The sequence below is a fragment of the Hemitrygon akajei genome, chromosome 2, assembly GCF_048418815.1.
Source record: "Hemitrygon akajei chromosome 2, sHemAka1.3, whole genome shotgun sequence".
In the NCBI taxonomy this organism is placed as follows: Eukaryota; Metazoa; Chordata; class Chondrichthyes; order Myliobatiformes; family Dasyatidae; genus Hemitrygon; species Hemitrygon akajei.
Window position 1 is genome coordinate 63,522,501 of NC_133125.1, and position 144,179 is coordinate 63,666,679.

Below are 144,179 nucleotides of genomic sequence, written 5' to 3' on the forward strand. Positions count from 1 at the left end.
AGATGAAAAAAGAGACCAGGTGGCAGAGATGCAATCAGGGCTGTCATTTTCATCAAGGAGGGGACCATGCCAGTCATTTCAAAGAGACCTAAATCCAATCTGCTGTAAACTGCCCAATCATGGGAAATGACGGTCAATGTGGTGAAGAAGCTGCAGTTCCCAGAGGTGGTGCAAACCACACTTCGATCAGGCATCGTACTAAGGTCCACCAAAGAGTTTACAGTACCATGAGAGAAAGGATATGAGGAGGCTCATGAGAGGAAGGCCCCGAAGTATCAGTCCTTAGTCCAGGAGTGCAGGGACAAAGGTTGGCAGAGTTGGCTATTCCCCATGGAGATCAGCTGTGGAGGGTTCCCAGCAAGGTCAGCATGGAGGTTGCGGTCTGCACTGGGCCTTGATGAAAAGAGCAAGAACCAAGCAGCTCGCAGGATGGGAGTGGAAGCAGAAAGAGCCTCTTGCTGGATATGGAGCAGGAGAGAGGAGCTGAGCTGGAAGTCAGGAGCAGATGGGCAGTGACTTGGCCATCACCGTTGATCTGCCAACTGGAGTGTATTGGTTATGGGTTGAAACACTCTATGAAGGTTGGGCACCACCTGATAACATCTGCCTCTGGCCAAAGGCTATGGTTATTTCATCAAGTAGCTGAAGAGCGCACCCTGGTGTATGATGGAAGGAAACTGGAACTAGAGCTGGATGGCCTACAGCTCATTTGGGAGAATGAGGAGGTGTTAGCTAGTTGTTCAGGGAGGTTGTAACACCAAAATTGCTGGAGGAAGATAGCTGGGTGTCTGTCTAGAGAGGGAAAGGGAACAGACAAAAAGTGTAAAATAGCCCTGCGGCCACTTTCCTCAATAACAAGTACAGAGCTTTGGATACTGTTGTGGGGAAGACGTATCAGAGGAAACCTCAACAATGAGTCTGGCTCTGTGGATCTGAATACAAGGGGAGAGAAGAGGAGAGAGTTGGTAATATGGGATTCAATAGTTAGGGAACAAATACGTGAACGAGATTCCTGGACGGTATGTTGTTTCCCAAATGCCATGGTCAAAGATGTCTCAGTCGGGTCTGTAGCATTTTTAAGGGGGAGGGTGAGCAGCCATAACATATTGTTATCAATAAGATTTTGGAAAAGTGCAAAAATAACCAGGTTGTTGTTCATGGGTGACTTCATTTTCCCTAATAATGTTTGTCAGCTTCTCAGTGCAAAAGGTTTAGATAGGGTAGAATTTGTTAGGTATGTCCAGGAAGGATTCCTGACACAATATGAAACAGGCTGACCAGAGGAGAGACCACACTGGTGCTAGGCAATGAATCAGGTTAGGTGGCACATCTCTTGGTAGGTGAGCATTTTGGAGACAGCGACCACAACACATTGACCTTTACTTTGGAGACAGGGATAGGAGCTGAGAGTATAGGAAAGTACTGAATTCGTGTAGGGTGTATTATGATGTTATTAGGCTGAAACCTGACAGCGTGCATTGGAAAGATGAACTCAGGGAAATGCACAATGGAAATGTGGAGTAGGATTGGAAATGGAAATGGAGCATATGAAGATTATAAAGAAACCAGAAAAGAACTAAAGCAGGGAAGTAGGAAAGCTGCAAAAGGCCATGAAAAGTCCTTGGTAAGTAGGATTAAAGCGAACCTCAAGAAATTCTATACATACATCAAGAGTAGGAAGATAACTATGGTAGGACCACTCAAGGATAAAGAGGGGAACATTCACTTGGATGTGGAGAATATGCGTGAAGTACTTAATGAGTACAGTACTTTGTTTCAGTATTTACCAAGGAAAAAGATTTGGAGGAGCAGGAGATCAGTGCTGAGTGTCTACATATACATATAGTCTGTGGTGTTTAGAGGTCAAGGAGGAGGAAGCGTTGGGTCTCGTAATGAGTATTAAGGTGGATAGGTCCCCAGGGCCTGATGGGATATACCCTCGGTTATTGAGGGAGGCAAAAGACGAGATTGCTGGGACCTTGAAGAGTATCTTCATGTCCTCTCTGGGCACAGGCAAGGTCTCAGAGGACTGACAAATGGCTGATGCTGTACCTCTACTTAAGAAGGGAGCAAGGTAAAATCCTGAGAACTATAGACCAGTGAGTCTCACCTCAGTTGTAGGGAACTTGCTGGAGAAAATCCTTAAAGATAGGCTATTTTGAGCATTTGGAAATCCAGGACATAATTAGGGAGAGCCAGCATGAGTTTGTGCCTGGTAGGTCATTCCTGAGTTTTTTGAGAAGGGAATGAGAGAGATTGATGGGAGCAATTGGCGTCTACATGGATTTTAGTAAGGCATTTGACGAAGACCCTCAGAGGGCGCTAACTCAGAAGATCAGGGTGCAAGAGGTCTGCAGCGAATTGGCTGTTTGGATTCAGAACCGCTGTGATGTATAACAGTAGTTGTATAGTACGTAAGTTGAGATGCATTCTATATTGAATTGGAGTTTCTAGCTAAGCAGGGAGGAGTGTTTTGTATTCAATATGTCAGTATTTGTTGTGTATATTATTTATTACAGGTTATATGTACCTTAAAGGTACGTGAATGGCGTATGTCTTACGCCATCACTCTACTGTAGTGAGCGCCTCACTCAAGTAAAAACGGAGTAGACACGTTATCCTGGCACCCGTGTTTATCTTTCGATTAATTTCTGGAGTTTCATAATAAAAGTTGAAAAGTTTAAGGGGAACACGAGAGGGAACTTCAATTGGAGGGTAGTGAGAGGGTTGAACAAGCTGCCCAGAGTTAAGAGATGGACACGGATTTCAACATTTCAGAGAAGCTTGGAACAGTATATGTATGGGAGGGCTTTGATCCGGGTGCAACCCGTTGGGATTAAGCAGATTAATAGTTCGGCAATATTGGCCGAAGCGCTGTAGAGTTCTCTGACTGTTATTCTCCTACCCCTAATCTTTCTCTTCTATTTTCGGTAAATTATGAAATGCGAAGTAAAAACTGCAGTGCAATCAGCTAAACTGTTTCTACGTGAAAGAGAACAGGGAAGCCGTGGTAAATCATCAGTAGGAAATGAGAAGGAGGAAGGAAGGATATTGTGCCTCTACTTCACCTTCTACTGGGGCTCGCATCTGTTAAATGACTTTGCGACCCTACCCACCAAAGACCGAACCGACGGTCGCCGAGCCGAGCCGAGCCGAGCCGGGCCGAACCGGGCCGAGCCCTCTAGCAACGCCCGTACGCCCAGTGTGCACATCGGCCCGCATCTGATTGGCCCGTCTGGCTCGGACAGGAAGTTGTGTTCGAAGGAGGGAAATTTGATCGTTGGGCTCGAGCGATTTTAAAAATAAAGCCGAGTCTCAGCTCAGGACGGGACGGGACGGGAGATCAGAGTTCTGCCAAGACAAGGTAGGGAGAATGTAGACCTATCTTATCTCTCGGTTCTTTTGGGGACTGAGACACATTTCCAATAAAAACGGCCGTTGATCGAAAACATTAACCCTGTTCCCCCCGTAGATTTTTTGCTTGACTTGAATTTTTTAAGTACTTTTTACTTCAAATTTTCAGCATATCTTTTTTTGTATTTTCGATTACTGTATTTGGCTTGCTCTCACCCAAACTTTAAACTGGCTGAAGGAAACATTTATTATTTGGAGATAACAGATGAAGGTGTCTGAAAAACAGCTTCCAATTATGTAACAGCTTTCCTTGAAGTAACTTCAGAGTCAATTGGTTTCTTTGGAGTGTTGTCACTCTAGTCTTTATAGTGACTTTCGTTCGTTATAGCGATTAATTGATGATAAAATACCAGGAATTTTCACTCCTAACGTTGGAATCTCGTGTGACATAAAGAGGAGGATGGGTAAAATGCTGGTCTGATGGCCCAGATTTTGCTGAACGAGCTTATCATTCGCTTCTGCAGCTTGCAATTCCCCCATAAACTCTATACTGAATAATCAGGTGCTTTTCCATAAGGTTATCTGTTACTCTTTGAAATACCAATGATGAAAAGACTTTACTGCTTGGCCCTTCATTTCTAGAATCTAATATAGTGAAATTTCTCTGAACTCCCTCCTGCATATGAGTATCCTTTTATTATCCATAAGGGTACACAGAACACTGATATGGTCTTTTGGTACTTCATGTAGCATTCTCTTTACAATAAAGGCTACAATTCCATTTGCTTTCCTAACTAATTGTACTTCAACTTTATTTCCTGTCTTTCATGTTGATCTTTAATCTCTTCACAACTTATTTTCCCATTTAAAACAAACTTGAGTATAAAACATTCAGAATGTTTAGAAAATTTAAATATTGAAAAGGAAATGACTAAAACATGGCTGTGACTACAAGAAAGTGCAGAGTTGTGGATGCATCATGGTAACCAATCTCCCTTCCATTGACTTCATGTACTCTTCTTGCTGCCCGTGTAAAGCAGCCAATACAAGTAAAGACTCTGCACACTCTCAGTTCTTCCCCAACACCCCCCCCCCCCCCACTCACTTTCAAGGACCCTTGAAGGTTCTTATTTGCTTATTTATTATCATTTGTTATACTTGCATAGTTTGTTGTCTTTTGTACATTAGTTGCTTGTCTTTCATGTGATCTTTCATTGATTCTATTGTATTTCTTGACTTTATTGTGTATGCCCCCAAGAAAACGAATCTCAGGGTTATTTATGGTAACATAGAAGTATTTCACTAATAAATTTACTTTGAATTTCATCCTGCATGCTGTTATTTTACCTTGTACTATGTCATGTCAACACACTCCATAATGAATTGATCTGTATGCAAGACAAGCTTTTCACTACAGTATACTTCAATACTTGTGACAAGAATAAACCAATTTACCTGTGGTTATTACTTTAACAATGAAAGGAAAAACTTTAACACTTATTCAAATGATTGAACATGAGACAAAAGATTTTTGAATGAACTTACTTACAATGTCAATTTTCCATTAATGTGAGTGGTGTTGTAAATCTTGCACCAGTCTAACCTGGAGTGGGGTCTTGCCACTTGAGACAGGACTTCACTTTATGTACTCGGTCATGTCAGGTTGGTTTTTGGGGTGAGGCATGTATTATCTCCAGGTTTGGTTCTGATCTGGACCAGTTTAAGTCTTATTGTAAATAAAGTTGAGATCATTAGAAGGTCTGCTGTGATCTTTTCAGGTGTGGAGAATGCTAGGGGAATGCATCAGTACCTTTTTTGATATCTAGGAACAGGACCTGCTACTGCTAGCCTGTTGGTCTACTAGGCTGAGGATCAAGAATGGGCAAGCTGATGTAGATTGAAAGCAGCGAGGGTAGGGTGAACATGGATGAGTTAAAGATAGCCAGTTGCCATAGTTTCCTAATGAAGAACATGAGACTAAAATCAATAATTACTGATGCTGCTCCAGACATGAATCTGAATGTGCCATGTTAGTGCATTCTGAATGCTGATTTGAGTATGCCAGACACAGGATGGTGGTTTCATGCACTGACAAGCCTGGAAGGAACACAGAGTGACAGCTGGGAAATGAGGGCCCCGCCTGAAGATAAAACTTGTAGCGAAGTGCTGTGAAAACTACCGAACTGGGGTGGTTCTTTCCCTAATCCATATGTTGTGCAGCAAGCCACCAGCACAGATATAAAAATAAGATGTGATCTGAGTTGACCAGAAGTGTGGGTCAGTGTAATTAATATTGTGCATGATTTGGACCATTCTGAATATGTTGCAATGCGACTGGTAGGACCAACAGGACCAGAGTTAAAGAGTCTGACTGAATGAATCTAACGTGAACAGCATGTAGAATATTGGATAAGCTTCTTTAAATGAATAGGCACGAATTGGGGGAAATGGGTGCTTGCAATCAGGTTCTAGTTCTGATATGAGCCTGGCTGTTGACCAAATTTAATTGGTCCTACGTGTCAAATTATCAATAAAACTATGAGTTTGGGTTAGGTTTGGATTGGCTTTGTTTTTTTGAGAAAAAAAAATTATACCCTGGCAAACTTGTACACTAGAGCAGGCTGTAGGATTTTTCCAAGTGTATGTGCCAGAGCAGAGAGGGCAGGTAGGGGGAAGTGTGTGTGAGGGTGGTGGAGGAAGGCTGACAAAGTAAGAAGCAGGGAGGGAATAGGTGTGATGCACTATCAATAACTCCAAAAGACTGGAAGTAGAGTAAATACTGAAAGGTTTTTATTAGCAGTAAAACGGAGCACGTCCATGCTGGATGACTGAGGGAGGAGCAGTGCCCCAATCACCTTTATCCAGGGGTCTGTGAGAGGAGCCACAGGAGCAGTCAGCAGAGGGGCGTGTCCAGACAGATATACATGGTTTACCACAAGGTGGAAGTGGTAAAGGGTTGAAAAAGGAGGAATCTAACATGAGAGGACAGTGGACCATGGAAGAAAGGGAAGAAGGAGTGGAACTAGAGGATCCCTCACCTAACCATGCACCTTCCCCCTCATCTGTTTGCACCTATCTGCTTACTTCTACTCCATCCCCTCCTCCCACCTTATTATAGCTTCTGCCCTCTTCCTTTCTACTCCTGATAAATGGTATCATCCTGAAACATTGTGGTTTATTTCCTCTATTGATGCTGCCAGTCTTGCTAAATTCCTCCAACATTTTGTGTTTGTGAATGACATATTAGCCTTTATCGCAAATTCGTTGGAATTTATAAATTGAGAAGTTTTGTTACAATTATACAGGGAGTTGGTGAGCCCATATCTGGAGTACTGCACACAGTTTTGGTCTTCTATGAAAGCATTGGTAGCCGTCCAAAAGTTAATCAGGCTAATTCTCTTCATTCAGGATTGTCCCTTCAAGAGGATAAACAGGTTTGGTTTATAAAATTAGCAGTGTAGAAGAATAAGATATGATCTTACTTGAAGCACAAAGAAGATGTTGAAATATTTTCACGTTGGAAGATGTCACATCAAGGGGTATGCCTTCAAGATAAGGGGCCAGTATTTTAAAAAAGACGCATGTAAAAATTTTCTTCTAGTAGAGAGTTGAATCTCTGCAATTCTTTGACCCAAAGAATTGTGGAGACTAGATCATTAGAAGTGTTTAATGTGGAGGTAAGGAAGATTTACACTATGGAATTCTGATAAGGAAAAGGAGTAGATCAGCTGTAAATGTACTGATTAGTGGGGCAGACTTCAAGGCTCCTACTTTCCTGTGTTCAAAATATTTCACGGTATTGGATTGCTAAAACATAATCTAGCCATGTGTTATCTTGCCATGCAAAATCACAGTGATGTAGAACATGATTACATTTTGATTTGAAAGTAATCTAGTTTCATATTAGATATCTTCAGGTAATGAAAGGAGCCAGAGTATAGGCAAAGTTTTCTCCAGTTCTTTTGTTGCTTCCCATTTTCTCTGCCTTGTTGCAAAGCCAAGGATTTTGTGGGGGTTTTTTGTTTTGAAGTTCACTCCTTGAGCCTCCACCTTTTTTTAAATATGGAGATTATGTTGTTCAAGATTTACAGCAACGGATGTGGTTTCACTGGGCCTTCTTTGAAAATGTGTAATTACTTCAAACTGCAGCAATGCTCTATCCTGAGGTATCCAAATATTTTACCAAATGGACATTAACAAACTCGGAAGAGTCATTCTCTGAAAACTTCGGTGAGATTTATGTGCTTGCTTCTCGCAAGTTAAGTGACAATGTATCAGGGTTTTGTTTTGAATTCAGCGGTGCAGACTCTTGCATGCACATGATCATAATACCGACATGATTTGAAATTTGGTGTGGCAGTTCTTGCCCATGAAAGGGTTTGTTCACAAATGAACATAGCTTGTCGCACTGGTCACTTGAGACTGAGACCCTCTGGCTGGAGTTGACCATGAGATGTTGCATCCCAGCTGGCTACATGATATGCATACCAGTACGCAAGCCAGGACCGTATGGTACGTAGAGCAAGCTGTTGCCCATGAAGCAAGCTCACGCTCTCCATGGAGCTGATAAATCCAAAGGAATGGCAGAAACTAATACAGTTTGGAACCATTGGTGTTGCAGGAGTTGCTAGTCGATGTTGAATTCAATATAGGACTGACTTAGGGACTCCAGCTCCAGATATTTCCTTGGGGTTTACTCCTGAAGCCTTCCCCGTGAGTGTTTATAGCTGCAAAGCAGCAGAGGTTTGAGATCAGAGTTTCCCTTCTAGGTGAGCTGTCAGTCATAGCTGATGAGCCCCATTTGTTCAAAGCAACTGGTTTTAAGGCTCGAGTAACCTGCCTTTGCATCTTCTCCTTCAGTAGAAACATTTCTGCTGGGCTCAGTAACTAAGCCCCACATGAAGATCAGAAGCTTGACTTAGTTGTCAGTGGCTACTTGAGACACATGCTACTGGGCGCATTTCATAGGTAGTGGGAGATTATCCCTGCTACCTCCTCTGGCTGCAACAACCACTTGAGAGACGCTTGTATAAAGCATCATTATACTTGCCTTACAAAACATTGTTTGTCTAGTGATCAGTGAACCTCAATGTAGAGATTTGAGTGTTGAAACAACTCTGACAGCAGAGATTTTCAGAAAGTCAAATGCTGGTATTCTGTTAGTGGAAGCATTAGAATCTCTGAGTGATTGTAATTTAATGCCCTGAATGTGCCATTCTTTCCTAAATCTCTGTCCACCTCTCCACAGAACTTGATTGGAGATACTGCCAGAAGTTCATCCCTGCCGCAGTTCTGAAATGTCTCCAACAATAAGATACAAATAATTGTATTCTCCCAAAGTTATTGTGAGAAATTATCTCTCCAACATCTCTATGCAATTTATAATTTATGAAAGATGCACAACAAAATGAACCACAGCAAACATCAAAATATTTATATTTGGAAGTGACAAGATGAATGAAGGTTTCATGTCTGACACAAGGAAAGCAGTCACAATTTGGAATTGGATGAGTTGTATTTTTCCTAAGATTATGCATAAAATTAGCAAATGGCTGTAGAGTATTGAAGGATGATAGAACTGTGTGCAGAAGCCAATTCCATATCTGTAGATAACGTAATTGAAGGCTGCTGTGTAGATAAGGAAAGGGTGGAGGTAAAGTGGGGCTTGAAGTTCCAAAAGCGTAATGTGGAAGGCTGGGGAAGTCTCTATTTTGTATGTTTTGCTAATAATGAGACAGGTGAAATGAAACATGGGGTGATGCCAGAGCAACACCCACAAAATGCTGGAGGAGCGCAACACATCAGGCATCATCTATGAAAGTGAATAAGCAATCAACATTTTAGGCTAATCCTTACATCAGGACTGGAAAGGAAGGTGGAAGATGCAGGATAAGAGGTGGGGGGGGGAGGGGAAATGAGGACAAGCTTGAAGGTGATAGTTGAAGCCTGATGGGTGAGAAAGGTAAAGGGCTGAAGAAGAAGGAATTTGATCGAGGAGAGTGGATCATGGAAGAAGGGCAAGGAGGATGGACACCAGGAGGACATGATACAACGTTTGTTCCGTAGTTTTTTCCCGCCTGCTCTCTAAGTGCTTCCCAAATCCCTCTGATTTTGCCGTTGCATAAATGGTCAGTCTTTTATTTGTTGGATATAATTAGTCCATACATTTGTACCTGGTAATCATTTTTATTATTTGCACTAAGTATTTGCTATACAGTTGGCATTTTTCATCCTCTGATTTTGAATACGACCTGCACTTCCTCCACAGTATCTAGTAAATCTATTGTCATAGCTGTCCTTTCCCAGATCTCCTGTTTAATCTATATTTTCTGAATTCCAGGATAAATACACTTCTCTCATAATACAGAAATGCATTGCTTAGTCCATACAGTACAACAGTCACCCAAATTCAATGAAATAGGTTAAAATACATTTGCTTACCTTATTCTTGTATCTTTTCAGCAATGTTCCTTGATACAAACTGATTTTGAATATTAATGTAATTTTTGGCCTGTCTAGGAAACCTGGAAAGAGAATTCTAAATCCTTGTAATTCTAATCGCAAAGAAATTTCTCTTGTCTGCTATTCTCTTCCTATTACACCCAGGATTTTCATTCTGATCTCCATTACATTATCTGGAATATCATGCCAAAAACAGGGAGTAATTGTTTGCTTTTTGAAGGGATTCTTGCGGGTACATTGTTAAGTTGCTGAGGAATAAATCCATTAGAGTTTCTACTAACTTGTGTTCAATTTTACAGACGTTAAGGATGACCTCCAAGTACATCACTAAGGGGAATGGTACACATCTGAAGGGACTGTCTGTCATTGAATTATTATAGCATGGAAGGAAGCCATGTGAACTATGGAATTTGCAAGATACTGTTCCCCTTGTGGCTATCTTTCTCAGAATTTTATTTGTTTCAAGAATAAACAACTCCAGCTTGGCTAATCATTCTGGAAAAACTAAAATCTCTGACCCTGGCTACATCCTCTAGACCTCTGTACCTCTCCCTTTGAAAATGGATCTTTGAATTCCTCATCAGGAGAACACAGTCAGTGCAGATCAAAAGTAACATCTCCTTATTGACAGTCAACACTGGTGCACCTCAAGGATGCGTGCTTAGCCCACTGCGCTAATCTCTCTACATTCATGACTGAGTGGCTAGGCACAGCTCAAACACCATCTATAAATTTGTCCATGATGCAACTATTTTTGGCAGAATTTCTGATAGTGGGGGGGGGGGGGAGGAATGCAAAGATAAGATGGATTAACTGACACTCAATGTCAGTAAGACCAGGGGATTGATTGTGGACTTTAGGAAGGGAAAATTGAGGAAAAACACCAATCCTCTTTGAGAGATCAATAGGGCAAAGGGTGAGCTGTTTCAAGTTCTTGGGTGTCTGCATCTCTGAGGATTTATCTTGGGTCCAATATATTGATGTACTTACAAAGAAGGCACAACAGCTCTGTTTCATTAGGAGTTTGAGAAGATTTGGTATGTCACCAGACTCTCAAAAATTCCTACAGAGCATTCTAACTGGTTGCATCACTGTCTGGAGGGGCCACTAAAACGGATCGGAAAAAGATGCAACAAGTTGCAAACTCAGCCAGCTCCATCATGGGCATTGTGCTCCCCAGCATTGAGAACATCTTCAAAAGGCGATGCCTCAAAATTGTGGTATCCATCATTAAGGACCCCCATCAACCAGGACATGCCCTCTTCTCATTGCTACCATCAAGAAGGAAGTACACAAGCTGGAAAACTCACTCAATGTTTTAGAAACTGCTTCTGCACTCTACCATCAAATTTCTGAAGGGACAGTAGATCCATGTACACTACCTCACTACTTTTTCCTTCCCTTTTACACTACTTATTTAAGTTTTATGTATTATAGAAATTTGTAGATTTTTATTATGTATTACACTGTAATGCTGCCACAAAAAGACAAATTTCATAATTATGCCAATGATATTAAATCTGATTCTGAAAATTTTGCATTTCTGTCTCTAATGCTCCTTTTAACGTGATATAGTACCTACATTAAAACATTAGTATTTATTGTTGTAGTAACACTAATTGTTCAGTTATCATTTATTTGTGTTCACTTTGCATTAATATTTTCATCTGAGAGAATATGGGTGCAAACTGCATTCAGAGCAGATAAAACATTTATTTAAAATCAATTAAATGTTAATTATGTGGTTAATCTCTTATCGTGAAAAATAAAGTGGCTTCTAAAAGATTCTGTCCATTTTTCCTATAGTCTTCCTTTAGATATTGACAACCTGTAATGTGTAGAACAGCCTTTCGCAACCTTTTTCCCCTGAAGGAACCTTTGAAATAATTTCAGGTCTCGGGGAGTCCTGAATAATAAAAATTATTATATCTGGAGCTCACGGTACACTAACGTGGTTGGTAAGTTGCAGATATAATAATCCAAGAATAATTGTCAATGTCCTTTTGAGCAGAGAATGAATTTTTAGCCAGCCTGCCTTGGGGCAGGGGTATCAGGTAGTTAAGCTTGGCTTACTTTTCTTGCAATTACTATTTCTTCCTTTCATAAATTTTAAAATCTCATAAGGCAAATATAATAAATTTATCAATTCTGGGTCAAACTTGAGATAAGCACACACAGATTTCACCTTCATCTGAAATGAGACAACTTCTATCCTTGCTGTTGATGCTTGTTAAACAAGAAAAAGCTTGCTCACACATTTAAGAGTCGAGAACTGCAGCAAAATATTTATTGCTTTCCTATGATTGGCATGGTACTCTTTCACAGAAATCCAGAACTTGTTCAGGGACAGGTCAGTAAATCTGGTCTTGAGTGCATGATCAGAGTGCACCTCACAAAGTTCTTCCTCCTCTCAAAGTCAAGTTCTTGGGCTGAGCAGTAGAGTCAGAGGTCCCTCACCCAGTCATACACTTGTGTTGAAAAGGAGGAAAAATACTGTCCAATTTTGTTCTGCAGTTCTTCCAGGTGGTTTTCAATAAGACTCAAGACTTTTGACTATCCTTCCTCATGCTCAAGCCCGAGCAGCAGTGGAAACATTTCAAGATTTCCTTTTGCACCATTATTTTTCCAAAGATTCAGTTTCCTTTTAAATCCAAGAATCTTGTCACTTGACGTCAAAACATTATCTCCAGGGCCTTGCAGAGACTTGTTCAGCTGGTTCATATGATGAAAAATATCTGTTTAGTAGGCTGGTTTCTGTAGCTATTCTTCATCTTCAGAGCACTCAGCAAAATCTCACCTACTGTTTTCCTGGAAGTACTCCTGCAATTCACCTGTCAGCTCAAACACCCTTTGAGAACTCTTCCTCTGAAAAGCCATCAGATTTCTGTATGTAGCAGGAGACTGGTGTGTTCTTTGTCCAGGTTTTCACATAATTTTTAAAAACATTCTCAAGTGAACTGGTCTTGAAGCTATTAAATAACTTGTGTAACACTTACCCAACAGGCTGGTATATGTCTAGGGGAAAAGGAGATCCAGCCACTCACCAACCCCACCTCCCGTACACGCAGGTGCTGTGAGAATCAAGTTTATGCCACGTGTACACACACAATATCAAACTCACACCAGATACCGTTATGGAATACACTTTAAAGATTTTACTAAAACTAAAAGAGTACTATGCAATACAGTATATATGAAGGAAAAGAAAATAAAGTAAAAGGCGCCAATTTATCAAAGTTCAGTCAGTTTAGTGCACATCGTTGGAGCTCAACCATCGAATCATGTGACCCCTCGTCACTTTACTCCGACCTCCACATCCTCGCACCTGGGACCACTCCCGGTGGTCGACCGACCAGTGCAGCGCACGTCCACCTTCCTCGGCGTCTTCTTCCCACCTCCCCTGAAAAGAGCGCGAAACCCCCAAGCTTCCAGCCTCACAAGACAAAATAACATTCCCCATTGGTTAAAAAATGAATACAATCCCCATATCAGCAAGTCCAAAGCTAAACAACTGCAAGAGAAAACACTTATCAAACATAAAAGCATTCCTACTCTAGCAAACCAAAGAAGCCATTTTGATTAACATACACAGTACATTGTACACTTGTTTTCTGAATCGTTTTACTGACTGTGACTTTATTTTTAAAAGCTTTAAACTGTTTGTTTTGAGATTCTAATAGTTGTTTAAAATAATCAGCTCTTTATGTGTCATATAACTGATTTGTAGTTCAGTGTCTTTTCAATTTTGCTGGAACCTTTGCTCCAATTAGTAAGCTGTTTGTCACAGACTAGACACAATAGAATAGGACAACTTGGATCACCATTGATAAGTGTCTTTCATTGTAAAGATATGGTATCGGCTGATTACATTAGTCCCACCCACCGATTTTGACTCCAGGTCCCAGAAGAGGCTGGTGGATGACAACAGGAAGCACTGGGTCTTTGCTGCAGTCCTCAGTCCTCCGATTGTGAGGGGCGGTCGGTCATCGATGTGTGTGCGCACCTAGCTGGTGCCTCTTCACCTCAGGACCCTGCAGAGATGCCTGTGTAGCGATCACCCCAAGATGGCATGCACTGGCGACACACTTTCTCCACTGGGGACATTGCCTGCAGGAGGATGTGCAGCTTCCAATAGGCAGCATCAGTTGTGGTGCTTTGAGGGAACTGCCTCACTTTTAACGAGAGCTGTTGAGGGTATGGGGTTAGTCTTATCCTGACTGAGTGCTTCTGGTGATCTAGTTGCGAGGGGACTGGTCCCCATCCTATCACCCTAGGTGTCGAAGGTGCTCAGGGAAGTGGAAGGGTTCCGGCTGCACCACCACCCGACGGGATGGATATACTCATCAGACCCAGGCCTCTGGATAGCACGCGAGGCAGATCTCCTGGTGGTCTTGCTGTGGGCCTGGCCAAGATGGCCATTCATGGGTCCAGGTGGCGGAAAGTCGAGGACTCTGCCCGGGTCCGACTGCCTGCCCCTCTTCCAAAGATATGTTCATGTCCGGCTGTCCTTGGAGAGGGAGTATGCGGTCACAGTGGGTACCGTGGGGGATCTCCGAGAGTGGTGCCCACCCCCCAAGGGAATTGACTGTTATATAAATAGTAATAATCACATTTTAATTTGAATGTATTCACTGTCTTGTAAATACTTCGAAGGTACATTTAATGTCAGAGAAATGTATACAATATAAATCCTGAAAAGCTTTTTCTTCGCAACCATCCATGAAAACAGGAGTGCCCCAAAGCATGAATGACAGTTAAATGTGAGAACCCCAAAGTCTCCCCCCAACTCCCCTCCTGCCCGTAAGTGGCAGTAAGCAACGAACCCCCTTCCCCACAGGCAAAAAAAGCATTGGCACCCGCCACCGAGCACTCAAATGTGCAGCAAAAGCAACAGCAAAGACACAAACTTGCAGTACTCCAAAGATTACGTGTTTACCCTGCATTTGGCATACCACAGGCTCGTTCGTCTTTGTCCCTCCCCCTCTCCCTAATAAGGGAGAAAGAAATGTCTCCATTTCACAGCAAGAGCGGAGACCTAATAAACAACTTGCTGGTTCACGATGTCAAAGGTCAGTTGCGTCACTTTTTCTGAGCTCTGTGCCCAAAGATCTTGGGTCTCTGGGCACACAGCCAAAGATCTTCCAGCTCCCGTGACATACCGGTCCGGGACACTGACCTTTGATCTGCCCATCGCCAGAGCCCCAAGATCCTAGGCCTCCAAAGGCGAACTGAACTCTTAGGCCGAACCCTTGGCACGTCGGATAACAGCCAGTCATAACACCCTGAGAGCGGGTGCCATTCCCACAAAGAACTGAAGTCAGCAAGTAATTCCAGGTCAGGGTCTTCAAAAGAACCCTGAAAGGGAAAAATAGAGATATTAAAGATGGAAATAGAACTGTTTCCAAAGATGCAAGCAAAGGAGTCGCCATTTAGCGCCATCTTGACTACTACTTTGTTTGTAGATTGTGTATTTGTTGTGTAAACAGATTTGTATAGTTTTGTGAAAAAGACTGTGTTCGTTGCTGCACTAGTGCAGTAAAGTGACTCAGAATTTTATAATTCTTCATCATTAACCTCCTCTTCCTCCTCACACCTCTTCACAAATCACCACACCAGACCATCATTGGAATGAAAATTTCCCTCCAATTTTTTTTACTACACCAGTAGAGTAGTAGACTGCTCAATTACTAACTACCACTGTGAGCGCTAGCATTGTGCGTTGCGTGAAGTTCAAAAAAACTGTTTATTTCATTTTGATCATGGTCTCTCGCGGAATCCTTGGCAGTTCCATGGAATCCTGGTTGAGATACCTTGGTGTAGAATATAGATGTGAAACTATTCTAAAATGCTTTTTAAATTTCAGGTGCAGATTTGAAGGTCTACAATGGCTATTGATAATGAAGAGCTACTTAAACACTATGAATTACAGGAAACTATTGGTTCAGGTATATCTTATTATTTAAATTTGCCTCTAAAATTATTCTGCCACTTTCTTACACTGGAATGTGCCTTGAGAAATTTTGTGCAGGTTTGCCCTTGATACATGTATTACATGAAAGGTTTTAAAGTTAAATATATGCTGGTATGCTATTTTTTACTCTCAATTTTTAAAAAATTGTTTTTCATCAATCTGTATATTTGAATTTATCCTTCATTTAGGAAGATCATCCTTCAGTTGGCATGAGAAATGGTGATTTTATTTTTGCTTTAAAGTGATCAGCACATAGATTTGCCTGTGTTCTTTTTAAAAAATGTCTAATGTTATTGGCTTTCAGTCTTCTACAAAAGGCCTTGTTTATAAAAGTGGACGTGAAGTAGCTACTTAAGTGTATATCAGCGAAGCACTGTAGGAGTTTCAGTGTTTGAATGGAGCATTTAAGGAAATGGTAGCAAGTGTTCAGAAGAAATGTCCATCCATTTAGGAAAACAATGGGAGTGCCCAGTTCTGCATCTTAGCCTGATACATGGAGCATACAAGAGAGGATAAAAGCAAAAGAAAAGAAGCCAATGACTGATAACCAAAATATACTAGGACAGAAGTTGTAAAAGGAATGTAATCTAGAAGTGTGAGATAATGTATTTGGGAAAGATGGCTTGAAGTGGTGTAGAATGTATAATTTATAACTTTATTTATAGAGCACTTTTCATACAGAGTGTTCAAAGAGCTTTACAATGAGATAAAAATACAAATATAAAAATAAAATAAAAAGAACCATGAAATTAAAAGACATCAAGATGTTAGTTAAAAGCAAAGTTAAATAAATAAGGCTTGAGCTGGCGCTTAAGTGTCAATTGGGTCTGCAATACCTGTAGGTTCAGGTATTGAATTCCACAGTTTAGGAGCGTAGTTTGAAAAAGTTGACCTGCCAATTTTCTTTTGAGGGTGATTCTTTAAATTTAAGAGACAGGTGGAAGAAGACCTAAGAACTTGAGCAGGTTTATAAAATGAAAATGATACTGTGGTGTAATCTGGTCCCAGACCATAGACAGCTTTAAAAACAAGTAGGAGAACTTTGAAATCAATTCTAAAATATGCAGGAAGCCAATGCAGAGTAGCTAGTACAGGAGTGATATGTTCCCTCATCCTGGTTTTGGTTAAAATTCTAGCAGTGGCATTCTGAATGAATTGAAGTTTGTCAATAGATAGTTTTTGAAGGCCAGTAAAAAGTGCATTGCAGTAATCTAGTCTATTTGATATAAAGGCATGAATTAATTGTTATCATTACATGACAAACAAATGTATCTTTGCAATATTTTTAAAGTGTAGAAATGCTGCTCTGGTCATTTTCTTTATGTGGCATTTAAAATTCAAATCTGAATCGGGAATAACACCCAGGCTTCTGATTTTACAAGGGTAACCAAGTTCCTAAGTTTACCACTTTTGGCTTTTGGACCAACCAAAAGTACTTCAGTTTTACCTTCATTTAGTTTTAGGAAATTATTGCTCATCCAGTTGTTTATTGCAGCCAGACCACAAGTTAGAGAATATAGGGTGGTACCATTATCCGACTCCACCGAGATCTATAATTATGTGTCATCTGTATAATAGTGGATATCAAGTTATACTTTCTAATGATGTCTCCTAAAGGGGGCATATATAAGGAGAAGAGAAGGGGACCAAAATAGCTTTCCTGAGTAACACCAAAAGATACATTGTATCTCTTAGAAAATTGGTCTCTAAGACAGACAAATAATTCTGTCCTTAAAAAAAAAATGACTGAAGCCTGTTAAGAGCACTACCAGAGAGGCCAATCGAGTTCCCGAGGTGACTTAGGAGAATGTTGTGGTCAGTTGCGTCAAAGGCAGCACTTGGATCTAGAAGAATTTGGCATTGCTGAGCCGAAGGTCACAGGCAAGTTTGATGAGGGCTGTCTCCATGCTATGGCTTGCTCTAAAACCTGACAGAAAATTTTCCAGAATATTGTTCTTAGTTAGAAAGATATTGAGTCGATTGAAAATGACTTTCTCAAGAATCTTGCTCGTGATTCTCAAGGGGGCCGGTACCAACCCGCCTGCCCCTAAGGGGGTAGTTGCATGTCCTTTGGGTGCATGAGGGGAAATAAAAGTCATAGGGGAAGGCGTTTAAGATTCTTCGGGGTGGCGGTAAGCAGCACCTTAACTATGACACTATAATTATGAGATCTTGTGTGATTGGTCAATTGCTCTAACTGGAATAGTATAAACGTAGCTTGCCAAACACCAGCTCAATCTTGACCAACATTCAGATTCCAGTGTGAATCCTTGTCAATGTAATTTTTGTACATAAATACGTATGGCATGATCTCTGAGTCTGAAGGCGTTGAAGCCTTGAATTCTAATCCTGCTAAGAAACAGAAACTACAGAAAGTGCATCAATACAATGTTACAGATCTAGGGTATGGTTTTATTCCATTCCTGTCAGATCAGTGGTGCCCCATGTGTCTTATTTGTTGGAATATGTGGAATTTGTTGCCATGTGCAGCTGTGGAGGCCAGGTTGTTGGTGTATTTAAGGTAGAGATTGATAGGTTTTTGATTGGACACAGCAGCAAAGGTTACGGGGAGAAGACTGGGAAATAGGATTGAGGAGCAGTGAAAAATAGGATCAGCTGTGATTGAATTGCGGAGCAGGCTCTATGGGCCAAATGGCCTAATTCTGCTCCTATGTCTTATGGTCTTATTTGTAATACTGTACTGTCTAATGAAGCCATGAAACCATCAAGATTGCAGGAACACTTCTGCAAAAGACACCCTGAAAAGGCTACTTGTGGTATTAATCAGTTCCAGAAGATGAAAGAAGCATTTGAAAAGTGTTAGACACACAAGTCATTTGCTAAGAAAGCTAAAAATGTCCTTGATAGTAGTCTCATTGCTTCTTATAACATTTCCAAAATGATAGCATTGTGGAAAATCTCATACAATTGGTGAAAGACTAATAATGCCTGCAGTATCAGAATCCTCGCCACTGTTCTCAAAATGGATACCAATATTTTAAAATCAATTCCTCTGAGTAATAATTCTGTAGCTTGTTTTATTGATGAAATGAGTGAAGACATTAAGTATCATCTATGCACAGAGCTACAATAAACAGAATTTGGTGTACAACTGGATGAGTCAACTATGCGATACAACGAGGCATTGCTAATGACATGTACAGTTTACAAAAATGGAGATTCTCTTTTGTATAAACATAAAAACATATCAATGTAGAATAAATCTATGATGAGCTCAAAATGTATATTGAGGATAAAAGTATTCCAATTAGGAACATGATTTCTTGTGCAACAGATGAAATACCAAATATGACAGGTTGCCATGCTGGTTTAGTGGCATTTATGAAAAAAGAAATTCCAAGTCTGTTTGCAATCCATTGTGTAATTCATCATCGACACCTAGCAGCCAAAAACCTCAGCCAGCACCTTTTTTTTCCAAGCATGACTTTTGTAATAGCTGCCATCAACAAAGTTAAAGCTCACCCATTAAATAGCAGAATATTTCACCAGTTTTGCCAAGATAACGATGAAGAGTTTGAATGCTTGCTTCTTCACACAAGTGTGTTGGCTGTCAAAAGGCTGCTGCTTAACATTTTTTTTTAACACTGGTTGAAATTTTGCTCAAAGTCAACAAGAGGTTGGGAAGCAAGGTTAAACTTCTACATGGCGATGTGACATACCTAGCCAATCTGTATGACAAGATGAACATTCTAAATATGAAACTGCAGGCTGAGAATTTCAATTTAATCCAGGCAAATAGTGCAGTCTCCACTTTTATCAGAAAATTGGAAATATATAAGCAAAACATTGGAAGAATGTTCTCACAGTTTCCCTGCATGGAGGTATGGCACTCTCTTTCACAGACGGTGATTTGTGAACTCAGAGAATTTAATTTGCATTGCAGCTTCAAGACCTGTTTTTAAACTCTAATTTATTTTGGGGTATTGGTTTCAGGCAGGAGGGCATCTAAAAGTACACAAATGATTAGAGATAGTGGTTTCAGACAGAGACATTAATAATATTTAATCCTGTCATTACTAAATCAAGTGTATTTAGAAGTCGATGAGTGGGCTCAGTGACATGCTGGGTAAGTACAGAGGGAAATTTAAACAGGAATTAGAAAGTTAAAGTGGATGTACAGAAAGTATATTGGCAAGGAAAAGTAAGGAATGTGCTAAGGTTTTCTATAGAAGGGAGAAGGTCCTGTTGAGATAAGCATCAACTTTAGCATGGAGGCATTTTTAATGAATTTTAGTGAAAAAAGAAATTTTACTAAATTCTTTATATCAGACTTTGGAAAAATGGGGAAAAATAGACATTGATATTTAGGAGGAGGAATATTCAGTTTTGGAAATACACAGGCTGGATAGCCACAAAAGTGGCAAAAGGAATCCAAAGCAATGTACAAAATACTGGAGGAACTCAGTAGGTCATGCAGCATCTATGGAAATGAACAAATAGTTGATGTTTTAGGCCAAGATCCTTCAGGATTATAAAGGAATGCAATCTAGAGAAGTGTGAGGTAATGCTTTTGAGAAAGGCAAATAGTAGCATATTAAGAAGCTTGCACAGTGGAATGCTGGAATCCACAGAAAGCAGTACCGTGTACTGTTCAGACCACCACACAACAAGAAAGATTTAATAGCACTAGAGAATGTGCATGTGACATTTACAAAGTTGTATCAGGCTAGTAAAATGTAGTTACATGGAGTGGTTAATGTGGAATTGTATCTTGTGGAGCAAAGTTGACTGAGAAAATTTAACTTGTGTTTCATAAAAAGAAGAGGCCTAGACTGAGTAAAGATGATTTATTTCCCTTGGCAGAGAAGTCAATAACTGGAAGCATAGATTTAAGTTAATTAATGGAAGAAATAGATCAGGGTTGAGAGAAAGATCATTTTTGCAATGATTGATGGGAGTCCGGAACTCATGGCCAGAAAGGGATGGTGGAAGCAAAAGCTAGCACTACATTTAAGCAATATCTGAAATACAGGGCAAGTCATAAAGTGAAGCACTCTTGACCAAGAAATAGAAAACAAGATCATTATAAAGTTGATTTTGAATAGCCTGAAAATGATGGGCTGAATGGCTTCCTTCTATGTCACTCATTTCTGAGATCATGTGACTGCCCAAAGTGACTTGCCTGAAGTAATTAATTAATGGAAGAAATGGATCAGGTTTGAGAGGAAGTTTATTTTCACAATGATTGATGGGAGTCTAGAACTCGCCACCTGAAAGGTCGAAGGGATTCGGCCCGAAACGTCGACTGTACTTTTCTCCATAGATACTGCCTGGCCTGCTGAGTCCCTCCAGCATTCTGTGTGGGTTTGGATTTCCAGCATCTGCAGATTTTCCCTTTTTTGTGCCTGAAGTAATGTTTTGGACTTAGTGCTTGTTTATCAAATTTCTACTTCTGGTACTATTTTCCTTTTACTGGAGTTCACCTTTGTACCTGTGCTCATGTGGAGACTAAATGTGGCATGAAGAGCCTGTAATGGCATACTTCTAGATTAGAACCTCTGCGGCGTTTTCCATCCGCCCTTGCATTTTCTTTCATCCATATGGGATTGATTTTACATTTACAACAACTTTGTAGCCTCCAGCTTTTCAGTGAGATGGTTAAAAAGCCCCTGTGGATATTCAAAGGTTCATTTTATTATCAAAGTATGTACGCAGAATACAACTGAGATTTGTCATCTCCAGATAGCCATGAAATACAGAAAAACCATGGAGGTCATTTGAAAGAAAATATATCAACCCCCCCTCCCCCCCCCCACACGAAAAAGAAACAGAACTTGTAAACCCCAAACCCATCAACCCCTCCTTCACACAAAAAATAACAGATTACCCACCTAGACATGGCAGCTAATACATCAAACCCCTAACCCATAAGCCTCTCCCACGCAAAAAAATCAGTGACAATCACATCATGCTCACATGAAAAAATACTAACAAGATCATCAGACCTCAAATCTCAAATTCCCAACCCCTCTGTCACCCACAAAAAGTAACATATTGCCACCTGCCAATCAGCAGAAAGAAAGAGAACAGAAAAACTGAAGGAGACCAATATAACCTACATTCTACACCAATGATCACATGTCTTGGAATTTCAGTCTTTCTGTGGGGAGCGACTGCCAACCTCTGGCCTGACCCATGAAGAGCAACCACTGACCCAGCCTCCTCTGTATTCGCCTCAATGTTTTCAGTCTTCCTCAATGCTCCATTTGCTGAGAAATGGAGTTGATTATGGCCCCATGCCCCATCTCCGGTCTCCAGATCGGTACAACTTGTGCTTATGGTCCTCTCATGGAATCCTCTTGGGGAGAGCAGAGTGCTAGATCACTTGATTGAACTCTAAAGTATAAGTCACAAAGTTCCAAAACACAATTAAGATCAAAAGACTAAGTAAAATAATAAGTTTTTAAAAATATGTAAAATATACAGTCCTGTGGTATAATCTCTTGGAAAAGCAAATATTGAGAGATTGGCTTATTATTGTTCCATGTACAAGGTGCAGTGAAGTAACTTGTTTTGCTTTTCTTTCATACAAATCAATTGATTACAATACTTCATTGAGAACGTACAAAGGAAAGCAGTAACATTGCTGAATAAGGTGTTACCGTTGGAGAAAGTGCAAGTAGACAATAAGGAGTAAGGTCATAACGAGGTAGATTGTGAGGGCAATAGTCCATTTTATTATACTGGAGGACTGTTCAATAGTCATAACAGTGGGATTGAAGATTCCTTGAGCCTGGTGGTACACACTTCCAGGCTTTTGTAACTTCCCAATAGAAGGAGAGGGGACAATGGCTGGGGTTGGTGATGTCTTTGTTAGCTGTTTACCAAGGCAGCAAGAAGTGTACACAGAATCTATGGAGGAGAGGCTGGTTTCCATGATGTGCTGAGCTGTGTCCATAACACTTTGCAGTTTTTGGTGTTTGTGGGTAGAACAGTTGCCATTCCATCCAGATGTATTGACTATAACTTGGTGAGGGTCGAAGAGATGTGACTATATTTTTCTGTACTTGAAAATGATTGCTGTCTCTTTGAACAGGCTTTTCTGTGGTTTGAGGGGAGGGAAGAAAAGAATTATTTTCTAATGTTTGTTGTCTACCCACTCTGTAAACACTAGGCATTTCCAGAATATACAAAATCGCCAGAAAAGTAAGTGATGTTTGAACCCTGTTAATTCAGCTCCCTCCCATGGCCATTTTGAGTAAAGTTTTCCAGCCGAGTTTCCAAAACAGGATGCAATGTTTAAATAAGAATAGTGGAACTCAAATAATAGTTTCAAGTATTTTGTCTATTAAGTGTTGATCTACTTGGTATTGGAGTCAATGGATAACTCTTCCCTATGGCTTGAGCTAAACTTAGCAAATGTAAGATGATTGTTGTTAGAAGTTGATCCTTTTAGCTCTGGACATTGCTGAAGGATTCTCAGTGCAGCGCAACCACCTTCAGCTACTTCGTAGGGAAGAAGTTGGGTTGGAGATGTTTACTGCCAAATGTACGGGGTTCAGTTGCATAAGAAACTCTTCAAATAATGATGCTGTCTGGATCAGCATGCAAGAAGAATGGAACAATATTTGGGTATGGGCAAGCAACATTTATGGCATAAAAGTAACAACCAGTGACTATCTTCAACCATGTGCCTTTCACTTTACAAGCATGAGTGTAATCGTTAATTCTAAAGAAATTTGATACTGGCAAGGATACATTGTATTCATTCTCCTTCCCTAAAGGTTCACTTCCTTGACCACTGGCAGCCCACACATTTTTCAAACAATGCATAAACAGCAGACCTGGGGAAAATTGCCGATCATGAGGGTGACTGGGTACAAATGTTGACGTTGTCAGTGATATCCAAACTTCCTAAAGTGTTTTTATTAATGTATTCACAGTTATAGGTGTGAATTATTGCCACTGGAAGTGAATTGGCCACGATCCTTGTAAAATTGCCAGGATTTTGAAAAGTGTCTTTACCAAACTACAAAAAAAATTGAAATCTACTAATTTGGCTGTTTTCATCCATATGTATAATCTTGAGCAGATTTTAGAAGATGACTACTTGTAGATGTCATAATTATTAATTTTGCATTTGCACTTATTTTTAGGGCCCCTGGTAATGTAGTTTTAAAACATTTCCAGCGTCTGTGACAAGGAATTCCAAAGAATTTTCAGCACACTTTAGCTGAAGGAATTCCTTCTCCTCATTTCTAAAGGGACACGCATCTATTTAAGGCTGTTCCCTCAGATTCTAGACTCTTCCACTATTGGAAACATCCTTTGCATATCTACTCTGTTTAGGCTTTTCAATAGTTGGTAGGTTTCAATGAGATCCCAATGTAGTCTTCTAAACTCCCGTGAGTACAAGCACAGAGCTCCTCATACCTATCATTCCTCTGGGCCCTCTCCAACGCCAACACATTCTTTCTTAGATATGTGGCCCAAAATTGTTCACAATACTTGAAATGCAATCTGACTAATGCCTTATAAAGCCTTAGCAATACATCCTTGCTTTTATATTTTGGTCCTCTTGAAATTAATGCAAACATTGCATTAACCTTTTTTTTTACAACCAACTCAACTTACAAGCTAACCTTAGAGAATCCTGTATTGGGACTCCAAGTCCCTTTGTACCTCTGATTTCTGAATTTTCTCCCCATTTAGAAAATAGTCTGTTCCTTTATTCCTTCTACCAAAGTGCATGACTGTACACTTCCCTCTGCTACTGCCATTTGTCACTACTTTGCCCATTCTCCTGTTCTTATTCCTATTTTTCGCCCATTGTCCTTTAGTCTTTCTGCAGGCTCCTTGCTTCCTCAACACTACTTGGCCCATCACCTATCTTTGTATTATCCACAAACTTGTCCACAAAGCCATTGATTCTGTCATCCAAGTCATTAACATATAACTCGAAAATGAGCAGATCCGACACTGACCCTTCTTCCTAGGCAATTTTTCATTGATGTTTAGATGGTCATTTCTTTTTTTGGCCTGCACCATTCTACTAGTTTGATGTTTAGCCATTCTCTTTGAATTAAGCTTAGCTCATTGACATTGACTCAGTGTGCAAAATGGCTTCTTCATATACTGTGTCAAATCTACAATTCCAGGTTGATAATTCTACATTGTGTAATTCAGTCATGTGTGTAGATTTCTGATGATTTAATTGGACTCTTTCCTTCTCCTTGCTTTCTTCCAGTTTCGGAAAAAGGAAATAATAAAGATGGAAATAGCTTCATTATTGTTCAGCTGAGATTAAGGAATTCTACAAAGATTGACCCCAACACTACTTTATTTGCAGTATCTTGATTATAGCAGCTAGTGAGGGAACCTGTGCTGTTCATCAATTTTTTTAAAAAAAATGCTGAAATGGATGCTTTCACTGTAAGGCAACATTCAATTTTTGATATACAATGAAACAGTTAATCCAGGTTTATGAGTAATCTTTGCACAGTATAGAAAAGAAAACATTGTTAGAAATTCATAATTTATACATGTAAACAGAAATTATGCAAGCTAAAGGTATATAAAATTATGATGGGTATTCATAGAGTGAGTGCAAGCAGGCTTTTTCCACCGAGGCTAGGGGAGAAATAAACCAGAGGACATGAGTTAAGGGTGAAGGGGGAAAAGTTTAAAGGGAACATTGGGGGGGCTTTTTCACACAGAGAGTGGTGGGAGTGTGGAATGAGTTGCCAGATGAAGTGGTAAGTGAAGGCTCAGTTTTAACATTTAAGAAAAACTTGGACAGATACATGGATGAGAGGGGTATGGAGGGATATGGTCCAGGTGTGGGTCGGTGGGACTAAGGAGAAAAATGGTTCGGCACAGCAAAGAAGGGCCAAAAGGCCTGTTTCTGTGCTGTAATGTTCTATGGTTCTAATTCTTGAAGATAGCACCCTTACTCTAACTTACCTTTACTTTCCAGCCCATTCTCTGCTTCTTGAACTATCAAGATTTCATCTTTCCTCTCCAAATGAGAGCAACATATACAAATTGTTTCTACAGGCACATGGATGAAAGAAAAATAGAGGGTTATGGGGTAGTGTGGGTTTAGCACAATTTTTTAAAGGATTATATGGGTTCTGTGGTTCAATTATTGTAACCATATGGGTAGCAGGGTGGAGATACTCCTCTACCAAAGAAGGTGTAAGGCGCTCCTTCCCTCCGCTAGCTTGGAGGTCACCCTTGGGTAAGGTGCAGCACCTGCTTAGCCATCCCCAATCAGGGTCACATGAAGCCATGGGAGCAGATGATGGATGGTCGTATGAGCAGCTGATGCATATCACAAGTTTTGATTATGTGACTACTGGCACCAGGCAAACAATTTCTGAAGAGTATTGATAATGGCTGGGGTCACTCATCTTGTAAAGACACTGCTCAGAAGAAGGCAATGGCAAACTACTTCTGTAGAAAAATTTGCCAAGAGCAATCATGGCCATGGAAAGACCATGGTTGCCCACGTCATATTACATGGCATATAACAACCAAACAATTGTAACCATGCTGAGGCAATGTGATTTAAAAGGGATGGGGGGGGAAGGAGAGGAGGGGTGGCATTACTGGTCAGGGATACTATTACAGCTGCAGAAAAGGTGGGTAATGTAGCAGGATCCCCTTTTGAGTTAGTATGGGTGGAAGTCAGGAACAGGAAGGGAGCAGTTACTCTACTGGGGGTATTCTATAGGCCCCCTGGTAGCAGCAGAGATACCAAGGAGCAGATTGGGAGGCAGATTTTGGAAAGCTGCAAAAATAACAGGGTTGTTATCATGGGTGACTTTAACTTCCCTAATATTGATTGGCACTTGATTAGTTCCAAGGGTTTAAATGGGGCAGAGTTTGTTAAGTGTGTCCAGGATGGATTCCTGTCACAGTATGTTGACAGGCCGACTAGAGGGAATGCCATACTAGATCTAGTATTAGGTAACGAACTGGGTCAGGTCACAGATCTGTCAGTGGGTGAGCATCTGAGGGACAGTGATCACCGCTCCCTGACCTTTAGCGTTATCATGGAAAAAGATAGAATCAGAGAGGACAGGAAAATTTTTAATTGGGGAAGGGAAAATTATGAGGCTATAAGGCTAGAACTTGCGGGTGTGAATTGGGATGATGTTTTTGCAGGGAAGTGTACTATAGACATGTGGTCGATGTTTAAGGATCTCTTGCAGGATGTTAGGGATAAATCTGTCCCGATGAGGAAGATAAAGAATGGTAGGGTGAAGGAACCATGGGTGACAAGTGAAGTGGAAAATCTAGTCAGGCGGAAGAAGACAGCATACTGAGGTTTAGGAGGCAAGGATCAGATGGGTCTATTGAGGAATATAGGGTAGCAAGAAAGGAGCTTAAGAAGGGGCTGAGAAGAGCAAGAAGGGGGCATGAGAAGGCCTTGGCGAGTAGGGTAAAGGAAAGCCCCAAGGCATTCTTCAATTATGTGAACAAAAGGATGACAGGAGTGAAGGTAGGACTGATTAGAGATAAAAGTGGAAAGATGTGCCTGGAGGCTGTGGAAGTGAGCGAGGTCCTCAATGAATACTTCTCTTCGGTGTTCACCACTGAGAGGGAACTTGATGACGGTGAGGACAATGTGAGTGAGGTTGATGTTCTGGAGCATGTTGATATTAAGGGAGAGGAGGTGTTGGAGTTGTTAAAATACATTAGGACGGATAAGTCCCTGGGGCCTGATGGAATATTCCCCAGGCTGCTCCACGAGGCAAGGGAAGAGATTGCTGAACCTCTGGCTAGGATCTTTATGTCCTCGTTGTCCACGGGAATGGTACTGGAGGATTGGAGGGAAGCGAATGTTGTCCCCTTGTTCAAAAAAGGTAGTAGGGATAGTCCAGGTAATTATAGACCAGTGAGCCTTATGTCTGTGGTGGGAAAGCTGTTGGAAAAGATTCTTAGAGATAGGATCTATGAGCATTTAGAGAATCATGGTCTGATCAGGGACAGTCAGCATGGTTTTGTGAAGGGCAGATTGTGCCTAACAAGCCTGATAGAGTTCTTTGAGGAGGTGACCAGGCATATAGATGAGGGTAGTACAGTGGATGTGATCTACATGGATTTTAGTAAGGCATTTGACAAGGTTCCACATGGTAGGCTTATTCAGAAAGTCAGAAGGCATGGGATCCAGGGAAGTTTGGCCAGGTGGATTCAGAATTGGCTTGCCTGTAGAAGGCAGAGGGTCGTGGTGGAGGGAGTACATTCAGATTGGAGGGTTGTGACTAGTGGTGTCCCACAAGGATCTGTTCTGGGACCTCTACTTTTTGTGATTTTTATTAACGACCTGGATGTGGGGTTCGAAGGGTGGGTTGGCAAGTTTGCAGACGACACAAAGGTTGGTGGTGTTGTAGATAGTGTAGAGGATTGTCAAAGATTGCAGAGAGACATTGATAGGATGCTGAAGTGGGCTGAGAAGTGGCAGATGGAGTTCAACCCGGAGAAGTGTGAGGTGGTACACTTTGGAAGGACGAACTCCAAGGCAGAGTACAGCATACTTGGTAGTGTGGAGGAGCAGAGGGATCTGGGGGTACATGTCCACAGATCCCTGAAAGTTGCCTCACAGGTAGATAGGGTAGTTAAGAAAGCTTATGGGGTGTTAGCTTTCATAAATCGAGGGATAGAGTTTAAGAGACGCGATGTAATGATGCAGCTCTATAAAACTCTAGTTAGGCCACATTTGGAGTACTGTGTCCAGTTCTGGTCGCCTCAGTATAGGAAGGATGTGGAAGCATTGGAAAGGGTACAGAGGAGATTTACCAGGATGCTGCCTGGTTTAGAGAGTATGGATTATGATCAGAGATTAAGGGAGCTAGGGCTTTACTCTGGAGAGAAGGAGGATGAGAGGAGACATGATAGAGGTATGCAAGATATTAAGAGGAATAGACAGAGTGGACAGCCAGCGCCTCTTCCCCAGCGCACCACTGCTCAGTACAAGAGGACATGGCTTTAGGTAAGGGGAGAGATGTTCAAGGGGGATATTAGAGGAAGGTTTTTCACTCAGAGAGTGGTTGGTGTGTGGAATGCACTGCCTGAGTCAGTGATGGAGGCAGATACATTAGTGAAGTTTAAGAGACTACTAGACAGGTATATGGAGGAATTTAAGGTAGGGGGTTATATGGGAGGCAGGGTTTGAGGGTCAGCACAACATTGTGGGCCGAAGGGCCTGTACTGTGCTGTACTGTTCTATGTTCTCCCCTTTTAACACTGTGAAGTGATTTTCCCCCCACCCTGGCTTTCTCTTTCCCCACATTTAGCTTCTAAACTGGAGGGTATGGTATTTCAAATTCAACCATGTGCTACAATGTAGGAGATTCAGAAAATAAATCTTTCAACTGAAAAGTGTGCGATGATCCAGTTTTCCTAAAACTACTGTTTTGTGGAGGACACCCCAATGTAATTCTTTCTTGTCTTGGAGAAATATCAAGTAAATCTTATAGACTTTTTTTGTACTCCAGGAGGTTTTGCTAAAGTAAAGCTGGCTTCTCACAAACTGACAAGGGAAAAGGTTGCTGTAAAGATAATGGACAAAGAATCACTTGGGGTAAGTTTGTAGAAGGTTGATCAAACATATTGTGGTTAAAGCCAGAAAGCTTGATATTCATTGTTCCAAAATTTTGAATCAATTAACACTATGTACTTATTTTACTTAGAATTTTTTTTTCATTTTTATCTTAAAAGAGTTAGGCTGGATTCAAGATAAGTCAATTAATTGTGTGTTCCCTTGATTGATAGGAAGACCTGCCTCGTGTTCAAACAGAAATTGAAGCGATGAAGAATTTGAGTCACCAACACATTTGTCGTTTGTATCATGTTATTGAGACTGCACATAAGATCTTCATCATTATGGAGGTAACCATCTACCTAAAGTAGGGGTTCCCAACCTGGGGTGCCCGCACCCTCGGGGTGCGAGATGGAATTTCAGGGGGTGCGACAAAGAGTGGCTTGTGTCCCAGAATGACGAGTCACGAGTCATCACTCAGCCAGCTACCAATGTGCCTTGAGAAGTGGTAGTAACGTTTGTACCAAGCACACTCCAGTCTCTCGCTGCCCGAGTCGAGAGAGACGTAAACTCACTCCAGTCTCCCACTGCCCGAGTCAGCATTGAGGATTCTCATCAGTGTTACCTGGGAAGTTACACCTTAGAGTCAAGGAGTCTCATCATTGTTAGCTAGAAGGTTACATTTCAGAGTTAAAAATCCTCTCATAATGCCAAAATCTTTATATATCCCGAATCAACCATCAAGTTAAGACTTCGCGTTAAAACCAAACCCACAGACAGTAGGTAAATTATTCAATTATAAAATTTTAAAAAGCCGCATTTTGATGAAAAAGCAGCTGAAGTCATTCATTCGTATTTGTCTCAATGCATTAAAGAAGTTTTTGAATTTTAAAGGTTTTTTTTCTCTTAAAAGGTTTTTTTCTTGAATCATTGATAATTTTGAATTATGTTAGTTGAGGAGGTATCATGGTTAGCACCGAGGATTTTGAATCGTGTGATGGGAGTTCATATCTCCAGTAATCATTGGAAATAGGTGTGTAAATTCAATAGAGAGTAGCCTAATAATTCACGTTGCGTCCCCGTAGCATTTCCACCTGACGATTTATCTTGGCTTAACCGCAGATAATATCGTAATATAATATTCGAAAGCGTATTTCTCGTGATACTTTGCTATAGGCGTGTCTGGTTGAGTAAAGTGGTCATCCCTGACTTAGATAGTTGTTCTCATATTAGCTCATATTTTTCCCTTCATTAACCCTTCATCATGTCAAAAAGAAGGAAATGGAATGATGACTATGTGTACTTTGGTTTCACTTGCACAACAGGAAATAATGGCTTGCAAAAAACCCAGTGCATTCTTCATAGTGTTGTGTTTTCCAACTCAAATCTGAAGCCATCCAAGCTTCAAGAGCACTTCAAGAACAAGCATGGTGGAGCTGATGTTGAAAGACATGATGTTGGGTCATTGAAAATCAAAAGAGCTCGTTTTGATTCACAAGGAACTTCCAAAATTAGGTTTTGTTTCTGTTGAAAAACCACTACTTCTTGCTTCATACCAAGTGGCATATAAAGTGGCCAAATCCAAGAAGCCCCATACAATTGCGAAAGATCTCATCAAGCCATGTGCACTGAAAATGGCAACAATTATCCTGGGCAAAGAAGCAAGAAAAAAATTTGAACAGGGGCCCCTATCAAATAATGTCATTCACAACCGAATCAGTGATTAGAGTGAAGATATTTTGGACCAAGTCATCTCAGATGTCAGAGCTAGTCCTCTTAAAATCTCTATTCAGTTGGATGAGTCAGCTGATGTCTCCAGTTGTAGTCAACTCATCATATTAGTGAGGTATGTCAATGATGGTGCTGTGAAGGAAGATTTCCTGTTTTGTAAAGATCTGAAAACAAACACAACTGCAAAGGATGTGATGCAGCTGGTGAAAGACGTCTTTGCCAAACGTGGTTTAGATATCAAAGTCATTGGTTCTGTGTGCACTGATGGGGCACCTGCAATGCTTGGAAATAAATCTGGCTTTTCTGCGTTGATGAAAAAGGAGATTCCAGACTTGCAAATTATCCATTGTTTTCTTCATTGGCATGCTTTGGCATCAAAAACATTGCCTCCAAATTTGAAGAAAGTCATTGATACTTGTGTGAAGATCATCAACTAGATCAGGGGGCGTGCTTTGGACCATCGCATCTTCAAATCATTTCGTGAGGATCTGAGAAGTGAGCATTCAGTTTTGCTTTTCCACACTTTGTCCGTTGGTTGTCATGAGGACAAGCTTTAACCCACTTCTTTGAACTGCGGGAAGAAATCAAAGTTTTTCTGAAGGAGCGTGAATGTGATCTGGTTGGGGCAATGGAATCACAGGAATTTGCCCAAGTTCTGGCTTACTTAGCTGACATTTTCACTCGTATGAATGACCTGAGTGTTTCTTTTCAAGGAAAAGGGATAAACATATTGAAGGCTTGTGAAAAGTTGAATGCCTTCAAAGAAAAGTTACGTCTTTGGCGTCGAAGGATGGAAAGAGACAGTCTCTCAAATTTTCCTTCACTAGAAGAGATGGTTTATGATGCTGGATCCATAACTCCTACTGTGCGTGAAGAAATTGTGGCTCATTTGGAAATGGTGTCAGAATCGTTTGATGGATATTTTGCTGCTGGAGACCTGAAGATTTCAGAAGAATGGATCATGAATCCATATTCCTACAACTTGGAGAAAATGTCAGATGATGAAGAGCTGAAGGAAGATCTTATTGATTTGTGGACAAATCGAGCTCTTGAAATGCAATTTGAAAGCAAGACTTTGGAGGAGTTTTGGTGTGCAGCACTGGATATGTTCCCAAGACTTGGTGGAAAAGCACTCCGTGTCCTCACTCCATTTGCAACAACATACTTATGTGAATCTGGATTCAGTTCTCTTTTGTCAGTCAAGACAAAATCTAGGAATCGCCTGAATCAACAGGCAGACCTGCGGATTGTAGTCAGCAAGAAAGTTCCACGTTTTGACAAAATCATGATTGAGAAGCAGGAGCAAAGAAGTCATTGAATTTTATGTTCACAATTGGGATTGATTTTACTGTTTACAATTTTTTCCGACTAAATTAGAATCTAATTGCTCAGTTTATATTTGCATTTTATGCACTGAATTAAAAGCTTATTTTTTTAAGTTCAATTTGTTCACCCGCAGTATTGTGGTTCAAAAATTAGAAATTAGACTTCTTCATCTTCAAATGTGATATTACTTTTGTAGGGGGTGCGAACATTAATCAAACATTTCCTAGGGGTGTGGGGCATAGAAAAGGTTGGGAACCACTGAACTAAAGTAACTGAAACTGCATGCATGTAGTTTCAACTCAAATCTCTGCTTTAAGTTAGATTTATTGATGAAAATGTTGAAAAATTGATGTGATTTGAGTTCCATTCCTTTCCTAGATGAATGGGGAATAAACATTTGCTTTGAAGTTCAAATGAAATTTACTATCAAGTTGCATACACATTAACATATACTACTTGGAGACTCATTTTCTTGCAGACATTTCCAGGAAACATAAATACAATAGAATATATGAAAAACCTTGCATAAACAAAGACTGACAAACAAGTAATATGCAAAGAAAGACGGACGTTATATTTTTTTTAAAACTGAAAATGTGTGTTGTAAAAAAAGTCCTTAAAAGTGAGTCTGTAGATTGTAGTAGAGATGTGGTCAGTGAAATTATTCATGCTGGTTACAAACAAAAAAAAGTGGAAAAAATACAGTTCCCTCATCTTTTCCTAGCATGTCCTTGTTTATTGACTTCCTAATTCTCTTAACTAAACCCTAGTTTGCATTTCCAATTTCCTATGTGTATCTGTTCTGCCAAAATTAATTTTGGGATGAAAATTGTACTAATATATTTAGTAGAAAACAATTCAAAGTATTCAAGTGTATTCAGATTGTTGGGATAGGTGAGTTTATGCAAGGGATGCATTTCTGCTGAAGCCTGATCAGAAGAGTGGCGCAGTTTAGTTTGGCACCACCAGTGAAGCTATAGTGCAGGTTTTGAACCAAACTTGGTAATTTACCATTCCTTCAGATTTTAATTATCGCAAATCATTTTCCTTGTCTTTGCCTGTGATGCTTAATGTCTCACTTTCTGAATGAGATTTAACATTGAATTTAAATTAGTTAACTTGTGCCTTTAAAGTTTTGACTGGCTAGAATTTATTCTTTAATCAAATCCATTAAATATCTGAAACTGTAGAATGTAGAGTCCTCTATATTTGAAATTTGATTGCACTGAATTCAATGGAAGCAGATAGTAAGGAATATGTTGCATGAATCAGTTTTTAACCTCATATCCCATTGAAGATACTCCACCCTGGTTGAAGATACAGACAGGATTCCCTGTAGAGGTTGCTCTTTTTTCAAAATTGATATTCAATGCCTATGTTATTGCTTAACAATGCCTATGTATAGCTGAAACCATAACAAATATCACTTCATTTGCTGTAGATCAGTTTAATAAATTGACAGCCTGGCTTCCTCAAAATATTCTTTGTTATTATTGTAAGGAATAACATGTATCCCATGTCACACTTTTTTCATCATAACACAAGGCTAAATGACTGAAATTTGGCTTCCATCTTGAAACTGTAAATTTTTAATAATTTTCATTTGTGCTTTCAAGTTCTGACATAACTTCATTCTTTTTACTGTTATCTCCAACTTATGCATTCTTCTGATTCTGGCTTTGTTTATTCCTGATTTTAATCACTCAGCATTGATGTATGTTTCTTCAGCTGCCCTCACCTCTTAAACACCTTTTTAAATTTTTATGAACCTTAACCACTCTTACAAAAAGCTCTTTTATCTCTTTTATGTGTCATAATATCACTTTAATTGGCTTGTCAAGTTTTGTTCGATAACATTCCCTGTGAAGTACCTTCTCTATTAAAGATATTGCTGAAATGTAAATTATTCCTTTGCCTGAGGCAAGTCCAGTTTATCACAGAGCACATGTTATAATAGCCTGCTGGCAGTTACATTTGTAACCGCTTGAATTTAACAGGTTTCTCACTAGGAGATGGGCAAATGGCAAGTGCATATAGTTGATTACTTTCTTAACAGACACCTGCAAATCCAGCTGCTTTCTGATGTAATGCTGAACCCTCCTATAGCTTCTCAGACCTGTAGAATTTCCTGATCCATGCATCAAAGGCTAGGTAATGACACTGGCAATCAGATGAGCTGATGCATTTGGACTATTGAATGGAGGCACACTCATGCTTTCTGTTTACCTGACTGTCCCATCCTTTGTCCCAAGTGTCCAGACCTGATCCTAGGCTATCATAGGCCTGATCTCAAGAGTCCTGCTCTGCTAGATTATTTTTTTCCCCATTATTCTCTGAGCCATTTGACCTCACCAGTTACAAGTGAACTATGAGTGTTTCTTCACTGCAATCAAGACTGTTTGGGGCAGAGCCAATCACAAATGGTCAGAAAGGCTTTGGTAATAAGCTGGAAATCTAATCCTATTCTCTGATTGCTCATAGGAGCATGTTGGAGGGAATTGCATCATCCTGATGGCATTAATCTGGTGATCTGGAATGATCACTACTCATCAGATGACCTTGCCACAGACATTTGTAAGAATCAAGCTGCAAAATCATGCTTCGAGAGCACTAATAATTGCATACTTTTAAAAACATAATCTTTGTGCTCAACATTCTTTCACTTTATTCCAGTACTGCCCTGGTGGAGAATTGTTCGACTACATTATTGCAAAAGACCGTTTATCAGAAGAGGAAGCTCGAATTTTTTTCCGACAGATTGTATCGGCTGTAGCTTATGTTCACAGCCAGGGCTATGCTCATCGAGATCTTAAACCGGTACGTATTTATAAGTTACCTTATAAATCACCAATAATCAAATTGATTGAAGTTAATATATCAAGTTTCTTATAAGGAAAGCTGCAATGCTGGCAGTTGTGTTTAGAAGTACTAATGGACAGAAGGTCAACTATGTACTGTGAAAGGAGAATTGTACATGGCTAAATATGATTCACCTGACTGAAGGTGTAAGATGAAGGTTGTGTTTATGCAACAATCAGACAGTTTTTGTAATAATCAGAAAGCAAAAAACTGCAGACATTGAGAAAGTGAAGTAAACACTAAAGTTCTATTAATACTCAGCAGGTCAGGTAGCATCTGTAGAGAGAGCAATATCTGAAACACCAATATAGAAGACTGAAGGGGTACTGTGGAACAGGACGGCTTTGCCAACAGACTTGACGTGTTGAGAATTTCTAGCATTTTCTGTTTTTACAACAAAATTAGAATTTCTGATATCATTTTTTCAGCATGGTAGGATTGGAACTCAGGCTAATGGGTTACTGCTCCAGCTCCACAATGATTATTTCTTTAATGATTATTTACTCAGGTGCACACAAGCACATTGAAAGAAATTGCACACTACTGAATAGAGGCATATTGGTGACATTAGACACTAATTCACTTTGAGAACATGATGCCATGTTTACCATTGTCTTGATCCACTAAAATCCTTGAGTTGCCTTATGGCTTTATTTTATTGAATTTTGTGATTTATGTAAAACTAATTACCTTATAGGATCAAGTCATTTCATGGTCACTTTCAATTTTATCTTATTTAATTAACTAAAATGTAAATTCTCTAACTGTCGTGGTGATACTTGAACATGTTTCTCAGTTGGCTCTGGATAATCATCCTAATAGTTTAACTGCTGTCCTTGTTAATTCCTGAAAGGTTGAGTGTCATATTAACTTGAATACACTGTGGCATGATTATTTTTTCATCACCTTTCATCCTCATTTTCAGGTCGGATACACATAGAGTTTTCATGCTAATGTTTAAAATACCTTTTAGAATATACTTTCAGTATTAAAATGGACATCTCTGTAGTAAATTAACTGACCAGTGTAAATCTCAACAATACATACTTCAATATAATAGAATTTGATAGTGAATTTAAGAAAGAGCAGGGGAAATTTAGGCTCAAGGTTTAAACCAAATCATTTAGTTTACGAACAGTAATCATTTTAAAAATGACTTTTCTACTATTCCTTTCTGGCCTCTTTTTAAAGTGGTGAAAATGACGATTATAGTTTGTCCATTCACGTTGCAATATGATGATGTGTATTCATTCACCTTGATCATTGACATTCCTTGGGAAACATCCTTTGCAGACACAATTGACGGTTACAGCAATGTTGTTCCCTACATTTTAGGATAAGAGATTTAACTGTGCTTGCAACAAGGGAAAAGATCCAGTTGTTGTTAGGAGCAACAGTATTTGGAAGGAAAAGATGGTCCTAGTGTGGAAATGTCTAGAATTGGAATTCTTAAATAAATTAAGTTGCTGGGCTTATTAACCAAACTTTGCAAGCTGGCACTAGGCAAACTGAACAGGAAATGTAACAGCTAAAGGATTTTGCAGGAGGGAGGGAGATGGGGTGGAATGATTCTCTCATGAAGTATTTCCTGCAGAATTGGGACAGGAAGGAATTGCAGCTGCATCAACAAGCCTGACCTGATTAAGATAGATTGCTAAAAGGTTAAATAGGGTTGTGTGATGCGGAGAAATAACTGAACTATTTGTCAGTAGACTCTTCATGGAACTTAGTGTGACCCAGGTTAATTGAGCCCAAAATTGTAATGTTAGAAAGTTCTACCTGCAGAAGGATGAAAATGAGGTTTACTTTTATTTTTTTTTAAAAAATAAAAACACTATGCGAGGGAGGGGGCGGGCTGGACACAGGAAGGACAAGGAGAGAAATGCAGCATTGATTAGAAGCTGAAGACATGATCTGTTAAGAGTGGAATTAGTAGTGAGTATCTTTACCCTACTAACTTGAAATCCTCAGGATGAAATCCCTGGAGGAGAGATAATAGCAATAAATGATTTATTGAAGCTACAGCTATAAAACGCAGCAGCTTTAACGAGACAATATCGGCAGAGACCAGTGTCCAAAATCCCTACAGTGTAGTTGTGAATTAGTTCTGCAAAATCATACCAAGGCATTTGGTCAAGTTTTGTACAAGTTTGTGAATTGACTTGCTGTGGATGATCAACTATTTCATCCAACGAACCAAGATGGCCAGCCACCCAGATAAGAACCAGCGCGGGAAGGAAATGTGTAATGACGCAGAAGATTTAATACGGTTGGATGTATAAGATATTTTCATTTGAAGAATCTGAATTTGATTTTCTGCAAAAACTGATTATTTTTGTACAGACTTTGATAAGTTACTGAATGAGATTTACTTTATTTAACAGTTGTGATGTTGGAGCATTTGTGAAAGGAGTTAAACTGTATATATAGAATTTTTGAAATTGAATTTAAACTTGTAGATATACTGCCTGGAACTGAAACTGAAGTTAACTATAATACTTGAGAATAGGGATTATATTTGGTTTTCTAACTAACTAGGGAAAAGTAAAAAGGGAAGTTTAGTCTGTAAACTTTTAAATACGGAATAACACTAGATCCAATTAGTTCGAGAAATTGGAGTAACAAAGGTTATTCTAATGAACATCACTGATGCTAACTAAACAGTTATTTGGCTTTTGTTGATATCTAAGATTTGGAATGTCGTCAAGTCACTTTTATTGTCATTTCAACCATAACTACTAGTAAAAATGAGACAACGTTTTTTCAGGACCATGGTGTTACATGACACAGTACAAAAACTAGACTGAACTATGTAAAAAAACTACACTAGACTACAGACCTACCCAGGATTGCATAAAGTGCACAAAACAGTGCAGGCATTACAATAAATAATAAACAGGACAATAGGGCAGTAAGGTGTCAGTGAACAGAATGTTTGAATTTTGAATTGTTCTTGCACATGTAGATATTTTGTACGTATTGTTTTTTCCTTATAAACAAAACCTTATTTCCAGAAATGTGTGGTTTCTATTCACTGCCTCCTTCTGATACCTGAATTCTCCTGATGGCCTATTAGTACCAAGTGTAATTTGATTTTCTCTAAAGAGTGCAACGACTAGTCACACACGATAAGACTGGTGCTACACAGGTGTTACATTAGTCAAACAAAGATAGAACCATGGAACATTACAGAACAGTACAGGCCCTTCAGCCCTCCATGTTGTGCCGACCCATATAATCCTTAAAGAAAGTACTAAACCCACACTACCCCATAACCCTCTATTTTTCTTTCATCCATGTGCCTGTCCAAGAGGCTCTTAAGTACCTCTAATGTTTTAGCCTCCACCACCATCCCTGGCAAGTCATTCCAGGCACTCACAACCCTCTGTGTTTATTTAAAAAAAAGAAAGAAAGAAAGAACAAAAAACCCCTATTGTCTCCCCTAAACTTCCCTCCCTTAATTTTGTACATATGCCCTCTGGTGTTTGCTATTGGTGCCCTGGGAAACTGGTACTGACTATCCACCCTATCTATGCCTCTCATAATCTTGTAGGCCTCTATTAAGTCCCCTCTCATTCTTCTACGCTCCAAAGAGAAAAGTCCCAGCTCTGCTAATCTAAGATAAACAAATAACTTTAGAGTTAGAACAAATGATGCACAGTAGCGTAGTGATTAGCACAAGGCTTTACCGTATCAACACCCCAGGTTCAACTCCTGCTGGTTCCTGTAAGAAGTTTGCATGTTCTCTGTGTGGGTTTCCTCCAGGTGCTCTGGTTTCCTCCTACAGTCCAAAGATGTACCAGTTGGTAGGTTAATTGGTCATTGTAAATCGTTCCATGTTTAAACTAGGATTAAATTGAGGGATTGCTGGGTGGCACGGATCAAAGAGCTGAATGGCTCTATTCCCTGCTGTATCTCAATAAATTACAATTACTGTGCAATTCACATGTTTGAAAAACTTCAGGCAAAAAGCAGAAAGCGATCTTTTGTTAAGATATCATTTTTATATAGTTTGTTTCATTTCTTGTAAGTGTTTTTGAAGTACATAGTGCTAAAACTAGCTACAGACACAATATAGCTAGGTTACAAATGATCCAAGTTACAAAACTTTTTGAAAAGGTATGCAAGTCAAACAATGAGATGCAATTAATTTGTTGGAAGGAGATGCCAACAGATGTGAGCAGGCCATATAAATTTTTTTTTGTAGGCAAAAATGTAGAAGAGAAAAGAATTTCAAGAATTTGGCAGCAAATTCAGGCTGCAAGTGGGGCATAAAGTGATGAGGAAAGGTGATGTGGTCTATGTTTCTATTGATTAAGCGTTGGGATACACAAAGATTAAGTCTGCAAATATACAGTACCTGCAATAACTGGAGATTTTAAAATATTGGAGAAAACAGAACTCCAAACTGAAAAGCAGTGGACTTTCTTTACAATGTATTTGCTAATTTTCTGCAATAGTATGTTCTTAAACCAACATAAAAGACTATCTTTAATTTTCAACAAATTATGAATCAGAAAAAAAATGGTAAATAATTGTTTTTTTAAAAAGTGGTTCTGAGAAGAAAGCAACAAGGTTGTGACAGGGAAAGTTGTTAAAGGGGAACCTGCAGGTGTGATGTATCTATATTTCCAAAAGGCATTTAACGATGTGTCACAAGAGGCTTTTGCATAAGTTAAGAGCCCAAGGTATTGGAAAAAGTGTTTTAGCTTGTATTGAAAACAGATTGTCAGATTGAAAATAGTGGAAACAAGTTTGCCATTTACAGGCTGGATGTAGCCCAATTGGCCCTCGGTTCTTTATTATTTACAGTAATGACCTGAAAGATTCAAAGTTTCCCAATGGTACAAAAAGGGTGGATGAGCATGTTATAATGACTACATTGTAATTCTGCAATAGGAAATAGATTTGTGTGATTGGACATAAATTGGATTAGTTCTATTTTCTATTAAGATTGTAAAGTTGACAGGAATGCAGAGCCTAGCTGCTATTCTGCCTCTTTAAACTAGGGACACCAAAACTAGTATATTTTGCTTCACTCACAAGCAATAGAACTCTCGTAATATTGTCAAACTCACAGTGCTTATTTTTTGTGTATGTTAGGACCCTGGTTATCATTTGGGTAATTTTGACTTTGGAAGAAGTAGGATTTTGCCAAGGCATGAACAATGTAGGTGATGTCTCTTAAAAGTTTTTGCAAATATTTAAGTAATGAGGGTAGTCAAGAATAACTATTTAAGTTGAATTCCTAAACCACTTAAAGACTATTGATCTGGAATTGTTTTCTGGACGGAAAACTCAAATGGATTGCCAGCAGACTGCTTGTCAACAGTTATATTATGGGTGCCTCTTTTTTTCTCTTTTGACACCTTGACTTTGCCACTCTGAAATAGGAATATGAAAGCAGAACATTTCTAGAACAACATGTGGTACCTATGTGAAGGTCATTTTAGCAAAATGCAATAACTTAAAATCAATTTGATGGGACAGAGATTTGCAACAGTAGAACATGTAGCTGTAACGAAGCATTCTACTTTACATGTTTTAGATGAGCAGAGTTTTCTGATTCTAAAAGCTAATCCTAGATGTAAGATAAACATTTCAATTTCTGTATTTGTGACATTATCTAGTATTCTTGAACATAGGAAAATCTACTAATTGATGAAGATCATAATTTGAAACTGATTGATTTTGGCCTGTGTGCAAAGCCCAAGGTATGTAGAATCTTTTATAGTTCCAAACATTTATTCTTCATTTATTTTTCCAAGGCAGCTGACGTATTTCTTCCTGTCAATATAAGAACTATTTTTTTTTACCTACTATCCCTTTTTCTTTGCTTCTCTGTGCACAGTTGACCTGCTGAAAGTGTCTCAGAATATCAAAGGCACTTCAACAAATTACACAACTATAGCATTTTCTGCCTGCCTGCCATATATGTTCACACTATGGGAGAAATTCTCTTGGTTTCATCAATGTGTTCCTGGTACCCAGATTAATTTTCTTACCTATGTGTAATGAAGGATCCATCATCTGAAGCCAATTAGCATTTTCACTTTACACAGATACCACATGCCCTGCTGAGACTTTCCATTATTTTGTTTTTATATTGCTTACCTCCTTGTTTTGCTGTACTATAAAGAATCCACATCGGGGAGTAAAGTATCAATAGTGAATAAAATTAAGGGAATGTGTATTGAATTATATGAAGATTTGAAGAATATGTATTGTTGGGGCAAATGCAGACATTAACTTACAGATTCTCTTTGCTGTAGGGTGGTTTGAATTACCAGTTAACAACTTGCTGTGGTAGCCCTGCCTATGCAGCTCCTGAACTCATTCAAGGCAAAGCTTATATTGGTTCTGAGGTAAGTTATGCATTTTATTAGTGTATTTTTTATTTAAATACTATAATTTTAGATAGTATTTTATTCCAGTCTTTCCTCATACTGGTTATCCTTTTGCTCCTTTAGTGCATTCTTTGATGTATTCCATTCTCTCCCAGGAATCTCTATTGGATGCTCAGTCATGGCAGAAGTTCAATGTAGTGTAAAATCTTCCAGTCAATGAATGATAATTTTTAATTTGTTTTAAGTCCTGCTTTCTGTCATTTCTTCCAAAAACATCTTTGTTTTCCAATGATATGCAAGGTAGCAAAGTAAAAATACTCTTATTTAAGAACACGAGAAAATAGAAGCAGCAACAATTCACTCATCTCCTCAAACCTTCCCGCAATGTACGTGATTATAATCTGATCTGCCCAAAGCTTTTTCTCAAGTGCCAGTCCCCATAGCCCTCTAACCCTCATTTTCAAAAATTTGTCGTACTTTTTTAAAATAAGTCTTCACAACCACAATGGTTAGGATATTTCAGATTTGTCAACCACTACGAGAAAAACCTGCATATCTTAGTTTTAAATGATTGCCTTCTAATCCTTAAACGGTGTCTCCTTGTTTCACATGGAAGTGAGAAGAAGTTTTTAAAAAAAATCTTTGGACCTCTTAATGTTTCATCTATAGTCACACAATAATACAAATTTAAGATGAGGTTATTCTGTCCCTTGGGGATGCTCTGCCATTCAATAAGGTCATGGCTGATCTAACGATTCTTCAATTCTTATTCCATGTTTCACCTGCTTCTTTATTAACAATCTATCTTGCTCTCTCTTTAAAATATTGAAAGCTGTTTCTTCCATCACCCTCCGAGGAAGAGAGTTACAAAGTCTCATGCTATTCAAAACAAAAACCACCTCTGTATCCTAAATTGCAAGCACTTTATTTTTATGATCCCGCCCCAGTTCTAGATTCTGTCTCAAGTGGAAACATCCTATCCACACCCACCTTGTCAAGATTCCTCAGAATCTTCTATTTTCTCAGGTTCTCTTTCACCCTCTAGCTTGTGAGATCTAGAAAGAAGATGCATTTTTAAAAAATCATTATTATTAGGTGTGGCAAGGATGATGTAATTTCATGAAGGAAAAATAACAAGTGGATTTATGGATTTTCAAAAGCCATTTGGTAGGGCAATATATTAGCTTTATTAGCTTGTTAGAATTAAAATTATTTTTTAATATTGATGCAGGGATAAACTAGCTACTTTCAGGATGGCAAACACCTATTCATTGATGCTACAAAATTAATCCTGGGCACTTAGCTATTCACACTTAACATTTCCTTCATATAAGTCATTAATATAACTAAGTTAGTTAATGATACCAAGTCAGCTAGAAAAGTTAGGTTTGAGGAAGGTGCAATAAACTATAGATTAAGCAAATGGACAGCAAAGTACCAAATGGAGCATAATGTGAGGGTTTGCACTAGGTAGGTGAATTAATAACCACATTTAAGTTGTTCAAAGCAAATAAATATTGGTAAACATACACAAAGTGCTGGAGGAACTCAGCAAGTCAGGCAGCATCTGTGGAAGGGAATAAATAGTCAACACTTTGGCCCAAAACCTTATTATTTGAGATTTTAATATGATATCTGGAATGGTAAAAGTGAAGTCTGGGCTCTTTTGTTAAGCATGTCACATGTTCCTCAGTAGTATTGAGGGAAATTGATTTGAAAAATGAATGTTCAAATGATCTGATGTAGTTTTCTTATTTGAATGAAGCTAGTAAATGATGGTGTTACACGATATTATGATTACTGTACCTGTGTCACAGTTATGATGTCTGAAAGTTTAAGATGAAGAAGATGCTCTCAATAATTTCCCTTTTTCAATTTAAAATAAAATCAGGCAGATATCTGGAGCATGGGGATCCTCTTGTATGCACTTCTTTGTGGATTTCTCCCATTTGATGATGATAATATGGTAACTCTATACAGAAAAATAATGGTAAGTTATTTATCTTGAATTATTTGTACATTTTGCATAAGCACATCCCTGCCTTCTCTTTATTCTAGCCAGTGCAATAAACTAGATCTTTTGGGCTGCTCAATAACATGTCAATTGATCTTCTGTAAATGACAGAACAGAATTATAGTAGAATTTGGAGTAACTTGCACAATTTGTGCAAATTAAAGATCTGTTCTATAATCCACACAATTTCATAACTAAAAAAAAGTTGTATGAACGCAAGTGATTGAGAAATTATCCAATAGATAAAGGGAACAATTCAAGAATGTGCTTAAAAGCTCCTAAGAAGGGAGGGGGGTGGTGGGGGGTAAGAAACTGCAACATCCTCACTAACTCAATCTTCCCTGCCCATATTGAGAACCTAGAGTCTGTTTAAGAGTTCATTGAAGCCCTGTATTTCCTACATAAGGAAACTCCATAAACTACTCATCTGGTGTGTCAGGATAGCATAGCAGTTAATGTAATGCAATTACAGTGACCCAGATTCAACTCCATTGTTGGCTGTAAGAAGTTCAAACATTCTTCCTGTGACTGTACGGATTTCCTCCAGGTGCTCCAGTTCCCTCCCATGTTCCAAAGCTGTATGGGTTAGTAGTTAATTGGTCACATAAGTGTAATCGGGTGGCATGGGCTCTTTGTGCTGCATTTCTAAATAATAATCTGCCTGCTCTATCAGGTAATGGGGTTTCCCATATTTGGCCTCACTATCACTGAGGTGCACAAATTCAGAGGGGGATCAGGTCACTCTCAATCCCAGAGATAACCTACCAAGAAAGTTGTTAACTCTGATAAAGGATGTTCAAGAATAAGGTGTAAGCAACTAATAGGCACTTTATCCTTGCAAGAAATTGTATAATGAAGGTGAAGTGCAGGGAATTGCATAAGATTTTGTTCTTTAAGATGTTTTTAGAATGTTAATTGAAAATGCATAACACTTCTAAGAAGATTTGGATTTTAATTGATAACTTCCTTTTAGAATTGAGAATCAGTTTAAAATTGAATGAATCCAAAAATACAAACACAGGAAATTAGTCTTGTTTGTACTGTATGCAAAACTATTTGTTTTTGTGTAGGAACAAATATATCTCAATGAATAAGCATGCAGTACAAATGTCATATTCTTTCCATTCTTAATCCTTAATTTTTTTAGGCTTTATCTAATACCCAACAGCTTCAATATTATTGATTTGCAGTTTACCAGTTTAATCATGCCTTCACTCTTTCAATCCTTTAATTTCTTGAACTTTTAATGTATATGAATCAAGTTTTTGCACTGTAGCTTCTTATCTCAGATTTATTATCATCTGATTCCTTTAAAGCACACAACAGAAAAGATTTTTACCATTGTGCCTTCAGCTGGATAACTTATTCCTTTTGGCATATTGAACCTTTGGTTGTTTGAGGAATATTGAACATACTTAAAACAAACATTTCAACTTACTTTTTTTTTGCAGAGGGGAAAATATAACATACCCAAATGGCTCTCGCCTGCAAGTGTACTGATTTTGAATCAAATGTTGCAGGTAGAATTCTATTGCATGAACTTCTTGAAATCTGTTTTGAAGTGTTTTAAGAAACTTGAAAAGTGTGCAATTTAATTTCCTCTAAGGTGTTATATTTATTATGTGTTTAATTACCGGTACATGTATGTCTTGATAGGATTAGCAGTGGGCACTTTTAAATTACTCAACACTGTATATTTTAAATACTGCAAATATTCTTTACCTTCAGCAAAATTTATCTCTTCAACAAAAATGGATTTAGAGCTTCCCAAATGGGAATGTAAGGGTATAGGCTCTGTATGATAGCCCAGATATAAAGATACCTGTAAAAACACCAAAACTCGGAGACTGCCATTTGGCAAGTATAGCCTCTGCAATACAACGGTCATGTCAGAAAATCAACATTCATGAGAATCAGCATCAATCCAAAATACTGATACATCTTTCATTTTTGCTTTCTTTTAAAAATAGAATTTAATCTAAAAACGGGTAACTTAATTCTTTTCCTAGGTGTATTCTACAGCTATTTAATTAAGCTATATTCAATAACAATATAGTGTAAAACAATAATGGACCACTTTTCCTGATTTATATGTAGATATTATACAGCTATGAAGATCGGGCAGTACTCTAGCAAAAAAGGAAAGAAAAGTGACCACCTTGTTCTTGGGATTATTGCCTACTTAGATTGTCCTATTTCTAGTTGGAATTTTGGTACAGCACTGTTTAAATATCCCACTTGCTATGAAACTAAGATACTGAAGTGTATCAAAGCACCTTTGAGCACCTGATTCTATAGATTGTTCTAATACCTTTTAAATTAAAAAAAAGGCTAAAGATCAAGATCAAAGACTGGTGCAGAGCCAGCAACCTGTCTACTAATATGAACAAAACAAAAGAGATGTTTGTTGACTTCAGGAGGGCGCGGAGCGACCACTCCCCGCTGAACATTGATGGCACCTCGGTAAAGATCGTTAAGAGAACCAAATTTCTTGGTGTTCACCTGGCGGAGAATCTCACCTGGTCCCTCAACACCAACTCCATAGCAAAGAAAGCCCAGCAGCGTCTCTACTTTCTGCGAAGGCTGAGGAAAGTCCATCTCCCACCCCCCCCCCCATCCTCATCAAATTCTACAGGGGTTGTATTGAAAGTCTCCTGAGCAGCTGCATCACTGCCTGGTTCGGAAATTGCACCATCTGGGATCGCAAGACCCTGTAACGGATAGTGAGGTCAGCTGAGAAGATCATCGGGGTCCCTCTTCCTGCCATCATGAACATTTACACTACATGCAAATCTGCAAAGGAAACAGCATTATGAAGGACCCCATGCACCGCTCATACAATCTCTTCTCCCTCCTGCCGTCTGGGAAAAGGCTCTGAAGCATTCAGGTTCTCATGACCAGACTATGTAACAGTTTCTTCCCCCAAGCTATCAGACTCCTCAATACCCAGAGCCTGGTCAGACACCTTGCCCTATTGTCCTGTTTATTGTAATGCCTGCACTGTTTTTGTGCACTTTACACAGTCCTGTGTAGGTCTGTAGTCTAGTGTAGCTTTCTCCGTGTTGTTTTTTTTACGTAGTTCAGTGTAGTTTTTGTACTGTGTCATGTAACACCATGGTCCTGAAAAACGTTATTTCATTTTTACTATGTATTATACCAGCAGTTATGGTCAAAATGACAATGAAAGTGGCTTGACTTAACTTGATTTTTGAAATTTATTTGAATTTGATTCTACAGATGTTTTGTTTTTTGACAGCAGAGATGTTTTAATATTAGAATAATCCACAGATTTATCATGATACTTGACCCTACATAATTTTAATGTTGTTTAGTCATCTTGCTTTGCTATTTCATCAAGTGAAGGAAATCTTTACTTCAATTGTATTTAAGAGCGCAAACATGAGGAAATCTGCAGATGCTGGAAATTCAAACAACACACACAAAATGCTGGTGGAACGCAGCAGGCCAGGCAGCATCTATAGGGAGAAGTACAGTTGACGTTTCGGGCCGAGACCTTTCTCTATAGATAGATAGATAGATAGACCCTTCTCTGTAGGAAGTACAGTCGATGTTTCAGTCCGAGACCCTTCCCTGTAGGAAGAAGTACAGTCGACGTTTCGGGCCGAGACGCTTCTCTGTAGGAAGAAGTACAGTCCATGTTTTGGTCCAAGACCCTTCTCTGTAGGAAGTACAGTTGACGCTTCAGTCCGAGACCCTTCTCTGTAGGAAGAAGTACAGTCCACGTTTCGGGCCGAGACCCTTCTCTGTAGGAAGAAGTACAGTCCATGTTTTGGTCCGAGACCCTTCTCTGTAGGAAGTACAGTTGACGCTTCAGTCCGAGACCCTTCTCTGTAGGAAGAAGTACAGTCCACGTTTCGGGCCGAGACCCTTCTCTGTAGGAAGAAGTACAGTCAACATTTCAGGCTGAGACCCTTCTGTACTTCTCCCTATAGATGCTGCCTGGCTTGCTGCATTCCACCAGCATTTTGTGTGTGTTGCTTCAATTGTATTTCGTTGTTTACCAAGACAGTAGATCAGAATCTCTTGGGCCGAGGAAAATCATGAATAAATGACATTTTGTTAGACTTCTGTTCTTCAAATGATTGCTAATTCACAATTTTAGTTTATGAATTTCATGAATTTATAAGGATTAGGAATTAATTTTAGGGCATTGAGCCTACTGCAGTGTTCAGTGAGTTCATGGGTGCTCTGATCTTCAGCGACAACGTACTCCATTTATCTACCTGATCCAAAAGCCTTGATTTTACCCTTTTTCACATCCTTAAAATATTTAAGTTCTCAGTATCCACAGCTGACTTTGGTTTAGAGTTCCAAAGATTCTTAACTTTTGAGAGAAGAAAATGCTTCATCATGATTTTTAAGTAAATGGACTCTTGCAGTGAATAATCACAGTCACTACTAATTGCAGACTCTCTAGCCACCAAAAACGCCCTGGTACCATCTACCCTGTCAGTTCTTCTTGTGTTATATTACGAATCTTATGCTGTATTGGGGTTCATTCAGAAAAGGTTGAAAATCTTTATAGATGGTGTGTTTGGAGCAATATTACAAGTTGTAGATATGAGGCATTGATGTGGGGGAGAAACATTCATGTCAAAAGCACTTCAAATTTGAAATACAGATATATGTTATAATGAAATGTAGTAACCATCCTGATTTAATTCCCAAAACATCCCAATTTGTAAATCATTTTGCACTTGCTTAGGGGAAAATAATCCAGGATAATTGAAATTTGGGTTGAGGGGGCGGGGGGAGTCAAAGTTACACAGTATAGAAACAGGCCCTTCGGCTCAACTAGACCATGCCAACTAAGATACCCCATCCAGGCTGGTCCCATTTGCCAGCATTTGGCCCATTCTAAATCTTTCCAATCCATGTACCTGTCCAACTGTCTTAAAAATCATTATTGTAGCTGCCTCCGTCACTTCCTCTGGAAGCTCGTTCCACATTAATATCACCCTTCGTGTTTATATATTTTTTAAAAAGTTTCCCCTCTCACTTTAAATCTGTTTGCTCTACTTGTTGATTCCCCAGCAGCAGTGGGGGGGGGGGGGAAGACTGATGTATTCAGCCTATCTATGCTCCCAATGATTTTATGCACCTCTATAAGATCACCTCTGGAGTCCCTAAGGCAATGCTACATTGAGTTCAATGCTGACTGGCAATTTTTACGATGCCACTGGAGCCGAACTGTATTGGTCTCTGCCGTTTCTTTGGATTCATCAGCTGCATGGGGGTGGGGAGGGGCATGCCGGATGGGCAACAGCTTGCTCTCCATATCATACTGCCTGGCTTGTGTACGGTTTGTGTACTGACACGTAGACCACTAGGTGGCAACATCAATGGTAGACCCTGACTAACAACCGACCTCTATTTATAAGATCACTCCTGTCTTATGCTATGAATTATGTCCTAGCCTGCCTAACCTTCCCTATAACTCAGTCCCTCAAATTCTGGTAACATCCTTGTAATTATTTTCTGCACTCCTTCCAGTTTAATAACATCTTTCTTACAACAGTGTGACCAAAATTGAACACGGTATTCCACCTTTGACCTCAGCAACGTCCTATACAACTGCACCAACACCACCTAACTATAATACTCATGGCCATGTCATACATGGGTCGACAGGAATATGGAGGAATTTAAGGTGGAGTGGTTATATGGGAGCAACACATACAAAATGCTGGTGGAATCCAGCAGGCCAGGCAGCATCTATAGGAAGAAGCACTGTCGACGTTTTGGGCCTGAAACATCGATAGTGTTTCTTCCCATAGATGCTGCCTGGCCTGCTGCGTTCCACCAGCATTTTGTGTGTGTTGCTTGAATTTCCAGCATCTGCAGATTTCCTCATGTTTGGGTTATATGGGAGGCAGGGTTTAAGGCTCGGCACAACATTGTGGACCAAAGGCGCTGTACTGTGCTGTACTATTCTATGTTCTATAAAAAAGCTGCCTTCACTGACCAGCCTACCAGTGAATCCACATTCAGCGAATTATGTACTTGTACTCCAAAGTCCCTCTGTTCTATGACACTCCTCAGGATTCTGCCATTCACTGTGAAAACCCTATCTGGTTTAATTTCCAAAATGCAATACCTCACATTTATCTGAATTAAACTCCATTTGCCTATGTTGGCCTACATAGTCAGTTGATCAAGATTGTCCCCCTCCCTTAATTTTTTGATAACCTTCATTACCAACTATACCAACTGTTGTCGTGTCATCTGCAAACTTACTAACCATGATTTGTACATTCTCATACAAATAGTTGATATTCATGATTTAAAAAAAAAAATGGGGCCCAACACCAGCCCCTGAACACGCCACTAGTCAGGAGTCTCCAGTCTTAGAGGCAACCTTTTACCATCATCATCTGATTTTTAACAAGCCAGTTGTGTATCTACGTAGCCAGTTGTCCCTGGATTCCATGTGATCTACTGAATTCCATTTAAACCTCATCTGCTGCCCTGCCTTCATCCTTTACACTATCAAAAAGCTCAACAAGTTCTTGCTCTTCCATGCACAAAACCATGCTGTCTATCTTTAATCAACCCTATCTTTTCAGATGTACATGTATCTCATCACTCAGAATTCTCTCCAGTAATTTACCTACTACAGATATTAGACTTACTGGTCTGTAGTTCCCAGGTATTTCTCTGTTGCCCTTACAAATAAAAGCACATTTGCTACCCTTCAGTTTACTGCAACATCATCTGTGGCTAACAATAATGCCAGGGCTTACACAATTTTTTCTTTAGCCATCCACAGTGTTCTTAAACATAGATAATATGTATGAACAAAATATTTAATTATTCATGCATTCACTGAGTTCTCTAATCCACTATCATAATATCAACTGTCAGTATTTTACCTGAATCAATATAATCCTGCAACTCTGCTTAAGTGGTCTCATGAGTGATGCCTACAGCTTAATTTATGGTTCGACAAAGGCTAGTTTGAGATGTACGTTAATTATCCAATACAATTGAGCATCTATGATTGAGATAAAGGTAAATTGGATAGATTATTTAAAATAAATATGTAATTATTCTTCTCTCAACATTTTCAAAGAATTGTGACTTCTAAAAATTTCTATCACATGGACATTTATAACATAGAATTTGAAAACTATGCATTGATTTGTGCAGATCTTTCACCGGAGCACCTTCAATTAGTTGAATTTAACATTGCTGAAGTGCAAGGACAATTATGTTGCCAAACATCAGCAATTCAAAATATTTACACTGATAAATATTCACATTAAATTTAAGTTTTCAAAATTTAATTACTAACTAAGTTGGATCTGAAGACATATAAGTGATTTTAAATTTTGTTTGATTTATTTTGCGTTTTCAAAGGTATTTGGAAGGCCATTATAGCTCTAATTCCTTCTCACAGGTAGATCCAAAGAAGAGGATCACTGTAAAACATCTTCTAACCCACCCCTGGTTAATGCAAGATTACGGCTGCCCAGTTGACTGGCGTACCAGATATCCAGTGAGTGTTCATAAATAAAATGTGATTTTCATATTTAATATTAAAAGTACAATTCTTAATTATTGAGATCTCTACCATATGATTTGCTTTCTAAGTTTATAATTGGTAATAATTGAAAGGTTCAACATGCATTTTTTTGATCAGAGAATATACAAGTTGCAAATTATTCAACTTTGGTATTTGTTTGCTTATCAGGCAGTCGCCTGTTAATGATGGCAGTGCGGTCAGTATGGACTGTTTAGGCCAAAGTTCCTGTATCTGTGATGTGCTACTCTATGACAATCACATTCTAAAACACATTAAATTCATTATGTTGTAACAGTTGTAAGCTTGAGGTTACATCTCCTCCCTCATTACCATTTAGAGCCTCAAACAGCCCTTCCAGGCAAGGCGACATTTCACCTGTGAGTCTCTTGGGGTCATATACTCTGTTTGGTGCTCTCGGTGTGGCCTCCTGTACATTGGGAGACCGCTTCACCGGGCAACTACACTCCATCCGCCAGAACAAGGTGGATCTCCCAGTCGCCACCCATTTTAATTCCACTTCCCATTCCCTTTCTGATATGTCCATTGTCACAATAAGACCACACTTAAATTGGAGGATCAATACCTTATATTCCATTTGGGTAGCCTCCAACCTGATGGCATGAACATCGATTTCTCTAACTTGCAGTAATGCCTCCCCTCCACTTCACCATTTCCCATCCCCTTTTCCCTCTCTCATGTTATCTCCTTGCCCTCCCATCACCTCCCTCTGATGCTCCTTCCTACCCTCCCCCCCCACAGCCTTTTTTTCCTTCATGGCCTTCTGTCTCTTTCACCAATCAACTTCCTAGCTCTTAGTTTCATCCCTCCTGCCTCCAAGTTTCACCTACCACCTGGTGTTTCTCTCTCCCCTCTCCCCTCCCCCCCCCCCAACCTATCAAATCTACTCCTCGGCATTTCTTCTCTAGTCCTGCTGAAGGGTTTCAGCCCTAAGTGTCGACTGTACTTTTTTCCATAGATGCAGCCTGGCCTGCTGAGTTCATCCAGCATTTTGTGTGTGTTGCTTGGATTTCCAGCATCTGCAGATTTTCTCTTGTTTGAAGCTTGGAATTACATCTTCTGGGATTTTGTGTATCTAAGAATTTTTAAAAGCCTTCTAATCAGAATGTGACCATTTATTAAAAAATATATAGAAAGTATATATTCTGTTTCTACAAACACCTTTAAGAAAATCCGACGGTTGTTTCTTGAGATCCTATTGCTATTTTAGTGTTTTATGTCTCCTAATATGGATTCTGTAAAATCAAGTTAAGTGAAATTGGTCTATCTTATCCAAGCTAGTGAAATTTTCTTGGACTGGACTTCACAGCTCCAGCAATCAACATCTGATTCTAACCTCCAATGCTGTCTGTGTAGAGTTGCATGTTGTTTGTCCCTGTATCTGCATGGGTTTTCTTTGGGTACTCTGGCTTCTCAGATTCCAAAGACATTCTTGTTGGTAGGTTAATTAGTCGTGGTAAATTAGTCATTGTGTAGATGAGTCAGGATGGAGTTAATGGGCATGTGAGTGAGGAACGTTTATGTATGTTGTAAAATTTGATTTGCTCTGAGAGCCAGTATAAACTCTGGGCTGAATAGCTTGTTTTCTCATAAGGAGATATGGGGAATCTAGCATCAATAATTTCAATAGGATATTCTGGATAAATTTCATTATCTAAGGAGTGACTAGAATGTGGCTAATAGAATTGTGGATGAGATGAGTAGTATAAAGAGATTTAAATGGTTGAGGGAATGAAATGAAAGTTCATGTTAAAGAAGATCAGTGGAAGAGATTTGTGGTTTATAAGCATTTTCATGGACTAGTTGAACTAAATAACCTGTTTCATGGTTATATGCTTCTTGTCTATGAAGTACAGTGTTTTGATTTATTGTTTTCAGTTATTATTTTTTAAAAACAAAATGATCTTCTGCATCTATATCCCAGATAGAATGCAGAATTGTGTAGAATTAAAACCAAAAGTTGAGATGTAGGAAATGATACGACATTTCATTATGGGAGAGCTTGAATCCCTACCTCACCTAAAGTAATCTTGTCGGCTTCAAATAAACTGAGGTAGATGGTAGCATGGTAGCATTTAAATTTGCACCAAAACTTTTGAAAGAAGGTCATTTGAATTAAGCAATTCTGTGGGAAGACTTTGTATCAGTATTCACTGAGGTTCAAGGATGACGAAACTCAAAAACAAAAGAAAGCTCCAAGTATTTTTTACACTTAATTTTGTTTTGGTTTATTGTAAAAGATAAGACTAATGATTGTAGATTATTTTCAGTAGATTACAGCTAAGACTGGAAATGCAGATTGAGCTGGTATAATCAATAAAAAAATTCACGGAGATCCGAACCTGTGAAATTTGTTTCTAGGGTTATTGTTTGAAGAAGTAAAACCAATGTACAAGGTTACAGTGGATAGGCAGGTGGTATAGATCATAAAAGGGTGGGGAATTATCATCAGAATTTTAAGCTGCCAAGTTGGGTAAACGTGTATTTCTATGCATGTTGGATCATTTTGAAATGATACATTTCATTCCCCCTTTCACTGTAGAATTGTCTCATCTCAAAGCTGTCATGCAAATTATTTATTTTAGTACAAGCTGTTTGGGTAATCAACATCTGCTCTGCAGAATTCACAAATCACTGCCCAAAAATTTGAGATAAGGAGTAAAATTTGCTGAAGATTTCTGAAACAGTTGAGACCAAGAGATTATAAAAATTGTACAAACAAGCTGGATGAACTCAGCAGGTCGGGCAGCATCCGTTGAAAGGAGCAGTCAATGTTTCGGGTCGAAACCCTTCGTCAGGACTGAATAAGGAGGGGGCAGGGGCCCTATAAAGAAGGTGGGGGGAGGGTGGAATGTGCCAAGTGAAAAACCAATCAGAAGAAAGATCAAGGGGTGGGGGAGAGAAAGCAGGGAGGGGATAGGCAGCAGAAGTGAAGAAGGAATGTAAGGGGAAAGCACTATGTGTAGTAGAAGAAGGCAGAATCATGAGAGAGGTGATAGGCAGCTGGAGGAGGAGGCAAAGTGAAAGTGGGATGGGGGAAGGGAGAGGGAGGGAATTACCGGAAGTTGGAGAATTCAATGTTCATGCCAAGGGGCTGGAGACTACCCAGACGGTATATGATAGATAGATAGATAGATAGATAGATACTTTATTCATCCCCATGGGGAAATTCAACTTTTTTCCAATGTCCCATACACTTGTTGTAGCAAAACTAATTACATACAATACTTAACTCAGTAAAAAATATGATATGCATCTAAATCACTATCTCAAAAAGCATTAATAATAGCTTTTAAAAAGTTCTTAAGTCCCGGCGGTAGAATTGTAAAGCCTAATGGCATTGGGGAGTATTGACCTCTTCATCCTGTCTGAGGAGCATTGCATCGATAGTAACCTGTCGCTGAAACTGCTTCTCTGTCTCTGGATGGTGCTATGTAGAGGATGTTCAGAGTTATCCATAATTGACCGTAGCCTACTCAGCGCCCTTCGCTCAGCTACCAATGTTAAACTCTCCAGTACTTTGCCCACGACAGAGCCCGCCTTCCTTACCAGCTTATTAAGACGTGAGGCGTCCCTCTTCTTAATGCTTCCTCCCCAACACGCCACCACAAAGAAGAGGGCGCTCTCCACAACTGACCTATAGAACATCTTCAGCATCTCACTACAGACATTGAATGACGCCAACCTTCTTAGGAAGTACAGTCGACTCTGTGCCTTCCTGCACAAGGCATCTGTGTTGGCAGTCCAGTCTAGCTTCTCGTCTAACTGTACTCCCAGATACTTGTAGGTCTTAACCTGCTCCACACATTCTCCATTAATGATCACTGGCTCCATATGAGGCCTAGATCTCCTAAAGTCCACCACCATCTCCTTGGTCTTGGTGATATTGAGACGCAGGTAGTTTGAGTTGCACCATATCACAAAGTCCTGTATCAGTTTCCTATACTCCTCCTCCTGTCCATTCCTGACACACCCCACTATGGCCGTGTCATCAGCGAACTTCTGCACATGGCAGGACTCTGAGTTATATTGGAAGTCTGATGTGTACAGGGTGAACAGGACCGGAGAGAGTACGGTTCCCTGCGGCGCTCCTGTGCTGCTGACCACCGTGTCAGACCTACAGTCTCCCAACCGCACATACTGAGGTCTATCTGTCAAGTAGTCCACTATCCAATCCAATCCAATCCAATGAGGTGTTGTTCCTCCAACTGAAGTTTGGCCTCATCATGGCAGTAGAGGAGGCCGTGTATGGACATATCCGAATGGGAATGTGAAGGAGAGTTGAAGTGAGTGGCAACTGGGAGATCCTGTCTGTTGTGACGGACGGAGTGGAGGTGCTCAACGAAGCGGTCCCCCAATCTGCGTCGGGAGCACTGGATGCAATAAATTACCCCACCAGACTCACAAGTACATCGCATGCCCTCCACCTCTTCAATAACTTCCAGTTCCCCAATCCCGACCGCTTCATTTTCACCAAGGATGTCCAATCCTTATACACTTCAATTCCCCATCAAGAAGGCCTCAAAGCCCTCCGCTACTTTCTGGACAATAGACCTCACCAGTTCCGCAACACCACCACACTCCTCAGGTTGGCGGAACTGGTACTCACACTTAATAACTTCTCTTTCGGCTCTTCGCACTTTCTTCAGACCAAGGGTGTAGCAATGGGCACTCGCATGGGCCCCAGCTATGCCTGCCTCTTCGTGGGTTATGTGGAACAGTCTATGCTCCAAATCTATACTGGTACTGCTCCCCAACTTTTCCTTCGATACATTGACGACTACATTGGTGCTGCTTCCTGCACCCATGCTGAGCTCGTCAATTTCATCGACTTTGCCTCTAACTTTCACCCAGCCCTCACGTTCACTTGGTCCATCTCGGACACTTCTCTCCCCTTTCTCGATCTCTCAGTCTCCATCTCTGGAGACAGACAGTCCACTGACATCTATAAACCCACTGACTCTCATAACTACCTTGATTGTACCTCTTCCCACCCTGCCAAATGTAAAAATGCTATTCCCTATTCCCAGTTCCTCCGTCTCCGACGCATCTGCTCCCAGGATGAAGCTTTTGGTTCCATGACATCCCAAATGTTCTCTTTCTTTAAGAATCGTGGTTTCTCTTCTGCCGTCATCAATGATGCCCTCACCTGCATCTCCTCCATTTCCCGCACTTCAGCCCTCACCCCATCCTCCCGTCACCACAACAGGGACCGTGTTCCCCTTGTCCTCACCTATCACCCCACCAGCCTCTGGATCCAGCATATTATCCTCCGCAACTTCTGCCACCTTCAACAGGACCCCACCACTAAGCACATCTTTCCCTCTCTACCCCCTCTGCTTTTCGCAGGGATCGTTACCTCCGCGACTCCCTGGTCCACACGTCCCTCCCCACAGATCTCCCACCTGGCACTTATCCCTGCAAGCGTAAGTGCTACACCTGTCTCTACACCTCCTCTCTTACCACCATTCAGGGCCCCAGACAGTCCTTCCAGGTGAGGCAACACTTCACTTGTGAGTCTGTTGGGGTCATCTATTGCATCCGGTGCGGCCTCCTCTACATCGGCGAGACTCGACGCAGATTGGGGGACCGCTTCGTCGAGTACCTACGCTCCGTCCGCCACAACAGACAGGATCTCCCGGTTGCCACCCACTTCAACTCTGCTTCATATTCCCATTCGGATGTGTCCATACATGGCCTCCTCTACTGCCATGATGAGGCCAAACTTCGGTTGGAGGAACAACATCTCATATACCGTCTGGGTAGTCTCCAGCCCCTTGGTATGAACATCGAATTCTCTAACTTCCGGTAATTCCCTCCCTCTCCCTTCCCCCATCCCACTTTCAGTCTGCCTCCTCCTCCAGCTGCCTATCACCTCTCTCATGACTCTGCCTTCTTCTACTACACATAGTGCTTTCCCCTTACATTCCTTCTTCACCTCTCCTGCCTGTCCCCTCCCTGCTTCCCCTCCCCCACCCCTTGACCTTTCCTCTGATTGGTTTTTCACCTGGCACCCACCAGCCTTCTCCTTCCCACCCTCCCCCCATCTTCTTTATCGGCCCCTGCCCCCTCCTTCTTTAGTCCTGACGAAGGGTCTCGGCCCGAAACGTCAACTGCTCCTTTCCACGGATGCTGCCTGACCTGCTGAGTTCATCCAGCTTGTTTGTACGTGTCTATTTGACCACAGCATCTGCAGTGTACTTTGTGTTTATAAAAATTGTAGCTGTTGCAAAGTATTATTCTGTGACCTAAAAGTGTTGATCTCAAAACTTCCATTTGGATCAATTTTACAAGTGAATACCACATTCCTTCCCCTTTGTGTAAAACAGATATAATGATAGTTAAAACTGTTAGAGGCCTAAGTAAAAAGAAAATTGAAAAAGGTTGCAGATGTTGCAAGGTTTATTTTGATGGGTTAATTTAGATATTCACATTGAAATCATCTAATGGGTTTTACAGGAATTAAATTATTCATAAAATAAAGTCAGTAAACAAAGTGCTGGCCAGTGGCACAGTGACATCAGTTGGGCTGCTTCCGGACACGCTTTCCATCCATGCCAGCTTGGGTGTCGAGCTTGCAACTCAACCTTGTAAAAAAACAACAAACTGCGCTGTGAGAAGGACGTGGGGGACCACTCACAGAATCTTTCCTCCAAGACAACCACTTGGAAAAAAAAAGTGGTCGCCGAGGTTCTGGCAGAGTATGGCACACAAAAAAAAACAATAACTTGTTACACAAGCTTGATTATTGATCAAACTTGATTAGAATCAAATGCAGGTTTGATTCTGATACAAGTAACCCTTGTATCGATATAATTTAATCAAAATTGAATCATCTCATCTATAGGTATTTTTCTGTAGTCTGGCTTGAAATCATATGCATTTTTTCCTATATTCTACGCCTTGACATCAATGAAACAAGGGCACCAAGAGATCTGTGATGTATTAAAGTAACTTTTTTAAAAAAGTGACGACCTAAGATAAAGAAGCTAAGGAAAATATTACTTCCACTTGTAATGTCTGATCGTTAATGTTTCTATGTATTCTTTCAAAACAACAAGTTTTAGGTTTTGTAATATTGCAATATCTACCATAAATATAAGTTACAGAATGCATTTTATACAATGTAAACTTAACACATTGAACAACATTCTAACTATATTATATCTTAACTTTTTTTTTCTTGACTGTTTATATTTCTAGATTGACCGTCTTGATGAGGACTGCATTACAGAGCTGTCAGTGTTTTTCAAATGCTCCAAAAAGCACATGTCCAGCTTGGTATCAGAGGTATGAATCTCCCTCCAAAGTTGTTCATTTTTGATCTTCATTAAATGAATTCGTCCTATTCTAGAGCCTGAATTACATTTGTCTTTTTTATTGTTGTTTTCAGTATTAAAGGAAGATTTAACACCTTTTATTGCAGCGTTACTACCTCCATTAAAATTTAAGGTGATCAGGTTTATTTATCTTAACACCTATAATGTTATAGATGCTTAACTAAATCTAAGTGTTAGTCTTTTTATTTTCTTTTAGCAAACAGTCTAGCATATGACTAGCTCTTCATAAAAATGCTAAATCTCTGTCTAACAACAAAAAATTTATTATGTCCCTTATTGTGGCTCGACTGCAGAAACTTCACTACTGTATTATTAAGGTATGACCCATACAAAAAGGTTGGGCTACACCTGAACTTGGGAGGATCAATTTTCTTGTAGGCTGGTTTGCTAGAACTTTTGGAGAGTGTTTAAGTTGATTTGGCAGGGGGATGGGAACCCGAGTGATAGGCCAAAAGATGGGGCAGTTGGCATAAATGGGAAAATTGCAGTTAGTGCATTGGGTTGAAGTGTGCCTTTTAAACTAAGTAGTAGGTACATAGGGCAAATTTTAAAATGGTGTCGAATACAGGACTGAAGGTGTTATATTAGAATGCATTTAGTATACAGAATAAGGTGGCTGACCGTGTAGCACAGTTAGAGATTGGCAGGAATGATTGTTGTAGGCATCACTAAGTTGTGGCTGAAAGAAGATCACAATTGGGAGCTTAACATCCAAGGATACACTTTGTATTGAAAGAACAGGCAGATGGTGGCTCTATTGGTAAAAAATGAAATTAAATCCTTAGAAAGAGATGACATAGCATCAGAAGATGTTGAATCCTGGTGTGTAGAGTAAAGAAACTATAAGGGTAGTTCTACACAGGCTTCTGAACAGTAGCCATGATATTGGGTACAAATTACAATGGGAGATAGAAAAGACGTATAAAAGGCAATGTTACAATACTCATTGGGGATTTCATTATGCAGGTAGCTTGGGAAAATCAGGTTGGTACTAGATCCCAAGAGAAGGAATTTGCAGAATCCCTACAAGATGGCTTTTTGGAGCAGCTTGTGATTGAGCCCACTAGGGAAATGGTAATTCTGGGTTAGATATTTTGTAATGAACCAAATTTGGGCACCTATGGAAAAGAGTGCATTTAACATTTTGGACCGAGATCCTTCATCAGGCCTGCTGAGTTCCTCCAGCAACTTGTGTGTGTGCTGCTTGGATTTCCAGCGTCTGCAGACTTTCTCAAATTTGATTAGGGAGTTTAAAGTAAAGGATCCCTTAAGAGGCAGTGATCATAATAGAATTCACCCTGCAGTTTGAGAGGGAGATGATAAAACCAGGTGTATCAAAATTACAGTGGAGTAAAAGCAGCTAAAGAGACACCAGAAAGGAGCTGACCAAAATTGATTGGAAGGGGACACTAGCAGGGATGACAGCACTGGAGTTGGTGTGCAAACACTATGTACAGTTTAAATGCAAATGATTGTCTTGGGTGATTCTCTTGCAAGTGCAGGATCTTGTTAGACATTGTTAATGTAAAATGTTGCAAGTCTATTTCTCTTTATTGGTGAGACAGATGGCGAGGGAGCTGAGTGGCTTTGGTTGTAGCGAGGACTAGGCCTCAAGCTGCAGGCTTGTTTATTTTTCTTTTTTTTTGCAGCATTCTGGGAGAGGAGATGCTGGAGTCGGTGTAGTGTGGCAATCTGTGCTGGGTTGGCGTCTGGCCCCTCCCGTGTTTGATCAGTGGAGTGACAAGCTGGATTGTGTGTGTGCATGTGTACATTCATCTGCTTGTTCTTGCCAGTAATGGCCATGCAGCATCAATTTACAGGGCATTTCACTTAGTGTGACTCTATGTTTTACTACTATCTTGTACGAGCCTTGTGTTGTGTATGACTGTTGATACTGTGTTTTGCACCTGTGAGGAGCACTGTTTCATTTGGATGTATTCATGAATGTTTAAATGAAATTAAACTTGAACTTGAAAAGATTTACAGAGAATTAAAGAGGGGTGAGGGTGAATATTGGACCACTGGAAAATGAGATTAGAGAGATAGCAATGTGGGACAAAGAAATGAAGGACAGATTTGATTGGTGGAATTGACGGACTTGTAGCCAAGTTTGTCATTGATATGATGATAGGTAGAGGGGAGGGTGGTGTTGAGGAAGGAAGAAGTCTGTAGAAGGACTTGGACAGATTAGGAGAAGGGGTCAAGAAATGGCAGGTAGAATACAGAGTCAGGAAGAGTATGGTGATGCACTTCGGTTGAAGGAATAAAGGAGTAGGCTATTTTCTAAACTGGGAGAAAATTCAGGAATCTGAGGTGTAAAGGAACTTAGGGAATCATGCACAAGAACTCCCAAAGGTTAACTTGCGGGTTAACTCGGTGGTAAGGAAGGCAAAAGCAGCATTAGCATTCATTTTGAGAGGACTAGAACATTAAAGTAAGAATGTGATGCTTAGGCTTTTTAAGGCATTGGTCAGACCATGCTTGGAGTATTGTGAGCAGTTTTAGACTCTTTACCTAACATGGATATGCTGACATTGGAGGGGGTCTAGAAGAGATTCATAAGAATGATCCCAGACATGACAGGCCTAATGTAGAAGGAGAATTTGATGGTTCTGGGCATGTGCTTACAAGGGTATAGACGAATTGGTGGAGGGGGGGGGGGGAATCTCATTGAAACCCATCGAATATTGAAAGGCTTAGATAGAGGGGATGTTTCCGAAAGCGGGAGTGTCTAGTACCAGGGGGCACGGCCTCAGAATAGAAGGACTTCCCTTGAGAACAGAGATGAGGAATTTATTTAACCAGATGGTGCTGAATATGTGGGAATTCATTGCCACAGATGGCTGTTGAGGCCAAGTCATTGGATATATATAAAGTGGAGGTTGATATGTTCTTGATTCATAAGGTTGTCAAAGGTTACAGGCAGAAGAATGGGGTTGAGAGGGATGATAAATTAGCCATGATTAGCAGGCCAAATTGCCTAATTCTACTACTATGTCTTATTGTCTTAAAAGTTTAGTAGAGTGGTGGGGGGACAGTGGGAGGAGGACAAGCTAAAAGAAGATAGGTGAAGCTAGGTGGGGTGGGGAAACTAAAAGGCTGGAGGAGAAGGAATCTAGAAGGAGAGGAGAATGGACCAAAGGAGAAAAGGAAGGAGGAGGGAACTCAGTGGGAAGTGATGGCAGGTTAGAAGAGGTAAGAGGCCAGAGAGCTGAATAGAAGGGGAGTGGGGAAGGGAAATTCTTACCAGAAGGAGAAGTCAATATTGATGAAATCAGGTTGGAGGCTACCTAGACGGAATATGAAGTCCACCCTAAGAGCGGCAGTATACAAGGCTATGGACCAACATGTTGGAATGGGAATAGGAATAGCAATTAAAATAATTAGTCACTTGGAAATTCTGCTTTTTGCAGATGGAGTGGAGGTGTTTGTCAAATTTGTCCCCAATTTATGACTGGTCTCACCAATGTAGAGGAGGTCTCATTGGGAGCACAGGATGTGCAGGTAAAGTGTCCATCACCTGGAAGGACAGTTTGAGACCTTGACTCAAGGTGAATGGGCCGGTGTAGCATTTCTCTCACTTGCAGGGACATGTGCTGGGAGGGAGATTAGTGGAGAGGGAGGTATGGACAAGGGAATCACAGAGGAAGCGATCCCTATGAAAAGTAGTGTCCCTTGTTAGTATCTGGTCTCTTAGAATACCTTCCAATAATTTATCCACTACTGACATTAGGCTCAAAGGCCAATAATTTCCCAGCTTATTCTTAGAGCCTTTCTTAAACAACTTATCATTAGCTATCCTCCGATTATCTGACAGCTCACCAGTGACTAAGGACATTTTAAATACTGCTGCTGGAGCCCCTGCAATTTCTGCACTAGCATCCCACAAGTTCCAAAGGAGCCACAGTACTTCACGCAATTGTATCAATTTCATCATGCCACCAATTTTTAATCCACGAATGCATATTTGATTTTCAAATAAATGTTTCTACTACCTGAATGCAGTCATTGGTTATCGGAATTAGTTTGAAATTGAACCCCTGGTTCTAGCTTGAGCATTTGATTTTATTGCATTGAAGGTACACCTGCTATAACTAAACCATTAAAGGCTAACAGTCAATTTGGATGCTATTAAGTGGAGTCTACTTTCTAATTTGAATGACCCACTGTCTTAAGTCTTTTCTTTAAATGAAAACCATTGCATTGTTCAATTTAATTCACAAATGGAGGTTCATTTGGGTTCTGTTTCAGTAGCAGTAATTTAAGCACGACAGAATGTCTACATTAGAGGAATGATGATTCTATATTAAATATCATTGGTTACAAGGCATAATTTCTTGGTTCAATGAGATGTGATATCCTACTTCTTATAAAAGTAATTGGTGAGGTATAGTTGTGTCTAAGAACACAAGAAAATGGTAGAAGGAGTGGGCTACCCTGTGCCAGGTCCCCGTGGTTCTTGATTTCACAGTCTTTCAAAAATCTATCCCACTCCTCTTTAAATTCTTCTGATGATCTGCCCCTGAGAACTCTCTGGAATAGAAAATCCCAAGTATTCGCTGCCCTTTGTGAGAACCAGTTTCTATGTGTCTGTGTTTTAAGTTGTTTTAAAGTTGAAACTAATATAGTGATTGGTTATTCAAAGCCAATAGGAACCAGCCTTGACCAAATTGTTCCCATCTTGTTAAATATGAATTAGTTTGGTCTTTTTTGCCATCAGGTTAACAAACTTGGTAACCAGTTAAAGGGATCCTGAGCTGGGAATAAAACCCAACTAGTTTTAATAAAGGGATTACTTTTGAAATTTACGGTATTTTGGAATAATCCCTGCAAATTGCAATATAAGAAATGAAAAGTTATTGTAAATAAGACAAGTTATTATGAGCCAACCAAACCACTATTTATTCAACTAAATACTTTAAAATTCAGAGATTTCATAGATTTTAAAATAATACAAATTATATATAAAGTAAAAAATGAACAGTTACCAGAAAGTATCCAAAGATTGTTTAAAATGAGAGAAAGTCAACATGATTTGAGAGGAATATGTATATTTCAAAAACAAAGGATAAGAACAAATGTGAACATAGAATAGTACAGCACAATGCAGGCCCTTTGACCCACAATGTTGTGCTGACCCTTAAACCCTGCCTCCCATATATCCCCCCCAACTTAAGTTCCTCCATAGACCTGTTTAGTAGTCTCTTAAATTTCGCTAGTGTATCTACCTCCACCGCAGACTCAGGCAGTGCAATCCACGCGCCATCCACTCTCTGAGTAAATAACCCTCCTCTAATATCCCCCTTGAACTTCCCACCCCTTACCTTAAAGCCATGTCCTCTTGTATTAAGCAGTGGTGCCCTGGGGAAGAGGTGCTGGCTGTCCACTCTGTCTATTCCTCTTAATATCTTGTATACCTCTATCATGTCTCCTCTCACCCTCCTCCTCTCCAAAGAGTAAAGCCCTAGCTCCCTTAATCTCTGATCATAATGCACCTCACTCAACTCACTTCCACAGCCTCCAGGCGCGTCTTCCCACCTTTATCTCTAATCGGTCCTACCTTCACTCCTGTCATCCTTTAGTTCTTCACATAATTGAAGAATGCCTTGGGGTTTTCCTTTACCCTACTCGCCAAGTCCTTCCTATGCCCCCTTCTTGCTCTCCTCAGCCCCTTCTTAAGCTCCTTTCTTGCTACCCTATATTCCTCCATAGACCCATCTGATCCTTGCTACCTAAACCTCATGTATGCTGCCTTCTTCCACCTGACTAGATTGTCCACCTCACTTGTCACCCGTGGTTCCTTCATCCTACCATTCTTCATCTTCCTCACCAGGACAAATTTATCCCTAACATCCTGCAAGAGATCCCTAAACATCAACCACATGTCCATATAGTACATTTCCCTGCAAAAACATCATCCCAATTCACACCCACATGTTCTAGCCTTACAGCTTCATAATTTGCCCTTCCCCAATTAAAAATGTTCCTGTCCTCTCTGATTCTATCCTTTTCCATGATAATGCTAAAGGCCAGAGAGCAGTGATCACTGTCCCCCAGATACTCACCCACTGAGAGATCTGTGAGCTGACCTGGTTTGTTACCTAATACTGGATCTAGCATGGCATTCCCCCTAGACGGCCTGTAAACATACTGTGACAGGAATCCGTCCTGGACACACTTAACAAACTCTGCCCCATCTAAACCATTGGAACTAATGTAATGGAACTAATACTAATGTAAAAAATCATTGTATTTCAGTCAGAGGGGTGAATTTATGGAACAGCTGTAGTGAGAATTTAAAAACATGCACCACACTTAACAAGTTTTAAAAAATTATTTAAAAATTTAATGAACAAATATAAAATACATGATTTAAAATTAATGGGAGTAATGTAAATAAATGGAATTGGATTTTGTGTTAAAAGATTAAGAAATTTTTTGTTATGATGATTGACACCAAATATGTTTTTGTATAGTAAGAGGAGTAGGCATAATAATCTGCAGCTTCAGCCTACACCCTTTTGGTCTGTTTTAAAGATTTTTATTATTTAATTTTGTTTTATGAAATCATCGTTGAAAATTATGCTTTTTGTTTGTACTGACTGAAATAAAAATTTCATTCATTCATTAAAATTTTGTGATTAAAGAAAGAATAAGATTTATAGACCAGTTAGTTTGACATCAGTAGTAAGGGAAATAGTAGTCCATTATGAGGGATCTGGTAATAGAAATGTGGTTTTGTCACATTTGTGCACAAACTTCATATTCCTTAATTTCCCCTAATATCTAAAAAGCTATTTACATCTGGCTTTTCTGAGATCCAGCAAGGGAAACATCGTTTCTGCATCTACCTTGTCAAACTCCAATCCTCCTGCCTCCAGGAAGAATAGGGCAGGTCAGATGACCTTTCCTGTCATTCCAGAATCAATCTGATAAAATTTCATGATACTCCCTCCATCACAAAGTCAAACCTGAAAACAATGCTACAGATGTCGTCTCAAAAGAGCTGTATATAATTAGAGCAAGACATTTCTAACATTACGGTACAGCAGACTATTTGTTGAAATGTTAATTTTCATGATCTGTGTACAGTCGGCCCTCCTTATCCGTGAATTCCGCATGCGCGAATTCAACTAACCGCGAATCTCGAAAACCCGTAAGTGCTCTTCCAGCACTTGTTGTTCGAGTGTGTACAGACTTTTTTTTCTCGTCATTATTCCCTGAACAATGCAGTGTAACAACCATTTTACATAGCATTTACATTGTATTAGGTATTATAAGTAATCTAGAGATGATTTAAAGTATACGGGAGGATGTGCATGGGTTATCGTGGATCGGGATTGAAAAAAATCGGAACTTCTCTTACTAAGGAAGTGAGAACAGGAACAACTGGTATTATATAGCATCAGTTAGTCAAACGTTTGTCTTAGTATATAGTATATATTTTACCTTTCTATGCATATAAAACACTTAAGAGCATATGTTTCAGCGCCGAGCTCAGGAATGGAAGTTCTCGGGACCCGGGACTGATTGCTCCCGAGTGTGCTTTCCACTGTGTCGGATTGATGTTGAGGATCAAAAACCCCAACCCCCCCACCCCTCCACAAACCCAATAATTAAACCACAGCGTTGCTTAGTAATAATTGTAGCTTTCATTGGGGCAGAGCCTTTCTCACTTTATCCTTTAAAATTGTTCCGATCGTTGACTGACGTAGTCTAATGCTTTTCCAATGACCGATGGCGTTTCACCTCTTTCCGATCACTTTATTATTTCCACTTTATTTTTAATCGTGTTCATGATTATTTTCGCAAACAGAAACACTGCGGATTCAGATCTCTGCCGCCGGGTCTTAATGTCCACCTGACTGAGACAGGTTAAATAAGGTCTGGGGTTCCGCTGGGTCCTAAGGTCCACCACATTGAGACAGGTTGAATAAGGGACTTGAGCATCTGTGAATTTTGGCATCCGCGGGGGGTCCCGGAACTAATCCCTCGCGGATAAGGAGGGCCAACTGTACAACACCAAAATCTTTCTGAACGCCAGCACTTCCCAATCTTTCACCATTTTAAATAAAAGTAGTCTTTCTATTTTTTAACGAATGATCCCATATTTTTCCACATTGTATTTCACGTGCTATGTCTTTGCTTATCACTTAGCCTGTCTATACCCTCCCGAAGCCTCTCTTCTAAAAAGTCCTCACTGCGATCTACTTTGTTATCAGCAAGCAGAAATAAATTACACTTGAGGGCTTCACAAAATCGGTGTTAAAAATTTTGAGCATCTTGAGCACCATTGGTCACATCTTCCCAATTCCAGTTTCTGTTTGCTAACCAATTCTTGATCCATGCCTGTATTTTACCAATACTGTGCATCTTCTTCATGGGCCCTTAGCTCCCAGTGGAACACAGGCCATTGACGACCTCCCATCTCCATCATCCAAAGCCAATGGTACGGTTGGAGTTCATCAATGTTTTTGTAATCATTGCATACACTGTACAGGGGATTGTCCTATACAGCTTCATCAGAGCCCCGCTAGCAGGCCTTACCCATTTCCACCTCTCTCGACGGGGATGTAAAGTTGAACTTTGAGAGGCACCAATACTGTGCCCTTCACTTTTTCTTAATCGTCTCTTGCAGTGTTGTAGAGGATGTTCTTTGAGTTCATAAGCACCACATTAACTGGTTCAATCTTATTTACTGTTAGTTAAAGCACAAAAAAACTTAACAGATTTGTCAAACATAACTTTCCTTTAATAAATTTGTGTTGCTTTTGTCCAAAGCTATTGTTATTATCTAAGCACACTGTTACTAATTTCCCAATAATAGTTTTCAGCATCTTCCTTAATGATTAATGTCCAACTGGCCCAAAGTTCCCAGATTTTCTCCCTTACTTTGTCTTGCTAAAAACTTATGAGACCATACATTGTATCCAACAATGACAGTAAATCTGTGCGGGAGATATTTTTTTTAAAGTAGAAAAGCCATTGCACTGAGGCCGCTCCCCTCTCTTGAGCTTGGAAGTCCGATTCCAGTGGTACAAGTAGTCTTCACAACTGGGTTTTCCTTGGTTGACCATGACTATTTTTGTGCCTTGTCATGCCCTTTGCTTTCCACTAAATATTGCCGTATTGATCGTTGGATCTCACTGTTGAACTCATCTGTCCAGTCCGCTGGAGCTAACTTTGCATACTAGGACCGGCATGTCCCTATCACTCCAGGGTATGAACTCCACCAGCTACCCTCACCTAGTTTACCCCACCTGCCAAAGTAGTGAATTGTGGTGTGGCCGGTGTCATTAAATCATAATTGTTATTGGAAACGTGTATTAGTTCAAATACAGCTTCCTATTACACATTAGATCAAGTTTTTTATTATTTTGTTTTAGTGGAAATATGATAGAATAACTGCTGCATATCTACTGCTGTTACACAAGAAAAGCCATGGAAAGTCAGTCCGTTTATTCGCTTGTGCTGAGCAGCAGGTGTCAACACCTCTAACAGAATTGAAGGTGAGGAGTTAATTTAAGACTTAATTTTAAAATGTCTTTAACAGTAACTTAATTTTTTATTGCATATTACAACTACCAAAATTTTTTAAAATGCAACTTTTGAGGAAAATGTATAAATCACTATTTTAGGTACAAATCCTTTATTTTTAATGCCCTATTTTCATGCCCTTCATATCCCACTCCCAATTTAAAAGAACCTCAGGCTCATGATGATCTGGAGTTGTCTGGGACCACTCCCTATATAATCCATTGCTAAAAAAGTGGTAAGTGCTTGTCTTTGAAAAGGACCACATGAAGAAGAGCGACATGCAGCTTCCTAGCCTACAGCAAAACCTGTTTGTCTGCTTACAGGCAAAAAGCAAGAAACCCGAAAGAACCCAACTTTTTTTTTAAAAAAAGACCAACATCTAATGAACAGAGAAAGAGGGAAAAAATACAAATCATGCTAATGATAGAAGCAAGCAACAGCGTTTTGAACCAAATTGAGTCCATAAACCCATATGCCGGAGCAGCTGAAGTAGGCCCAAAGCCTCAGTCTCAAGTTCATCATAAAGTGGGAAAATCGCCACAAAACTCGCAGACACAAAATGGATAGCAGCCAGAGGAGCGCCACAGAGATAGGAATGAATGTCGCAATAGAGCAAGTGCAATCGGCCTGACCTCTCCTCTGGCTCCGACATCCTACCTTTCCAGTCTATCTGGGCTGGCATATAAATTGTCCAAACACCAGGTCGTCCCCCACATTAGCACTCAGGCCCCGCTGCAGTGATAAGTTCTCAGCCTAGACCTTGCCGCCCAGCCCAGAGCCATTCTCAACCTTTCCACATCAGCTTGCTGCTTAGATCAATCCTACCTTGCATCTGGTTTAGGTGGACAGACATCGAAACTCCCCTGCCTTGACTCGTCTCTGAATCGCTCACTGCAACTGCTTCCCCGACTCTGAAACCATCTCAAACATGTTCCGTTATGACTTTGCAATGCACCAGCATGGTTCATACTTTGAGTCAGCTTCATCTTTGCTCACCTCTTCATTGCTTGTGGTGACAGTTTACCACAATTTATCTCAGAAAAGGTGTTCTTAATGATGTTTTTAGTTGTATTTCTTGCCTTCCCTTCTATTGGGAGAAACCTGGTCTCCCAATAGAATTATGAGCTTAAATTCTAAATTTGATCCTTGTTTGCATTCTATCTACTCTACTCTTCCCCCCACCCCCCGCCAGAAAAGAAAGATTCTTATTACAAGCCTTTTTGAAAATAAATGAAGGATATAATTAGTGGATTGGCATGTATGTTGTTTTTTTCTTAAAGAGTAGGATATTATCTTGTGGAAGAATGTGTAACGGATTGTAAGTGGTTTATTTCCTATGAGATTGTTTCATCTTTTTGCATCAGTATTGGTGTACATTTGAATATAGATGTTTATATTACTGATGTAATGACTGTGCCAAACTAGTGTTTGTAATGCAAATTTTATCATGTAGCTTCTTTGAAGAACTGTTTTTCTTTGAAATTTATGGTGATATGAGTAATTTTTACTTTTTGCGGTCACATTACTATTTAATCTTTGTATTTTGTAGCAAATTTATCTCCTATTTTTTATTAGTCAAAGAGAAATATAAACTTCGAAGATTTGGAAGATGATCAAGCCTGCATACGTGGATCACTGGACTTTATCGATAAGTGCATCCTCAAAGAGAAATTTCCTTTTACAAACTCATCCCAAGTTACAGAGGTCTGCATAATTTTTCATAGATTTCTTTATGATCTGGTACTTCATTCTGACAATTTCATTTTGCCAACAATAAAAATATATCAAATTGTATAAATTCTTGTGTTTGGAGGAATCAAGTTCTGCATTTTTGCTCATGATTCCAGCCATTTCTGGATCCTTAAAACTGCGGAGATCTTAACTTCTCAGCCAATGACAAGTGCATTCAAAACAGCAAAACTTGGAGTAATCTGTGTTTGTTTGCATAATACAGTGACATCTTGATCAGGAATAGCACATGCCTCTGGAAGATTGATACTGATGGCTGATGTTATTGTATTTAAATGTTCATTGGTATGTCATTCTTGTGGAGAAGAAAAAGCTGCTTTCTACTGTTAACATTCCTTGATAAACTTGACTGAGGTCAATACTAAATAATTAGCTAACCTCCATTTAAACATATCAAAATGAAGTTCTACAACTTGTGAATCAATTACCAGATGAATCATCACGTCAACATTTCAATATTGCGTGCTCAGCATGTTATTCCCCAAAAATCATAAAGTGATATTTGGCATTCATATAATTGAATTAATGAGGAAGACCAATGCATTGCTAGATTTGTTTTTCTGTGTGTAACGTCTGTCTTTGTATCTCTGGTACATTTGTATTTTATGCACGTGCACGCGCGCGCACACACCCACCAAATTGACATGTTGATTACTGCAAACTTTAATCAATTTGTACTGGTACATTTGAAGTGTTTTAAACTATCCAAAACATTTCTTCCGTTTGTGATTAAGCACCAAATTGCTTCAATTTTGACTTGAGGTCAGATCGATGCCCAATATGAAAGCTGCTTCTATATTGTTGGATCTTGTGCAGCCAATAAAATGGAGTCTGCTTAAAACTGTTGGAAAAACTGCTCGTATGTTTTTCGTAGGAACAGTCTTTGTGTCAAGATGCTCATGTTTCTAATCTTTATAATCATTCACAGGCATGTTGTATTTTTGAAATTCCATGAGATTAACTCATCGATTTCTTTAAAATACTTTTTAATCTTATTACACAGCAAGCACTTAAAGATCATTCAGAAGATAATTTTCAGTCTTTGGATAAACAACAAAAGCTTGCTTCAATGAAATCTGGAAACAAAGAAAATATAAAGCAAATAAAAGTGCATATGAATGTCAACGATAACTTTGTGCAGCCTGAAACCAGAACACCGGTTGTTCAGAAAAGCCGTGAAAAGAAAAATCTAGTTATTCCCAGAAGAAATGAAGATGTTCCTAATAAAGGTAACCTCTTCAGTTGTTAAAATCTTAGGTTTTTGTGTCTGTTATGAAACAGGAAGTGGTCCAGCCACGTGGTTCAGTTTCCAGCCAATGTAGTCTGGCACTCATAGATTAAGAAAGAGTTGTTTGTTCTGTAGAGTGTAACAGTAGGGATGTATGTACAAGCTATGAAACTGTTGCCACATTTCTTTCTGGTATTTGAAATACTGATTTGCTTTATAGTGACCACTATTTTCTAGCAAGACAGATGAAACATGTTGCATTACAGAAAATCAGTATACTTCATGAAAGCATAGAAATAAAACCAGGAATAAGCTAAACAGCCCCTCAAGCTAGTTCTGCCAAGGAGCAAGATCACTGCCAATCAACCACCTCAACACAATTTTTTTGTCCTATCTCCATTTCCTTTGATTCCCATGCTTTTTGAAAGTGTATTACTCAAATTTTAGTGACATCAGTCTGGGTTTTCACAGAGGGAATTCCAAAGATTTGCCATCCTTTGAGTGGTGGTGGGGTATGGGGAAATTAAGACATAATTTAATGATATATTACCAGATGTGTGCTAAATTTCCAGTGATCATTATTTATGTCAAAATAGTAAAGCATTCTTGCAATTACACTGCAAATAATGATCAAAACATGATCTTTTACCTCTGTTTTGGAACACTATTTTTGTACCTGGTCACCTAACACTGATGTGCAAGATACTATTTTTGTTCAAAATGAACATTAACTCCAGCATAAAATAGTGGTTGATTTCAGAAATTAAGTTCTTGAGGAATTATGGTTTAGGCATATTTTATTTGGAACAGAAGATATAGTTTCAATTAATAAAGAATTATCCAGCATATTAGAATACAAGGAATTTAGAACTTTGGAAGAGAAGCTACATAGAACAACTTAATTGGAAGAGTGAGAGACCTGTGGCATAACTGTAGTTCAAAGACATATAGTTGTGATTCCACAGAGAAGACATTGAGAATATACAGAAGTCATCAATATAACTGTTTAGTGAATATAGGAGGTATTCATAAAACAGTATAAACTTTTTTGGCTGATTTTTGCTTCACATGGAATAAATAACACACTTTAGATATTGCATAATTTAAAATTAAATGCTAATATAGAGGAACTAACTTTTTCATCGTTTTATGATTTAAAGGAAAATGTAAAGAAAACCAATGTCCTGCTTCCTTCTTAACTCTTTCCAAACAAAATTATCTTTCAAACACAAAACTTGCATTGGTTTTCACTTCGCCTCCAACTTCCACCTTGCCCTCAAATTTATCTGGTCCATTTCTGACACTTCCCTCCCCTTTCTCAATCTCACTGTCTCTATCTCTGGAGACAACTTATCCACTGATATCTATTATGGACCCACAGGCTCTCACATTTGCCTGGAATATATCTCTTCCCACCCTGTTACTTGTAAAAGTGCCATCCTCTTCTCTCAATTCCTCTGTCTCTGCCGCAACTGCTCTCAGGATGAGGCTTTTCATTCTAGAATGAAGGATGTCCTCCTTTCTCAAATGAAGGGGCTTCCCTTCCTCCACCTTCAAAGCTGCCCTCAACCACATCTTTTCCATTTCACGCATGTCTGCTCTCACCCCATCCTCCTGCCATCCTACAAGGGATAGAGTTCCTCTTGTCCTCATCTGCTGCTCCACCAGCCTTCACTTCCAGCACATAATTCTCCAAAGCTTCCACCATCTCCAACAGGATCCCACCTCCAAGCACACCTCTCCCTCCCACCCACTTTCTGCTTATCATAGTGGTTGCTCCCTATGCGACTCCCTTGTCCATTCGTCTCTCCCTACTGATCTCCCTCCTGGCACTTGTCCTTACAAGTGGAACAAGTGCTACACCTGCCCCTACACCTCTTCACTCATTACCATTCAGGGCCCATTTTAATTCCACTTCCCATTCCCATTGCGATATGTCCATCTATGGCCTGCATCACTGTCGTGATGAGACCACACTCAGGTTGGAGGAACAACCTTATATTCTGTTTGGGTAGCCTCCAGCCTATGGCATGAAAATCAATTTCTCAAACATATGGTAATATCCCCCATGCTCCCCCCACTTCACCATTTTCCATCCCCTTTTCCCTCTCTCACCTTATCTCCCTCCCTGCCCATTGTCTCCCTCTGGGGTTCCTCCCCCGCCTTTCTTTCTTCCATGGTCTTCTGTCTCTTTCGCCAATCAACTTCCCAGCTCTTTACTTCATCCCTCCCCCATCAGGTTTTACTTATCACCTTGTGTTTCCCTTCTCTCCCCCTTCCCCCCCCCCCACCTTTTAAATCTACTCCTCAGCATTTTTTCTCCAGTCCTGCTGAAGGGTTTCAGCCTGAAACGTCCCTCCAGCGTTTTGTGTGAGTTGCTCGGATTTCCAGCATGTGCAGATTTTCTCTTGTTTGTGATTGGCTTTCACTTGCCTTTTTCCAAGTTAGAATACGTTTTTTTAATCCGTTCTTAAAAATTGTGTTTACTTTGAAGAAAGTCAGTATTTTAAATATCACTACTTGTACTGAATGGTAATAATACCCATCAATGACAGGAAATACATTTTTGTACTTGCATACTGACTTGTATTGAAACTTTGATTTGTTTTTGCATAGCTACAAAACTTTGCTGGAAATTTTATGTTTGAGCTGAGTTTAAAGCAAATATTGAAAGGTTTTTATTTTGTATTACGTTTTAATTTCTTTGTCTCATTGTTTAACTGTCAGCTGTGGTCAAAGAGACATCTTTAAATCAGGATTCAAACCAAGATGTCCCACAGGAACATACAGCTGCTGCATTTAGTCCAGAAAGACGGTATGTGCATACAGCAACTGTATGATTCAAAGTAAGCAGTAGAACATTTAATTATTGGGGAAACTCTTTTTGTCTTCACATACAATTATTTTCTGTAACCACCACTGCCTGTGAGGTGTTTGTACGTTCTCCCCTTGACCACACGGGTTTCCTCTGGGTGCTCTGGTTTCCTCCCATAGTCCAAAAGATGTACCATTTTGTAGATTAATTGTTCATTGCTAGGTTTACATTGGGGGGTTGCTGGGCGGCGTGGCTCGGAGAGCCTATTCTGCACAGTATCCCAATAAATAAAAGAAATGCCATCAGTAGAATTAGCAGATATACATAGCTCCTCCCATTTCAGTTCCAGTTTCCTTTCCTTAAACTACTACCGGCATTGGATATTTTCCAAATAGGAAGAACTTGTGAATTTGGTACTAAATTTAAAAGTTCCCCAATACAGAAATCAGTTTTTAAAGAAAAGTAAAAAATACAATTACAAAATTATTAAATGTTGGCCTTTATCTCAAGAGCTGGAAATTGTTATCAGAGTCCAAGCTGTATCTTGATTAGAGTACTTATTCATATCTGGGAATTGCACCTCAAAGTATATATTGGCATTTGAAGGCATGTTAATGCACGCAAGTATGTTATTTTCCTGAAATTTCCAAACAGTAAGCTTCTGACATTTTCTTCATCCCCTCCTGATAAGTTCACACTTATGCAGATCTTAAAACACCATCTTCTTCCAACAGCTCTGATTAATTGATAACACCACGCCCAAAGAAATGCTTTAATAGCTGGCAACACACACAAAATGTTGGTGGAACGCAGCAGGTCAGGCAGTATCTATAGGGAGAAGCTCTGTCAACGTTTTGGGCCGAGACCCCGACAGCGCTTCTCCCTATAGATGCTGCCTAACCTGCTGCGTTACATCAGCATTTTGTGTGTGTTGTTTGAATTTCCAGTATTTCCTTGTGTTTGCCCTTTAATAGCTGGTTAAGCCAAGCTCCCAGCTGCTAAAGCTAACAATTTGAATGTCTTTCATGTGCAAACTATAAAAATCACACTACTAAAATGTAATTAATAAAATAAATAAAACTATTAACTTGCACGTATTTTAAAATCAATCACTAAAAAGCAATTATCCAAAAGGTTGTTCATTGAATTAGTGGAATTATTTAACCTTATACTTCAGCAAACAACAGATTTCCCAACATAACTGCTGGGAAACTGCAGGGAGTTGGTAATGCATAATACATCTAATACAAGAATGCATTTGGAGAAGAGCTGGAAAACAACTCTGAAGAAGTTTAGTATTTCCACACCCTTGTTTGGTAGTCTGAGGTTGCCTCGAGAGAAATGAATTTAGTTCTGTTCGACAAAAACTAATGGCATTTCTCATGGAAGTCCAGATCACTATTTTCCAAAATAATTTTTTTTACTTTGAATAAAACTTGATGGGGGTGGGGCACACCATTCCACTTGATGTCTTTTCCAAATAGCCCACTCAGTATCTCTTCTGGTATTCTGAACAAAGACTGTTTCTGTTCTGCATCAAGTGAAACAGTTGGTTGCAATCAAGATTCTCTTAAGTACCTTAAAATCAGTTAAGAAGTTTCTTAATGCAATCTATCCAGCCATAACGCTATAGGATGAAAGTGATTAAAATAGAAAAAGTGCAGAAAGGATTCACAAAAGTATTGACTGGTTTGGATGGCTTGCGTTCTAAGGAGAGGTTGAATATCCATGGTCTGTCTTCTCAGGAGTGAAGGAAGCTGAGAGGTGACACGATAAAAGTACATAAACTATTAGAGCCCTGGTAGATAAAAGACTATAGATAGTCAGTGTTCATTTCCCATGCTGAAGGATCTCAGCCTGAAACGTCAACTGTACTCTTTTCCATAAATGCTGCCTGGCCTATTGAGTTCCTCCAGCATTTTATGTGAGTTGCTTGGATTTCCAGCACCTGCAGATTTTCTGTCGTTTGTTCATTTCCCATGGTAGGGTCGTCATGGTAGGGTACCCATGGAGGGTATACATGAGTGAGGAGAGCTTTAAAGGGGATCTGAGGAGCTGTTTTTGTTTTTAAACCATAAAGACTGGTTGGCATCTGGAATGAGATGCAAGAGGTGGTGGAAGTGGAATGGTAACAGCATTTAAGAAGCATCTATTCAGGTACTTGAATGAGCAAGGAATGGAGAACATAGAATTATGCATACAAGTGGTATTGGTGGGTATGATTGTCAGCATAGACAAGGTGGGCTGGAGGGCCTTTGTTTCTGTGCTGTATAACTATGACCCAATGATTTTACTTTCTGTCTTCTGTATTTAGGGACTATAGTATTATTTTTCTACAGGATTATTTAAAATTTCAGTTGAACCTCTTTTTGTTTTCTTAACTCTTCACTCATTATTAAGATTTCAATTATTATCAATGGAGATTGGATTTCCCTTTTAACAACCACATGTAGTAGGTCCTGTCTGATTTCTGAAACACTTTGCATTTTTAATCTTTGAATTTCTTCTTTCTCTTCTTGGCATACTTCCCTAATCAATTCAGTTCTTCCTGTAATTTATCTTATTCAGCTTTCAAATCTGTCATTTTCATTAGGTTTGTATCATCTGAAAATTTTGCCAGTGGTATTTCTCTTTGTACCATATACTTTATGAAACCACTCATAAGATACCAGACTCCCAGTGGAGCGTTTGCATATTGCTGCATGTTCACAAATGGTTATTATTCAAGGTCAGTCATAAACCAACTCTCATCCTGGTAGGTCTAAGGGCTCCTGAACTGTTAAGTGAAGAACACTGTAAATTAACAAAAGATCCACTCAGTGATGATGAAAATTATGTAGTTTTATTATTTGCACAATTTTGGTTCTGCTTTATAAGGAGTGGATTAGGCTTTTCATATTAAAATAAAAGAACCTATTAAATGTTGGAACTTACAGGACTCGTTCATTGGACATTAATTTATATCAGAATAATGGTGAAAGCAGCCAAAAGAAAAAGGGAACCAAGATGTTTGGAAGCTTGGAGCGGGGGTTGGACAAGGTGATCACAATGCTAACTCCTAGCAAACGGAAAAGACCTTTTAAAGATGGACCAAGGAAGATCAAGGTTAGTCTTTCAGGTTAACTTTACCAATTGATCCATTGTTAAAAATCAGATTGAGTGGTTAAACTGTGGAATCAGTTATGTTGAACATACTGAGGAGTAGTATGAGGAGTTGAACATACTAGAAGTAGTAATGGTAGGACACTGAGGAGTGCAGTAGAACAGAGGGATCTGGGAGTACAGATACATAATTCCCTAAAAGTGGCGTCACAAGCAGATAGGGTTGTAAAGAGACCTTTTGGTACATTGGCCTTTATAAATCAAAGTATTGAGTATAAGAGTTGGAATGTAATGGTGAGGTTGTCTAAGACATTGGTGAGACTGAATTTGGAGTATTGTGTGCAGTTTTGGTCACCTAATTACAGGAAGGATATTAATAAGGTTGAAAGAGTACAGAGAAGGTTTACAAGGATGTTGCCGGGACTTGAGAAATTGAGTTACAGAGAAAGGTTGAATAGATTAGGACTTTATTCCCTGGAGCGTAGAAGAATGAGGGGTGATTTGATAGAGGTGTATAAAATTATGATAGGTATAGATAGAGTGAATGCAAGCAGGCTTTTTCCACTGAGGCTAGGGGAGAAAAAAAACAGGTCATGGGTGAAGGGGGAAAAGCTTAAAGGGAACATCCTAGGGGGGGCTTCTTCACACACAGAGTGGTGGGAGTGTGGAATGAGCTGCCAGATGAACTGGTGAATGTGGGCTCACTCTTGACATTTAAGAAAAACTTGGACAGGTATATGGATGAGAGGGGTTTGGAAGGATGTGGGTCAGGTGCAGGTCAGTGGGACTAGGCAGAAAAATGGTTCGGCACAGCCAAGAAGGGCCAAAAGGCCTGTTTCTGTGCTGTAATGTTCTATGGTTCTACTCTAGCAAGGGGGGATATTTATTAATTTTATTTGTTTCTGTTAATTGATGTAAGATAAAAATATTGGTAGTCGATAATTTTGTAAATCTTCTTGACTCTTGGATGTTTTCCTGCACCATTTGTACTTTATTGGCAAGCTCCATAGCATAGTCTTTGCTTTACCTCAAATTCTGTTGTAGCCAGAAATAATTACCACCTGTTGGCCATCAAAATGCAACTACTCAATGAACCTTCTTGACTGTTTTTGTTTGTTGTCGCCATTCACAAATGTAGGCCTTAAGTTATGCATATTTGTGACACAATTCTCAGCTCTCAACTTTTTCACTGCCTCTCTGAGCAGCAACTTCTCCAGCCAAATGTTTAAATGGCAAACAATTCAATCTTGTGCTTTAACTTCTGCTGCAAATTTTAAACTATTAACTTTTTAGTTGCAGTATCACTTATCTATTAGCAAATTGCCTATGAGCAACTTCATATTGCTCATATGAGCCTTGTACTTCTGACTCATATAGAGTCATAGAAAAGTACAGCTCAAAAGCAGACCCTTGGACCCATCTAGTCCATGCCGATCCACTTAAACTGCCTCTCCCATTGGCCTGTACTGGGACCATAGTCCTCCACACTGTACCTATCCAAACTTTTCTTTTAAACTTTGAAATCGACCTCACGTGCACCACTTGCACTGGCAGTTCATTCCACACTCTCGTGACCCTCTGAGTAAAGTTTTCCCTCATGTTCCTCTTAAACTTTTCATCTTTCATCCTTAACTCATGACCTCTAGTTGTAGTCCCACCAAATCTCAGTGGAAAAAGCCTGGTTTAATTTGCCCTATCTATATCCCTCATAATTTTGTATACCTCTCTCAAATCTCCTCTCAATCTTCTACAGTCCAAGGAATAAAATCCCTTACTGAAGTCCATATAAACAACATCCACTGCTTTACCCTCGTCAACTTTCCTAGTAACCGCTTCAAAAAATTCAATAAGATTTGTCAAACATGACCTTCCACGTACAAATCCATGTTGACTGTTCCTAATCAGACCCTGTCTATCCAGATAATTATATTTACTATCTCTAAGAATACTTTCCATTAATTTACCCACCACTGACGTCAAACTGACAGGCCTATAATTGCTAGGTTTACTCTTAGAACCCTTTTTAAACAATGGAACCACATGAGTAATACACCAATCCTCCGGCACCATCCCCGTTTCTAATGACATTTGAAATATTTCTGTCAGAGCCCCTGCTATTTCCACACTAACTTCCCTCAAGGTCCTAGGGAATATCCTGTCAGGATCCGGAGAGTTATCCACTTTTATATTCCTTAAAAGCACCAGTACTTCCTCCTCTTTAATCATCATAGTTTCCATAACTTCCCAATTTGTTTCCCTTACCTTACACAATTCAATATCCTTCTCCCTAGTGAATACCAAAGAAAAGAAATTGTTCAAAATCTCCCCCATCTCTTTCAGCTCCACACATAGCTGTCCACTCTGATTCTCTAAGGGACCAATTTTATCCGTCACTATCCTTTTGCTATTAATATAACGGTAGAAACCCTTTGGATTTATTTTCACCTTACTTGCCAAAGCAACCTCGTATCTTCTTTTAGCTTTTCTAATTTCTTTCTTAAGATTCTCCTTACATTCTTTGTATTCCTCGAGCACCTCATTTACTCCATGCTGCCTATATTTATTGTAGATGTCTCTCTTTTTCCTAACCAAGTTTCCAATATCCCTTGAAATCTATGGCTCTCTCAAACTTTTAACCTTTCCTTTCAACCTAACAGGAACATAAAGATTCTGTACCCTCAAAATTTCACCTTTAAATGACCTCCATTTCTCTATTACATCCTTCCCATAAAATAAATTGTCCCAATCCACTCCTTCCAAATCCTTTCGCATCTCCTCAAAGTTAGCCTTTCTCCAATCAAAAATCTCAATACTAGGTCCAGTCCTTTCCTTCTCCATAATTATATTGAAATTAATGGCATTGTGATCACTGGACCCGAAGTATTCCCCAACACATGCCTCCGTCACCTGACCTATTTCATTCCCTAACAGGAGATCCAACACCGACCTTTCTCTAGTTGGTATCTCTATGTATTGCTGCAAAAAACGATCCTGCACACATTTTACAAACTCCAAACCATCCATCCCTTTTACAATATGGGCTTCCCAATCTATGAGTGGAAAATTAAGATCTCCCACAATCACAATCCTGTGCTTACTACAAATATCTGCTATCTCCTTGCAAATTTGCTCCTCCAATTCGCGCTCCCCATTAGGTGGCCTATAATACACCCCTGTAGATAGATAGATAGATAGATACTTTATTCATCCCCATGGGGAAATTCAACTTTTTTTCCAATGTCCCATACACTTGTTGTAGCAAAACTAATTACATACAATACTTAATTCAGTAAAAAATATGATATGCATCTAAATCACTATCTCAAAAAGCATTAATAATAGCTTTTAAAAAGTTCTTAAGTCCTGGCGGTTGAATTGTAAAGCCTAATGGCATTGGGGAGTATTGACCTCTTCATCCTGTCTGAGGAGCATTGCATCGATAGTAACCTGTCGCTGAAACTGCTTCTCTGTCTCTGGATGGTGCTATGTAGAGGATGTTCAGAGTTTTCCATAATTGACCGTAGCCTACTCAGCGCCCTTCGCTCAGCTACCGATGTTAAACTCTCCAGTACTTTGCCCACGACAGAGCCCGCCTTCCTTACCAGCTTATTAAGACGTGAGGCGTCCCTCTTCTTAATGCTTCCTCCCCAACACGCCACCACAAAGAAGAGGGCGCTCTCCACAACTGACCTATAGAACATCTTCAGCATCTCACTACAGACATTGAATGACGCCAACCTTCTAAGGAAGTACAGTCGACTCTGTGCCTTCCTGCACAAGGCATCTGTGTTGGCAGTCCAGTCTAGCTTCTCGTCTAACTGTACTCCCAGATACTTGTAGGTCTTAACCTGCTCCACACATTCTCCATTAATGATCACTGGCTCCATATGAGGCCTAGATCTCCTAAAGTCCACCACCATCTCCTTGGTCTTGGTGATATTGAGACGCAGGTAGTTTGAGTTGCACCATATCACAAAGTCCTGTATCAGTTTCCTATACTCCTCCTCCTGTCCATTCCTGACACACCCCACTATGGCCGTGTCATCAGCGAACTTCTGCACATGGCAGGACTCCGAGTTATATTGGAAGTCTGATGGGTACAGGGTGAACAGGACCGGAGAGAGTACGGTTCCCTGCGGCGCTCCTGTGCTGCTGACCACCATGTCAGACCTACAGTCTCCCAACCGCACATACTGAGGTCTATCTGTCAAGTAGTCCACTATCCAATCCACCATGTGAGAGTCTGCTCCCATCTCCGTTAGTTTGTGCCTTAAGATCTTGGGCTGGATGGTGTTAAAGGCACTAGAGAAGTCAAGGAATGTAATCCTCACAGCACAACTGACCCCATCTAGGTGAGAGAGTGATTTTTGCAGCAAATACATGATAGCATCCTCCACTCCCACCTTCTCCTTATACGCAAACTGAAGAGGATCCTGGGCGTGCCTGGTTTGTGGCCTCAGATTCTGTATTATCAGCCGCTCCATGGTCTTCATCACGTGCGACGTCAAGGCAACAGGTCTGAAGTCATTCAACTCCTTTGGTTGTGGTTTCTTCGGTACTGGGACAATACAGGATGTTTTCCCCTGTCTGGGTACTCTTCTCTGCTCCAGGCTCATGTTGAAGATGCGCTGTAGTGGTTCTCCCAGCTCAGTCGCACAGGCCCTCAGTAATCGTGGGGAAACTCCATCCGGTCCAGCCGCCTTGCTGGTACAGATCTTCCTCAGTTGACCTTCCACCTGTGCAGCCATAATCCTGGGCGTGGGCAAGGTCTCCTGTGAGTGGCTATTTTCCTGTGAGGGAAGTAAGCCTGGTGTGGATTTCTGCGGTGAGGATGAGATTGAGCTGTCGAACCTGTTGAAGAAGTTGTTCAGCTGGTTCGCTTTCTCCACATCTCCACTTATGTTTGCCCCCCGCTTTGCACCGCATCCGGTGATGATCTTCATCCCATCCCACACCTCCTTCATGCTTTTTTTCTGCAGCTTTTGTTCTAGCTTCCTCCTATACTGCTCCTTTGCCCCCCTTATCTGTACTCCGAGTTCCTTCTGAACTCTTTTAAGCTCCAACCGAGTGTTACTACACCTTTCCCATTCCTCAATTCCACCCAAATAGTCTCCCTAGACAAGCCCTCTACTCTATCCTGCCAGACCACAGCTGCAATATTTTCTCAGACAAGCAACGCAACACCTCCCACTCTTGTCCCTCCGATTCTATCACACCTGAAGCAACGAAATCCAGGAATATTTAGTTGCCCATCACACCCCTCCTGCAACCATGTTTCACTAATAGCTACAACATCATATTTCCAGGTATCAATCCATGCTCTAAGCTCATCCACCTTTCTTACAATGCTCATAGCATTAAAATAAATGCATTTAAGCAATTCTCCACCTCTTCCTCTCTATTTATCTCTAACAGTACAAAGAACTTTACTGTCTTCTTTTTCTTCCTTCTCCCATATATCTGTTTCTACACTCTGGTTCCCCTCCCCCCTCGTATCTAGTTTAAATCCACTGGAGCCTCTCTAGAAAACCTACCTGGAAGAATATTTGCCCCCCTCCAGTTCAGATGTCCCACCAGAACAGGTCCCACCTTCCCAGGAAAACTGCCCAATTATCTATAAATCTGAAACCCTCCCTCCTGCACCATGTCTTCAGCCACATGTTGATCTGCACTATCTTACTATTTCTAAACCCACCTGCACGTGGCACTGGTAGCAATCCTGAGATTGCTATCCTGGAGGTCCTGTCCTTTAACTTGGCACCTAGCTCCCTAAACTCACCTTTCAGGACCTCCTCACTCTTCCTGCCCACGTCATTGGTCCCTACATGGACCACGACGTCTGGCTGCTCACCCTCCCTCTTGAGAATACTGAGAACTTAATCCGAGATATCGCGGACCCTGGCACCAGGGAGGCAACAGACCATCCGGGATTCTCGATCTCTTCTACAGAACCTCCTATCTGTCCCCCTAACTATCAAATCCCCTATCACTACTGCTCTCCTCTTTTCCCTCCTTCCCTTTTGAGCTGAGGGTCTAGTCTCGGTGCCAGAGATGCAACCACTGCAACTTGTCCCTGGTAGGTCGTCCCCACCAACAGTATCCAAAACGGTATACTTATTGTTGATGGGAAAGGCCACAGGGGTGCTCTGCTCTTCCCGTCTACTCCCCTTCCCTCTCCTGACAGTCACCCAACTACCTGCCTCTTGACTCCTAGGGGTGACTATCTCCCTGGTTAAATTGGTTAAACACAACCTACCACGCAAAAAGCCATACTGACTATCTTTAATCAGTCCGTGTCTATCCAAATACTCATATTCCAGTCCCTTAGAATACCTTTTAGTGACTTTCTGCCTATTGATGTTAGGCTCACTGGTCTATAATTTCCTGGTTTATTTTTAGAGCCTTCTTTTTATCCCCTTCATTACATCCTAATCTTTGTCTTAACATTTTTTTTCCATTGGATATTTTTTCTGCATTAAAAACGCTTTTGGGATTCTGTGAATCATGTCAGTTATGGAAAATTAAATGCCAAAGTGACAGCTAAATTTGTCACACTAAGAGGCGGAGTAGATGAATGAACTTTTTGCCTTTGAGGATATGACTCATTAATAAAACTCAACTTTCCTAATTTTCTTATTTTGATATGGCAAGAAGAAAATTCTTAAACTGATTTTTTGATTGAATTATGGTGCATTTTGAGGTAATAAGCTTTCATAATGAAATCTTCAGAACCTCTTAACTTTCAGTGCAGGGTCAAGATACAAGTCACACCTGCACAATGTACATCAGTACTGAGAGACCTCATACCTGATGTGTGCCATGGAGAGGGTGCCCCTCTCCCATTAACTTCAGTTCCTCCTTGACTTCAAAACACCTGACTGCTACCATTCACAGAACAGCTCTATTAGTGAAGCCTAGAAACATGAAACTCTTATCAAAGTCACTAATAAATTGTCTACAGAAATGATAAAACAGTACTTTCTGAACACTTTAAAGTTAGTGACAGTGAACCTTAAGGAACATGACTAATCATAACCTGCCAATTTGGATATCAGCCCACCATTCCTGTCTGTCCCTTTTAGGCCCACCTCATGCATGAAGCATAATTGGCACTGATCCCATTAACCTACATTAGGCCCATATCTTTCCTACTCTTTTCCTATCTCAGTATCTACCCAAAGTGCTTTTAAATGTTGTAATCATATCGAGATAACTATGGATCTCCTTTAAATTTCTTTCCCTCACCTTAAACCGCTGACCTCTAGTTCTCAACTAGCCTACCCTGGAAGAATAACTACCTACCCTATCTATAAGTCTCATAATTTTATAAACCATACAAGATTACCCCTCAGCCTCCAACATTTCAATGAGAATAAACTCATTCTATCCACACTTGTATAACTACAGCTCTCCATTCTCGGTAACATCCTGGTGAATAGATAGATAGATAGATAGATAGATACTTTATTCATCCCCATGGGGAAATTCAACTTTTTTCCAATGTCCCATACACTTGTTGTAGCAAAACTAATTACATACAATACTTAACTCAGTAAAAAAAATGTGATATGCATCTAAATCACCATCTCAAAAAGCATTAATAATAGCTTTAAAAAGTTCTTAAGTCCTGGCGGTAGAATTGTAAAGCCTAATGGCATTGGGGAGTATTGACCTCTTCATCCTGTCTGAGGAGCATTGCATCGATAGTAACCTGTCGCTGAAACTGCTTCTCTGTCTCAGGATGGTGCTATGTAGAGGATGTTCAGAGTTATCCATAATTGACCGTAGCCTACTCAGCGCCCTTCGCTCAGCTACCGATGTTAAACTCTCCAGTACTTTGCCCACGACAGAGCCCGCCTTCCTTACCAGCTTATTAAGACGTGAGGCGTCCCTCTTCTTAATGCTTCCTCCCCAACACGCCACCACAAAGAAGAGGGCGCTCTCCACAACTGACCTATAGAACATCTTCAGCATCTCACTACAGACATTGAATGACGCCAACCTTCTTAGGAAGTACATTCGACTCTGTGCCTTCCTGCACAAGGCATCTGTGTTGGCAGTCCAGTCTAGCTTCTCGTCTAACTGTACTCCCAAATACTTGTAGGTCTTAACCTGCTCCACACATTCTCCATTAATGATCACTGGCTCCATATGAGGCCTAGATCTCCTAAAGTCCACTACCATCTCCTTGGTCTTGGTGATATTGAGACGCAGGTAGTTTGAGTTGCACCATATCACAAAGTCCTGTATCAGTTTCCTATACTCCTCCTCCTGTCCATTCCTGACACACCCCACTATGGCCGTGTCATCAGCGAACTTCTGCACATGGCAGGACTCCGAGTTATATTGGAAGTCTGATGGGTACAGGGTGAACAGGACCGGAGAGAGTACGGTTCCCTGCGGCGCCCCTGTGCTGCTGACCACCGTGTCAGACCTACAGTCTCCCAACCGCACATACTGAGGTCTATCTGTCAAGTAGTCCACTATCCAATCCATCATGTGAGAGTCTTTCTTTACCACGACCTTCCTAAAGAGTAGAAACCTGAGCACCACATAATACTCCAAATGCAATACTACCAACATTTCATATAGCTGTAACATGGCGTCTGATTTCCCAGCTCCTATACCCAATGCCTAGCTCTGTGCAGGCAAGCATACTAAAAGCCTTCTTTGTATGAACTCGAGCAATAGAGTCAAAGCACTACAGCATAGAAACTGACCTTTTGGCCCATTTGATTATTCTGCATAGTCCCTTTAGTCAAGGTATAGATCATACTGTAGCTCTCCATACCCTTCCCATCCATGTACTTATCCAAATTTCTCTTAAATGTTGAAAACGAAACTACATGCACCATTTGTGCCGGCAGGTCATTCCACACTCTCATCACCCTCTGAGTGAAGATTCCCCCTCAGGTTCTCTTAAATATTTTACTTTCACTCTTAACCTATGACCTCTAGTTATAGTCTCACCCAACCTCAATGGAAAAAGCCTGGTTGCATTTCCCCTATCTGAAACCTTATAATTTTGTAAACCTCTACCAAATCTCCCCTCCTTCTCCTACACTCCAGAGAATAAAGTGCTGATCTAACATGCAGCTTGTATTTGTCCTTTCTCTGCAGTCTCACAGAAATGTAGCTATGCTTGCCTGATACTATCATCTGTTATGCAGTAATTCACACTACCATCCTGAGAAATCTTTTAAAGTAAATTATTTTGGAATACTTTAGATGGTCTAATAACCCAACCTGGCTTACTTTAAATACCGAATCATTAAAGGATCATCATATTTATTTTCTCTGACAATACATTATATGCAAATAGATCCTTGAAGAAAATTCTAATTTGTTTAGTATTACAAAAAGGAAATTATTCCAAAATTGGAATTGCACTTTTGTATTCAATGCTTGTGGTTAAACAAGTGAAAACTCTTTGAATTTGTAATATGGAAACTGCAGTAAAATCATGCTTGCTCTTTTAGGCACAATATAATGTGACAACAACCACCATGGTGAATGCAGACCAAGCTTTGGATGAAATTATTCGGATTTTACCAACCAAACGTGTAGACTTTGTGCAAAAGGGGTAAGTTTTTAAAATTAGTCCAATATTTGAATGAAAGTAATGGGTATTAGTGTTAAAGTATTGCAGGTTTGATGGGAATGAGGTACCTATGCATCAACAAAATTGAAAACACGTTTAATAGTTTCATCTCACAAGATTTATTGTTCTGGTGTTTACTACTGTGGCAGTGAATGAGTGCAAAGTTCTCTATTTACAACTTCTTTTAAATGCAGTTATCTTTTATACACACACAAGCCATTATATAAATGGAATACAGATGATTATTTACTGGAATAATTGTTTAGAACATTTCAATGTTATTTTAATTCCTACTGTAAAATGTCCCAATTGTAGCTCTGTAAATTGTTCAGTCAATTTATTTTAATTTGGTGACTTATGAATTTGACCATTCACTTTGTTAGGTTACTTGGCCTGCTTGATGACACCTTATACTGGATAACCAAGATTTCCAAACATTTTTGATTATGGACTGAAAATGAGTCACAATCTGGCTACTTTTGTTTTCATCATATCCAGCCATCGCTGGCATTTTTTTTGCCCTTTTTCTTTATACAGTCTGATCTGCTGGATATGCCCAGCAGACTAGACCATATAACATTACATAAACTTTATAATATTAGCAACATATTGCTTAGACACAGGTCTTGCTGTTTTTAATGCCTTAATGGACATTTTATTTAATCCAATCAGAAACAAATTGATTTACTCCAGCAATTGCTCTACTTCACCTTCAATGATACCTGCAGTTTCTTCCTTTCTTATTCTGATGAAAAGTCTCAAACCTGAAGCATTGTTTTTCTTTCTATAGATGCCGCCTAATCTGCTGATTCCTTCTAGTATTTTCTGATTTTTATCTTGGCTTTCTTGCATTCGTAGTTCTTTTGATTTTCACTCTTTTCAAGTTGGAAGATGGCACACAGCAGTGTTGCTTGCGTTGCTTAAATGGCACACAGGGTTGGTTCTATCTGTTCGACTAAAGTTTCAAAAACTGCAGTGATGCTAAACTTTAACAGGTGGCAAATGAGAGGCATTATGCCATCTCTGTACAACAGGACATGGGTTAGCAGAATAGACAGGGAAGTGGCAAATAGAATTTAATACATAAGTTTGAAGTGTTGCATTTTGGCAGAAGGGACGGGAAAAGACAGAGTAACATAAAATGCTGATGGAACTCAGCAGGGCAGGCAGCGTCTATGGAGAGGAATAAAGTGATGTTTGGGCATCAGGACATGATTTCCTCTAGCATTTTGTGGGTGTTACTCTGGATTTCCAGTATCTGCAGAACCTCTTGTGTTTGGGATGGGAAAAGGCAACAGGTTTGGTGAGATACTTCTGAGATGTGCAGGAACAGAGGGGAATGGGGAGGGGTTAAGTGCAGAATTCTTTGAAGATGATGCGGGCAGTCCCCCGGGTTACGATCAAATTCCGTTCCTGTCAGATTTGTACATAAGTCAGAACAGGTACATACAGTATTATTTAGCGTCAGTTAGTACAGTCGGCCCTCATTATCTGCGGGTGATTGGTTCCGGGGACCCCCCTCCCCCCCCCCCCCCCCCCCCCCCCCCCGCGGATACAAAAAACACAGATGCTCAGGTCCCTTATTTAAACTGGCTTAGTGCGGTGGTCTTTAGGACCCAGCGGAACTCCGGACCTTATTTAACCTGTCTCAGTCCGGTGGACTTTAGGACCCGGCGCAGCTCTGAATCCGCAGTGTTTCTGTTCATGAAAATAATCATGATCACGATTAAAAAGAAGATGGAAGCGATAAAGCGATCGGAAAGAGGTGAAACTCTATTGGTCATTGGAAAAGCATTAGGCTGCAGTCGGTCAACGATCAGAACAATTTTAATGGAGCATGTGAAAGCCCCTGCCCCAATGAAAGCTACAATTATTACTAAGCAACGCACTGGTTTAATTATTGAAATACATACATTTCTTAAGTGTTTTATTTGCGTAGAAAGGTAAAATATATACTATATACAAAGACAAACATTTGACTAACTGACGCTAAATAATACCGGATGTACCTGTTCCAACTTCAAATCTGACTTAAAGGTGTACTCAGGAACGGAACTCATTCATAACCTGGGGACTGCCTGTACTTCTAAATCATCTCTAGATTACTTATAATACCTAATACAATGTAAATGCTATGTAAGTAGTTGTTATACTGTATTGTTTAGGGAATAATGACAAGAAAATGTAGCCTATACATGCTCAAACAACAAGTGCTGGAGAGAAAACTTCTGGGTTTTCGCAATCCACGGTTGGTTGAATCCGCAGATAAGGAGGGCCGACTGTATATAGTATATATTTTGCCTTTCTATGCATATAAAATACTTAAGAAACGTATGTATTCCAATAATTAAACCACTGTATTGCTTAGTAATAATTGTAGCTTTCATCGGGGCAGGGCCTTTCACATGCTGCATTATTCTCACTTTATCCGTTATCCTTTAAAATTGTTCCGATCGTTGACCGACTGTAGCCTAACACTTTTCCAATGATCAGTGTTTCACCTCTTTCCAATCAGTTTATTATTTCCATTTCATTTTCAATCGTGATCGTTTTCCGTCAAGGGAACAGATAACTGCGGATTCAGCAGCAGCTGCGGGTCCTCTGCTCCCCTGGGTCCTAAAATTCACCCGCACTGAGACAGGTGTAAAGGGGGTTTCTTCTTTTTCTTTGTTACTACGTATGTTAATCAAAATGGCTGCTTTGTTTTGTTAAAAGCAGGAATGCTTCTTTGTTGCGAGAGAGTGCTGGAAGCTTGTTTGGGTTAAAATTTACTGATAACGAGAATTGTATTCATTTATTAACCAATTGGGATTAATGTTGTTCTTTCTTCTGAGTCTGTAAGCTATTGTTGGCGGGCATTTTGGGGGAGTTGGCACGAGGGGGTGAGAGAGGGAGGACGCGATGCTGTAAACTGGGCGAGGAATGGACCCAAAGCGGGGTGTCCGAGGCCAGGAGGTACCCCAAGGAGAGGAGACGAAGATAGATGTGCTTGGTTGACCACTTTGGGTGGTCCTGAGCTGCGAGTCGAGGAGTTCGGAGGGGATCGAATGGTGGCCAGTAGACTTCAGTAATTGAGCTCCAACGGTTGTGCAGGAAGTGGTTTGGACTTTGATAAGTTTGGTGCCTTTTCTTTATTTTCTTTTCCTTCATATATACTGTATCGTTATTAATCACTTAGTTGTAGTAATAAGTGACTAATAACGATACAGTATATATGAAGGAAAAGGCGCCAAACTTATCAAAGTCCAAACCACTTCGGGCACAACCGTTGGAGCTCAATTACTGAAGTCTTCTGGCCACCATTCGATCCCCTCCAAACTCCTCGACTCGCAGCTCAGGGCCACCCGAAGTGGTCAACCAAGCACATCTATCTTCGTCTCCTCTCCTCAGGGTACCTCCTGGCCTCAGACCCCAACTTGGGGTCCATTCCGCTCCCAGTTTACAGCATTGCGTCCTCCCTCTCTCACCCCCTCGCGCTGATCTCCCCAAAAGCCCGCCAACAATAGCTTACAGACTCAGAAGAAAGAACAACATTAATCCCAATTGGTTAACAAAGGAATACAATTCTCGTTATCAGTAAATTTTAACCCAAACAAGCTTCCAGCACTCTCTCGCAACAAAGAAGCATTCCCACTTTTAACAAAACAAAGAAGCCATTTTGATTAACATACGCAGTAACAAAGAAAAAGAAGAAACCCCCTTTACACAGGTTAGATGGGACAAGTGAGGGCAGTGCTGACTGGAAAAGGGGGGGGGATCAGGGTGAATCTTGCTAACAAATATTTAAGCCAAATACAAAGTTACACACTTAACGCAGTGTTAACAGCAACAACTTAAAATGGAGGATGGCGTCATGATCTGACTTAAAATGGAAGACGGCGTTCTCCTCCCTCCATTCATAATTACGAGTTGTTCGTAAGTCGGACATTCATAATTCGGGGACTGCCTGTAGAAGTGAAAGAGAAGTAAGTGGCTATGAAGTCCAAATTTCAACATGCTCTACTGAATATATAAAAAATAAAGTTATGATGAACTTTTATATAACTCTGATTAGACCACAAGTAGAGAATTGAATTCAGTTTTGGTCACAACATTTGGGGGCGGATGTGAAGGTTCTAATGCAGTGATATTACCTGAATAGTCCCAGTAATGGAAGATTTGACTACATTGTTAGGCGAGAGAAACTTGAGTTGTTCTTAGTGTAAAGGAGATTGAAAGGTATGAGATAATTGGGTTAGAAAAGGTAGATAAATAAAAGCTGTCCCTATTAGTTGATGGTATATTGGCTATGGCTTATGGATCTCAGGTGATGATGAAGAGATGCACATGGACAAGGAAGGACATTTTTTTCTTAAGCAAGGTGGAGACCATCAATATTTTCAAAAGTAAATTGGATTAACACCTTAAACTTGCAGGATTACTGGCTGCGTGTAGGGGAATTGAACTGATTAGATTACTCAACAAAAAGCTAAATTGGGTTACAAGATTGCCTCCTGTGCCATAATGAGTCTAACTTAACACTGGACAGCAAAAGGAAAAAGGGAGTGCATCCAATGGAAAGCATGAGATCTTTGTGGCCAGTTTTCTTCTTTGTTTTCCATACTCTATCTTTACACTGCAATATTGCAAAGGTGGGGACGAGATGGATGGTGTACAGTTTTTGGGTCGCTAAAGTTAGAGGTGGGGGTGGGTAGCTTTCACAGGATGATGTAGGAGGAAAAGGAGATGGCAGGCCTACATAGGGATGAATAAATAACAAAGATCAGTTGAGCTTTCAAATGATACAACATTAGGAAGTACAGTGACCCCAATGCTGATACCCTCTCTGATATCCTATCAGTTGTCCTCCTGGAGCATGTTGAACAACATTGCCATCAGCAACTTCATCAGCTTCCTGTAAATCTGAAACTTAATGTATTGATTTTGTTAGATGAGCCAAGATAATTTTGATGCGGGATGGATAAAAAATGTTCATTAACGTCCTTCACAAGCTAATACTGCCCTCCCTACAAGTCACACTTACGTACTAAGGCTGTTTAAATGTAAAGCAAGAGCAGCTCTTGAAATACTCCTCATCCAGAAAGTGCCGTAATATAGCCTATAGTGTTTTTTCTTTGGCATTGCAAGTAATCCCACTGGTTATATTACAAGACACTTTGCAGTAAATGCATTAAAGAAAGGATCAGTATTAGTTACGCGGGGGGAGGGGTGGAGAATGACTAAAATTTAATTGAAAATTTCTTTACATTATTTTTTCACATTCAGGGCTTTGTTTCCTAAACAATACAACTCTCAGCATATTAGCAATTTGTTACTACTTCTGAATTCTGTATTCTGGATAACTTGCATTTGGCTAAAACACTTCCTTCTTTTCTGGAGGAGCTGTTACTCCATACTCTTGCATGGCACTCAATTTGGTATAATGTACTGTCTTTTTAATAGGTTTGAGTTGTACAGCAACATTTCCTAGTATAAATATTGTTGGAAAGATTCAGTAAACTAATCAAAATTGTTTCTTTCCCAACTTCTAAAATGTTTGCATTTCTATTACTACTTCACAGATTTGAAATAATTTGTTTTATATAGAGTCTTAAAATAGTCCTGTTGGTTACGCTGTCAGCTAGTTATTTCCAGCACCAGATCTTAATAAATAAGCTGACTTTTTTGTAAAGCTATCTATTCCCAGGGGTTGAAACAGAAAATGTGCTTCTACTGGGATTTGCGACATTAAACCTCTCAAGCCATCTCCATTTGATTTTATGAACTCAATATTTTTTTATATCCTTGTAAGATACTCTGACATTGAAGTTCACTCTATCAATACTGACGTTAATCACACAAAGCACAAGGAATAATTTTGCTTCCAGCAAGAAATGCAAACCTAGAAGCAAAGTAATTTAGCCTTGTATAAAGTAAAGGAGATTGGATGTAAAAATTGGCAAATGAATGGATGAAGTAACTCCATTCTGCTAACCCATTAGTGGTTGGAAACATTTTAAAATTCAAAGTAAGTTTATTATCAAAGCACATACAGCATATGTCACCATATACAGCCATGAGATTCATTTTCTTGCGGGCAATCACAGTAAATACAAGTGACACAATAGAATCAATGAAAGATCACACCCAACAAGACAAAAAAATACAACAAACTGAAAGTAAGTAAATAAACAATAAATATTGAAAACATGAGATGATGAGTTCTTGAAAGTGAGCCCATAGGTTGTGGGAACAGTTCAGTAATAGGTCGAATGAAGTTATCCCCTTTGTTTCAAGAGCCTGATGGTTGAGAGGTAATAGTTCTTTCTTAACCTGTTAGTGTTGGTCCATGTAGCATCTTCCTGATGGCAGAGGAGAGCAAGGCCTGGAGGTGGGGATACTGCTTATCTGCGGCAACACTCCTTGCAGATGTGCTCAATGGTGAGGAGGGATTTACCCTTGTTGGACTGGACAGTATTCACTACATTTTAGGCTTTTTATACAAGGGTATTGATGTTTCCATGCCAAGTGTGATACAACCAGTCAATATACTCTCCACCACACATCTGCAGAAATTTGTCAAAGTTTTAGATGACATGCAGAATCTTCACAAACTTCTAAGGAAGTGGAGTAGGTTGTCATTGTATACAAGCCACTGGCTCCGTACCCTCTCTCTGCAAATGCTACCTGTCATGCTGACTTGTTTCCAGTTTTAAGTTTTTGTTTCAGATTTATATCTGTAGTTTTTTTTTTCTCTTTTCAGTCCCTAGCTGAGTTTGATGTGCCTGGCCAGTTGGACTTTGCCTATATTCTCCTTTATTTCTGATCTCAAGCAAGATTTTTTATTTTTGCTTCTGGGACTTTTCTCTTTATCCAGATAGATTGGTTGTCATTAGCAAGCTGCTAACATCATTTCTGTTGACACTCATTTGTTTTCTTTTTTTCTCCTGGTCTTCACTTTGTCACAAACATCACCTTTGTTCTTCCCCTTCGTTTCTCTTCTGTGCAACTTTTAAAACATACCTGCCTTCTAAATTGACCCAGTTAGGTGCAAATACTATAAATCTGAAACCTCACTGCGTCTCACTCCACAAATGCTGCTGACCTGCAATTTTTGCTTTTATACCAAACTCGGAGGCATTTCACTTCAACGCTTTATATAAAAGTACTGAGTAAAAAGGCTGACTCACTGTGACGTATTGAAATATATTACCTACATATTCTTGCATGTACAGTAAATGCAGGCAGAAGAATAATTAGTATTCTCTTTATTGTAAAATGATAAAACATGATGCATCTGTTTTCCTTAATCTGTATCTAAATTGTAGCATACTACATTGGAAATATGAGCTTGGCCATTGTCTCTCTTAGATTCTTAACCAATTTTTTGCTGAAAATAGCAGTTGGTCAATCAGTGCTGTAAATGACAGAATCCCAGAAAATGCTGAAAATATCAGAATTCTAAATTCCAGAAAGTAATTTTATGTTAATCCTGCTCTTGTTTGGGGAAAAACACTTTTTGGTAGACCAGCACGTGATTGTTTTTGTTAGTCAATGTTACAATTCCTTTCTATACACAGTTTTCAAGAATCAGTTTATATTGCTTCCTCTGGATGGTGCTATTGTATTAATTACTCAATGTTCCAACATTTAGACATGGTTGATACACCAAGAATACTTTTGCAAAATAAACCTTTGCTTGGGAGTTGGATTAACTTTTATCGCATGGTGCGGCAAGCTTTTCAATTTCCCAAATATTATCAAGGACTGTTAAGTCCTGAAGAACATTTAACATTCCTATCTGGATGAATGAATCCCCTAACAAAAAAAAAGGCATTGTCATTCTTCCTTCATAGTGCTTTTATGAGCACCGATTGAGAATTTTATGTGAACACATTATTCTTATGCTGTTTTACCTTCATCTTAAATGCTTCTATGACATTTACCTCAACTCTATATGGTAATACCATCTATATTTATAGAAGCCCGCATTTGGTAGTTCTCATTTATGTTTGAGTGGAAACTCTGGTGGGAGGCAGTGAAGAAAATATATCTTTTGAAATGGAAGCAACTTTGGGTGTAATTTGCAGCAAAATTAGTAATTCTGTTCAAAGTAGAAATATCATTTTACTTCATGATATCTTAATGTTCTCACTGCTTTATTTTTCATTCAGAGAATATCTTGTCTTTATTATTAAAAATTACTTTAAATCAATTGATGGCTTGGTAATTAGCATAACAGATATGGAGAATTTCCTTTGGTAATTACTTTGTAAAATCAAAACTGGTAATTGGGAGCAACTGCAATGCAATAAAGTCTCCTGAAACTTGCCACAGTACCATTTGAAATACAGTGTGAACATTGATGAGATTGAACTTTTAAATAGTTCACTTCTATCTGTTTTAACTAAATTTTGTGGTCTTAACATAAAAATCTTCCATATATGTGTGCACTCAAGGAATGATAGTCTCTCAATGGGTGATTAAAGTATGCTTATAAATCTATTTTTTTCATACTTTATTCATTAGATGCATTAAGCCAATTTGCTCAAGTTAGAACAACATTGAAATAACAGAATTTTAGAAGAAATTCTATATTATGATTATATATTCATACTGTGCAATCATCACCTTGTTCTCCATCAGCTATACTTTAAAATGCTGGACGAGGTCAGACTTTGGAAAGGTCACCATGCAGTTCAAATTGGAGATGTGTCAGCTCAGCAAGCCTGAAGTGATTGGTATCAGAAGACAGCGACTAAAGGGTGATGCCTGGGTTTATAAACGTTTAGTCGAAGATATTTTATCCAGTTCCAACATCTAATTAGTGCTTATATTAGCAATTAAATTTAAGTTCTTTGATTAATGAAAGGAGTATTTTGTTGTTGTGGCATTGTGTACCATTTACTATTTTACTTGTGCCTTCACTGATTTCTCAGTTTAATGTAATCTAGCTGCATCAATATACACTGACCATAACAAAAAAAGTTTTGGAAACGTGCATGTAGAGGGTATTTTTTAGTGATTCTTTTTATAAATAATTCTAATATCTTTTACATCAACATTAGGACACTATCACCTGAGAAGGTTCCTAAAATACATGAGGATGAGGATGGATGGACTAGGCATGTTACCCTAGGCACTGAGAAATTTGTGTTCCTAGCTATGTAAACCTAAGAAGCTGTATAAAATTGTGATCTTCCTAACTTAAATTTAGCCATGAGTGAGTGAATTTTAAAAATCATTTGTATGCCGAAATAGAAATATTTATATATGGGAGGGTCAAACAAAGAAGTTTGAAATGGAGTGGTCCATTCAATTTTAAATTGCTTTACTAATATTAAGTTAAACCTCTCTTGGTAAAAATTGAGGCATAATTAACGCAGATAAAGAAACTCATGATTAAATTGCACAACATAGCTTTGTAGTAGTTATATTCAACTTCTATTTTATTTTCTGTTTATTTTTTGTGATCATGTAATGTGTAATTTGTAAAAAGTGCATTTTTTATCTGTGTGAGTTGGTTATACTGTCATTCCTTAATAAACTTGTAAATTTTCTTAGATTTGGTCTTAATATACCATTTTATTTTTGAATCTTAATTGTTAATTTTCTAATTTTCAGTCGTGACTATTCCAATTTTTTTGAAAATCCAGCATTTACAGAACACTGCATTCAGTCAAAGATTGCTTAATATATCATTTGCATAATTCTCTTCCTGTCTGTGATTTAAAGAGGATTTATTGGGATCGTTAAAAGAGTCACAGCTGCAGTTACCACAGTTGAACTATACACTCAGTATGTTGCATAAAATTAAGTTGATTTAAATAACTTGCCTGTCTTTCTGAATGTTAAATGAAATTTTGTATTTACTAACTAATGATCTAAAATGGACTGACATGACACAAGGAAATTGCCTCTGGAAGCTGATTCCAGCTTATCAGTGACTTGTGACAGTACTATTAAAGGGTACTGTGACAATGTTGAGAGTGCATTTTACCTGTAGAGTATTTGCAATGATCCCTTTTTACCTGCTTAAATGTTTCCCTTTGCTGGTTTACATTATTCAGCTTGTTTAGATTAAACAGCATACAATAAATTGACTGACTTACCAGCCAAAAAAAAAAGATACCATTCTTAATGGTTAAAGGTCTCTGAGCAATTGCAGGGAATATCAAAGTGTCTGATTAAATTTACGGTATTGAGATCTGTTTACATTGCTCAACCACACTTCAGCTAATCGTAGAACTATAAGTTAAGATAAATTTGATTTTTATGACAATCAACGAAGTGATGAATGAGCATACCAATTTACATATTTAACGTGTAGTGCAAGGCCATTTAATGTCTGACAGTTCTCAGCAGTTGTATGAATATCTGATACTATGAATATTTAGTTCATTGAGGTTATAGTATATTGCCTCATTTTGCATTCATTCCCCAAGGATAAAATTGCACATTTTGCCTCTACAGATACAGTCCAAATTTGGTCTGCTGTTTTCTTTTTGAATCTGCCTTGGTTAAGAAATTAGCATCCATTGTTTATTAAATTCATTGTTAACTGAACTTTTTTTGTTTCTTTTCTTTACTTCTGTACCAATTGGTATCAATGTGTGGGCATCCAAGCAGAGAAAAGCAACAGTTTTAAAATAAAAATTCAAGAAAATACACTGGGATTTTAAATGCCATTTTACAATATTGTACCTCTGTGTGCCGATTAGAGATATTCACTTATTTAATTTCTTGGTGTTTTTTTATATAAATATAATTAACCTTAATGATTCCTGCTTCTGTAAAAAAAAATTGTACCATCTCTGAAATTCTCACCCTCCTTATCCCTCATCTCCCACAGTCTAGTATGTTCTTCTGATTCCAGCCTCTTTGTTATTCTCAAATTTAGACCCTAAAACTCTATTTCTACATCAGATTTGTCCTTTCAGGATACTCACTGCTTAAACCAAGTGCTTGGACTCCGTTTTTATACCTCATCTTTCTCAGTAAATTTCGATAATAGTGAAGTGTGCCTTGGATAATTTTAGTATTTTTGAAGAGGAAACATGAAAAGGCATAAGCATTGTTTTTTTTAAAAAAAGCCTCTTTCTGATTCCATAAATGTCTGTCATCTTTTGTTGCACACAAATGCTTGAGGAACTCAGCAGACCAGGCAGCATCTATGGGGAAGAAAGTACAGTCAATGTTTCTGGCTGAAACCCTTCAGCAGGACTGAAATAAAAATGCTGAGAAGCAGATTTGAAAGGTGGGGGGAGGGGAGAGAGAAATGCCAGGTGATAGGTGAAACTTGGAGGGTGAGGGATGGAGCAAAGACCTAGGAAGTTGATTGGTGAAAAAGTCAGAAGGCCATGGAAGAAAGAAAAAAGGGGGTGGGGTAGGAGCACTGGAGGGAGGCGATGGGTGGGCAAGGAGGTAACATGAGAGAGGGAAAAGGGAATGGGAAGTGGTGAAGTGGGGGGGGTCATTACTGGAAGTTAGAGAAATAGATGTTCATACCATCAGTTGGAGGCTCCCCAAATGGAATACAAGGTGTTGTTCCTCCAACCTAAGTGTGGCCTTATCCCGACAGTGAAGGAGGCCATGGATGGACATATCAGAATGGGAATGGAAAGTGAAATTAAAATGGGTGGCCACTGGGAGTTCCCATTTGTTCTGGCGGATGGAGTGTAGATGCTAGGCAAAGCAGTCTCCCAATCTGTGTCAGGTCTCACCAATATATAAGAGGCCCACTGTGTGCACCAAACATGGTATATGACCCCAACAGACTCAGGTGAAGTGTCACCTCACCTGGAATGACTGGTTGGGGCCCTGAATGGTAGTGATTTTACCAAACAACTTCCTAGCTCTTTACTTCATCCCTCCCCTTCCAAGTTTCACCTATTGCCTGGAGTTTTTCTCTCCCCTCCCCCACCTTTCAAACCTACTCCTCAGCTTTTTTTCTTTTCAAATCTTTTTATTAATTTTTTAAGAAAAACATAAGAAAAATATTAGTACAAAACATTTGAGAGTACATAATAGATTAATTAACAATCAAATATGTATTAATCAATACACAGAGTCTCTCAAACTCATAGTATAATGTAAAGGAATTAAGAAAAAAAAAGAAACCCCCCCCAAAAAAAAACAACTAAAAAAAAACTTTAAAAAAAACTAACCAACATGGGCAATCGCATAATGTTAAATACATACAGTAGTGCCAATGACTCCCAACCTCCATCCACACAATCCAGGATAGTAACAATAAGGTTCAGGATCAGACCATTTAATTCATATGAAAATGTTGAATAAATGGTCTCCAAGCTTCCTCAAATTTAACTGAAGAGTCAAAAACTACACTTCTAATTTTTTCTAAGCTCAAACAGGAAATAGTTTGAGAAAACCACTGAAATACAGTTGGAGGGTTAATTTCTTTCCAATTCAGTAAAATAAATCTTCTAGCCATTAGTGTAACAAATGCAATCATTCGTTGGGATGAAGCGGATAAACGCTTATTATCTATCATTGGTAGACCAAAAATTGCGGTAAAAGGATGTGGTTGGAGATTAATATTTAAAACTCTTGAAATAATATTAAAAATATCTTTCCAATAGTTTTATAAACAAGGACAAGACCAAAACATATGGGTCAACGAAGCAATATCAGAATGACATCTATCACAGGTTGGATTAACATAAGAATAAAATCGAGCAAGTTTATCTTTAGACATGTGAGCTCTATGTACAACCTTAAATTGTATTAGAGCATGTTTAGCACAGATAGAGGATGAGTTTACCAATAATAAAATTTTTTCCCATTGCTCAATAGATATAGGGCAATGCAATTCTTCCTGCCATTCCTTCTTAATTTTTTCTGATATATCTGGTTGTACATTCATAATCATATTATAAATGATAGCTACTAAGCCCTTTTGACAAGGATTAAGAGCAAAAATTCTTTCTGTAATGTCCAATGGACATTCTTTCGAAAAAGACTTTAGTTCATTATATAAAAAATTTCTAACTTGTAGATATCTAAAAAAATGGGTTTTAGATAAATTATATTTATTAGATAACTGTTCAAAGGACATAATGTTACCATCCAAAAACAGATCACGAAAACATGTTATACCTTTTATTAATAATAATAAATTTAATTAATAATATAAAAAGATATAAAATCAGAGTAAGCCCAGTAGAAAAAAGAGAGCTTTAACCGTATGTAAGAAATACATGTGAACCGTATCAAAAAAAAAACCCCAAACGTCAATCTATAACAGATCCAAATCTATAGGCTAAATTACATTGGTCAGCCCGATCAAATGTCATTGTTCCAGGAAACCTTGAGCATCCGCTGGCGATTTAAACAGCCGAAAAGATCCATCTTGAAGGGTGACTCTCAGGTGTGCTGGAAACAGCAACGCTTGCTTGTAGCCTTTCTGGTGAAAATTCGACATAACCGATCTAAAAGCCAGCCTAGCCCGTAATACCTCCGGGCTATAGTCCTCCAGAATGCGAAAATTGAAGTTTTGATAGGTTATCATACCTTTTTTACGAGCCGCACGAATCAGACGTTCTTTGATATGAGGATAATGGATTCTAAGAATTACGTGCCGCGGTTTCAGACTTGAATCTGCCTGAAATCTGGACACCCGATGTGCCCGATCGATTATCGGGGGATTATCCAGAACCTCTGCGCCCAGGACATCCACTAGAAATTTAGAGAAGAAAACGGTCAGATCACCGCTTTCAAATTTTTCCGGGATCCCAATTAACCGAAGATTTTGTCTTCGAGAACGATTTTCCAAATCAGTAATTTTAACTTCATAACGATCCATCTGTTGGATCGTCGAAGTTTGCTCTTCTTGTATTTTTTCGATTATACATTCCTTCTTACGAGCGGCTTCTTCAAGAACCAAAATGCTTGCTTGTTGTTCTTTTGATTCCCGTGAAAGGGTCAGGAACTTTTCTTCGAGTGATTTCAAACGTTCGTCATACTGTGTAAATCTTCCAAGTAATTTTCTCTCCAGATCTTCAAATTTAGCTTCTATAAACTTCACAACTACTTCTAAAGTTAACGGTTCTCTCGTCTGTTTCGGTTCTTTTGCTTTAGACATTTCAGCAAGTTGAGAATAATTCAAATAGTTTAAGAAGAAAAATTCTATATGTTTGGACCCCTTTAAAATAAGTTTAAGGGGTGTTTGTAGGTTAAAAAAAAAACGTAAAAGGTTTGGAGCAAAGCCTAGATGCGGTTTACTCCATGTTCATACCATCAGTTGGAGGCTCCCCAAATGGAATACAAGGTGTTGTTCCTCCAACCTAAGTGTGGCCTTATCCCGACAGTGAAGGAGGCCATGGATGGACATATCAGAATGGGAATGGAAAGTGAAATTAAAATGAGATTTTTCTGAAGTCTGGCTGAAGGGTTTCGGCCCGAAATGTCAACTGTACTTTTTTCCGTAGATGCTACCAGGTGTGCTGAGTTCCTCCAGCTTTGTGTGTGTTGTTTGGATTTCCAGCATCTGCAGATCTCCTCTTGTTTGTGATTCTGCTCTCACAGATTGCTATTCTGCTTTTCTTTCACGCTAAAAGAAAGCTTAAAGAGCATTTCTATGGATACTGGAATTAAGCAATAGGAACAAAATACTCTGCTGTTCAGGCAGCATTTATGGATGATCAAACAGTTAGCATTTCAGGCCACCTCATCTGAAGTGATAACATGTTACCTGACCTGCTTGACCACAAGTGCTACTGCATCTGTCACTGGATTCCATGTGGAATGGGATCAAACCTGGTATAAGATCAGTGATCCCATTGATTTTGATGGAGATTCTTCACTGGGTTGAAAAGCAAAAGGGAACACTTAATAAATTTCAATAGTTTTGTAATATCTGAATGTTAGTGACTTTTTAAAAATATTAAATTTGCCCAGAACAGTGTGGCTGTGTACTAATTTACCATAGTCATCAGTGAAGCCTTCCCTTCTGATACCAGTGTGGTGAGATGAGTCCTTCTGTAGCCAGTTGTGTGTATGAAGACAGTAGTCTAGAACCAACATCATCCAAAAAGAAAGCTTCACCCCACATGAAGCCAAATGGTAAATTCTCAACATCTTCCTTGACTTGTACTGGCATGTCCAAGTACAAAGTAAAATGGGAGACGCTGGGAAATTACAGCTTCTCCAGAGGGAAAAAATGTTAAGACGTCACCTTGTAGAAAAATGATAGGCTGAACTGAAGTACAGGTTGAGGGGTGGCTCTGTACAGTGGCTGACTGAAGTGCATATGACAATACAGTCTGGACTTCTCTACCTACATACTATAGTATGGAATATGCTGAAGAATGATACTGGTACACTCAATCTTTCCCCCCAGCCCTGCTATTACCAAAGTCCAGAGACATGTTGTATAATGCTAAGTCAAGTGGCTAGTTATGGCTCACGTCTAGCCCTTCAGCTTTACAACTGCCAAGGCAATACATTTCATTCAGCTCCACACATTTTAGTAAAATTTGGTAACCTCATCACCCTCACTAGCCCAGCTTCAAAAGGTAAGTAATTTGATTTCCTAATTTAATGCTTTTACTCACTGTTTGAACACCTGACTATGAAATATTGCCAAATATGTTCTATTCATAAAAAGCAGGCCTAATCCAATTTGGCTAATTATTATCCAGTTCAACTATTCTCAGCCATAAGCAAAATAATGCAGAGGTTGTTCACAGTACTGATAAGTGGCACTTGCCCACCAATAACCCATTCATTGATATTTATTTTGGGTTTTCTTGGACCATACATTCCAGATCTTGTCACATGGTTGCGATGGTACAAAGCAGTTCCACAACATGTCTGCGCATTTGGAGTTCAATGCCAGCACCGTCTGTAAGGAGTTTGTACATTCTCCTTGTGAATGTGTGTGTTTCTTCCACGTGCTCCAGTTTCCTCCCACAGTCCAAGACATCCTGGTTAGTAGCTTCATTGGTCATTGCAAATTGTCCTGTAATTAGGCTATGGTTAAATTGGTGGGCCAGTTCCATGCTGTATATCTTATATAATAATATTTTAAAAAATTAGCCCAAGTTGCAAAATTCTTGGTCAGGATGGCTGTATCAAGGCAACATATGATCATCTGGCTTTGAAGAGTCCTGTTAAAACTTATTTCAATAGGCAACAAGAACAAGGCACTTCAGTGGTTGGAGTCAACCACAAAGAACATTGGCAATTGACCATTCCACCCTCTGCTACCAATTTAGGAGTTCCTCAAGTTCCCTGAACATTCAGATATTACAAGCATTTTCAGCTGTTTTATCAATGACATTGCCTCCAAATGCTGCATGCATATTTCATTTGCTTCCAGATTTCAGACAGCATTGAGGCATAGACTGGTAAGTGGGAGGTAAATTTTGTTCCCTGAAGGTACTAAGCAATGGGAGAATCCAACTGTCTATCCTTGATATTCAATAGCATTCCCATTGTAATGTTTACTCTACTAACATTCTCCTGGAGGTTTCCTTTTACCAGTAATTCCACTAACTACAAGGAACACAAGAAGAACCATAGAATGTTTTCATTTTACCTGGTTGAGTACAGCTCCAAAACTATACATGAAACTCAACATTGTCCATTACAAATCAGCTCACTTTATTGGCACCACATCTGCTGCCAGCATAATGTGAACAATTACTTTTTTACTCTCCTAGGCTACCCCTACCGTACCTGACAAGACAGAGACCTCAGTCACCAAGGACAATGGGGGCAAGCATATTGAACAACTTCACATTAGTTTTCTCCTCTGTATTGTGCCCCATCCTGACATGGGAATATATTACATTCCTTTATCATCACTGGGCCTAAATCATAGAACTCATCATTGAGGGAATGTCTTTGCCAGAAAAACTGCAGTATTCAGGAAGGAAAGCGGAATAAATAACGTTTCTAAGTTCCTGAATGTAACTGGCATAAACTTGAGAATATTGTGAACTATGAAGAAGATAGCAATTGAAGGTAGATTGGGCAGTTGAAATGAATTCAGAGAAATGTGAGATGTTGTATTTTGGTAGGAAGAATGAAGGGAGGCTATAGAGAATAATAATGTTGTAGAGAGCACAAGTAATTTCTCAGCTTTATAAGTAGAAGCAGAGAGCATAAAAACAGGTAGGTCATACTGAACCTTTATAAAACATTGATCCAGCCTGACCTGGATAGGAAGGATGTGAAGGCATCCGGAAAGGATTTAATTAAATACTTCCTGTGATGAAGGGTCAAATAAGAAGGCTAGAGTGAAAATAAAAACAAAAACTGCTGAAACAGGCAGCATCTGGGGAAAGAGAAATGTTAATGCTTTAGGTCTGGGACCCTTTATCAAAACTGGGAATGAAAGAAGTCAAGTAACACACGCAAAATGCTGTGTGTGTTGCTTGGATTTCCAGCATGTGCAGATTTTTTCTTGTTTGTTGATGAGAGAAGTTTTATGAATGGAGAAGGTGGGGGAGGAATGAGTAGTTCAAAGGGAATATGTCTGATAGGGTAAGACCAAGAGTTAATATGACAGAAGTACATTATGCTTCGGTTGTTTCAGTTCTACGTCTGAACTGCGAAAAAGAGAAAGCATATGAATATTCAGTAGCAGGGAAGGTCAAAATAGGATGGATACAATCAAGCAAATATCTCTGAGAGGCAAGACCAAATAAGTTAAATGTGTCAAACAAATTGTGCCTTTTTATCTGCCTTGTGTTTTGTTAACAGTAGGGCTGTAGGACATGGCAAACAGGTGTACTAAAGGGGGCAACATCATTGATGCTGTATTCACTGTTCAGTGTATTCTCTATGCTGGAGAAACCAAATATACTTTGAGCAATCTTATTGCCAAGAACCTGCCTTCATTCTGGTGGAGTGACCCTGAGCTTCCTGCTGCCTATCACACTAATTCTCCCTATCACTCCCATTCTGACCTTTCTGTCTATAATCTCTTGCACTATTTCGAGGCCTATGAAAGCTTTAGGAATCACCCTTAACTTCCATCTGAACACATTCGAGACTCAACCTTGAATTATTTAACTTGAAGTCTTTCTTTCTTTCATTCTTTCTCTCTGTATCAGAACTGGCCATTTCTGCTCATATCATCTGATTGCCTCTCAGTTAACATATCTTGGCATGCTGGGTATGTCCCTCATACTTGCTACAAGAACGTGTAACAGATTAAGAAACAAACTGTACTTCTAAAAGCCACATTAATTCATTTGGTCTTGCCCTATCTGACATGATTCCCTTTGCCCAACTCTTTCTTTCTCCACTTTCTCAACTACATAAAGCTAAATTACTTTCTCTCAAAGTTTGAAGTAAGCTTGTCAAAATATGTATGTGTCACCATATACTACCCTGAGGTTCATTTTCTTGTGACATTCACAATAGAACAAAGATTACAATAGAAACAATGAAAAACTATGCACAGAGACTGACAAACAACCAAAATGCAAAAGAAGACAGTGTACAAATACAAAATAATAATAATAAATAGTAAATAAATAATACTGACTCTACTGTAATAGAGTCCATGAAAGTGACGCCATAGGTTATGGAATCAGTTCAATGTTGAGGTAAGTGAAGTTATCCACACTTGTTCAGGAGTCTGTTGGCTGCAGGGTAATAACTGGACCTTGATATGGATGCTGCTTTCTTGTGGCAGTGCCCCCAGTGGATGTGCTTAATGGAGGGGGAGGGGGAGGGGGTTTGCATGTGATGGACTGAACTGTGTTTGCCACTTTTTGTAGGCTTCTTGGACACTGGTGTTTCCATACCAGGTCATTAAGTAACCAGTCAGGATACGCTCCACTGTGCATCTATAGAAGCTTATCAAAGTTTTAAAAGACATACCAAATCTTTGCAAACTTCTAAGTAAGTAGAGGTGCTGCCTTGCCTTCTTTGTAATGGCACTTTTGTACTGGTTTTAGGACAGATCCTCTGAAATGATAACACCAAGGAATTTAAAGTTACTGATCCTCTCCATCTCCAATCCTCCAATAAGGACTGGCTGAGAGGTGGTTGTCGTGGCACTGTTCAACTAGATTTTCAATCTCTCTCCTATATGCCAATTCATCATCACCTTTCATTTGGCCAACAACAGTGGTGAGGTTAGCAAATTTAAATATGGCATTGGAGTTGTACTTAGCCTCACAGTCATAAGTGTAAAATGAGTAGAGCAGGGGACAAAGCATACAGCCTTGTAGTGTAACCATGGAAGAGATGTTGCTGCCAGTTTGAACTGACTGGGTTCTGCAAGTGAGGAAATCAAGGATCCAGTTGCACAGGGAGCTATCAAATATAGATCTTGGATTTTATTAATTTGTTTTGAGAGGATGAAAGTGTTGAATGATGGGGTGTAGTCAATGAAAAGAATGCTAATGTATGCATCTTCACTGTGCGGGGCTGAAGTTGATATGTCTCAAAACAATTCATCACAGTGGATGTAAGTCCTACTATGTGACTTAGGATCTGCTCCAAATTGCCTATCATCACAAGAAGTCAACAACAGATACCTTTTTTTTGGCTTTTCACTCAGCCCTGCACAGTGACAATACACATATTGGCATGCCTTTCATTGATTACACCCCATCATTCAACACTTTCATCCTCTCAAAACTAATTAATAAAATCCAAGACATCCAAATCAATATGTTAATGATGTCAGTAAACACTCTAACCAGCTGATTAGCATGGGTATTCAGCACTCAGCCAGGTACACCATCTTGGTCAGATGCTTTCTGTGGGTTCACCCTCCTGAAGGATGCTCTTATATTGGCCTCAGGTACTGAAATCACAGGGTCGTTGGCGATTGTGAGAATTTGTGAAGGTGCATGCATGTTCTGTTGATAGAGTCCCAGACTTGGAACATGAACTGTTTCTCTTTCCAGGGGTACTGTCTGACTTGATGAGTGCTCCCAGATATTTCTGCCTTTATTTTGTACTAAAAATGCCCGTTGAATAACCACTGACTCCCGGAACAAGGTGATCATATAAATTGCCTCTGTTTCGATTTGATTGTAATTCCTTACCCCTACTGCTTCATTTCCCAGAAATTGCTACTCTTCCTCATCTTCCTAGCTGCTCCCCCTCATCCTGCATTCTAAGAACAAAATTCTCAGTGCCTCTCATACGTTACTCGGTGACACTACTTAGGAGTCCAAATACATGCTTCCTTGAAAATGGGAACACAGGTTGATAGGTTGGTGGAAAAAACATGGCATTCTTGCCTTTGTAGATCATGTTATAAAGTATAAGAGTTGGGACATCATGTAGCAACTTTAAAAAACACATTTTAGAGTGAAGTGTTTACTGCAACACTATATAAAGGATGTGGTTGTGATGGAGGGAGTGCAGAGGAGATTCACTAGGATGTTGCCTGGATTGGAGGACTTTAATTATGGGCAGAGATCAGATAGGTTGGGCTTGTTTTTCTTGAAGCAAGGAAGGCTGAGCAGTCAGCTGATAAAAGACATAAATAAGGTAGGTAGTCAGAATCATTTTCCCATGATAGAGATTGCATGGGTTTAAGGTGAGATTTAAAAAGGATCTCAGGGGAATGTTTTTGTCTTACACAGAGAATGGTTGACATCTGGAACATAGGGCCAGAGAAGGAGTTGTTGGACACAATTACTACATTTAAAATGACATTTGAATAGGCAGAAAGGTTGACATGGACATGATGCAGCAAAGAGCCCATTTTTGTGCTATATGTCTCCATAACGCTGCTTAATCCATCTTTTTGGCAAAGGTTTGGCCTTGGTTTTCATGTCTCCATAAACTATCTCAACTACCTTTCTAGTCATTGGATGTTTTCTGATTTTAATGGTACTACCTTAGTGCAAGATATTTGCTGGTATAGTGTACTAACCTTATTTTAAATATTGTTTTAAATATTTAAATTATTTTAAATAATGCATATCTGCATTTTCTCAAGACCAGTTGTGAAGTGCAAAATCTTTGGAATGTGCACTTAGGTAAGGCAAAGGCAATGGAGCAGCATAATAATTAAAATATTAAATTAATTAAATTATCTGCATAACCAAAATTAATATTCTGACTAATAATAGGCTGAAGACAACGTACAACTGTAGTAGGTGGAAATAATTATGATCTGAAGGAGCCATATCTGCAATAAATGTCTGCCTTGAGGAACCTTAGATCAGAATTGAAAATCATTTCTGGTGACAGATCTTCAGCCTGAAATATTCATTCTGTTTCTGTTTTCACATATGCAGCCTGACCTGTTGAGTATTTCCAAGATTTGAATCAGAGTTGGTGGACTGAAATCTTACATTGGGACACCAGGATGCAGGGAAAAGTTACCTGCACATTTTGCTTTAGAGGGCAGTCACATATCTTAGATAAAGTTCTTCAGAACTGATCAGACAATAGGGACAAGAATGTTTAATAGTGTGATCCATTTGATACAGTGGGGCAAATGTGGAAACCCAAAAGATAATGACGGGAGCAGCTGCAGTCCTTGCACTCCTCCAACAGACATGGCACTTGTGTATCCTATGTAAACGAGAGCATAGTCTGCAAGGAGGACAAGCAAACCAATCACGTACTATGGGATGGGGAAGAGGGCATTCAAACTGGGGAAGTGTGAAAGAATGTAGCAGTCATAAGGGACAGACTCACTAGCAAAACAAATGCCATCACCATCAGCTGAGAGCAAGACTGAGGACATCGGCTCTGGACTGGAACTTGTTGTTGGCTGTCAAGGTCCGTGTGGAAACCAGAGAGTAAACTCTACACGGAAGGAGCTTCTACTAAAGGAAGGCTTGAAATTACGAAGGCAACAAACTATGGGTTACTATTTGAACCATATACAAACTGACACATGGACAAAATTGAATGAGAGTACAATACCTGCTTCGAGGACTACATGGGAGAAATGGATTTTGTTTATTGGAGTACTGGAACAACTACTAGGAAAGAGGTTCTGTTGGGAAAGATTTCCTGAATTGCATTGGAACTGATATCCTGGAGAATCAGATAACCAGGCTGCAGATAAGGCTTTAAAGTGAACAGTGGAGACAAGTGTTCAGATGAAGGAAAATGCGGAAAATTAAACAGAAGAACAAGGTGATGGTGTAGGATACCAAACTGAGTAGAGGCAGTCAGGAAGAGACAGTGCATGCACCCAGGTGAATGAATATCTGATCAGAGTCAGAGCAGGGAAAATGATAGAAAGGCAATACTGAAGGCTTTTCATTGGTGCACATAACAGCAAGGCCAATACTTTAGTGGCACAAATCAAAATAACTGAATACAATATTATAGAGGTGTGGTTGCAGATCACCAGAGTTAGATGTGATATATTCCATGATATTTAATTTTTGGTGTGTTAGAAAAAAATGGAAAAGGTGGTTCTGATAATAAAGAATAGGACAGTACTCATGGTTTGCAACATATCTCCCTATAAGACAGAAAAAAAACTTCAGGAGGAAAAGTAACCTAACTGAGAGAGGTCAAAAGAAAAGGTTTATAATGCTATCAAAAAAAAGGGCAGGAAGCCTGTCTTGCAAAATTAAAAAATTCAGGAAAATCACAAAATTAATATGGAGAGAAAAAGTAGGATACAGACAGTCCCCAGTTTATGAATGACCAATTTATGGACAACCATTTATAATTATATGTAAAATTTTATGTATTATTATATGCAGGATTGATGATAATGTTATTAATCTTATATATTATTATTAAATTCAGAAGTCTGACGTATGCATGCATACATTCATTTCTACAAATGTCACTATTTTTCTCTCTCTCCTTTTAGTAATTGTTCTTTCTCATCCATCTTATGTGCTTTTTGTCTTTCAATACATTACTGTGGAGCTTTAGTTACAATACTCAGTGATTTTTTTTTGACTTATGGACATCAGTAAAATCAGAACCTGTTCATTACATGAGAAATCTAGAAACAAAGCATGAAAACAGAGTAAAACCTTCTATAGGTATACAACAAGAATTATTTAAGAAATAAAGACACAGTAGAGTACTTTTCACATTATACAGCGTTAATGATCCAGAATGCAGAATTGATGGCTTTCTGGCCAAGCTTACAGATGCAAAAGTAAGTGGAGGAGTAGGTAGTGCTGAGGAAGCAGGGAGTCTGCAGAAGGACTTGAACAAATTAGGGGAACAGGCAAAGAAGTAGCAAATATTATGTGTCTATATTCATAGAAGAAAATAGAGAAAGCCTCCCACAAATGCTGGAGCCCAGGTCTAAAGTGAACAAGATGCTGAAAGAAATTAGCATTAACTTAAAAATATTCAACAAATTAACGGGACAGAAAGCCAACAAAACCACAGGATCTGCTGACCTGGACCTTAAGTTCTAAAGCCTTACCATGCAGATAGTCAACAGACTGGTTGTTTTCCAATATTTCCATAGAATCTAGAACAGTTGTTGAAGGTGTAGTAAACGTAAACATATTGTGTAAATAAAAACATGAAGAGGGAAAGTTAGGAACAAGAGACAATCAGTCTTGCATCAATACGAATCAAAAATTTAGATTCAAGTATTAAATAAGAGCATAAAATCATAAGATATAGGAGCAGAGTTAGGTCATTTGGCCTATTATGTCTGCTCTGCCATTTCATCATTGCTGATCCGTTTTCCCTCTCAGCCCCAATCTCCTGCCTTCTCCCTGTATTCCTTCATGCCCTAACTGATCAGGAATCTATCAACCTCTGCCTTAAATATACCCCGTGACTTGACCTCCACAGCCAACTGTGGAATTCCAGCCAATTCCACAGATTCCCCACTCTCTGGCGAAAGAAATTCCTCCTCATCTCCATTCTAAAAGCACATCTTTCTATTCTGAGGCTGTGTCTTCTGGTCTTAGACTTCCTCATCATAGGAATCATCATCTCCACATCCACCCTATCAAGGACTTTCAACAGTCAATAGGTTTCAATGAGGTCACCCCTCATTCTTCTGAATTCCAGTGAATACAGGCCCAGAGCCATCAAATGATAAGCTGTTCAAACCTGGACTAATTTCTGTGAACCTCCTTTGAATTTTCTCCAGTTTCAACACATTCTTTCTTAGATGAGGGGCCCAAACTGCTCACATTGCTCCAAGTGAGGCCTCACCAGTGCTTTATAAAGCCTCAACATTACACCCTTGTTCTAATATTCTAGTCCTCTTGAAATAAATGCTAACATCGCATTTGCCTTCCTCACCACCAAGACAACCAGCAAATTAACCTTTAGGGAATCCTGCATAAGAACTCTCAAGTCCCTTTGCACCTTAGATCTTTGAATTTTTTCTCCATTTAGAAAATAGTCTACCTTTTAATTCTTCTTCCAAAGTGCATGACCATATACTTCCCGACACTGTATTCCATCTGCCATTTCTTTCCCCAGTCTCCTAATCTGTCTAAGTCCTTCTGAAGCCTCTCTACTTCCTCAAAGGCACCTGCCCCTTCACCTATCTTCATATAATTCGCAAACTTTGCCACATCCAAGTCATTGACATATAATGTAAAAAGAAGTAGTCTCAGTGGAAACTGCTGTGGAACACCACTAGTCATCGGCAGTCAACCAGAAAAGGCTCCCTTTATTCCCCCTTTTTGCCTCCTACCAATTAGCCATGGCTTTATCCATGCTAGTATTTTTTCTGTAATACCATGGTTCTTAACTTGTTAGGCAGCATCATGTGTGGCAACTTGTCAATGTTAGCAGGGTATTTAGGAAATAATGCCAGATAAAGACAACATGAATTAATGAAAGGAAAATCACTTTTGACAATCTAATGGAGTTTTTTTTTGAGGTTATAACTTGCAGAATATATAGGGGCAAAAATAGATATGTTGCATTTGGAAGGCCTCCAAGAAAGTACACACAAGAGGTTATTAAAAGAAATTGGGGCACCTGGTATTTAGAGTAATATATTGGTATGGATTAAGGATTCATTAATGGACAGATAGCACAGAGTTACAATAAATAGGTCATTTTCAGGTTGAGGGACTATGACTAGTGGATTTTCACAGGGAACGGTGCCAGGGTCCCACCTGTTCACAGTCTATACCAGTGAACTGGATAAGGGGACCAGGTAATAGTTCAAAGGTAGACGATGATACTGAGCCAGATTGCAGAGTGGGTTATGAGGAGGACACAGAGAGGCTTCCGGGGGATACTGACAAACTACTAGATTGGAAAAGGACATGCCGTACTTAATTAAATAAAAAATGTGAATGTGTGAAATTATTCTGATAAAGTAGATAACAAGACAGAATATTAGTAAATGGTGAGAGACTGTCGGACATTAGTCTTCAGGGAGACCTGTGTGTCTTGGTTAAACATCAAGGTAAAATGAGGAATTATAAAAATGGTATGTTGTGCTATGTTGACCTTAATTACAATGAGATTTGAGAGAAATGTAGCAGTAATTTTACTGTGATTATACAGTGCATGGCCCTAGTGAAACAGTTGTTCAATTATTATAGTCAGGTCAGGTCACCTCCCAAGCCTTCCCCACCCACCAAGAAAAAATATTTTGCAAAAGAGTGCAATAAAATTTCAGTGTTTTGAGTCCTGGAATGGGGGAGGGGATTTGTCCTCGAGCTTAAAAGAATAAGTGGTGATCTCAAGGAAACAAATAAAATTCATTAAAGGCTTATTGGTATGTAGAACCAGGGATCAAGGTCTCAAAATAAAGCTTGAAATCATGAAAACTGAATATGCTGAACATGTGAAATTAATGATTTTATTTGGTTCTGATGAAAGTTCTTGAATCTGTTATCTAAAATTCTTAATCTTTCCACAGCTTGAGGTGCTGAATGTTTCTATCACTTTCTCCTTTTATCTCAGAGGGGTCAGATATTTCAGAGCTATAATAAAAATATTCAGAACGTAGTGATTCTTTGGAATTCTCTATCAAAGGAGGTTGTGGAAGCTCAGTTGTTGAGTATATTCAAGACAGATCAATGGATGTTTGACTAGCAAGGGAATACAGAAATATGGGATTAGTATAGGCAAATATGATGTTATTAAATGTTAAAGCAGGCATGAAGGGCCAAGTGGTGAAATCTTGCTTCAATTCCTTAATTATTTCTATGTGCAAATGTTCAGTTGCGTCAAAGAGGATAACCTCTGCAGAGAGAGTAATAACCATACATCATCAGTACTTTGCAGGTGAAATAGCCATTAATTTTGCTTTTAGCATGCTACTTACAGTGATGAACTAGTCATTAAAATGTCTGAGATATTTGTGTTCAAATACTCCTGAAGCAGGTGAAGAAATGTTAGAGAAAAGAAAATCCCTGAATTTTTGTTTCAAATTATGAACCAGAAATAGCAATCACCCTTCAGCCTCAGAACATTCAGAGTACGCAATCGCTCCTCACCACTCCCTTCCCCTGGAGAGGCTGGGTGGCTTATCTGTAGCACCAAATAAAACTGTAAGGCTTTTTTTTTTCCTGTTGTGATTCTTTGCCAAGTTGCAGTTTCAGAAATTGCATTTTTTTGTCGGTTCAGAATTTTATTTACCTCAGTCAGTCCCCACCTTCAAAACTGGTCATAATCCATTATTGCACCAGTTTGGGGAGACTTCAGATTGGGTTAATTTAATTTGAAGAGCAGAAACTAATCAATACATTTTAAATACCTGTCATATGAAAAATTTAATATGCCTAAAAATGACCACACTAATAGAATTATTAAATTGTTTATTGTTATTTCAAAAATATTTCCACTGAATTTATATGTTCATGAGGGCCACTTCATTTGAAAATGCTTACTTTTTAGTTTTGCTAATAAAACTAGTTCAGGTTACCATTCATAAAGAAATACTTCTTAATGGAAGGGAAAATAAACATATGCTAATTGGTTTGTGGAATGTTTTGCAATGACAATGCAAATAAGTTCTAGCAGAAACCTGAGTTGTAAACGATCGAATGCAATTTCAAATACAATATGGGAACTTTGGTTTCATGATTTCCTTAAGGGAAAATCTTGCCTGATGAACCTGTCTTTGAGGAAATTACAAGTAGGATAGATAAAGGGGGTACAGTGGATGTTGCATATTTGGACTTTCAGAAGGCCTTTGTCCAGGTGCCACACATGAGGCTGTTTACCAAGTTAAGAGCCCATGGTATTACAGGAAAGTTACTAACATGGTTAGAGCATCCACTGATTGATAGGAGGCAGTGAGTAGGAATTAAAGGATCCTTTTCTAATTGGCAGGCAGTGACTAGTGGTGTTCTGCAGGGGCTGGTGTTGGGACCACTTCTTTTTATGCTGTCTATCGATGATTTAGATGATGGAATAGATGGCTTTGGTGCCGAATTTGCAGATGATACGAAGATTGGTAGGAGGTCATGTAGTGTTGAGGAAACAGGTAGGCTGTAGACAGATTAGGTGAATGAACAAGAAAGTGGCAAATGAACTACAATGTTGGAAAATGCATGGTCATGCTTTTGGTAGAAGAAATAAATTTGCAGACTATTTTCTAAATGAGGACAAAATCCAAAAATCTGAGATGCAGAGGGACTTGGGAGTCCTTGTGGAGAACACCCTAAAGGTTAACTTGCAGATAGAGCTGGTGGTGAGGAAGGCAAATGCAATGTTAGCCCTCATTTGAAGAGGTCTAGCATATAAGAGCAGGGATGTGATGCTGAGGCTTTGTAAGGCACTGGTGAGGCCTCACCTTGAGAATTGTGAATAGTTCTGGGCTCCTCAACTAAAAACAGATGAGCTGCCATTGGAGAGGGTTCAGAGGAGGCTCACAAGGCTGATTCCGGAAATGAAAGGGTTATCTGGAGCTCTGGATCTGTACTTGCTGGAATTTAGAAGGATACCAGGGGATCTCATTGAAACCCTTTGAATGTTGAAAGGCCGAGTCAGAGTAAATATGGAAAGGGTGTTTCCCATGGTGAGGGAATGTAGAACAAGAGGGCACAGCCTCAGGATAAAGGGGCGCCCATTTAAAACAGAGACGCAAAGAAATTTCTTTAGTCAGAGGGTGGTCATATGGTGAACTACATATACCTGTCTGGACACGCCCCCCCGCTGACTGCTCCTGTGGTTCCTCCCACAGACCCCTGTATAAAGGCGATTGAGGCCTGAGCCCGGCCTCAGTCTTCAGGATGTTGTGTGGTGGTCGCTTGCTGCTTGTGCTTTCTTCCAGCCAATAAAAGCCTACCTTAACTCACGTCTCCGAGAGTTATTGATAGTGCATCAGGTGCATTTGTGGGATTTATTACCACAGGCAGCTGTGGAGGCCAGGTCATTGTGTGTATTTAAGGCAGAGATTGATGGTTCTTGATTGTACATGGCATCAAAGGTTACAGGAAGAAGGCTGGGAACTGGAATTGAGGAGGAGATAGAAAAAAGGTCAGCCATGATTGAATGGCAGAGCAGACTCGATGGGCCAGATGGCCTAATTCTGCTCCTATGTTTTATGGTCTGTTGCTCTTTTTCACAAACACATCAAACATGCTCAGCCATCGATTATGATTGGAGAAAGCAGTATGATAGTCAGTCTCTGATACATCCAGGAAAAGATCAAATTGTTGTTAATTCTGAGTGTTAACCAAGGTTCTATTCTGATATGTCCATGAAGGTTCTCAATCATCCAGGTCATTGTATATCAAGCAGTAGTAAATCAAGGCAACTGGACTTGCTGTGTTGTCTAAAAGGTTCTTATATATGTGCAAATTAAAACAATGCGCACTCAGATGCTACACTGGTACATATATTCACACTGAAAAAGGATATAGTGCATTCCAGGCGTATAGGACGAATAAACTCATCTCAGGGTACCAGCCAGGGTACAGGTATCAATTTTAACTGATGTTTTAATGACAAACTCTGCCATCTTCATCGGGGATGATGCCTACGCACGTCTAGTCCAGTGGTGTATGTGCCGCCAATGTCTGTTCCTCCTGATTGGTTGGTCCTCAACCAATCAGGTCTCCACTGTCCCACCTTGTTTACAATCGAATTCCTGTTCTTACCTAGAGTGAGACCTTCATCTTTGTTAAAATTCCTTCCCTCTAGTTTTATTTCAATTGTTTCCTTCACCAGGTGGTCCAAAAAGCCTTTGGCGCGGCACATTAGCTTTGTGCAGTCGAAGCCACTGTTCTGCTACTGCCAATTTCTCCATTTACAGGATTCCCTATGAATGCAGAGCAACGTATATCACCAGGCGGGACATACGGTGGAAACCCGCATCAAGGAGCACATGAGGTGTATCCATTTGGGCTACTTGGGGAAATAGACAATAGCAGAACATTGCATTTGTAGTGGCCAAGGGATTGACTTCAATGGCACAAAACTACTGTGCTGAGGACTAACCATCAGGAGGGATAGACGTCGGGGGGTATATATACCCCACTGCACTAGACATGCCTAGGCATTATTCCTGATGAAGATGGCAGGAGTTTGTCATTGAAACATCTGTTAAAATTGATACCTGTACCTGGCTGGTAGCCCATGAAGAGTTTATTCATTAAATTCAGTCCCTTATATAACTGGTGTAATGGACAACACAATTTTAGATGCAACACTCATCTGGGAGACAGCTATTGTATTTCTTAAGGCTAATATCTGAGATAGCATTCCCAAGATTAGCCCAGTTTGCCTGAAATGATGTTTATTAAATTATTTATAATGGTTCTGAATCCAAACAAACCTCAAGTGGAAGATGGCTTAATCTTACATGCACTAGCAAAGGATTTTGCTATTAAATTGTGATTCTGTTTTTCTTACCATGCCATCAGCTTTTGCATGTTGTATGTTGTTACTAAAAAACAATCACACTAAAGGCACAGAATAAGTAGCTCATTTTAAAGGATAGAAATTAAGAAAAGAAGCTTGTTTGGAGTTGATATGTTGCATGTATCTAAGCTATTTGTAAAGACAAGAAGCTTAATGATTCATATTGCCTCACATCACATAAAGTGCTTTTCAGTTTGCCTGATGATAGTTTGGATTGTTAGAGCAATATGAAATGTATGACTTTCAAGTGGTTGTCAGATTATAAAAAGAATAAAGAGGTAACAGAGAAGGTACAAAAATGTTTACAAAGATGATATCAGACAAAGGCTGGGGAAATGGGGATTGGTGCTTTTCTTGGCTGAGGTGTCCAGGACCAGTGGTCACAGTCTCAAAATAAGAAATCAATCATTTAGGACATAGTTAGGAAGAAAGTTCTTCACCCAGAAGACAGTGCATCTTTGGAATTCCTTTTTCAAGATATCTGTGGAGATACAGCTTCAGAGTATATTCAAGACCAGAACTGATTGATTTTTGGATAAAGGAGATCAAAAGATAAGAAGTTAATGTAGAAAAGTGGCACAAAGTTGATCTTTCAACCATGATCTTCCTGCAGGTGTTCACTGCCTGAGTTAACAATGATTTAATAAAGAACGGCAAAAGGGGCTGGGTGACCTCTGTTTGCTTCTACTTCTTATAATTTTAATTGAGGTCACAAAGGATCCCTGAATTTGTAATCTTTTAACAATGGTTTTATTTGGTTAGTTAATGCATGGCCAGCATATCTATAATTAAGAGCTTACCTTTGGGAGATCACTTGGAAATAACATTTGGTAAGTATTTTAGAGTCTTAGAAAGGGCAGAAGAATCTGTCACAATAATGAAACATAGAAATTGTTAAGATGCAACAGAAGCTGAATGTTCAAAGTTCAAAGTAAATTTTATTATCAAAGTGCTTACAGTATATATGTCACCGTATACAACCTTGAGATTCATTTTCTTGTGGCCATGCTCAACAAATCTATAGAATAGTAACGGTAACATAATCTATGAATGACTGCCTAACTAGGGCATCCAACCATGTCAGCTAGATCTAAAGTTATTCACCGATTCACAAGGAATTCTTTTTGCTATAGTCTTCAACATCTTCATTTTCTGTTTGGCAAGATAGAAAGCATCGGACAAAAAACATTTTTATCTCTATTTCAGTAAACAAGTAAACAATGATAAATTATTGAATATCCCAAACTTGGTGCATTTGTATGAATTTGGAGATCCTGGTTATGTATTTGAAAAGAGGTGGCATACTGTCCTTGGAATGAGATGAATATGATTGCCTAAATATCTCCGGTATTCATAATTTTCCTACATTTTATCGGAAAGTACGAATTGCAACTGTTTCCATGGGCCAGTGATGATTTAACCACATTCAGGAGTACAGAAGGCAACCTATAACTCAAATCCAAAGTAGAGATGCGTCTTCTGATGAATTGAAGGAGGTTGAGATGGGATGTTGAGTCCTCTGAGAGAAGATTTTTTATTCAATATTACTTTCCTAATTTGAGGGAACTGGTCTATAAATTACTTCTGGAAATTGCAGCATAAATTGATCTCCAGTTTCGTGATCATTGGCCTCTGTAACATTTGTAATTCAAATTTCTTTACTTACATGTGCTTTTGAGAAAGGGGAGGGTCAAACTAGGCAGGTAAAGTCAGGGGCAATATAAAGTTTGTTAATCACAGGTTGATCCAGTTGTCACCAAAGGTTTCAGCAATGGATAGTGTTGTAAATAACATTGGCAGTATGGGTTGCAGCTGAGTTGTTTCAATATAGTTGATCAATTACATGCCGATAGTACTGTTAGAAATCTAGGGCCAGCTGGATATTCTTTCCTAGATAAAGAGCAGATTTAGGTCATTTGGCCTACTGAGTCTGCTCCACCTTTCAATCATGGCTGATCCTTATTTTTTCCCTTGTCCTAGACTCTACCACCATGGGAAACATCCTTTCCACATCTACTCTATCTAGGCATTTCAACATTCAAAAGGTTTCAATGAGATCCCCCCTCATCCTTCTGAATTCCAGCGATCACAGACCCAGAGCTATCAAACGTTCCTCATTTGATAACCCTTTCATTCCTGGAATCATCCTTGTGAACCTCCTCTGGACCCTCTCCAATGCCAGCACATCTTTCCTAAGTTGAGGGGCCCAAAACTATTTACAATACTCAAGGTGAGGCCTCCCCATTGCCTTAAAGCCTCAGCATCACATCCTTGCTCTTGTATTCTAGACCTCTTGAAATGAATACTAACATGGCATTTGCCTTCCTCACCACCGACTCAACCTGCAAATTAACCTTCAGTGTGTTCTGCACAAAGACTCCCAAGTCCCTCTGCATCTCAGATCCCTGGATTTTCTCTCCGTGTAGAAAATTGTCCGCATTTTTTTTCTACTACCAAAGTGCATGACCATACAATTTTCAACATTGTATTTCATTTGCCACTTTCTTGCCCATTCTCCTAATCTGTCTAAGCCCTTCTTTGCATCCTACCTGTTTCCTCAACACTACCTGCCCCTCCATCAATCTTCATATTATCTGTAAACTTGGCAACAAAGCCGTCTATTCCATCCTCTAAAGCATTTATATACAGCATAAAAAGAAGTGATCACAACATTGACCCCTGCGGAACACAATCAGCCACTGGCAGCCAACCAGAAAAGGATCCTTTTATTCCCACTCACTGCCTCCTACCAATCAGCCAATGCTCTAACCATGTTAGTAACTTCCCTGTAATACCATGGCTATTAACTTGGTAAGCAGCTTCATGTGTGGCACCTTGTCAAAAGCCTTCTGAAAGTCCAAATATACAACATCCACTACATCCCCTTTATCTATCCTACTTGTAATCTCCACAAAGAATTCCAACAGGTTCGTCAAGCAGGATTTTCTCTGAAGGGAACCATGCTGACACATTTTGTCCTGTGTCACCAAGTACTCCATCACCTCATCCCAACAAATGACTCTAACATCTTCCCAACCTCTGAGGTCAGGCTAACTAATCTATAATTTCCTTTTTGCTGCCTTCCTCCTTTCTTAAAGAGTGGAGTAACTTTTGCAATTTTCCAATCCTCTGGCACCATGTCAGAATCCAATGATTTTTGAAAGATCATTGCTAATGCCTCCACAATCTCTAACGCTACCTCTTTCAGAACCCTAGGGTGCAGTTCATCTGGTCCGGGTGACTTATGTACCTTTAGGTCTTTCAGCTTTTTGAACAGCTCGTCTCTTGTAACAGTAACTGCACCCGCTTCTCTTCCTTCACACAGTACAACATCAGTGTCTTCCACAGTGAAGACTGATTCAGACTACTAATTTAGTTCATCAGCCATCTTCTTGTCCCCATTATTATTTTTCCTGCCTCATTTTCTAGCAGTCCTATATCCACTCTCATTTCTCTTTTATTTTTAACATTCTTGAAAAAACTTTTACTATTCACTTTAATATTATTTGCTAGCTTGCTTTCATATTTCATCTTTTCCCTTCTGATGATTTTTTTAGTTGTTCTCTGTAGGTTTTTAAAAGCTTCCCAATCCTCTATCTTCCCACTAATTTTTGCTTTGTTGTACACCCTTTCATTTGCTTTTAAAATAGCTTTGACTTCCCTTGTCAGCCACAGTTGTACTAATTTACCATTTGGGTATTTCTTCATTTTTGGAATACACATGTCCTGCACCTTCCTCATTTTCCCCAGAAACATATGTCATTGCTGCTCTGCTGATATCCCTGCAAGAAGCTCCTTCCAATTTACTTTGGCCAATCCTCTCTCATACCACTGTAATTTCCTTTACTCCACTGAAATACTGCTACATCAGACTTTACTTTCTCCCTATCAAATTTCAAGTTGAACACAATCATATTGTGATCACTAAGGGTTCTTTTACCTTAAGCTCCCTAATTGCCTCTGGTTCACTACATAACATCCAATCCAGTACAGCTGATCCCCTAGGAGGCTCAACCACAAACTGCTCTAAAAAGCCATCTCTTAGGCATTCAACAAACTCACTCTCTTAGGATCCATTACCAACCTGATTTTCCCAATCAACCTGCATGTTAAAATCTCCCATGACTACCATGACATTGCCCTTTTGACTCATCTTTTCTGTTTCCTGTTGTAACCTGTGGTCCATCTCCCAGCCACTGTTTGGAGGCCTGTATATAACTGCCATCAGAGTCCTTTTACCCTTGCAGTTTCTTAACTCAACCCACAAGGATTCAAAATCTTCCCATCCCATGTCACATTTTCTACTGATTTTATGCCATTCTTTACCAACAGAGCCACACCACCCCCTCTGCCTACCTTCCTATCCCGCCGATATAACATGTAACCTTGGACATTCAGCTCCCAACTACAAACATCCTTCAGCCATGATTCAGTGATGGCCACAACATCATACCTGGCAATCTGTAATATTGCAACAAAATCATCCACATTATTTCTTATACTACGTGCATTTAGATACAACACCTTGAGTACCGTATTTGCTGTCCTTTCTGACTCTGCATCCCTAATGTTTTGATACTCAGCCTGTTGGCTGCAACTAAGTTCCATCATCTGTCTGCCCTTCCTGACAGTCTGACTACGCACTATCTTCACCTTTTTACCATCCGTCCTTTCCTGAGTCCCTTCACTCTGGTTCCCACCCCCCTGCCAAATTAGTTTAAACCCTCCTCAACAGCTCTAACAAACCTGCCCGCGAGAATATTGGTCCCCCTCGGGTTCACGTGCAACCTGTCACTTTTGAACAGGTCTCCCCCAGAAGAGATCCCAATGAGCCAAAAACCTGAAGCCCTGCCCCCTGCACCAGCTTCTCAGCCAAGCATTAATCTGTCAAATCATTCTGTTTCTACCCTCACTGGCGCATGGCAAAGGCAGCAATCCAGACATTACTACCTGGGAGAACCTACTTCTCAGCTTTCTACCTAGCTCTCTCAATTCTTTTTTCAAGACCTCATTGCTTTTCCTTCCTATGTCATTGGTATCAATATGTAGCAAGACATCTGGCTGCTCCCCTCCCTCTCCTAAACGTTGTGGACATGAACAAACCTTTAGACAGGTGGGAAGAGAAGTCTGAGCTGGGGACCTGGTGTCTGCATTCCATTGTGGTAGTAAGATTGCCTCAGCCTGGTGCTGATACAGTGAAAGCAATAATCTCATAATACTCACTTGTGGAAAAAAATTGCAAATGTTATTGCAGCAATGATAGAAAATTATAGGTTGCTGAAAGGAGAAGCAACAGATCATGACTTTGTCACAAATGCTGGCACTGTTAAGATTAAGTATCTTTGGAACATGATATAATAGTCAATTAAGCCAATCTTAAACCCCAATTTCAGTAGGTTAGGAATTAAAATTATCAATCATATCAAATGATCAGCCATTATCATGTTGATAATGGAACAGGATGGAGGAACTGAAGAGCCTATTCTGATCCTATTCCCTGTGTTTCTATTCTGTCTGACTAAAGGTGGAAGAAAGAAGAGGGCCCACAATGACAAGCTCTACCACCACTGTCTCCACCATGAAGGAAAACGGACATAGCATTTCTGGGTCAATGAACTTCCACCAGGACTGGAAACATTTCAAAATATACATGCGTTTTTTTGTAATTTTTTTTATTGAAGTTCATCATCAAACAAACATTTCCATAAGATGTATTTCAGACATTGTACATATATATCATATAATCATATATATCACAAATCTCCACAAAGTATTTATCTGAGGTATACACTTATAGAAAAGAGTGGAAAGAAAAAACAAGCAAAAGGAAAGAACTATGTACAAGTAGGGAGTGATTTTTTTTTTTTACAACAGATTCATTGATTTGTGAGAATAAAATCAGGCCTATGAGTTAAGCCATTTTTCCCAGTATGAATCAAATTGTTCCAAATTGGATAAAATTCTCTTACGCTTGATTGGATTTAATAGCCCATTGACATTAAAAGAAATGAATTCTACCTTGTCCTTAGTCATCTGTATTTATCTGTCAATGTACCATTGAAATTAGAATAAAACTTAATTGATCTACTCCCTGAACAAATAAGAACCAAGAAACGCAAATAATAACAAAAATGGCAATGAACGTGTGATTCCAAGGCTGAGGTCTCTAGTAGATGACCCTGCGTTGAGCTAGAGGAAACATCTAGCTGTGGGGGATAAACCCTCCTACTTGTGAGTTGAGGGCCCCCATTGCAGTATTCATAAAAGTCAGTGAACAAATCCATTACACAGAAAAGATTTCCCTGTGTACTCCTATATATACATACATACACACACATATACATATATATATATATATACACATACATACATACACACATTACATACACATATATATAATCTCATTTTGGTGGAGAAAAAGGAGTAAGTGAGAGAATAAAGAATAACAACTAAGTAATATAAAATCCACATTATAATAAGTATTTCTCGAGATAGGTATATCACCGTGTATTTTTGCTTCCGTTTAGCTTCTCAACATTTTTAAAGTTAGCCAAACCTTATGGCTCTTCTGAAGAGGGTGAGGACTGTCTTTGGGAAACTCCTGGTCTCTTCCTGATATATTTCTCTCGGCCTCCTCCTGTCTCCTGCCTTCTCGATTCTCGCACTATTTCCCAAGCGGAGCGGGATAATTCCTCAGCCAGGCTTTCCCTCGTTTTGGTCACGCTGACAGGCAACCCTCTGGCCTTCATGTCTGCAGTTGTCTCTTCCACTGTCTGGTACAACCATGTCCCATTGTCATAAAACACTCGAAGTTTAGCAGGGTACGGAGTTTGAAATCTAATCTTGTTTTGCTTCAGTACTCGCTTTACTTCAGAGTATTCTTTGTGTTTCTGCAGGACCGTGGAGGGGGGTAATCTTGGTCGAAACATATTAATTTATCGTCGTAAAACACTCTCTTCTTACCCTAGGTCCTTTGTAGAATCTGCGCCTTGGTGCTGTACCGCAGGAATTTAATTATAATTGAGCGTGGCTTTCTATCCTGGGTAGGTTTCGGAACGAATGCGCGGTGGGCTCTGTCGACTTCCAGCTCCATAACCGAGGGAAGATCCAGCGCGTCCTGCAGTAACTTTTCGACAAACTCTGTCACAGCCAAGCCCTCCGCTCCTTCGGGAATGTTGTAGATTTTGTTATTTTTCCGCTGTGATCTTCCCTCCAGGTCAAGCAGTTTACCTTCTTGGTGATGCATTATTTTTATTGTCTTGCTCAGTATCCGTTCAACGTTTCGAATGCGATCTTCCACCTTCTCAATCCGAGTCTCTGCCACCGCTATTTTTTGATTCACGCTGGCGAGCTTTGCCTTAATATCATGGAGCTGCTGCTTTATATCTTTCTGGACCTCCATTATCTCTTTCAGGATTTCGAAGACATTCGCCGCTTCGTCTGAACGAGGCCCAGCAGCCGCCTCGCTAGCACACGGTCGGGTCGGAGAGCCGCTCGCTGCACTCCTCTCGGACGCAGGCTCTACAGTGTCGCTTTTTTTATTTCCATTTCTTCTCCCCATTCTTGCCCCTCTTTTTAGTTCAAATATTTTTTCAAAAAATATTATATTTGATGGGATAACAGGGCTTAATAAGTGTTTTTCTGGAGGAGCTTGTGACTTAAGCTGCCATTTTCGACGATGATGTCACCGGAACTCAAAATATACATGTTTTAAGTTGCAGAGAGAGAGAAAGAATGAGGAAGGAGGGACAGAACAAAATTGAAGCCTTGGGAAAAGATAAATTGCAGGAGATTAAATGAGAAAAGTGAAAACAGCAAAAGGTGAATTGATCCAAGTAAAGAAACACAGACTGAGTCCAAATACCAGCTTCATCGTTCTCCATAGATGCTGCCTTGACTTGCTGAGAATCTCTAGCCCTCGGTATGTTTACTCCAAGTTTCCAGAATTCACTAGGTTATTTCAAAAATAGAAATAGATTCCAAGAACTAATGCCAAGTTTATTGATCTTTGGCACATCCACATTTGGATTACTGTAGACTGTTTTCATCATCATATTACAAAAAAGATGTAGAAAGACATTTGAAAATGTTCTGAAGTTAATATAAGAAGAAGATGCACAAACTGTACCTCCTCTTCAAAAGAGAAGGCTGGGATAAAAATGAGAGAATGCAGCTGGAAGATGTTAGTTGGTTAGGTTTGGATTTAGCCTAGTTGAATGAGAAGGTTCTAGAAGAATATGGAGGTGGAGGATAACAAACTGTAAAAGGTTTTGATTGATTACACAGAGATGTGAAACAGCAAAGTTCGAACCCATCAATGCAAATCATCAAAAGTAATTAACTTGGGAATTCATTAAAAAAATCTTTGTTCCAGGACTAATAATGTACACTTTGTTCTCACATGAAACAGTGAAACCGCAGATAAGTTTAAAGAGAACCTAGATAAATATGTAAGGGAGAAGGTTTTAAAGGGTTACATTGATAAAATTAATTGAAGAGGGACGTGGAGCATTGATACTGACTTGAATGTGTTCTCTAACTGAACTCATTCTTTACTGTACAGTCTATGTAATTCTAAATGATTCTTTGCTATGATCTCAGTCTTCTGGTTAACAACTGATATTTTTTTTTCTTCTTTGTCAATTTCACTGTGTTCTCAACAAAAGTGTGGCTTCTTCTCTTTCAGCAAGTTAATAAACTGCATGTCTGAAAATTAACTACTGCTCTCCCTACCTGAACTGCAAACTGGATCTTTAAAAACCACCTCCTGCTATCCTCAAAATGGATGGAGACTATCATTACATAATGAGACTGGAATAACTCAATTGACTCAGCCACATTACTGTCCGCCCATCAGGTACACCCTCAAATAATTCAAAGGATAATTTGCTAATGGGGACAGGCAGAGATCAACCTTGCTTTATAAAAAAGAATATCATTTATTATTAATATGCTAGAAAATTACCATTAGAATTTAAACAGCATTTTTGGACTATGCATGAATTAGAATTGTTTTAATAGCAATACCCCAGCTTCTGAATTCTAAGATGTAAAATGACAATTAATTCAAAGATCCACCTACATTAACCTTAGAGCTCAAACTTGTTAATAGTTACTTACACTATAAACTCCTACAAGAATATTGGCTGCTGGTTGTTTTCCTTTTGGGCAGTCCCTTGGGGTCAAGGATCACTTGATTCCACTCCAGATGTGAGAACTCTCAGATGAGTGAGTCCTATGAAGGATGCACAGATTCTGATGTAGGCGGACTAAGAGCAGTTTGATAAGTTAACTGAATTATTGTATGGTCCTGGTCCTATTTATGCCTGATCTCCATCTGCTCCTGATGAAAAGATGTGAAGACACTTCAATGTCACTTTGAGTGGTCAAAGGCCAGGGATTTCCTTGAGTCAATGATGATGGTGCATATGTCAATGCAGATTTAGAGGGCATCCCTCAAGTACTTCCTAGAGTTCTTGCTTCAGGACTCTCACATCAGGTGTGCAGACAAGGTGGCCTGCCCACTGGAGCTAGTTGAGCATGGTCATAGTCTTTGTTTGGTTGTTTACCATATAACCATATAACAATTACAGCACGGAAACAGGCCATCTCAGCCCTTCTAGTCTGTGCCGAACGCTTACTCTCACCTAGTCCCACTGACCTGCACTCAGCCCATAACCCTCCATTCCTTTCCTGTCCACATACCTATCCAAATTTTTTTTAAATGACAAAATTGAACCTGCCTCTACCACTTCTACTGGACGCTCGTTCCACACAGCTACCACTCTCTGAGTAAAGAAGTTCCCCCTCATGTTACCCCTAAACTTTTGCCCCTTAACTCTCAACTCATGTCCTCTTGTTTGAACCTCTCCTACTCTCAATGGAAAAAGCCTATCCACGTCAACTCGATCTATCCCCCTCATAATTTTAAATACCTCTATCAAGTCCCCCCTCAACCTTCTACGCTCCAAAGAATAAAGACCTAACTTGTTCAACCTTTCTCTGTAACTTAGGTGCTGAAACCCAGGTAATATTCTAGTAAATCTTCTCTGTACTCTCTCCATTTTGTTGACATCTTTCCTATAATTCATTGACCAGAACTGTACACAATACTCCAAATTCGGCCTCACCAATGCCTTGTACAATTTTAACATTACATCCCAACTTCTATACTCAATGTTCTGATTTATAAAGGCCAGCATACCACAAGCTTTCCTCACCACCCTATCCACATGAGATTCCACCTTCAGGGAACTATGCACTATTATTCCTAGATCACTCTGTTCTACTGCATTCCTCAATGCCCTACCGTTTACCTGGGAAAGAATGAGGACATTGGTTCATTTATCCAGTCAGTGGTTTATAACTTGTCCTCCACTCCCCATTTCCAATTCCACTGAAGACAGTGGAACAGAAGGGCTGGAGTTGGCAGCAGCTGATTTTCTCATACGGGTACCAAAGTTGAACTTCTCTCCCCAATCAGACTACCTCACGCCTTCATGTGTTTCAATGGACCCTGTTGTTTTGCAGGACAACTTCCCCATGAAGACAGTTTACTACAAGACTGACTGAGGCAGGAAGTTCGAAGAGTGAGGTTGCCAATAAGGATAGTAATGAGCAGTAGGAGAAGGTCAGCTGCAGAAAAACTACGTCTCTGCCCAATTTGATTCCTGCCTAATATTGAAAAAAACATTTTAAATCACCTTCAGTCAGCTTGGATCTTCTTGTTGCTATGGTAATTAATCATCTACAATACACTGGCTAAAGAAAAGAATGCACAGGCTTCCAATCAAGTGGTTCCTCACCTGGGTTTTCCATTCATGTACCCACTATCTGGAGCATCCCTCAGCAGGACCTTCCAGAGGAAAGTGCCTCCATCCCTGAGTAATTTTCTCATCAGCCTCCGAGATTTGCAGAAAAGATTCAAAGCCCTTGCCACATTTCTTGCCAATGAAACTTGTCTCATACTCAACACCTAAGTAATATATCACATATTTTAACCATGATGTTTTGGCTACAATTTTACAAGGAAGGTTCAAAAGTCTAGATCGCCTTACTCTGCCTGTCACTTTGTATTGAGAAGTGCAGCTTATGTCTTTCCTTTGATGGTTCTGCATATGTCAGGATGAAGCATGGAACTCTGATTTATTAAGCAAGGTGGTGCAGTAGTTTTGTAGTTTATGTCACTGCCTCGCTGTTCCAGAGACCTAGATTCAATCCTGCCGGCTGTGTGGAGTTTGTAACTTGTCCACATGGCTTTTTACCAGATGATAACATTTGTAGCCTTAGTGATGGCCATACCTGGAATTTTGTACAGTTTTTTGTACAGAGGGAAGACTAAATCCTAGGATGACAAGTATGCTGTATGAAGAAAGAATGATCAGACTGGAACTGTGCTTCCTTGGAGCTTACAAGAATGAGAGAAGATCTCATCAAAATTTACCAAGTGCTTAAAAGGTTTGATACACATGATGCTGAGAGGATGTTTCTCTAGAATGTGGAATCTAGGACTATGACTCATTGATTCATGTCACACATGGATGAATGGCACCAAAAATGACAGTTCTAATAGAATCAGAGAAAGTAAGTTACCTACATTTATATTACTTGACATTGATGCCAGAAGGTGAGGTGCTTCACCTTCAGCTTCCACTGAGTCCCACAGTAACAGTACCAGAGACTACAAACAGACAGGCCAGCGTGGGAGAGGGATAGTGAACTTAAAGTGACAGGCAACAAGAAGTTCTTGCAGACATGCCTCAAAAATTCGCTTATACTTTCCAATATAAATGAAGCAGATTGTCGACACTAAAAGCAGTAGAGTAGATTGGAAGAGGTGCAAGTGAGTCTCTGCTTCACCTGGGAGGATTGTTCAGATCCCAGAATGAGTGAGATGAGAAGAACTGAAAGGGCGGGTGTTGTTTCTTCTGTAGTTTCATCGAGAATATAAGGAGAGGAAGAGAAGATGTGTCTGGTGGTGGTATCTTGTTGAAGCTGGTTGAAATTGTAAAGAATGATCAGTTGAATGCAGAGGCTGCTGCATACAAAGATAAGGACCATTGGCAACTCTGTCCAGAGGACAAGAGCAGGAAATAGAAAGGGTGAATAGAATAGAATAGAAATCTGGCAGGCTCAGATTTATTATGATTTATTTGAATGGCGGTGTATCTAGATACTTACAATCACTAGGAATAAACACTGCAGAATGAGCTTATTCTATCTAACCACTGATCGTGCCCCAGCCTGTCTTTGTTTCATACATTCACATGCAAATCTGTCAGCCTGAGTTACCAGTACCATGAAATGCTCCTCATATTTCCCCTCAGTGCATCCAAGTCACACACTGATAGAGCTCCACATTCTCACCACTCTCTGGATAAAGGGTTTTCCTTTGAGTTTTCCATGTGATTCCATTGGGAGAAAACCACTCCTGAGTGTCCTGAGGGTGTGAAAGGCACTCTGTATTTCAAACGCAAGAGGAGACCAATGAGTTCTGGGCTGTTCCAGATTATTTCAGCCGAGGACTCTAAGTGGATCCCATCATTTTCACTGCAACCAAATGTCCTGACTCTTCGACTTCTTCGATTTTATTTGGTGTAAATAGTGATATAAATAGTGGTGTAAATAGGTTTTGGGTGTAGCAGATGTGCTGTAATGTGCTGAGGCACCCTCTTGCAGCACAGAAAACCTATTTTGAGTGATAGTGATAGATTATGATAAAAGTAAACTGTCTATCAGGCAGGCACTTCCCAGACTCCACCCAGCTAACAGAAATCATCTACCATTTGATTCCAACTCATCACCTGCAGCCTATTGAAACCCAGCTCTCATCCACAGTCCTTGTTCAACCACTGAACCAGCCAGCCTCATTCCGTTGCTCCTACCCTTCCGTTGCCTTGTTGCCTGTTGTGTTTAGTATCTGTTCTCTCCTGTTTTGTGGCCCCTCATAGGTTGTTCTTTTTGCAGTCTAATCTGAAGTTATTGCTCACCCACTGAATCTTCTCCGCTGCTCTGCTTTTAGGTCAAGCCTCATCTACATGTCCTGACAGGATGGGTGAACGAACGATTGACCCAACTGAGTCTGATCACTGATAGGAAATCATCTGTCAACACAAGTATATGACCCAGACGTGGCAGGACACCACTGGCTTTCTGCTCGCCACTCTCAACCAACTCTCCGTCTCGTTACAGCAAGCCAGAAACAGTTAGCCTCCTCCCTCACAGCCCCAGACTCTGGTGCCGGAATGCGTTGACAGATCCCCAATTTCCTATCCCAGTGCACCTTACACTTCAACCTCTAGCTATCTCTGTATTCTGCAGACCAAGCCAAGATTGCCTTCGTCATCCCTCTCTTAAGAGGACAAGTTCTGACCAGGACCACTGCTAACAGAGACAATAAAACCACCATTTGTAATCAATGGGAGGAATCCACTGCTGAGGTGCACCAGGCTCTCGACCAGCTGGGAAATGAAAGGAAGGCAGCGGATCAGATACTTTGCCAGTGTCAAGGCTCATGCTGGGTGCTAGATTACACCATGGAATTCAGGACCCTCATGGTGGATCGTGGCTGGAATAAGGAAGTGCTGCTGGTGCATTACCATCACAGCATCACCAGGCACTTGAAAGATGAGCAATCTGCCTGGGAGATGCCCACTGATGGCAGGGGGAAGGGATGGAGCTGAGGATGAGTCAGCAGGTTTACAAGTAGATAATGGATGTAATATAAATGTAAGGAAGGACAAGCCAATGATTCAGTACAAATGCAGAAAGTGCAAAAAGTAAAATTATACCACAGAGGCAAAATTGAAAATGGTGAAGAATGCAGAACTGAAGGTGCTGTATTTAAATGAGTGTAGTATTCGGAATAAGGTAGATGAACTTGTGGCGCAATTAGACACTGGTTGGTATGATGTTGTGGGCATCACTGCTCTGGCTGAAAGAACATAGAACATAGAACAATACAGCACAGTACAGGCCATTCAGCCCACAATGTTGTGCCAACCCTTAAACTCTGCCTCCCATATAAACCTCCACCTTAAATTCCTCCATATACCTGTCTAGTAGTCTCTTAAATTTCACTAGTGTATCTGCCTCCACCACTGACTCAGGCAGTGCATTCCACACACCAACCACTCTCTGAGTAAAAAACCTTCCTCTAATATCCCCCTTGAACTTTCCTCCCCTTGCCTTAAAGCCATGTCCTCTTGTTTGAGCAGTGGTGCCCTGGGGAAGAGGCGCTGGCTGTCCACTCTATCTATTCCTCTTAATATCTTGTATACCTCTATCATGTCTCCTCTCATCCTCCTTCTCTCCAGAGAGTAAAGCCCTAGCTCCCTGAATCTCTGATCATAATGTATTCTCTCTAAACCAGGCAGCATCCTGGTAAATCTCCTCTGCACCTTTTCCAATGCTTCCACATTCTTCCTATAGCGAGGCAAACAGAACTGGACACAGTACTCCAAGTGTGGCCTAACCAGAGTTTTATAGAGTTGCATCATTACCCAGCAACTCTTAAACTCTATCCCTCGACTTATGAAAGCTAACACCCCATAAGCTTTCTTAACTACCCTATCTACCTGTGAGGCAACTTTCAGGGATCTGCAGACATGTACCCCCAGATCCCTCTGCTTCTCCACGCACCCAAGTATCCTGCCATTTACTTTGTACTCTGCCTTGGAGTTTGTCCTTCCAAAGTGTACCACCTCACACTTCTCCGGGTTGAACTCCATCTGCTACTTCTCAGCCCACTTCTGCATCCTACCAATGTCTTTCTGCAATCTTCGACAATCCTCAACACTATCCACAACACAACCAACCTTTGTATCGTCTGCAAACTTGTCAACCCACCCTTCCACCCCCACATCCAGGTCGTTAATAAAAATCACAAAAAGTAGAGGTCCCAGAATCGATCCTTGTGGGACACCACTAGTCACAACCCTCCAATCTGAATGTACTCCCTCCACCATGACCCTCTGCTTTCTGTGGCAAGCCAATTCTGAATCCACCTGGCCAAATTTCCCTGGATCCCATGCCTTCTGACTTTCTGAATAAGCCTACCTTGTGGAACCTTGTCAAGTGCCTTACTAAAATCCATGTAGATCACATCCACTGCACAACTCTCATCTATATGCCTGGTCACCTCCTCAAATAACTCTATCAGGCTTGTTAGGCACGATCTGCCCTTCACAAAACCATGCCCTGATCAGACCATGATTCTCTAAGTGTCCATAGATTCTATCTCTAAGAATCTTTTCCAACAGCTTTCCCACCACAGACGTAAGGCTCACTGGTCTATAATTACCCTGACTATCCCTACTACCTTTTTTGAACAAGGGGACAACATTCGCCTCCCTCCAATCCTCCGGTACCATTCCCGTGGACAACGAGGACATAAAGATCCTAGCCAGAGGCTCAGCAATTTCTTCCCTCGCCTTATCGAGCAGCCTTGGGAATATTCCATCAGGCCTCAGGGACTTATCCGTCCTAATGAATTTTAAGAACTCCAACACCTCTTTTTCCTTAATATCAACATGCTCCAGAACATCAACCTCACTCATATTGTCCTCACATCATCAAATTCCCTCTCATTGGTGAATACCGAAGAGAAGTATTCATTGACCTCGCTCACTTCCACAGCCTCCAGGCACATCTTTCCACCTTTATCTCTAATTGGTCCTATCTTCACTCCTGTCAACCTTTTGTTCTTCACATAACTGAAGAATGCCTTGGGGTTTTCATTTACCCTATTCACCAAGGCCTTCTCATGCCCCCTTCTTGCTCTCCTCAGTCCCTTCTTAAGCTTTCTTGCTACCCTATATTCCTCAATAGACTCATCTGATCCTTGCTTCCTAAACCTCGTGTATGCTGCCTTCTTCCATCTGACTAGATTCTCCACCTCACTTGTCACCCATGGTTCCTTCACCCTACCATTCTTTATCTTCCTCACCGGGACAGATTTATCCCTAACATCCTGCAAGAGATCCATAAACATCGACCACATGTCCATAGTAAATTTCCCTGCAAAAACATCATCCCAATTCACACCCACAAGTTCTAGCCTTACAGCCTCATAATTTGCCCTTCCCCAATTAAAAATTTTCCTGTCCTCTCTGATTCTATCCTTTTCCATGATAATGTTAAAGGCCAGGGAGTGGTGGGTCATAGTTGGGAGCTTCATATCAAAGGATGTACGTTGTATCAAAAGGACAAGCAGGAAGGCATAGGTGGTGGTGTAGCTCCATTGGTAAGAGATGTAATTACATCTTTAGAAAGAGTTGATACAGGGTCAGAGAACGTCAAATCTTTGTGGGTGGATTTAAGAAACTATAAGGGTAAAAAAAATTATTGGAATCTTACATATATGGGCATCCAAATAGTAGCCAAGATGTGGGGTTGAGGTTGCAAAGGGAGCTGGGAAGGGCATGTAATAAGGGTAACATCACAATTGTAATGGGGGACTTCAATATGCAAGGAAATTGGAAAAAACAGGTTGATATCTGATCGCAAGAGAGGGAATTTGTTGAATGCCTATAAGATGGCTTTTTATAGCAGCTTTTGCTTGAGCCTACTTGGGGAAAGGGTATCTTACATTGAGTGTTGTGTCATAATCCAGATTTTATTAGGGAGCTGAAGGTAAAGGAACTCTTAGGAGAGAGTGATCATAATATGAATGAATTGATACTGCAATTTGAGAGGGAGAAGCGTAAATCACATGTATCAGTATTACAATGGAATAAAGGGAATTACAGAAGCATAAGAGAGGAGCTTGTCCATGTGGAGTGGAGGAGAATACTGGCAGGAATGATGGCAGAACAGAGGTGGCTGAAGTTTCTGGGAACATTTCACAAGACACAGGATAGACATGCCACACAGAAGAAGTTGTTCTCAAATGCCAGGGGTAGGCATCCGTGGCTGACAAGCAAAGTTAAGGACCGTACAAAAGTCAAGGAAAGGGTATAAAATGTAGCAAAAGTGAGTTGGAATTTGAATGATTGAAAAGTTTTTTAAATCCAACAAAAGGCAACTAAAAAGAAGGGAAAAGATTAAATATGAGAGCAAACTAGTTAATAATATAAAGCAGGATACAAGAAGTTTTTTTTGTTATATAAAACATAAAAGGGAGGTGAGAGTTGATTTTGGACCACTGGAAAATTATGTAGTAATGGGGAACAAAGAAATGGTGGATGAACTTATTAAGTACTTTGCATCAGTCTTCATTGTGGAAGACACTAGCAGTGTGCTATTTCAAGGGGAAAAAGTGCCAGACAAACTCAAAGGTCTTAAGGTGGACAAGTCATCTGGACCAGATGGACTATAACCTAGAGTTCTGCAGGAGGTTGCTGAAAATAAAGCAGATGCATTAGTTATGATCTTTCAAGAATCACTTGATTCTGGAATGGTTCTGGAGGTCTGAAAAATAGCAAATGTCACTCCATTCATTAAGAAGGGAGGCAGGCAAAAGATAGAAAATTATAGGCCAGTTAGCCTAACCTCAGTGATTGGGCAAGTGTTGGAGTCCATTATTAAGGATGAGGTTTTGAGGTACTTGGAGACCAATAATAAAGTAAGTTAAAGACAGCATGGTTTCTGTGAAGGGAATTCTTGCCTGACAAATCTGTGGAGTTCTTTGAGGAAGTAACAAGCAGGGTGGACAAAGGAGAGGCAGTGGATGTCACTTACTGGATTTTCAGAAGGCATTTGATAAGGTGCCACACATGAGGCTGCTTAACAAGATAAAATCCTGTGGCATTACAGGAAAGATACTGACATGGATAGAGGAATGGCTGACAGGCAGGAGGCTGAGAGTGGGAATAAAAGGGAGCCTTTTCTGGTTGGCTGCCAGTGACAAGTGGCATTCCTCAGAGGTCAGTATTGGGTCCACTACTTTTCACATTGTTTGTCAATGATTTAGATGATGGAATTGACGGCTTTGTGAGTTTGCAGATAATATGAAGAAAGGTGGACTGGTAGGTAGTGCTGAGGAAGCAATGCAATTGCAGCAGGGCTTAGACAAATTGGGAAAATGGGCAAAAAAGTGGTAGCTAGAATACAATGTTGGGAAATGTATGATAATGCATTTTGGTAAAAGGAACAATAGAGCAGACTATTATCTAAATGGGGAGAAAATTCAAACATCAGTGGTGCAGAGGGATTTAGGAGCCCTCGTGCAAGAATCCCAGAAGGTTAATTTACCAGTTGAGTCTGTGGTAAAGAAGGCAAATGCAATATTAGCATTCATCTCAAAGAGAATAGAATATAAAAACGAGATAATGCTGAATCTTTATAAGACACTAATCAGGCTGCACTTGGAGTATTGTCAATGGTTTTGGGCTCCATAATTCAGAAAGGATGTGTTGTCATTGGACAGAGTCCAGAGGATGTTCGTGAGGATGATTCCGAGAACGAAGGGTTAACATATGAGGAGCATTTGGCAGCTTTGGGCCTGTACTCACCAGAATTCAGAAGAATGCGTGGGGATCTCATTGAAATCTACCAAATGTTGAAAGGACTAGATAAAGCTGGATGTGGACAAAATGTTTCCTGTGGTGGGGGTATCCAGAACTAGTGGGAACGGCCTCAAAATTAAGGGACACCCTTTAGAAGACGAATGTTTTTAGCCAAAGAGTAGTGAATCTGTGGAATGCTCTGCCGTAGACAGCTGTGAAGGCCAAGACCGTGAGTATACTTAAAATGAAAGCTGATAGTTTCCTGATCAGTCAGGGCATCAAAGGATATGGCGAGAAGACAGGTATATGGGGTTGAGTGGGATCCGGGATCAGCCATGATGGAATGGCAGAGTGCACTCGATGGGCTGAATGGCCTACTTCTGCCCCTATGTCTTATGGTTTTTTGGACCTAAAAGCCTCACCACTCTGGCCTTCCGTATTGACAAGCATCTTACAGAACAACTCTCCAGCTCAGCGGCCAGAACCCCAGTTCCATTCCCAGACCATTTCCGGCTCATTACCACTTTGCAGTGAGGAAGAGCTCCCTCAACAGCAAAAAGGGCCTGAGCATCTGTGGAGGAACAGCTTGTGTGCTTACTGCTGAACTGTTGAGCACCCTCACATCAGGTGCCCAAAGCATCCAGCAAACTGGCACCAGCAGTTAGAGGCAAGAGGCCTTCTACCTGGTAAGCTCTCCCTGGTCCCTTGTTCCAGAACCATAGCCTGACTCACTCTCTCTCTCTTCTCCTCCACACATGCACAGGAGGCTCCGGTGCAGGCGACTTTCCAGACTGAATTCTGTGTGTGCCGCCTGGACTCCCTACTGAGCCAGTCTCTCTCGCTTCCTGCATCACGGCCGATTTCAGATGTCCTGTGGTGTCTGGGATGTTCAGAGCACACATGCATCCATGAGCATCGAAGAGCACCATGAGTCTGTCTGATTCCTTCTTACCAGCTCAACCGACACTCCTTTCTTTTTGGATTATCCCTGGCTCCCCACTTCGCCTGGTCATCTGGTTCACTGCAGAGACGGGACCCACCTGCCTGCAATCTCAGTTGATTTCACCCCGTAAATCTGTGAAGACGGAGGAAACCCTCAGCCTCACCAAACTCCCCAGGAATACTATGACTTAGCGCACTGCCTTCAGTAAAAGGGAAGCCAGCACCCTGCCACTTCACAGACCAGACGACTATGCGATTGACCACCTGACATTATCTGCTCTCCTTCTCCCCTCCTGAGACCCAAGCAATGAATGAGTTACTGAAACACAGCTTTGTTCCAGTCCCCAGCCACAACAGGATTCTTCTTTGTCAAATAGAAACATGGGGGTCTCCATCCCTGCATTGACTACCATGGACTCAACAAAATCACCAGTAAAAACCACTATCCTCTCCCCTTGATAAATAGTGCATTCAAAACACTCTGTGGAGCCCAGATCTTCACCCAACTGGATCTACCAAGTATGTACAACCTGACCCCCATCATCCAGGAGGATGAGTGGCCTTCATAACACCCACTGGCCACTACAAATACTAAGTGATGCCTTTTGGACTTTCCTACAGTTCAGCCATTTTCAAAGCCTTCATATGGTCCCGTCCTGCAAGGCCCTGGTTTGCCCCAGCTGGAACACTTTGAAGAAGGCAAGAAGAGTCATCATGGCTGCCAGCTGCTAGCAGTGCTCAGCCAGACTACTCCAGCCTGGGGACCATGTATGGCTGTTCTCCTGAGATCTGCCCCTTTGCACTGACTCCCGCAAGCTCTCGCCTTGGTTCATTGGTCGCTTCAAGCTTACCCCTCTCATTAATCCCATCACTTAAAGTCTCCGCAGGCCACTATCCCTCAGGATCACACTTGCCTTCTGTGTGTCCTGTCCCAACCCCATTTATTAAGGACCAGTTATTTGATTCACATCATCGTGGATGGAGCGTGCAGTATCTGGTTGACTGGGAGGGGTACGACCCGAGGATGTTGTCCAGTTTCATTTGTCATAGAGGAATTCTACTGGACCCATCCGGAATGTCCTGGATCATTGGGTGCCAGCCGTAGGATGGGGGGGCGGTGGGTGATCCTGTCAGGCCTGCACAGGCAGGTACCTCCCAGTCACGTCACCTGCTAGTCACTTCCAAATGATCACCTGCAGCCTATTGAAACCCAGCTCTCATCCACAGTACTTGTTCATCCATTGAACCAGCCAGCCTCAGTCAGTTGCTCCTAGCCTTCAGTTACCCTGTGGCCTGTGGAGTTTAGTATCTGTTCTCTCTCGTCTTGTGGCCATTTGTGACTTGTTATTTTTGCAGTCTATTATTAAAGCTTTCACTCACTGCCGAGTCGTCTCTGCTGCTCTGCATTTGGATCATCACCTCTACATTTCCGACACTGTTTGCAGTACTCCCATTTACGCTTGCTCTATAAAACAAATGCTGATGTTTCCGAGAAGAAAGTTGGCTTTGTTTCCATTAGCATTTGGGATCTGGGCATCACTGGCAAGGCTGGCACTTGCTGCCCAGGTTGTGAGCCACCTTCTTCAATCAGTACAGTCCTATTGGTGCAGGTACTCTCCGAGAGCTTGGATCAGGGGAATCTTGGACTTAGATCCAGCAACAATGTAGAACTGGCTCACTCCGAGTCAGGATGATGTGTGTTTTGGTGGTTGGTGTGGGGGAGTGCATCTGCAGATGGTGGTGTTGCCAAGCGCACTTCCTCGTGGTAGAGATTTGGGTTTGGAATTTGCTATTGGAACAGCCTGGGCAAGTAACTGCAATGCCCAGCTTGCCTAGTCTCATTTCATAACTACATTCATCCCTCTTCTCTCCGCACCTTCCCAAGGCTCAAAGTGTGCTGTGGAGAGCTGATCACAGTTTTCTAGCTGAAGCCTAACCAATCCAATAATCCATAAATTATTAAAATAAATAGCTTGTTTTCACACTCTATTCCCCTGTGAACAAAGACAACAGTATTTAAACAACCTTTTCCTGCCACCCTCTAAGATTTGTGGCCACTCAGATGCTGCTCCTACGTCCCACTGAATCCACACCATTGAGTTTGTGTTTCCTCTCCTCCCTCTTCCCTGCATATCTTGTCAGTCTGCCTTCTCCCTCCTATTTTTGTTACACTTTTCAGTTTACCGCAATCCTCAGTTTTGTGTCAGTAACAAGCTTTAGGGCATCATATTTCTCTGCTTGGTCTATTGCATTTATTTACAAGGTGACATTAAGCAGTTGCTTCAATATCATTCACTAATTGGAACTGAGGATGAATTTCTACATTTATGGGCACCTTTTGCATTATGATATCATCTACAAACAATACCCCGCGTATCCAGGTTCAACCATTAATATCTATCAAAGTAGTCCAACTACAACAGTTAGAGAACCCTCACATATTCTTCTATTCATTGTTAAAAACAACCATTCATCATTCTTCTCTTTTTTCTCTGCCTCTTAGTAAGTTTTATATGCAATCTGCCTTACCTTATAATAATCATTAGTAAATTGGGACTAGATTATTCACTGAATTCCGCCCCTGAACCATCCTTTAATCTTCGCTCTACCCTTGTCAGAACTGACCAGCCTGAACTGAGCTTCTAGCAATTTTGTGCTCTTGTTTCAGGTTCCCGTGTTTCCAGAATTTTCCATTTGTCTGGGTATAATTGCTGCAATGCTCAATTATTTTCCTTTGTACACAAACCATTTGAAGTTATTCTCAGTTAACAGATGGTTATGTTCCAGCAGCTGTAAGAGAGATCGACAATGGAGACAGCCGCTGTTTGAACTGCAAGTCAACAGATCACATTATCTGCCAATTCTTTCTCTGGGTGTAAAATGCTCCTTCCAACTTCTTGAACCTTATATCAATCAAGCCTGTTTTGAGTACAGTCCCTATTGTCATTTGAAGCAGTTGTGATGTGGAGGGCATAAATATTGAGAACTACAATCTGTGTTTGAAATTAAGCTTGTTCTCTAATAGAGAAACAGGTGTAGGACGTTCAAGCCCTTGAGCCTGTTTCCCATGGCTGAACCTTCTCAGGAATTATGTCCTTGGAGGAAATGCTAGTTTGAGTAAATGTTGTTTCACATACTGACCTTAAATCAGCTTTACCATTCATTAGACAAATTGTGCCATTGTGTGAAAGATTATAGATATGGTAATTTGTTTGGAATATGCCAAAACACTAATTCTAAGGGCTAATTCAAATCCAGTTTTTGAATATGTTGCACAGGTAATAGCCAGCAATTAAGTACCTAGTTGGTGGGGTTATTTTGAAACCAGGATTGCTCTGAAGGCACTTTGCCCTCTTTTCGATCTAAATTTTGAATGTTTTACCAAACATGTGCACCAATCTATTCAGTTACTAGACTACCCATCATCAAATATTAATGAATTACAATTTAAAAATTCAATGCCAGACTCCCATCATAAGGAGCATTTTGGAAGACCCATTTCTTTTTAAGCCTTAACTCTCAGTTCAGTGATATTCTGTTCCTCAATGAGTTAACTGTTGCATAAGCTGATTGACTGCCTACATTATACACATTTAGCTACTTTCTCCTTGTTAATGACAAGCCACAGCCTCTGTCAGGGATTTTGATCTTATTGGTGCAGCTTATTTCAGAGGTTGTTCAGTAAATGACCACATATGGCTTTGTGTCTCCTGGAGTGATGATTGTACAGCTGCTTCTCATAGCCCACCAATTTAAAGAGCCCTACTTCTTTGTCAGGCTGTCAGTGCAAAGAGCTTTGTTCCTTTTGCAAAATATATCTGTTTTCTAATTATCTATTTATCACCTTCCCAGCCTCCCTATCACAGAGTGAAAGAGGAAGGCTGCGCGATCCTTCCAACAGCACCCTTCCACTCTAAATGAGAATGGAGCCAGTAAACATCTAATTTAGCTCGGCCATCAAGCTGAAAAAGTGGTTATTCGATGTAAAGTGCCAACTAGGGAATTGATTATCTAGACTCTTAGCATGCATGGTAAAACCGTCAGATCTGGCCACTGTAGGTAGGTCCCTAGTGACTCTGAGATTGTCTTCATAGAGAATGAGCTCAGAATCTCCAGCATGCACAAAAAAATTAATTATTATTAAAAGCCTGTTCTTGTAGCCTTCCTTTCCCTTGTGTAAAGAATGAGTAGCACTGCAGACAATTTGAGGTCAAGTTTACTAGACTCATAGAGAGAGCAAGAACCAGAAAAGTTATCCAGAGCAAACAACTTCACTAAGAGAGTCTTAAATGTGGACCTGCGTTCTGTCAGGACCTGAAATTCAACCATTTCATTTATTGAGCCAACAGATAATTCCACACATCTTTTCTGTCCTTTACAGACTGCATAAGATCAATATAGCAAACACTTCAAAGTCATTTTTTTTAATGTATAGCTACAAGCATCTCAGATAAACTCATATTATATATATATATATATATATCTTTGGCCACTTTACTAAGTACCTCCTATACCTGATAAAGTGATCACTGCGTATATGTTCGTGGTCTTCTGCTGCTGTAGCCCATCCACCTCAAGGTTCGACACATTGAGCATTCAGTTTTGCTCTTCTACACACCACTGTTGTAAGAGATGGTCTCTGTCATCTTCCTGTTAGCTTGAATCTGTCTGGTCATCCTCTGATCTCTCTCATTAACAAGGCATTTTTGATCACATAACTGCCGCTCACTAGATGGTTTTTTTGTTTTCCACACCATTCTCTGTAAGCTCTAGAGGCTGCTGTGCATGAAAATCCAAGGAGATCAGCAGTTTCTGAGATACTCAAACCACCCTGTCTGGCACCAACAATCATTCCATGATCAAAGTCACTTAGATCACACTTCTTCTCCATTCTGATGTTTAGTCTTAACAAGAGCTGAACCTCTTGACTATGTTGCTGTGAGTTGCTGCCACATGATTGGCTGACTGGATATCTGCATTAATGGGCAGGTGTACAGGTGTATCTAATAAAATGGACACTGCGTGTGTACATATTGAAGGTTGTTGGTGCTGCTTTAAGCAGGCAAATAAAGAGTATTTCATTACACTCATGACTTGCTACATGGAGGATCGCAAGGATATAGGGTGACGGATCACAGCCTCTGATCTGGGCTTGTAGCCGTTGTAACCCTAACCCTAATGCAATACCGTCTGGTGTGGAGGGGCCCCTGCACAGGACTGGAAAGCGCTGCAGAAAGTTGTGAACTCAGCCAGCTCCATCATGGCCACTAGTCTCCCCAGCATCCAGGACATCTTCAAACGGCCATGCTTCAAGAAGGCAGCATCCATCATTAAGGACCACGATCACCAAGGGAATGCCCGCTTCTCATTGCTACAATCAAGGAGGAGGTACAGGAGCCTGATGACATATACTCAACATTTCAGTAACAGCTTTTTTCCCTCTGCCATCAGATTTCTGAATGGACATTGAACCCATGAACATTTCATCAGTTTTTTTTCTTTTCTTTTTGCACTACATATTCAATTTATATATATAATAGCAATTTAGAATTTTATTATTATTATTATTATTACTACTACGTGTTGGACAGTACTGCTGCCTAAAGCAATACATTTCAAGATGCATGTCAGTGATTGTAAACCTGATTCTGTTTCTGACAATATTTGTGTGACTAATCCTGGTAAGCTTCTGGTCAATGGTGGATTCCACAATGTTTCTACTGTCGAATGCCAAGGGAAGGTCTTCTCCTGTTGTCCTTGTCTACTAGATGAGACACTATTTTTAGATTTTGGTTCTGTGTTTAAAGCATTGTACTTAAGCACTCTTTCCCGTAAAAGGTGATGCTTAAATGTGAGGTTTGCTGAACTTGCTCAGAGCTATGAATAAAACATTTCTCAGCATTAATATTCTTGCCATCCCTCTGAGAGATGATGCCACCTTCAGTGTTGAACAGGTTGCAATGTCTGCCTTACGCAGACTTCCAATTCAATAACAGACCTGTTACAAACTGAGCCCTGTTGTAGGCAAAGACCTGACAAATTCAGTGAATAGATGCATTTCATATAGCTCAGCTAATTAGAAAGTTGAATTAAAGCCTGCCTCAGTTAATCATCTTCATTGCCTTAACACAGAGGCCCTAGATTGCACTTGTCCTGGTACTCACTGTCAACTAAATACCAAACTGAACCAGGATTAACAACAGTGGTTCATTCCTCAAGTGCAAAAATTGATCACAATAAGGGCAATATTCTGCTTTTTATAAATGTGAATAAGAAGGTAAACTTGGGAAGAGGCCTGAACAAATCACCTGCGTTTGAAATTACTTCAAGTATTCTCCTAAAACACAGCAGTAAAATCTGCTGGGGAAAGAGCTTGAATAAAAGCTGTCTTAATTGGTCATCACAGCAATAGGCCCTTAACAAAAAATTGTGCCTTAAATTGAGATAGCACAATTAGCCATCTCTGAAGTCAAAGTTCAATGTACATTTATAATCAAAGTACATATATCACCATATACAACCCTGAGATTCATTTTATTGTGGGCATTCACAGTAAGTCCAAGAAATACAAAAGCATCAGTGAAAGACCAGACACGACAGGACGCACAACAACTAAAGAGGCAGCAAACTGTGAAAATGCAAACAAGAGAGAAAATATAATAAATAACTAAATAATATCAAGGACATGAGATGAAGAGCCCTCGAAAGTGAGTCCATAGATGTGGGAACAGTTCAGCGAAGGGCGAGTGAAGTCATCCTCTCTGGTAAAAGAGCCTGATGGTTGAGGAGTAACTGTTCCTGAACCTGGTGGTGTGGATCCTGAGGCTCCTGTACCTTCTTCCTGATGGCAGCTGTGAGAAAAGTGCATGGCCTGGGTGGAAGGGTTCCCTGACGATGGATGCTGCTTTCATGTAGATGTGCTCACTGCTGGGGAGGCCTTACCCATGATGGACTGGACTGCTTTCTGTAGTATTTTCCATTAAAGGGCTTTCGTGTTTCCGTACAAGGACATGACACAACCAGTGAATATACTCTCCAGCATATTTCCATAGAAGTTTGTCAAAGTTTTAGATGTCATGCTGAATCTCCACAAATTTCTAAAGAACTGGAGACACTGCCCTGCTTTCTTCATAATTGCATTTATGTGCTGGGCCAAGGACAGATCCTTTGAAATAGTAACATCAAGGAATTTAAAGTTGATGACTTTCTCCACCTCTGAACCCCCAAAGAGGAATGGTTCAAGGACCTCTGGTTTCCTCCTCCTGAAGTCAATAATCACCTCCTTGGTCTTGCTTTTGTTGAGAAAGAGGTTGTTGATGTGGCACCACTCAGCTAGATTTTCAATCTCTATCCCATATGCTGATTCATCACCACCATTGCTTTGGCCTGCGACAGTGGTGTTGTCAGCAAACTGAAATATGGCATTGGAGGTCAGGCCAGGAACTACTGAATAAAATGAATTTAAAAAGTTCAGGGGAAGACAAGGGCAGAGGAATTTAATAACCCTGAGTACGATGCTTCTGACATTACCAGAAGTCTGTGAATGAGTGGGAGATTTAGAGGTCAACTACAATAGCCTTCTGTAATGAAGTAACACTTTATATGTGACTAAACCTCCCAAAGCATTTCACATATGTGTGGTTAAGCATGATTTGACACCTAGGCACACAGGGGAGATTAGCTTAGGTGATGAATGGCTTTGCCAAGGAGGTAGATTTTTAAAGAGTGTGTTAAAGTGTTGGAGAGGTGGTATAGGTTTCGACAGACAGCCCCAAGGCTTGTGGCCTTGGCAGCTGAAGACACGGTAACCAATGTTAGGGTGACAGAATTCCTCATAGACAGTAGCTTGAGCTAAATATGATTTGCTTCCACATAGGCTTTCTGGATTCTGAGGTGGATAATGGGGCCAGCACAAAAACCACGGTCTCTTGCACAGATGGAACAGCTGGCATCTGATGCTGTTGTATGTGCCTCGTACACTGGCACACTCCTGGTGCATGGCCTCAAGATCCTCCATGCCAGCCAGAAGCACATTGTACAAGATCTTCACTGCCCAATTCCAGAGAGCAAGAGGAGTGGTACCACCACTAATCATGGCTTCTCATGACCGCGCTATAGCCTTAGACTCAAGTTGATGGGAAGGTCTGTGGAACACCCTGCTAAAGAGCAGACATTCATAGAAATTCACCTGCATCTTACACTCACACTTACCTAACAACAGGCATGGATGATATTAACCAATGGATCTAGACAGAACCATCCTCAGTAAATCACTGCCCTGGCCAATATTTTTCCCAATCTACCTTGTTATTTTGCTGCATCTCACCGCTGACAACTTCCTACCTTAGAGATATCAGGAAGTGATTAAACTAGAGCATGAGAGAATGCATCGATTGGGCTGGGAACTCAGGTAGTCATGTCTAAACTTCCTTTGTTTTCCAACATATTTAACCATGCTATAACTCTCCAGCTTCAAGCCCAACTTTTTCACACCTTGATTGCATCAGATCAACTGCATTTATTGCATTATCACTGATGAAGCAACTCTAGTTGAAGAACAACACTG

At 40.0% G+C, this 144,179-nt stretch overlaps 1 protein-coding gene across 4 annotated transcripts; it reads left to right on the top strand.

Annotated features, from left to right (window-relative positions):
* The first annotated feature begins 3,254 nt into the window (after window positions 1-3,254).
* On the top strand, window positions 3,255-97,029 carry melk (maternal embryonic leucine zipper kinase). Of its 4 annotated transcripts, XM_073023979.1 has the most exons (18): window positions 3,255-3,364; window positions 15,680-15,761; window positions 29,251-29,336; window positions 29,528-29,644; window positions 35,025-35,168; window positions 40,856-40,924; window positions 41,483-41,575; window positions 43,449-43,547; window positions 45,023-45,091; window positions 50,992-51,090; window positions 58,339-58,425; window positions 67,862-67,984; window positions 69,588-69,716; window positions 70,765-70,990; window positions 73,717-73,804; window positions 76,741-76,909; window positions 86,386-86,489; window positions 95,133-97,028. In XM_073023979.1, the coding sequence occupies exons 2-18, from the start codon at window positions 15,701-15,703 to the stop codon at window positions 95,308-95,310; spliced, it is 1,941 nt and encodes a 646-aa protein (XP_072880080.1). In that variant the 5' UTR covers window positions 3,255-3,364; window positions 15,680-15,700; the 3' UTR covers window positions 95,311-97,028. The 4 variants fall into 4 exon arrangements, with proteins under 4 accessions (XP_072880080.1, XP_072880096.1, XP_072880087.1 ...); XM_073023995.1 differs by lacking the exon at window positions 69,588-69,716 and having other exon boundaries at window positions 95,133-97,029; XM_073023986.1 differs by lacking the exon at window positions 40,856-40,924.
* The last annotated feature ends 47,150 nt before the right edge of the window (window positions 97,030-144,179 follow it).

Bases quoted from the DNA above. Each gene is read 5' to 3' on its own strand.
- melk (XM_073023979.1), top strand. From the start codon at position 15,701: ATGGCTATTGATAATGAAGAGCTACTTAAACACTATGAATTACAGGAA. The intron at 67,985-69,587 runs GTGAGGAGTTAA...ATTTTTTATTAG, and splicing joins CACCTCTAACAGAATTGAAG to TCAAAGAGAAATATAAACTT. The intron at 86,490-95,132 runs GTAAGTTTTTAA...GTTCTCCATCAG, and splicing joins GTAGACTTTGTGCAAAAGGG to CTATACTTTAAAATGCTGGA.